The sequence below is a fragment of the Bos indicus genome, chromosome 4 (assembly GCF_029378745.1).
Source record: "Bos indicus isolate NIAB-ARS_2022 breed Sahiwal x Tharparkar chromosome 4, NIAB-ARS_B.indTharparkar_mat_pri_1.0, whole genome shotgun sequence".
In the NCBI taxonomy this organism is placed as follows: domain Eukaryota; kingdom Metazoa; phylum Chordata; class Mammalia; order Artiodactyla; family Bovidae; genus Bos; species Bos indicus.
The window spans coordinates 11,601,438-11,745,616 of record NC_091763.1 but is presented as its reverse complement, the minus strand read 5'-3'; the positions used below and the strand labels follow the sequence as shown (position 1 = coordinate 11,745,616).

The 144,179-nt window shown below is 40.2% G+C and overlaps 1 protein-coding gene and 1 long non-coding RNA gene across 2 annotated transcripts; one reads left to right on the top strand and one right to left on the bottom strand.

The window, feature by feature from the left end:
* Positions 1-33,587: 33,587 nt before the first annotated feature.
* Positions 33,588-96,386, bottom strand: LOC109558213 (uncharacterized). Its single transcript, XR_002180626.2, has 3 exons — positions 96,181-96,386; positions 55,894-56,064; positions 33,588-35,878 (listed from the first exon to the last, which is right to left on the bottom strand). It is a non-coding gene; the product is annotated as an uncharacterized lncRNA (long non-coding RNA).
* BET1 (Bet1 golgi vesicular membrane trafficking protein) lies at positions 62,158-76,743 on the top strand. Its single transcript, XM_019959689.2, has 4 exons — positions 62,158-62,335; positions 67,478-67,602; positions 74,098-74,154; positions 75,558-76,743. Exons 1-4 carry the CDS (start codon positions 62,317-62,319, stop codon positions 75,711-75,713), a joined length of 357 nt encoding a protein of 118 aa, XP_019815248.1. The 5' UTR covers positions 62,158-62,316; the 3' UTR covers positions 75,714-76,743.
* Positions 96,387-144,179: the final 47,793 nt, after the last annotated feature.

Genomic DNA, 144,179 nt, shown 5'->3' with positions numbered 1-144,179 from the left:
CTATTTCTATTGGTGACTTCATTCAGGTCTGTGGCTCCAACCTTGAATATCCAAATGTCTACTGAAACTTCTATTGGTCTATCTTAAGAAGTATGAAACTTCACATGGCCCAAATATAACTACTGAGTCTTGGTATAAAATCTGCCCCTCTTAAAGTCTTCCTCATCATATGAAATGGCATCACTACCTACTCAACTTGTCAGGAAATTTTCCATCATCCTTGAGATTTCTCTCTCATAGAGATTTCATGCTTAATCCATCAGTAAGTCTCATGGCACTAATTTAAAAACATGTTCTAACACTCATCATGTCATCTTTAAGCCATCACCGTTCTCTACCCTCAGATAGTATTTAAATTTGTGTTATTTCTTTATGTATGCAATATTTATCTTCATCACTACAATATAAGTTCCTTGGGAGTCCAGAAGAATGCTTGGAACACAAAATATCCTTAATAAATACTGTTTGACGAGCGGGCTAAATTAGAAAAGGAATTCAGCTAAAAAATTTCCTGATAAGATAAAAAATGAATGAAGACCCAAAGATGCTATTAATTCTACAAGTGGCAAATAAGGAGTTTTTGAGGTCTTGGTTATGACATTCTACTTCTTGAATTAAGTGCAAATATTAGTTTATGAAATTATTAAGTTTACAAACATATCTTATAGCCTTTTGCATGTATAATGTTTCATAAAATGAAAGGATGTGTTACAGAAGTTGGAAAACTAAGGCTATGCACCAAATGTAATCTGCAGCCTGCTTTTGTACAGCCTTTCAGCCCAGAAGAGTTTCTACATTTTAAAAGGTTATTAAAAAAGAAGAGGTGACACAGATAGCATGTAGCCTACAAAGCCTAAAGTATTTACTATCTGGTCTTTTGCAGAACATATTTGCTGCTTTCATGAAAATACAGAGATCGGTAGATGTCTTATTTTATTAGAAACTTTCAAAAATCCCCATATTTTAAGGTGAGGATTTGATGAAGAAGGTGATGAATAAGCAAGTGGCCTGAACTTCTACAGACCTGATAAAGGCAATTGATAAAAAAAAACCCATAAATAATACAAGTGCTTCTAATTGACACAACCAAGGTCAATTAAATGTAATGCCAAAGGATATTAAGGAAAAAGACAAAGGAAAAGGCAGAAGCCTTCGCAATGGCTATGAAAAACGTTCTTAAACAGCCTGAGAAAGATGTCCAGAGAGACCCAGGTGAAAAGGGATGGGCTTGCTATTACTGTGGAAAGGAGGGGCACCTCAAGTGGGATTGCCTTGAGGCATCTAAGCTGCCCCCGGCTCCATGTCCAGTCTGCAAAGGACCACACTGGGCTTCCCTGGTGGCTCAGATGGTAAAGTGTCTGCTTTACCCTGCAATGTGGGAGACCCGGGTTCAATCCCTGAGTCGGGAAGATCGCCTGGAGAAAGGAAATGGTAACCCACTCCAGTATTCTTGCCTGGAAAACTCTATGGACAGAGGAGCCTGGTAGGCTACAGTCCATGGGGTTGCAAAGAGTCGGACACGACTGAGCGACTTCACTCACTCAGTCAATTGCTCAATATTAAAGATCACTCAATATTAAAGATTTGAAAGAAGAAACATTTATGATTCAGTGTTCATTTAATATAAAATGTACGGCATACATTTTAGAATAATTTTCCATTTCCTAAGCGGTTTACAGATTTTTAACTTTCTTCAGCTTGTAGATAAAATTTCATATCTTAAGCTTAAAGTCCTATTCCACCTCTCCAAATTGATGACTAATTAAAATATTAAGCATTAAAAATATTAAATTGATTACATGAGAGAAAAATTATTAGGTAAAGTACTTATGGAAAGTGGATTATGTTTGGGTTTGTATTGAATATTTACTAGCTATAGCCTTCAATAAATTAACAGGATTGCCAAAGTTTTTATTACTTCTGCTATTAAAAGTGAACACCAAAATAGCCACTGCATTGGATGCAAATAAATGAAACTTTCAAGCAAACACTATTCCTTTTAATGAGTTTTATCTTGCCGTCTTGGATATTTACATCAAATATTAACTTTTAGATAATTCAACGAACATAGTATGCTAACAAGAATTTGGGTAAGCTGAGGGAGGGTAGAGCTATATTTTTAAGATGCTTTTAGCTGTTATTCTAAGCCTATGGCTTTTTTTTCTTTCAAGTTAAAGGAACAAATAAATGTAAACAAATATATTTACGTGTTTTTTGTAGTAGGTAAGTTACACTTTTCTGCATCCATTCCTCTTACATGTGTAACAGCAAGCAGGCTATTTCAGTCGGGGTGGGGGGAGGTTGCCCCCGACCACCACAAATTGTATGCAGCACAGGTGGAACTGTCAATCAAAGTTCCCTGCTCTCTCCTGACAACAGATAAGTTCTTGACCTCAGCCAGACTAGGGGGAGGGACCCCTATCTCTTGAGAAGAATGGCTCACAGATGGAGAAGCAGTTGGCACCCAGGAGAGTCAGCCTGCTGAACAGGATGTGTGAGCTCTTCCGTTTCTTGTTCCCTCTTCGCCTGTTTCATTCACTTTAATTCAGCGCTCCACAGCCTGCCAATCAATTTCATTTTTTGCCCCTCCCAGCACACACATATGGTTTTGTCTCAAGTGAACCAGGGTCTTTCTTTTGTTTGCTATGCCCCATCAGAATATTTTCACTTAGGTTCATGTGACACAGAACCAAAGCCTGAGAAGTATAAAGTTATGAACTGCATTTAGAAGATAAAAGCTGTTAAATCATGGCACAAACAATTTCACTGCATTTTGATATACATATGCTGTTGCTGCTGCTAAGTCGCTTCAGTCGTGTCCGACTCTGTGCGACCCCAGAGACGGCAGCCCACCAGGCTGCCCTGTCCCTGGGATTCTCCAGGCAAGAACACTGGAGTGGGTTGCCATTTCCTTCTCCAATGCATGAAAGTGAAAAAATAAAGTGAAGTCGCTCAGTCGTGTCCGACTCTTCGTGACCCCATGGACTGCAGCCTACCAGGCTCCTCCGTCCATGGGATTTTCCAGGCAAGAGTACTGGAGTGGGGTGCCACTGCCTTAACACACACACACACACACACACACACACACACATATATATATATATATATACATATATATATGTGTGTGTGTGTGTGTGTGTGTGTGTGTGTGTGTGTGTATCATGGAGAAGGCATATAAATATATATTTATATATTTTTGCCAGGTTTGTTTAGTCTAAGCTGCAAATGCTTGTGTACCACGAATAGTCCGTTTGCAGCAAGAGATGTTGTCCAAATGGTTTCATGTGTATTGATGTTAACCCAGTATGATCTATGTGGTTGGGAAAAGTGCTTTCGAGTCCTCTGATATTTATTTGAACCGTGTGAATTCTTTTAGATAATATTGATTCAGGTAAACAGTGAAACAAGAGTAAACACTAAGCAAACACATCTACTTTATCGTGAGTTTGTTAATAGTACCTTCTTGTAATATCCAGTATAGGCAAATAAAATTTTTTTCTCTAATTTTTCACTGAAATTTGTCTTTATAACTTATAAAGTTGAGTTGTAGAGGGGGCTAAAAGGTTTGGAAAGAGGATCACCTCTAAGAAATAATCATAGATTCTATTTAGAATGCTTACTGTTAATATCATCTAATCAGCCCTCACAGCAACCCAAAGTGTAGGCATGATCTCTGTTACCTGGTGAAAACACTGAGGCTCAAAGAGGAAAAATTGACTTGCCTGAGGTCACCCCTTATTTATGAAGGAACAGAGCTGAAATCTGAACCGAGGAATATCTGTCAGCAAAGCCCAAGCTTTGACCCACTACACTATTTAATTTCTATAACAGATTCTATACTCTGTTCATCAGTCCATGAAAAAATATCTACAGGGTGCAAGAAAAAATTGGATACAATTTGTCACACAAAATGGCTTTTTAAAACCAACTCAGATAAGAGACTTGGGTAGGTTGTACTTGAAGAAAATAAAATGGTGGGATATATATATATATATATATATATATATATATATATATATGTCTCACAAATTTCAATCTCTGCTTTCTCACCCTGATCAGAACCCTAGAAATCATAAGTTCAATGCATAATACTTATGGTTACTAAAGAGACAAGTTCAGAGTTCCCTTTAACAGTACAATTTACAAGGAAAAAAAAACTTGAAGCATTCAAATGTGAGAGAATAATGCCATAATTTTATCCAGTGCTCTCACAAACCCTGATGTGAAAAATGGGCATTAAAAATAGAAATTTCCAGAAATCAACTTGTACAATTGGACTTGGTGGAGCATATGGACAGTGGGGATAGGGGACAGTGTTCTAAAGCAAGAATAGAAATTCATGCTACATAAGAAAGGCATTTCCTCTAAAAATTAGGTTGAAAGAAAATCCAAACCCAGCATCTGTTAGGTTGCCTTCTACAGGTGTGATTTTCAGAGTGGACTCAGTGTCACCTGGGAACTTGTTAGAAATGAAAATTCTCTGGCAGCGTTAGACTTTACAGGATTAGAAACTCTAGGAGGGAAGCCGAGCAACCTTCGTTATAATAAGCTCTCCAGGTGATTCTGATGCATGCCCAAGTTTGTAAACCACAAACCAGCCCTACATCCTGGATTTCAAGCAGAACCACGTAGGCCCTTACTGTCAGATGAGACTCAGTGGAGCTTTCCGTGAAGGGAGAAGGAACTCTAAATAGTGCAGCATTTACTTTACGTGTAATCTCCCCATGATGTCATCAAGGGATCTCAAAAACTGTCTGTCTGAAATATATAGCAAATATTAATCTTACGTGATAATTGGGCATGTAAGAAACTTTGTATATTTTCTGTTCATCCCACATCTCACCAAGCTGACAGAGAATCCAACCGGAGGCAATCTTAGGACCTCCTTTCCCCATGGTTTTAGGAGCATCTTTGATTGAATCATGGGTGAGTGTTAATTGTAGAAAACTTGGAAATATCAGGAAGCCATCTTAGGTTTTAAGTCCACACTGGTTACCACTGAGAAATCCACTGTAGAAGCCAGGAGGCCCATTTAGTTCTGGTGTTCTGCTATTTTGTGTCAGACCGTCACTGGGAACCTTGTTCAAGGGTCTAGCTCCTCCAGGAATATCATTCAGACACAATGTTGGAGGTCTTGACAGTTCCCCTAGGAGATCTCCAGAGGATGAAAGCAAGTTCCCACAGTTTTAGCAAACACAGCCTCCATTCCATTTCCATTCTGAAAAAAAAAAAAACTCATTCTTCTGTGTAGCTCAAAAATACTCTCAGCTGGACTTCCCTAGGGGTATGGTGGATAAAAATCCGCTTGCCGTTGCAGGGGTTCCAGGTTCAGTCCCTGGTCTGGGAAGATCCCACATGCCATGGAGCAACTAAGCCTGTGTGCCACAACTACTGAGCTGTGCTCTAGAGCGTGTGCTCTGCAAAAAGAGAAACCACTGTGATGAGAAGCCTGTGCATAGCAATTAGAGAGTAGCCCCCACTCACTGCAACTAGAGAAAGCCTGTGTGTAGAAAGAAGACCCAACACAACCAAAAATAGATATAATTATTTACAAAACAAAAAACCCACTGTCCACCAAGGCGCCTAGCATATTGTAGCATATTTTCAAAGAAAATTGGAATAGGTGTTTTCTTTAGATATAGCCCCTGCTTCCCCATACCCAAAAGCCTCATCATTTACTGGTTCCATGAAAGAAATTTCTGTATGCTACTCAGTCAAACACAAGCCTGACTAGAGCTCATCCTCTGTAATCTCTCCCTGTGATGACTGCCCAGCCATAGGATTAAACTATTTATCCTATCTAGGGTATCTGAACATTGCTGATGGGTTGGTCTTAGTAATCGGCAGACAGCGCATTAGGAGCTTTCTATACTTCCCCTTGTTGTGTCTGTTGTTGGTGTGCTCAGTCATGTCTGACTCTTTGTGACTCTTTGGACTGTAGCCCGCCAGGCTCCTCTGTCCATGGGACTCTCCAGGCAAGAATATTGGGGTGGGTTGCCATTTCCTTCTCCAGGGGATCTTCCCAACCCAGGGATCAAACCCATGTTTCTTGCATCTCCTGCATCAGCAGGAAGATTCTTTACCACTAGTGCCACCAAACAGCCCTATGAGGCATTTCTGGTTGAAGTACTTGAACTAGCTTGTCCTAGATCACAGAACTTTTGGGTGAGCAAAAAGGGTCAGGATTCAGATCCAGCTGTCTCCCCAGTACCTGACAGAGACTTAGCTCTTTTTCTGTACCACACTGCCTCCTGCTCTGCCCTTCTGAGGACAACCAAACAAGGAACTCACATTTGGATCAACTGCCCAAAAGTGCATCAATGTAGCCAAAGCACCTGCTGGGTGCCCCTTCAGTTCAGTTCAGTCACTCAGTCCTGTCTGAGTCTTTGCGACCCCATGGAGTGCAACAGGGCTTCCCTGGTGGCTCAGACAGTAAAGCATCTGCCTGCAGTGCGGGAGACCTGGTTCAATCCCTGGGTTGGGAAGATCCCCTAGGGAAGGAAATGGCAACAGCATGCCAGGCTTCCCAGTCCATCACCAACTCCTGGAGCTTACTCAAACTCATGCCCTTTAAGTCAGTGATGCCATCCAACCATCTCACCCTCTGTCATCCCCTTCTCCTCCTGCCTTCAATCTTCCCCAGCATCAGGGTCTTTTCCAAGGAGTCAGTTTTTCACATCAGGTGGCCAAAGTATTGGAGTTTCAGTTTCAGCATCAGTCCTTCCAATGAATGAAAGAAAGAAAGTGAGAAGTGAAGTTGCTCAGTCATGTCCAACTCTTAGTGACCCCGTGGATTGTAGACTACCAGGCTCCTTTGTCCATGGGATTTTCCAGGCATGGCTTGCCATTTCCTTCTCCAGGGGATCTTCCCAACCCAGGGATTGAACCCAGGTCGCCTGTATTGCAGGCAGATGCTTTACCATCTGAGCCATCAGGGAAGCCCTATGAATACTCAGGACTAATTTCCTTTAGGATTGACTGGTTGAATCTCCTTGCAGTCCAAGGGACTCTCAAGAGTCTTCTCCAACACCACAGTTCAAAGGCATCAATTCTTCAGCACTCAGCTTTCTTTTTTATAGTCCAACTCTCACATCGATACATAACTACTGGAAAAACCATAGCTTTAACTGGAAAAACCTTTGCTTTGTTGGCAAAGTAATGTCTCTGCTTTTTAATAAGCTGTCTAGGTTGGTCATAGTTTTTCTTCCAAGGAGCAAGCGTCTTTTAACCATCTGCAGTGATTTTGGAGCCCCCCAAAATAAAGTCAACCGCTGTTTCCACTGTTTCTCCATCTATTTGCTGTGAAGTGGTGGGACCAGACGCCATGATCTTTGTTTTCTGAATGTTGAGTTTTAAGCCAACTTTTTCACTTTCCTCTTTCATCAAGAGGCTCTTTAGCTCTTCTTCACTTTCTGCCATAAGGGTGGTGTCATCTGCATATCTGAGGTTATTGATATTTCTCCCGGCAATCTTGATTCCAGCTTGTGCTTCTTCCAGCCCAGCGTTTCTCATGATATACTCTGGATATAAGTTAAATAAGCAGGGTGACAATATATAGCTTTGACGTACTCCTTTTCCTATTTGGAACCAGTCTGTTGTTCCATGTCCAGTTCTAACTGTTGCTTCCTGACCTACATACAGGTTTCTCAAGAGGCAGGTCAGGTGGTCTTGTACTCCCATCTCTTTCAGAATTTTCCACAGTTTATTGTGATCCACACAGTCAAAGGCTTTGGCATAGTCAATAAAGCAGAAATAGTGTTTTTTTTTTTTTTTTTAAACTGTCTTGCTTTTTCAATGATACAGCAAATACCCCTTGGAAGTCATCAAAATGACTGATTAGTAATACCTTGGATTAAAGCTCTCCTTGGTGGTCCTGCCCAGTATCATGAATCAGAATCACATACTGGAGAAATAAGAGTATTCTCTCCTGGAACAAATGCTAGAAGCTCAATGTATTTTGCATTGGATCAATACATCCTAACTCACTGGCTGGGGCAAGGGTCCAGACCAAAAAGGCTATGAATTTTGGAATAACTGTTGGAGAGGGCTTAAAAAGGAAAAGCAAGGCTAAGCTAGTAAATTCACATTAATAACAATCTTTACTTGGCATTTATAAGTGTCAAGCTCTGTGCTAAGTATTCCAAATAGTATCTCAAAAACTCTATGAAGTTGTTTTCTGTTCCCCAGATACATCATCTGTAAAATAAGATTATATTAGCATCTCCATTACAGCATCATTGTGAGGACTAAATTAATGAATACATGTCAAATGCTCAGGAATGGACCCAGTACATAATAGACAGGCAATAAGTGTTAGTGATTATTTTCTCCTTTTATATATGAGAAAACTATGGCTTAGCCATGCTGAACAAAGTTGCCCAAAATAGCCTTGTTAAGTGTGAAAGTGGGTTTGAATCCCTCTGTTTGGAGAGCCATGCTGTAAATTCCACCACACTCCAGTTTCCCTGTGATTTCCTGTGCACCTTTCAAATGTGAGGAAACAAGGCTTCTAGATCCTTCCCACCTCACTTCTAAAAAAGCGCACTTGGTCCTCCTAGACTTGATTACCTCTGCCTACTCCAAAACATGGTGGTGGTGGTGATGGTTTGTGGCTAAGTCGCGTCTGACTCTTGCAACCCCATGGACTGTAGCCTGCCAGGCTCCAAAATATAGAAAGACCATTTACTGAGACAGAGAGTACGTGAAGTTTATTATCAAGAGCGTTTACAGGAATCAAGATAAACTTTCAGTGAAAACCACTGACGCTTTCATTAAGCACTGACCTAACCGCTGAAAAGCCCTTTGATGGATGTCTCTCCACTATGGCTCCCGCAGAGGCCACCCAACTGCCTGCGACAGTAATGTAATCAGGTAACCTTTGTCTGTGACAAGCCCCAGGCTGGTGAATGTTCAAACACAACAAAAGGAGACGACTTCTTGATGGACACGTCTGTTGCGTGGATTGGCCTCACTGATAAAATCAGTCAAAACAAATCTGTTTATGCACCAACACATGCTTAGAAAGACTGTGTTTGGAAATTTTCTGCCAGATGTGATCTTTCCTGCTTTTTGCTTTGAAAGTCCTCAGTGTCATCTATCTTGCGATAAAGGAGGATGTTCAGAAAGAGAGTTCACTATACTTCTCAATCTTTAATTACATAAGATCACACTGAGAATCTGTTAAACAGCAGCTTCCGGGGCCGTAGGAGCAGAAATTCTGATTCAGTTAGTTTAGAATCAAGTCAAAGATTATATATGAGCTAAGTCGCTTCAGTCATGTCCAGCTCTTTGCAACCCTGTGGACTTTGCGACCCAGAGAACCCGCTGGGCTCCTCTGTCCATGGGATTCTCCAGGCAGTGGGTTGTCATGCCCTCCTCCGGGGTATCTTCCCAACCCAGGGAACGAACCCAAGACTCTTATGCCTCCTGCATTGGTAGGCAGGTTCTTTGCCACTAGCGCCATCTGGGAAGCCCCATGTATATGTATATATAAAATTTTTAAGTACATTTTATTTTTTAAAAACCATGCCAGAGGTGTCCCTGGGCTTTTGACACAGTAGGATGTGGGGAAAAAAATGGTTGACAATGTTTTTAATAAGATATTAATAAAAGTGAAGTGCAAGTTGCACAGTCATGTCCAACTCTTTGAGACCCCATGGACTATACAGTCCATGGAATTCTCCAGGCCAGAATACTGGAGTGGGTAGCTGTTTCTTTCTCCAGGGGATCTTCCCAACTCAGGGATCGAATCCAGGTCTTCCACATTGCAGGTGGATTCTTTACCACCTGAGTAAATTCATTAATAAAAATGAATACAGAGAATATGAATTCCACATGACCTTTTAAAGTGAATGACTTGATATATACAATCTTAGGTAGAATGTATATTCCTAGGGGCAAGCACTGATCTTGTCACTTGATATTCCCAGTGTCTGGTATGAGGTGACTGTTAGGTATTGCTGAATGAAGGAAGAATAAATAAACAGTAATCTGAGGGTCTTGTCTCATTTTGGTATCCTTGGTTTTGCTTTGCATTCAGTGAATAATCCTTAATAGAGATTCCATATTTGCAAAAATGGTATAAAACAAAGGTATCATTGAATAGATCAGATCAGTCACTCAGTCATGTCTGACTCTTTGCAACTCCATGAATCGCAGCACGCCAGGCCTCCCTGTCCATCACCAACTCCTGGAGTTCACTCAGACTCACGTCCATCGAGTCAGTGATGCCATCCAGCCATCTCATCCTCTGGCGTCCCCTTCTCCTCCTGCCCCCAATCCCTCCCAGCATCAGAGTCTTTTCCAATGAGTCAACTCTTCGAATCAGGTGGCCAAAGTACTGGAGTTTCAGCTTTAGCATCATTCCTTCCAAAGAAATCCCAGGGCTGATCTCCTTCAGAATGGACTGGTTGGATCTCCTTGCAGTCCAAGGGACTCTCAAGAGTCTTCTCCAACACCACAGTTCAAAAGCATCAATTCTTCAGTGCTCAGCCTTCTTCACTTCTTCCAACTCTCACATCCATACATGATCACAGGAAAAACCATAGCCTTGACTAGACGCACCTTTGTTGGCAAAGCAATGTCTCTGCTTTTGAATATGCTATCTAGGTGGTCATAACTTTCCTTCTAAGGAGTAAGCGTCTTTTAATTTCATGGCTGCAGTCATCATCTGCAGTGATTTTGGAGCCCCTAAAAATAAAGTCTGACACTTTTTCCACTGTTTCCCCATCTATTTCCCGTGAAGTGGTGGGACCGGATGCCATGATCTTCGTTTTCTGAATGTTGAGCTTTAAGCCAACTTTTTCACTCTCCACTTTCACTTTCATCAAGAGGCTTTTTAGTTCCTCTTCACTTTCTGCCATAAGGGTGGTGTCATCTGCATATCTGAGGTGTTTGATATTTCTCCCAGCAATCTTGATTCCAGCTTGTGCTTCTTCCAGCCCGGTGTTTCTCATGATGTACTCTGCATAAAAGTTAAATAAGCAGGGTGACAATATACAGCCTTGACGTACTCCTTTTCCTATTTGGAACCAGTCTGTTGTTCCATGTCCAGTTCTAACTGTTGCTTCCTGACCTGCATATAGGTTTCTCAAGAGGCAGGTCAGGTGGTCTGGTATTTCCATCTCTTTCAGAATTGTCCACAGTTTATTGTGATCCGCACAGTCAAAGGCTTTGGCATAGTCAATAAAGCAGAAATAGATGTTTTTTGGAACTCTCTTGCTTTTTCCATGATCCAGCGGATGTTGGCAATTTGATCTCTGGTTCCTCTGCCTTTTCTAAAACCAGCTTGAACATCAGGAAGTTCACGGTTCACGTATTGCTGAAGCCTGGCTTGGAGAATTTTGAGCATTACTTTACTAGCGTGTGAGATGAGTGCAATTGTGTGGTAGTTTGAGCATTTTTTGGCATTGCCTTTCTTTGGGATTGGAATGAAAACGGACCTTTTCCAGTCCTGTGGCCACTGCTGAGTTTTCAAAATTTGCTGTCATATTGAGTGTAGCATTTTCACAGCATCATCTTTCAGGATTTGAAATAGCTCAACTGGAATTCCATCACCTCCACTAGCTTTGTTTGTAGTGATGCTTTCTAAGGCCCACTTGACTTCACATTCCAGGATGTCTGGCTCTAGGTCATTGAATAAGTTATTCTTAAATAGCCCCTGAACTACAAACTCTCAGCTTGGGGACATATTTCCATATGAACCACCGGCGAGGAAGATGGTCTATTTCCACGGCTTAGAGATAGCTTTCCAGTCAGCACCATTCAGGTTCAGTGAAGTGAACCACACTTCACTCAGGTTAGCACTTCAGGATAACCTTCCTATTTAACATCGCTATTGCTGCTGCTAAGTCACTTCAGTCATGTCCAACTCTGTTCGACCCCGTAGACAGCAGCCCACCAGTCTCCCCTGTCCCTGGGATTCTCCAGGCAAGAATACTGAAGTGGGTTTCCATTTCCTTCTCCAATGCATGAAAGTGAAAAGTGAAAGGGAAGTTGCTCAGTCATGTCTGACTCTTCGCGGCCACATGGACTGCAGCCCACCAGGCTCCTCCATCCATGGGGTTTTCCCGGCAAGAGTACTGAAGTGGGGTGTCATTGCCTTCTCTAAACATTGCTCTTAGCTTCAATGAATTGAGAAGACAGGGGCTTTGAAGACTCTTTCTGTGCCTGGTTCCCCAGGAAGGAGCCATACACAGGACACATGTCTTGTTCTTAGGGTCAGCCTCTTCCCAGCCTTTACGATGACATCATGAGGAAAGAAGCATTGTGAAGGAACTAACTCCTGAGCAGCAAACCTGAGTGCAAGTCTGTGATGAAACACTCTGGTCTCCTATTCTTCCTCCTCTCAACTTATATCTAAAAGACTTCACATAATTTGAAGAAGTGAAGTCGCTCAGTCGTGGCTGACTCTTTGTGACCCCATGGACTGTAGCCTACTAGGCTCCTCTGTCAATGGGATTTTCCAGGCAATAGTACTGGAGTGGATTGCCATTTCCTTCTCCAGGGGATCTTCCCAACCCAGGGATTGAACCCAGGTCTCCCACACTGTAGACAGATGCTTTACCGTCTGAGCCACCAGGGAAGTCTGTCTTCTATTCTTCCTCCTCTCAACTTAGACTTAAAAGATTTCACATAATTTAGGGGTAAGAACAGAGAGAGGGAAGAAAACTTATAGGTAGGCATGGTTTTCCCTTTGTGGTTATTTAGTCACTCAGCATGTCCAGTTCTTTGTGACCCCTTGGACTGTAGCCCACCAGGCTCCTCTGTCCATGGGGTTCTCCAGGCAAGAATACTGTGAGTAGTCCTTCTCCAGGGATCTTCCTGACTCAGGGATCAAACTCGCATCTCCTACATTGGCAGGTGGATTCTTTACCACTGAGTTACAGGGGAAGCCAGTGGTTTTCCCTATCCCTCTCTAATCTGTGGCAACCCTGGAGACAAATAATATGGTCTTTTTAAATATGAGTAAATTACATCTCAGAGCCTTTAAACAACTTTCCCCAAATGACACCATCAATGAGAAGCTGAGGTGAGTTTGAATCCAAACCTGATAGGAGAGCACGTGCTCTCCATTCCCAAACACTTCCTCCCCAGCAGCAGCAGAGAACAACCACAGACACCTGGGGGATGTTAGGGATACACACAAAGAGGTTTCCTTTCTTAAGTTCCAGTTTTAAGTTCAAGTATATTTTCCATTCAGAGAAGGCAATGGCACCCCACTCCAGTACTCTTGCCTGGAAAATCCCATGGACAGAGGAGCCTGGTAGGCTGCAGTCCATGGGGTCGCTAAGAGTCGGACACAACTGAGCGACTTCACTTTCACTTTTCACTTCATGCATTGGAGAAGGAAATGGCAACCCACTCCAGTGTTCTTGCCTGGAGAATCCCAGGGACGAGGGAGCCTGGTGGGCTACCGTCTATGGGGTCACACAGAGTCGGACACGACTTAAGTGACTTAGCATAGCATAGCATAGCGTATTTTCCATTTTCACAGTATAGATGTGTGAGAGTGAAGGTAAAAGAAGTGACTATTTACTCAACATTTCAAGTAAGAGAACACTCCAGGAAGATGAACCACACTTTTAATACCTATAGAAGATCAGGGTGAATGTCACCCGAGGGTGAAGCCTGCCTTTAGCACTGGTGATTTATCCCTATTATCCCAACCTACAAGTCATCTCCAGTGGGAACGGAAACTTTAGGCCAGTAAATACCAGGAAAAGTAACTCCACTTCAGTACATCAACATAAAATCCTCACCTGGACATACTCAGCATCGAATTCAACTGGTTCATCAGTTCATCCAGTTATCTTTGGATGTAGCTTGTCTACTACTGCACTCAAATATTACACATTAAGTTACGCCATTCAAAGTTCAATGCAATAAATTATTCTTAGAGAGTAGAACTATTAAAAAAAAGTTGGTTTTATTAGATATGAACTGTATATACTACAATGCTTCCACCTATTTATACCACAACCGGGGAAGCAAATGTTTCCTTTTGCTTGTGAATTGTCAGGTCTTAATTTCTAAGTTCAAAAGAACACTACTTTTAAATGAAGGACATGGTTCTGCATACTGTTTTTCAGCAGCAAACACAGGGATGGAGACTTTTGTTTTGAATCAGTGTTTTCATTTCCTTTGAATCAATACCCCAAAGAGGAATTTCAGGATCATATACTAGTTCTATTTTTAATTTTGGGGGGAAATTCCACATTGCTTTCCATAGTGGCTCTATCAACTTACATTCCTACCAACCGTATGATAGGGTTCTCTTTTCTGTATAATCTTACCAGCACTTGTTATTTCTTGTGTTTTTTCATGATGGCCATTCTGACAGGTATAAGGAGATATCTCCCTGAGGTTTTGATTTGCATTTGCCTGGTAATTAGTGAGGTTGACTAAATGTCCATCGGCAGACGAATGGATAAGAAAGCTGTGGTACATATACACAATGGAATACTACTCAGCTATTAAAAAGAATGGATTTTAATCAGTTCTAATGAGGTGGATGAAACTGGAGCCTATTACACACAGCTAAGTAAGTCAGAAAGAAAGAAAAATACCAATAGAGTATATTAATGCATATATATGGAATTTAGAAAGATGGTAATGATGACCCTATATGCGAGACAGCAAAAGAGACACAGATGTAAAGAACAGACTTTCGGACTCTGTGGGAGAAGGAGAGGGTGGGATGATTTGAGAGAATAGCACTGAAACATGTATATTATCATATGCAAAACAGATCACCAGTCCAGGTTCGATACATGAGTCAAGGTGCTCAGGGCTGGTGCACTGGGATGACCCTGAGGGATGGAGTGCGGAAGGACGTGGGAGGGGGGTTCAGGATGGGCAACACATGTACGCCCATGCCTGATTCATGTGAATGTATGGCAAAAACCACCACAATATTTTAATTAGTCTCCAATTAAAATAAATTTAAAAAAGAAAAAAATTAGTGAAGTTGAGAACCTTTTCATGTACCTGTTGGCCACATGTGTATCTTCTTTGAAACAAAATATTTAAATCCTCTGCTCACTTTTAATAAGATTGTTTTAGTTTTTGGTATTGAGTTATATGAGTTGAAGGGTATATATTTTTACAGAATATGCTTTTAATGTACTTGACCTTTCATCTAATACTCAGTGTTTGGGCTCCATTTCCCTACACCACAGCCTAGAAATTGTCTCTAGGGGAAGAGTCTTTATGTATGTGGGACTCACCTGGTGAGGTGAACCAAGGATTGGGGCTCCGCTTTGGCTTCTGTCCTATCACTGCAAACAGTGATTTTATGATTTCTACAAGTTTTGTAGTTTTATAGAATGGGAGCAAAAGTCAGATACCAATTACTTATCATGGTTGAGATCATAAATTTGCTTGGATGGTCTTAGAGCAACACACACAAAAAACCTGAGCTATTTTAAAACTACATTTATCGCTAGACTTTTGATAGAGGAAAACCTCAGGGGTAACTATAAGCATTTCAAAGATATTTTCTTTTCCTGAGGATTTATCAATTTAATTAAAATCTTATTTGAGAACAGTCAACTGACTTCAGTCATCGCAGTGAATAATTATAAAATAAAGACTAACAGACCAAAACAAGCCTAGGTGATCATTATTCTCATAAGCTTCCATCTAATTGAGTTCTTAAAAATTCAGAGTCATTGTCCTATATAAACAATGTTGACCTTAGCAGTTATTTTACCAAAAATTAACTTAAGATTTAATAGAGCATTTTTAGGACATACAATTTCTTTGAGTCAGTAATGTCCCATGTGCCAACTGGCAGTTAAGAAGTTCCATAAAACATTTCTGATCACTACCCCACCACCACCCCAATTAGGGCTTCCCAGGTGCCTCTAGTTGACTCATTGGAAAAGACTCTGGTGCTGGGAGGGATTGGGGGCAGGAGGAGAAGGGGACGACAGAGGATGAGATGGCTGGATGGCATAACCAACTCGATGGATGTGAGTCTGAGTGAACTCTGGGAGTTGGTGATGGACAGGGAGGACTGGTGTGCTGCGACTCATGGGGTCACAAAGAGTCAGACACGACTGAGTGACTGAACTGAACTGAGGTGGCTCTAATGGTAAAGAACTCACCTGCCAAGAGAGGAGACTTAAGAGACTCCCATTCAATCCCTGGGTTAGGATGATTCCCTGGAAAAGGACATGGTAACCCACTCCACTATTCTTGCCTGGAGAATCCCATGGACAGAAGAGCCTGGTGGGCTACAGTTCATAGGGTCACAAAGAGTCAGATGCGACTAAAGTGACTTAGCATGCACCCTCCAATAAGATTAAATTTCTGGAAGAGAATTCTACTGCCCAATTCATATGCCTTCATCTCCACCCATAAACAGAGGAATTAGCCCCTTCACCTTGGCCATGTATAGAGGAATCAGTCCTCTGTGTGTGTGTGTGTGTGTGCGTGCGTGAGCGTGCGCGTGCATGTATTAGTCATTCTGCCATGTCTAACTGTTTGCAGTCCCATGGACTGTAGCCCACCAGGGTTCTCTGCTCATGGGATTCTCCAGGCAAGAATACTGGAGTGGGTAGCCATTGCCTTTTCCAGTGGATCTTCCGAGCCTAGGGATCAAACCCAAGTTTCCCACGTTGCAGCAGATTCTTTACCATCTGAGCCACCAGGGAAGCCCCAATATCTTGCTTATGTCCCAAAACAATCTTAGGCATCTTGAAATACAGGCACCAATGCAAGAGAATCATGAACTAGCGACCAACAAATTTTTAGTAACATGGCCAGAAGAATATATTTGTAAGGAAATATTTGGTGAAATACTTATTTCACCAAATGACCCTGGCATGTTCTGTTGAAACAGTTGGTGAGAAAATTGCTCAGAAATATGATAACAGGTATGATAATATGATAACAGCACTTCCATCATGGTGATACTTACTTGGACTTAGGTATTTCAAGAGCCAAAAGCTTCAGCTCCTCTATATTCTTTAACCTTACATCCTCGCCAGTTGTATGTGCTTGTGATATGAAAGAATCTTTTAATTTCCTGTTCCTTTCAGGAAATTTTTGTGTGTGTCTGTATCTACATAGATGTAGACATCAAATCCGGATGTCATTTGGACATCAAGTCAAGAGGTCATTTGGAGTGAGGCAGAAGATCATAGCTACTGGAAGCAAACACTCACGTGTTACACTAGCATAATCAGTGCATAACCAATGCCTGTGATCAGAGTTTTATGGTCTCAATGATAAGCAATAAGAAAACCAATTTTCCATTTAAAACTGAATCCCAAATGGTCATGTTCAGTGTCATATCAAAGTAGATTTTAGGCTGCTTTAAATTTATATTCAAAATAATAGTTCTTTATCTTTTTTTGCAGTATTACTCGTGGGACTTCCCCCAAAGTACATATCTATCTAAAAGGCAGCCCCAGCCAGCATTGAGAGTTAAGTTGCTAGGAGAGAGGACATTTTGGACACAATCCCCACTAACAGAAGTGATTCATTTTACTTTGTTGACCAGCAACAGTTCTGGTTCTTACTGTTGGCTACATGGAGAACAATCATCACAGGACACTTGGGTTGAATTTGTTGAAAGTAAAAACTAATGGAGTAGGTGAGCCAGGACTCCATTATGTACTGAGTAGTGAATGACCTTGAGCCACTCACTCAAATACAGGGGCTTGGTTTCTTCATGTGCAAATGAAGTCTCTTCTTGGAGGTCCCTTCCAGTTGTAACTTCTCACATTCAGAACTTGAATATGTATATTCAACATATATATTCTGAGGGGAATTCATTTTTTAGGTATTATGTTCAGGACTAAGTATAATGACCAAGTTTTTTAAGCATAAATCTCTTAAATTATTTCATACTTGGTCAAATCAGTTCTATCTCCATATTCAACACACAAATATGCACACACACACACACACACAGTAAACATCTACACCAGTAATAATCATCACTAGATTAATATAATAATATTGAGGATATAATAACATTGAGGGACCCCAACAAACAGAGGAAAACAACAGAATGGGAAAGACTAGAGATCTCTTCAAGAAAATTAGAGATACCAAAGGAACATTTCATGCAAAGTTGGGCACAATAAAGGACAGAAATGTTAGGGACCTAAGAGAAGCAGAAGATATTAAGAAGAGGTGGCAAGAATACACAGAAGAACTGTACAAACAAGATCTTCACGACCCAGATAATCACGATGGTGTGATCACTGACCCAGAGCCAGACATCCTGGAATGTGAAGTCAAGTGGGCCTTAGAAAGCATCACTATGAACAAAGCTAGTGGAGGTGATGGAATTCCAGTTGAGCTATTTCAAATCCTGAAAGATGATGCTGTGAAAGTGCTGCACTCAATATGACAGCAATTTTGGAAAACTCAGCAGTGGCCACAGGACTGGAAAAGGTCAGTTTTCATTCCAATCCCAAAGAAAGGCAATGCCAAAGAATGCTCAAACTACCTCACAATTGCACTCATCTCACATGCTAGTAAAGTAATGCTCAAAATTCTCCAAGCCAGGCTTCAGCAATACATGAACCGTGAACTTCCTGATGTTCAAGCTGGTTTTAGAAAAGGCAGAGGAACCAGAGATCAAATTGGCAACATCCGCTGGATCATGGAAAAAGCAAGAGAGTTCCAGAAAAACATCTATTTCTGCTTTATTGACTATGCCAAAGTCTTTGACTGTGTGGATCACAATAAACTGTGGAAAATTCTGAAAGAGATGGGAATACCAGACTACCTGATCTGCCTCTTGAGATATTTGTATGCAGGTCAGGAAGCAACAGTTAGAACTGAACATGGAACAACAGACTGGTTCCAAATAGGAAAAGGAGTACATCAAGGCTGTATATTGTCACCCTGCTTATTTAACTTTTATGCAGAGTACATCATGAGAAATGCTGGGCTGGAAGAAGCACAAACTGGAATCAAGATTGCTGGGAGAAATATCAATAACCTCAGATATGCAGATGACACCACCCTTATGGCAGAAAGTGAAGAAGAACTCAAAAGCCTCTTGATGAAAGTGAAAGAGGAGAGTGAAAAACTTGGCTTAAAGCTCAACATTCAGAAAATGAAGATCATGGCATCCGGTCCCACCACTTCATGGGAAATAGATGGGGAAACAGTGGAAACAGTGTCAGACTTTATTTTTAGGGGCTCCTAAATCACTGCAGATGGTGACTGCAGCCATGAAATTAAAAGATGCTTACTCTTTGGAAGGAAAGTTATGACCAACTTAGATAGCATATTAAAAAGCAGAGACATTACTTTGCCAACAAAGGTCTGTCTAGTCAAGGCTATGGTTTTTCCAGTGGTCATGTATGGATGTGAGAGTTGGACTGTGAAGAAAGCTGAGCACCGAAGAATTGATGCTTTTGAACTGTGGTGTTGGTGAAGACTCTTGAGAGTTCCTTGGACTGCAAGGAGATTCAACCAGTCCATTCTAAAGGAGATCAGTCCTGGGTGTTCATTGGAAGGCCTGATGCTAAAGCTGAAACTCCAATACTTTGGCTACCTTATGCAAAGAGTTGACTCATTGGAAAAGACTCTGATGCTGGGAGGGATTGGGGGCAGGAGGAGAAGGGGATGACAGAGGATGAGATGGCTGGATGGCCTCACCAACTCGATGGACATAAGTTTGAGTAAACTCTGGGAGTTGGTGATGGACAGGGAGGCCTGGTGTGCTGCAGTTCATGGGGTCTCAAAGAGTCAGACACGACTGAGTGACTGAACTGAACTGAACATATAAGCAGTTTAATTATAATATGTCTAAGGAAATCAATACACAATATTACAACTAGCATTCTTTAACTTATATGCTTGTCTTTTAAGGGAAAGATAAAAATTATCAGGGTTTTGTATGATTTATAAAGAAATAACCAATTAAAAATTAAAACTGGATGTATACATGTGTTCATTTTATTAAAATTCAATGAGATATAGAATTAGGACTTAGTACTTTTCAGTTTATTTCAATAAAAAACTTTAAACATTTTTAAAATTCTGGAACTCAGCCTCTTAATTACATCGATCAATAATAAGGTTTCTGTTCAGAGGCCATTGAAAAATTAACCGTGTCACAAAATCACATTATATAAAGAACTTATGGTGCTCATATTTGGATAGATGTTAAAGGGTATAGATAATGCCATAGAGCAGTGAAATTACTTGCAACTGGCAATTATGTTTCATATGCAAAATTATGCTGAGAAATTTAGGATCTCTCTGTTAGAAACATGAACATAAAAAAATTTCAGAGATTTCAATAAAAAATCGTCACCATACACCATATTGCAAAGTCACTACCATACTTCAGCTTAACTAAAATGATGTTTTGGTGTTAAACAAGAAAAAAAAACACAAAGGTTTAACACACTTTGGGCTGGGTCCTTGGCAAAGTAAAGAGTCTCTCTGTTGGATAGCTTCTCTTTTTTAAAGGAGGCTTAGAGAGGGAGAAGAGACTCATAAATCATGTTTCTGGCCTCAGAAGGGCCTTTTACGAAAAGTAAAAAACCCTGTTATTACTAGCAGAGAGCAGAGATAGTGGAAAATTATGCCCACATACATTTGAGTCAGTCTGGGAGGGCTATCCAACTCGGACTTTACCATAAGTATGCACTATTTAAGACTGAAGATCTAGGGTGCTTTCAGTGTGGGACAAACATCCCCATCTCTCAGGCTCCTTTCTGCAGTGGGGTCCAGACCAGTTTGGGGACTTGAGGTCATCTCTGCAGTCATCAAGAGGGGCGCTATTGCCCCGATCTGTGCAGGCGTTCTGGGCTCTTTATCCTCTCTGGATGTACGTGTAGACCAGTAGCTGCTTTGGTTTGTTGCATGAATGGCAACAGACACCCTGAGGTTAATTATGCAATACAACATGACTGAGCATGCATCAGCAGTGATTAACCCCATCTCAAACTTGTGCTGGGAAGTAAGAGGTGAGACTGATGGACTCGATGTCCTGAAAGTGAGTTAATATCCTCCAAGAGCTGAGGTCTAAAATGCTACCTCATGGCTGGTGACACATACAGGGAGAGGCCCCTTGGTGGCTATTTCACTTCAGAAACACATTTGCAGGAAGTATAGCATGCATGCAAGACCTTCTTGGAACTAGAATGAGTGTGCAAATGATGTCACACTGCAACAACTTTGGTGATGCTTTTCCTGAACAGTAAGGAAGAGCGGGCATCTGTTATTAGGCACAATATATGGATGAGGGTATGAGAGATTAAGCACCTCAACCGAACATCACACGCCACTAAAAAGGAAACTAACTGAAGAGATGATGAATTCACAGAGAGCAGAGGTTCACATAGGCAGCAAGATGGTGCCTCCGTTAGAAGTTAAAGGACAATGCAAAGCCAAAGAATTGAAAGTTTATTTTTATAATAATGGAAACTTCTGAATGTAATTTGAGGAAATTGACCTAGTGTTTAAAGGGGTTACTCACAGCAAAGAACAAGATTGGGAGAGAGAAATTACTACCTATACAGGTAGTATAAAAACTGGGAGGTAAATACTCTTTGAGCAGTTACTCTAGTCCAAAACCTCCACTGTGGACTTTGCATGTATTGCCTCCATGTTAGCTAAAAGGGGCTTCCCTGGTGGCTCAGCCATAAAGAATCCGTCTGCCAATGCAGGAGATGCGGGTTCAGCTCCTGGGTCAGGAATATCCCCTGGAAAAGGAAGGAAATTTCCCACTCCAGTGTTCTTGCCTTGATGGACAGAGGAGTCTGGCGGGCTACATACTTCATGGGATTGCAAGAGCTGGACATGACTTAGCAACTAAACTACCACTATCAAGGTAAAAGGGAAGTGATGCTGACTCCATTATATGAATAAAAAAATAAAATTATTGGCGAAAGGCTGTGCAAGGTCACCTTTAACTAAGTAGCAAAGCCTAGGCTTCAATCCACATCCACAGCTGTCCAGTGGTCATGCTTTAGTCTCCATGGGGTATTCTCACAAAGAGGAAGTAAAGTTGTTGAACTTGAATATAGCAACCACTTTAAATCAAGACACCATCATCATCATTTGTCTGGACTACCGAAGGAACTTTCTACCATTATTTCTATTTTTACCTCCAACATTATCTATTGCTGTGCTGTGCTTCATTGCTCATTCATGTATGACTCTTTGAGACCCCATATACTATAGCCTGCCAGGCTCCTCTGTCCATGGAACTCTCCAGGCAAGAAGAATGAGTGGTTAGCCATTCCCTTCTCCAGAGAATCTTCCTGGAGAACCCAGGGATTGAACCCAATTCTCCTGCATTGCAGGCAAATTCTTTACCATCTAACTCACCAGGGAAGCTCAAGAATACTTGAGTGGATAGCTGTTCCCTTCTCCAGGGGAACTCCCCAACCCAGGAATTGAACCAGGGTCTCCTGCATTACTTTGCCAACAAAGATCCATCTAGTCAAGGCTATGGTTTTTCCAGTGGTCATGTATGGATGTGAGAGTTGGACTGTGAAGAAAGCTGAGCGCCGAAGAATTGATGCTTTTGAATTGTGGTGTTGGAGAAGACTCTTGAGAGTTCCTTGGACTGCAAGGAGATCCAACCAGCCCATTCTGGAGATCAGCCCTGGGATTTCTTTGGAAGGAATGATGCTAAAGTTGAAACTCCAGTACTTTGGCCACCTCATGTGAAGAGTTGACTCATTGGAAAAGACTCTGATGCTGAGAGGGATTGGGGGCAGGAGGAGAAGGGGATGACAGAGGATGAGATGGCTGGATGGCATTACTGACTCAATGGAGGTGAGTCTGAGTGAACTCCGGGAGTTGGTGATGGACAGGGAGGCCTGGCATGCTGTGATTCTTGGGGTCGAAAAGAGTCGGACACGACTGAGTGACTGAACTGAACTGAACTCCTACACTGCAGGTGGATTCTTTACCAGCTGAGCTACCTGGGAAGCCCCTGTGTAACAAGTTATCCCAATTTTTAGCTTCTCCGAATGACAAACACTATCTCACACAGTTTCTGAGAGTTAGGAATCTGGGCGTTCCTAAGCTGGCTTGTTCTGGCTTTGAGTCATCAGGATGTTGGCAGGGATCATCTAGAATCATCTGAAGGCTTGAGCGTGGCTGGAGGATTTGCTCCCAGCCTTGGTTCCCTCACACGGCTGTGGTAGGAGTTTCCAGTTTCTTGCCTCAAGGTCTTAAGTTCCTTGTAACATGGCAGCCGGCTTCCATCAGAGCAAACAATTAAAGAGCATGGTGGAGGCCACATTTTTTTTCTTGACCTAGCCTTAGAAGTGAAGCACTGTCACTCCCATTATGTCCTACTTTTTAGGAGAGAGTCACCAAGCCCATCCACACCCAAGGGAGGGAGAATTAAGCTCCATTTCCAGAAGCTGCTGCTAAGTCACCCCAGTCGTGTCTGACTCTGTGCGACCCCATAGATGGCAACCCACCAGGCTCCCCCGTCCCTGGGATTCTCCAGGCAAGAACACTGGAGTGGGTTGCCATTTCCTTCTCCAATGCATGAAAGTGAAAAGTGAAAGTGAAGTCGCTCAGTCGTGTCTGACACTCAGCGATCCCATGGACTGCAGCCTACCAGGCTCCTTCATCCATGGGGTTTTCCAGGCAAGAGTACTGGAGTGGGGTGCTATTGTCTTCTCCGTCCAGAAGCAATGGGTATCAAAGAATTTGCAGGCATACTTTAAAATGAGCTTATGCCCATCTTCAATAGATTTCTGTATGTTGCCATCATGATATTTTACTAACAAATTTCTTCCTTATTATTATTAACCTTTATTATTAATCTTTCAATGGTATCTCGTTGATTTAAAGATAAAAACCCAACATCTTTGGTTCTATTTGATGTGGCCAGTGCCCTACCCTCCAAACCTCTCTAATGTCATCTCCTATTTTTTCTTTGCTCTCCATTTTCTGGTCGCACTCTCTCACTTTGAGCTCCTCCAATATGTCAAATTCCTTTTGATTCAGGGCCTTTGCACATGTTATTCCTGCAACCCAGAATGATCACCATTTTGCACTCACTTCTTCATCATTCACTTCTTAGTCCATAGGATCCTTCCTGAGGGGAGCTTCTTTGACTCTTTAGCCTTTATTGGCTACCCAGCTACAGCTCTTGTGATAGCCTGGACTTTCCATCCTTGGGGCTGATCACAGTTTATGACTACTCATTCATCTCACTATTTTCTACGGCTGTAACAGACTGCAGCTGTGTTCACTATGGAATTCTAGCACTTGGTACAGGATTTAGCCAGTGTTGTGTATGTGCGTGCGTGCTCAGTTGCTCAGAAGTGTCTGACTCTCTGCGACCCCATGGACTGTAGCCTACCAGGCTTCCCTGTCCTTCACTATTTGCTCAAACTCGTGTCCAATGAGTCAGGGATGTCATCTAATCTTCTCATCCTCTATCACTCCCTCTCCTGCCCTCAATCTTTCCCAGCATCAGGGTCTTTGTGTCCACAGTATTAATATGTCTTTATCTCGAAACTTAAATAAAGATCAAAAGAAAAGCGTACCATAAATGTGCATACAATGGGATATACCAACCATGGGAACTCCAGCAAGGGAAGTACAATTACAGGAAGATAAGGAAGGGATCTCGGAGAAGGCAATGGCACCCCACTCCAGTACTCTTGCCTAGAAAATCCCATGGACAGAGGAGCCTGGTAGGCTGCAGTCCATGGGGTCTCGAAGAGTTGGACACGACTGAGCGACTTCACTTTCACTTTTCACTTTCATGCATTGCAGAAGGAAATGGCAACCCACTCCAGTGTTTTTGCCTGGAGAATCCCAGGGACGGGGGAGCCTGGTGGGCTGCCATCTATGGGGTGGCACAAAGTCGGACACGACTGAAGCGACTTAGCAGCAGCAGCAGCAAGGAAGGGATCTATGTAATCAGAATTCTGCTGGCTAAATCATTAAAGAGATATAGCCCTAATCTTAATCACACTGATGGATTCATTTTGATATTTGGCAAAACTAATACAATTATGTAAAGTTTAAAAATAAAATAAAATTTAAAAAAAAGAAAAAAAATAAGATTAGGAACAGCTTTGGTTCTGAAATTTTAGCATATATACGCACACTTTAAGGTGATTCTGCAGGTAAGAGACTCATTATCCTTAGAAGTTTTATTCTGGTGTTTTCCCCCATCATCTGCTTGCAACTCCATCACCCACAAACTGATCTTAAAAGATACACATATGGCAGTGGTCTCTGAGCTGTAAGCTGTGGACAAGAATAGAGCCTAAAAAGCATTACTTCCCCAGTCTCATCCTCTCTGTTAACGTGACAAGGGTGAGATTACTGGATTAGAACTATTCCAAGTTTCGGAGTGTCTTTTGCAAGAGACTTTGCTTCATCTAGGTGAGAAAAGGTATCCACTGCTACTCATTGTGTTGTCAAACCCTTTGCACTCCTGGGGACTAGGGTGCTTGCCTTTCAGAGATCCATTCACAGAGCCTTGCAAGTGAGAAACAAAAACAGCTTGCTGGGAAATGAGTTCAGTCCCAGCAGCACAGCTCTGAGCCGGCAGGGAGGACAAACAAAGCTGCTGAGAAGAATGAAAGCAAGTTCAGTGTCTCATTATGGTTTATCTTGCCCCAGCCTCTCAAAAGCTCTTCTATTGTGTCCAGGCCTAAAAACCTCCAGTGATCTGACAAAGCCTCTCTAATTGGGTGCTTGCAGTTCATCTTATTTTTTATTGAAAAAAATAAGCTCATCAGCACTGTAGCCCCAGGGGTCCACATGGAACATGTTTATAAAGAGGTTTGTGTGTTTATTAGCATTACACAAAGCCCATTACACAAAAGCCTCAGAAAAGCATCAGACTCAGCAAGCTTCCAAACATGAACACTTGGTGTGACAAGCCCTAAGGCGTTACTAGTGACAGGCACCCGGGGCCCTGAGAAGGCTCACCTTTCCCTCAGCCCAGGTGACTTGAGTCAAGGGACTTGGAAGGGGACATGTCTCCAAAAAGTCACAGCCCTTTCTTTTGGGTAGAGGCTGTAGGAAACACATTTCCTTCAAAGCAAAACTTACGAAGCACCTACTATGTATCTGGCATGCTGAGTGATGTGAACATGCTGGCATGTGGACGTTCCCTGAGCACCAAAATAATCTATGAAGTAGACAGAGTTTCTGGTCCCACTAAGTCATGTTCATGCTCAGTCACTCTGTTGAGTCTGATTCTTTGCAACCCCACAGACTGTAGCCTACCAGGCTCTTTCATCCATGGGATTTCCAGGCAACAATACTGGAGTGGGTTGCCATTTCCTTCTCCAGAGGATCTCCCCAACCTAGGGATCGAACCCGCATCTCCTGCATTGGCAGGTGGAGTCTTTACTGCTGAGCCACCTAGGAAGCCCTTCAGTTCAGTTCAGTCTTTACAAAGTCACTAATGTACAAAAAGATGAATGACTTGTTCCAGGTCCTACAAATAAGAGGAGCCAAAATTAAAAAGTATGCAAAACCAGATCTATTAAATCATGGAGTCTTTCTTCCTCCTACTAGAATGTACAGCCTCTTAAGTATAAATCACTACTTAAACAACAGCCCCTTTGAAGGTCTCATCCCAAACTAGAGTAGAGTAGTACAAGGAGACCAAGTGGCCTGCAGACCAGAGATTTGGTTCACGATCTGCCAGATCACCTGCTGGACCACCTTGCTGGGTTGTTTCTTCATTGGGATCAGGTTGGCTGTCCCCCTGAAGGAAGACTTTCAGCACTAGTCATGCATCAAGTGGGCTTTCCGGGGGTTCAGATGGTAAAGGATCTGCCTGCAGTGCAGGAGACCTGGGTTCAATTCCTGGGTCTGGAAAAACCCCTGGAGAAGAAAATGGCAACCCACTGCAGTATTCTTGCCTGGAGAAGTCCACAGACAGAGAAGCCTGGTCAGATACTGAGTGACTCACACACACACACACACACACACACACACACACGCATCAAGTAACCAATACATCAAGAACTAAGAAGATATAATGTTCCACAAGGATAAGCACAGTAGGAAGAAAGCCAAATTAATTTCAACTGTTGCCAGGGGTGTGCGGGGCAGGGGTGGGGGTGGGAGTGGGCGGAGACATCTCAGCAATTGATATCAAATGCCAACTATTATGAGACAGAGCACAAGAGCAAGTGACTTCTGGTTAAACCTGATCAGACTGATTCATAGAAACCATCAGGTAATTGTCTACTAATAGCAGCCTCCTGAAAGGCAGTGGAATGCTTGTAAAGAAGTGTCAGTTGTATCCAGCCCAAGCACTTTCCAACACCAGAAAGGAAAGAACAGATGTGACTATGCTAAATCTATGTAATTCCCATTTTTAATTATGGAACACAAGGGTGGTTGATTTGCATGTTCTTCTTGGTCTTTTCCTCCTCCTCCTGCCACTAAGGTACGTAATAAATGTTGAAGTAAGGCAAGGGTGAAATGCAAATAAGCAAAGATTGTATGATAGGGGCATGGTGTCCCACTTCCTACGGCCAACTGAGCCCATTTCACTAAGATAAGAAAGAAACATTTTTACCAGTAAGGTGTAAGTGTGTTAGTTACACAATTATGTCCGACTCTTGGCCACCCCATGGACTGTAGCCCACCAGGCTCCTCTGTCCATGGAATTCTCCAGGCAAGAATACTGGAATGAGTAGCCATTTCCTTCTCCAGGGTATCTTCCATACCCAGGGATCAAACCTGAGTCTCCTGCTTTGCAGGCAGACTCTTTACCATTTGAGTCACCAGAAAACAAGACACAAACGGGAGCCTGATTAACCCAATGTTCACCAAAAACATGCTAAGGTATAAACCCATTCCTTGAATATTTCTTGCTAAATTGAGGTTCAGTTTTTTGCACTGCTTCTGCATAAATGAAATAAACATTTTTGAGTAGGCCACTACCATCGGTCATCTGTTTGCAATCAAAATAATTGGTAGAGTCAAAATAGACTTTTCTTCATATTCCATATGCTAGTTGTATGTTAGCAAAAGCATTAGTCATTCAGTCGTGTCTGACTCCTTGGGATCCCATGGACTGTAACCCGCCAGGCTCCTTTGTCCATGGGATTCTCTAGGCAAGAATACTGGAGTGGGTTGCCATTCCCTCCTAAGGGTATCTTCCCCACCCAGGGATCGAACCCAGGTCTCCCACATTGCAGGCAGATTCTTTACCATCTGAACCACCAGGGAAGCCCATGTGTTAGGAGACCATCTGCAAATTATGATGCTGGCAGCAGTCACTGCAGAGGAAAGCAGCAAGGTATAATCAGCATAGGTGTCATTTTAAGGAGTCTAAATCCATTTGTTTGTTCCAAATGTGGGTTTGCCTTGGGAAAGACCCAAGGCATTTTTTTACTTTAAACCAAGATGGCAAAGTATAGCCCAAGGACCAAATAGGGCCCTCTTCACCTATTTTTATAAATAAAGTTTTATTGGGACAACAATGATACTCATTTGTTTTTGTAATATTATCTGTCTGCTTTCAAGCTATGAGAGCAGACTTGAGTAGTATTGAGAGAGATACGCAATGCTGAATGTATTTACTACCTAGTGCTTCATGAAAAAGTTTGTCTACTCCTAATCTAAACTATGCCCAATTCTGCTTCAAATTCTATATCATCAGTTCAGTTCAGTTCAGTCGCTCAGTCATGTCCGACTCTTTGTGACCCCATGAATCGCAGCACACCAGGCTTCCCTGTCCATCACCAACTCCCGGAGTTCACTCAGACTCACGTCCATCGAGTCAGTGATGCCATCCAGCCATCTCATCCTCTGTCGTCCCCTTCTCCTCCTGCCCCCAATCTCTCCCAGCATCAGAGTCTTTTCCAATGAGTCAACTCTTCGCATGAGGTGGCCAAAGTACTGGAGTTTCAGCTTCAGCATCATTCCCTCCAAAGACATCCCAGGGCTGATCTCCTTCAGAATAGACTACACCCAAACAAATCAACAAAGCTTACTATTGTTGTTCGGTCAATTAGGTGTGTCAGACTCTGCAACTCCATGGACTGCAGCATGCCAGGCTTCCCTGTCCTTCACCATCTCCTGGAGCTTGCACAAACTCATATCCATTGAGTCAGTGATACCATCCAACCATCTCATCCTCTGTCATCCCCTTCTCCTCTGCCCTCAATCTTTCCCAGCATCAGGGTCTTTTCTAATGAGTCAGCTCTTCCCATCAGGTGGCCAAAGTATTGGAGCTTCAGCTTCAGCATCAGTACTTCCAATGAATATTCAGGACTGATTTCCTTTAGGATGGACTGGTTTGATCTCCTTGCAGTCCAAGGGACTCTCAAGAGTCTTCTCCAACACCGCAGTTCAAAAGCATCAATTTTCTGGTGCTCAGCCTTCTTTATGGTCCAACTCTCACATCCGTACCTGACTACTGGAAAAACCACAGTTTTGATTATATGATCCTCTTACGGGCAAACTGATATGTTCACCTCTCACTGAGTCATGTTAGGTAGAATCTTCCCTGGTAACATCTAACCAAGTAGAAATTACGAGGCTGGGTGCTTGCATAGCAGTTCCAGGGTCATGGCCAACACCACAATCTTTCATGAAGCACATATGGACTCACGGCCGTCTCCTATGGTCGTCTTCTCAGTGTTTTGGGCAATATATGACATATGAGGCCCAGTTTACATTATGACACAGCTGACATTCTGCCTGGACAAGACAGACTCATAAGAAACTAGTGCCGTCAAGATTTAAATTTTGGGATTAGCCATGCCAACAACCTATTCAGACTCACAAGTGTCTTAGGCTTAAAAAATATAACTATTATTTTGACTTGGCAGGCATTCTTTGCTTACAGTTACATGAAGACATTCCTACTTAAATGCTTTTCATACAGCAAGTTATTAATATATAAAATCTATAAACAACTATTTGTATTTAACATCAAGAGAATATTCAAACATGTTTAGTCTATCTATAAATTTTCCAGAGTTGAGCGGAAAAGATGAAAAACAAACAAACAAATAAAACAGGTACTTGAAGATCCCAGAGTGACCGCTGGGCATACTCTGCTCTAATGCACTGTACATGTCAGAATTTAGAGCTCCAGGACATTTGCTTTTTAACAAAAAAATTATTTAGTATTAGGGTATAGCTGATTAGGGCTTCCCTGGTGGCTCAGGGGTAAAAATCCCACCTGCAATGTAGGAGATGCGTGTTCGATCCCAGGGTTGGGAAGATCCCCTGGAGAAGGAAATGGCAACCCACTCCAGTATTCCTGCCTGGGAAATCCTATGGACAGAGGAGACTGGAGAGCTACAATCCACAGGGTCGCAAAGTGTCAGACCTGACTTAGCGGCTAAGCACACATGCAGAGCTGATTAACAACGCTGTGATAATGTCAGGTGAACAGCAGTGGGGCCTCAGCCAGACATGTACATGTGTCCACTCTACCCCAAACTGCCCTCTATTCAGGCTGTCATATAGCATTGATCAGAGTTCCATGTGCCATCTAGTAGGTCCTTGTTGGTTATCTATTTTAAATACAGCAGTGTGTACATGCCCATTTCAAACTCCCAAGCTATCTCTTCCCTTCAATCCTTACTCCCCACCCTTCAGCAACCATAAGTCGGTTCTCTAAGTCTCTGAGTTTCCTTCTTCTTGGTAAGTTCATTTTTCTCATTTCTTCTTAGATTATACATATAAAGGATGTCATACAGTATTTCTCGGTCTGACTTACTTCACTCAGTTGTCACAATCTCTAGGTCCATGCTTGTTACCATTTGTAAATGGCATTACGTCTGGAATGACTGTGTTTTGAATGATACCTTCATTACTAGGAAACTGCTTACAACCAAGCAGGATATGACCAATGCTTCATACAATGTTTTGACTTCTCTATAATATTCTGATTGCACATTCATAAGAAGATAAGGGCTCTTGTTCGTTGAGAAAAAAAGAAACACATTTAAAACGTGGCATGTTTCTGGCAGTAAGAATTCTGCAAGGGTTCATGACATTTCCATGAAGCTGTCTATAAAGCACCACCTGTAAACCTCTTTGACACTATCTACACCCAAACATCCCAAAGGCAGTCAGAGGTGGAGGCTCTGGAGCCTCATTAACCTGACAGTGTCAGGGTTTTCAAATTCTCTCCAGCCTGAATATCCTAGGAAATTTCATGTATTCATCAATTCAACAAATATGTATAACATTTAAGGCAATGTTATGGATACAGAAATGGCTGGGAACAGGTCCTTGCCTCCAAGCACCTCAAAATCTATTTGTTTCATAAGGGCTAGTTTGAGCTGTGGGTTGAAAAATTCAGAACCTTTCTGTAGGAAATCAAATTGAACTGATCAGAAAATCATTTCTTAGGTGGAAAGGATTTTTCTAGATGTAAAGAGATTTTGTGCTGTTTTGAAAAGGCTGCAGTTTGTTTTTTGACCAAGCTTCCTGAGATATGCAATTTTAACATTTTTCATGATAAATCTCTTATTGATTTCGAACAGTTCAGCCTAACACAAGAATTTAATACTACTTTTTAAAAATGATAGGAAGATAGCTTTTGATAATTGTGAAACATCAAAGCTTTTAATAGTAAATGCTGTGTTATTTAAAGACAAAGAGGGAAAAGCAAAAATTCATAGCCCCTAAACGCAAGTGGATCCCGGAATAGAAAAAGGTCATTAGTGAAATAACTAGGGAAATCTGAATGAAGTCTGTAGTTTAATTTTTTTTTTTAATTCAACTTGCCAAACTTTATTTTTTTTTAATTTTATTTTATTTTTAAACTTTACATAATTGTATTAGCTTTGCCAAATATCAAAATGAATCCACCACAGGTATACATGTGTTCCCCATCCTGAACCCTCTTCCCTCCTCCCTCCCCATACCATCCCTCTGGGTCGTCCCAGTGCTCTAGCCCCATGCATCCAGTATCGTGCATCGAACCTGGACTGGCATCTCATTTAATAGTATTGTACCAATGTTAATTTCTTAGTTTTGATAAATGTACCATGATTATGTAAAATGTTGGCATTAGGGGAAACTAGATGATAGAGTATATGTGTTAGTCGCTTAGTCATGCCTGACTCTTTGTGACCCCATGGACTGCAGCCCAGTAGGATCCTCTGTCCATGGGATTCTCCAGACAAGGATACTGGAGTGGTTTGCCCTTTCTTTCTCCAAGAGTATATAGGAACTGTTCTCTTTTTGCAACTCTAGGTAAATCTAAAATTATTTTAAAACAAAACTACTGAAAAATAGTGTCAAGTTGTTGTTCAAAGTTATTTAGATTTTCTCATACTTTAGAATAGATGTGACAGAACTTTAACAGGAGCACCTGAAATTGGCCAGATAGATAAGGCATGATCTGGACTTTTTTTTTTTAAGTAAGAGTATGGAAGTATAGGTCTCCAGGGCTCTTTCAAATGTAGAATATACTACTCTTCTATGATATTTAAAGACAAAAGCATAAACTAGAGGGATCTTTTGGTTTATTCCAGTGCTTCTCAATTTATCCATCAATACATCCCTTATGGCCAGAGAGTTCACGTGCACCTCAGAGGGTATGGAGGTTGCCAGAAATGATACACCTCCAGACAGAAACTGTATTCGCCCAACTCAGGTTTAATTTTAAAAATTCATGCGACACATTATATTTTATATTATTTACTTATTTAACTGTTCTCTTGAAGTTCTTATAAAATGGATGCTCCAAAAAACCAAAACCAAAAGTTGATTCTCTTATACATATATTAAAAAAGCTGATTCTATCATGTTGATCCAATGATATCATTTAATCTTTGCTTTACATGAAATTTGGTGAGGGCTGAGAGTGGGAAGAAGGGTGGACTACAGTTTCAAAAGCCTAGAGTTCCTGGCCTCATTGAGGTCACGCCATTTGCTAAACCTCCATCACCTAAAGGAACGCTGGCTGTGGTTTGCACATGTGGCTGTGCATGTGCGTCTGGGCCATGGAATGCCACACTCACTTTTCTAGTCACAAGATCCTTCAGTCAGGGAAGCTTCCATCCCAGATGGTCCCTCAGGAACTTTCCCTTTTTATGTCCCCTGCCCTTTTTATCATCTCTATTATTTTCCCCACAGGGTAAAGGGGAGGGCCTTTTATAAGACATCAGATTCAGTCAATTGAGCAGTCCAGGGGACTGGCTTGCATTTATAAAATGTTTTTCTTTCATCTTATTTCACTGTAAGACCACTGTTATGGGATCTGAAACGCTGAATGGAAATGGGTGCCCGCAACAAGGGGAAGTGAATTCAACTGGATGACTTCAGGCAGTAACGATTTGCATGCAGGACGTCCCTGCTCGTTCAGTGGTTAAGGATCCCCCTGTCAAAGCAGGGGACACGGGTTCAATTCCTGGTCTGGGAAGATCCCACATGCCATGGGGGCAGCTAAGCTGAAGCGCCGCAACTGCTGAGGCCTGTGCACCTAAAGCCTGTGCTCAGCAACAAGAGAAGCCACCACAGTGAGAAGCCAGCACACCGCAGAGAGAGGAGTCCCTGCTCGCCGCAACTAGAGAAAGCCCGTGTGCAGCAATGAAGACTGAGTGCGACCAAAAATAAAAATGGAAAAATAATAAGATTAGAGTGAAACTCTGATTTGAGAAAATCAGTCCCTAAATTCCATTTATATAATTAAAGGCAAGCCAGCTTGAATTATTTAGATAATCTCCCAATTTATGGATTGGATTGGCTTAATCACTTGATCTGAGATTTATTTCTCAGAGACCATTTCCATAATCACTCAGGAAGTTCAAGGTTTGCCAGTTTTTCTCTTCAATTTTGGTTGGTGCCTGAAATTAGTATAAGAACTATTCTACCTAGTACTCTATCAATTAATTAGAACTGCAATACCATGTACATGGATATAAACTGCAATTAACCCAAAGAACTAAGCATCTTAAATAGTAAATTGTACATCTATGTTCTAAAAAGTACAACAGGAAATCTAACACCCTATTTTCTGGTATATGGTTAATTTTGTAACCACAGTTCCAAAAAGTATGTTTTATTTTTCTTTTCTCTTTAAGGAGAACCGAAACAAACAAACAAACAAACAAAAAACAAACAAACAAGTCAGCCCATGTGGAAAAATCAAATCAGTCAACTCCATCTGTTCCCATGTAATTATACAAGTGATACCAAATCTGATCCTCAGATCAAACTTACAAGAAACTTTGTACAGACACATTCAGGAGGGGCATGTTAATAAAAGTCATGGAAGAGGTGTTGGTGATGTGGCACTGCACCATTTTAGAAGTGTCATTTATTTCCTGCTTTGTCACAAAGTAAGTGTTTCCTCTATTTTTCCACTGATGCCCTTCTGAATTCATTTTTAAACATCTTTTAGAAATTGGAAAATGTATTTGCCAAGTTTACAATTTAATCATTTTCATGGGTTGTAAGTTTAAACCACAACTGTCTTTTCTACACGATATTATTCTAATCCTAGCACACAGTTTAAAGGAAATTGTTAGATTTACCTATCCCCAGTATTCATGGAATATTAATGCATTGGATTTGTCCTCTGTGGTTTTTAAGTTTGTAGGAAAAGCAATGTGAATTTTAATTGGATCACATCATGTAGGAGATACAAAAGTTTTTAACATTTCATGCTATTCGGTAGAGTTTATGCTTGTTTTGCTGGTGATAATATCTAAAATTGCTTTTGGAAGCATAAATGCAAAATAAAAATCTCTCACTTGATTTTTAAAAGTCACCCTACAAAAGACTACAGTTTATCTTCTGGAATCTGAAGATGAGAAAAAATGTTGCCCCAAATTGAAGCTAAACCATAACACATAAAACTTGATTTTGTAGTCCAGATATTCCTTCTCCCCTTTGCCACACACATATCCCTAATTGTATTAGCTGAGGATCTCCAAAAAAACAAGTAATAATTATATATATAGTGTGTGTATGTACACACACTAAGTCATTTTAGTCGTGTCTGACTCTTTGTGACCCTCTGGACTGTAGCCCGTCAGGCTCTTCTGTCCATGGGATTCTCCAGGCAAGAATTCTGGAATGGGTTGCTGTGCCCTCCTCCAGGGGGTCTTCCGGACCCAGGGATTGAACCTGGATCTCTTATGTCTCTTGTACTGGCAGGCAGGTTCTTTACCACTAGTGCCAGCTGGGAAGCCTACATACATTACACATATACATAGAGGGTAGGGCGGTGCTCATGGGATTATGGAGTCTGAGAAGTCCCAAGATCTGCAGTTGGCAGTCTGGAGACCTAGGACATCCAACGAACCCAGAAGCACTGAAGGCTGAAGGAGATGTCCCAGCTAAAAGACAGTCAAGCAGAAAGAATGAATTTTTTCTTATTCTGCTTTTTGTTCTATTCCAGCCTTCAACAGATTGGATGAGGCCCACTGACATTGGGGAGGGCAATCTGCTTTCATTCAGTGAACATGTTCGGGCCAATATCTGTGCACCCTATGGCCCAGTCAAGTTGACATTTAAAATTAACCATTCTACTGATCAAATCATGGTAGGATATTGTTGTCAAAGGTTGTCAGAGAGCTTGCAAGCTACCTTGATATCTAGTCTCAGAAGAGCTCTAATGAGAGACAACTCATGCCAAAAACTATAGCATCTATCATTTCTATCGTTTAGCATACTTACCTCCTGCTGTCCTCTGATTCCTTGGAAAATACTTCCTGCACTCTATCCGCTTCTGATGGGATATCAGTTATGCTTTAGTAATGGTCCGTCCCAGTACTCAATTCCCCTGGGCACACTGAGTATAAACAGAAGCCTATTTTGCAAACAGGACCAAGGAGAGTCTTGCCTGGGATTGACACACACCTACAGAGAAAAATGTTGCTTTCTTTCTACTGGCTTGCAAACCAGGATGGTGTGAAGCTGTGGTTGCAAGTGGCCATCTTCTCTGGTCACATGGAAGAAACTGTAACAAAAAGTAAAGAGACTCTCATGCAGAGATAAGACGAGACAAACAGAAATATGACATGGAGGGGAAGACAAACTATTCTGTCTGTCATCCCCTGTTCTTCAAAGAGAAGATTTGAAACTCTGGGTACATGGGCCTGAAGGCATCATTCCTGGACTTTTTTGTTAAGTGAGCTAATAATTTTTTTGTTTAAGTTCATTTGAATTGTGATCAAGAGAACCCTGACGGATACAAACTCTGCTTCTATGCTTCTATAAAAAATTCTTTATATTGATGCTGATACCCACATCCTGAGGATCGTCTGTCATTTGGTAGATTGCCCTTGTTGACCCAGCATACAGCTTTGGGTGGAGAGAACTGAGAGCCACAGGAGAGCATTATGATACTTGATCTTCCAGCAGAATTGGTCTTGGAGAACAGTGGAATGGCAGTGCCACAGCCCAGTTACCCCTTCCCAATAATAAGTCAACAAGCAACAAGACCATAGGAAGGTTGCCTGGAACTAACATGATTTGAACTGCAGACATTTAAAGGCTGTAAGCCAATGGATACACCATTCATACTTCAGGAGGAATGATACCTAATCATTTCATACAAGGTAGCAGTTTTAGGACACAAATACTAATTAGATTTCCAGTAAGACTCCTCCCTACAAGAGGTCTAAAAGAGCATCACAGAGCCCCTACTAAGTGTGATGAAAGATAAAATGCAAAAGGTGATTAGAGGCAAACAAACTTGAAGGCACTGTTGAGATCCTTTATGAACTCAGACCTCCACCAACATCTGAGAAATAAATCAACATCTGATTTCATAGCTATACGCTATTCGAGGGCTGAGACTACATGTTTTGTAAGCAAAGGTGTTACAATAGTTCTTTTGCTAATTAAAAGTATTTTGTTAAAAAGAGGTTTCAAAAGGCATAGGATGTCATCTGGGTCCCTCAGATGGGTCGCCACCTCCTGCCTTCTGTCCCCCACCCCACATACCCTGCATCATAGCATAGCCTTTCATTAGAGCACACATTCTTCAGTGTCCCAATTATAACATCAGCCACACAGCACAGCATTCTGCAAATGGTGGGCTGGTTGGATTGTGTTGTCAGCAATTTAATATAAGAAAAGACATAGAAATGGCTGTATAATCTGGAGGAGGGAGTCATTCTCTTTTGTTATAGTATAAAAACTTAAAAAATATTCTCAAGATAGATATTAAAAAGGAAAACGAGGAACCTCACTTCTTGGAATGACCATCTTCCCATTACAGATTTTGCTCTCTTATCCTTTTCAAACTTATTCCATATCTTTGCCCAAAAGGTCCCTGTGTAGCCAGACTAAGGAAGTCAAAGCTTTTCCATCTTCTAGAGAATCCTAGTCAGTAAATATAATGACATAAAAAAAAAAGTCATCATTAAAAGTCAGATTTGGGTCAACATTTTTTTTCCCATGACTCATTTATTTTCTCGGATGCTCCGGATCCACAGAATAACCCCAAATACTACATCTCTCAGTCATGGTGTTTGAATGGTACTAGCACAATTAGCAATCATCAACCCACACTCGATTCATTCATTACAGCTGAACTCCCTATACAGATAGACATCACACTGAACAATGGCTTCACGTATTCCATCAGCTCTTCCACAGCACAGAGCTCTGGCAATTCACTCCCTCCAATGAGGTCCTCAGCACAACCCAGATAGTCTACCAGACTAGGTCTCTAAAGGAATGCTTCCTCATGGATTCACTGCAAGTGATTTGAGAAGGTTCCTTCTGAAAATGGGAAGATACAGCTCCAAAAGAATTCACTTCCCTTTCTGTAAACCTTGGGATTTTCATGTGGAAATAATCTATACAGATTTAATGTCCTCAGCATTTATTCATGTCTGTGGATTTCCTTCCAACACCCACACACATTTCCCACATCCTGCTTCTCTGGAAAAGCAGAATATTCTAGGTCTGCTCAGAGTGGAGCATAATGGAGTAATTGTTTCACAGTTTCCACCAGTTCAGTTCAGTTCAGTTGCTCAGTTGTGTCCGACTCTTTGCAACCCCATGAATCGCAGGACTCCAGGCCTCCCTGTCCATCATCAACTCCCGGAGTTTACTCAAACTCATGTCCATTGAGTCCGTGATGCCATCCAGCCATCTCATCCTCTGTCATCCCCTTCTCCTCCTGCCCTCCATCTTTCCCAGCATCAGGGTCTTTTCCAATGAGTCAGCTCTTCACATCAGGTGGCCAAAGTACTGGCATTTCAGTTTCAACATCAGTCCTTCCAATGAACACCCAGGACTGATCTCCTTTAGGATGGACTGGTTGAATCTCCTTGCAGTCCAAGGGACTCTCAAGAGTCTTCTCCAACACCACAGTTCAAAAACATCAATTCTTTGGTGTTCAGCCTTCTTCACAGCCCAACTCTCACATCCATACATGACTACTGGAAAAACCATAGCCTTGACTAGACGCACCTTTGTTGGCAAAGTAATGTCTCTGCTTTTAATATGCTATCTAGGTTGCTAATAACTTTCCTTCCAAGGAGCAAGCGTCTTTTAATTTCATGGCTGTGGTCACCATCTGCAGTGATTTTGGAGCCCCCAAAAATAAAGTCAGCTACTGTTTCCCCATCTATTTGCCATGAAGTGATGGGACCAGATGCCATGATCTTAGTTTTCTGAATGTTGAGCTTTAAGCCAACTTTTTCACTCTTCACTTTCACTTTCATCAAGAGGCTCTTTAGTTCTTCTTCACTTTCTGCCATAAGGGTGGTGTCATCTGCATATCTGAGGTTACTGATATTTCTCCTGGCAATCTTGATTCCAGCTTGTGTTTCTTCAAGTCCAGCATTTCTCATGATGTACTCTGCATATAAGTTAAATAAGCGAGGTGACAATATACAGACTTGAGGTACTCCTTTTCCTATTTGGAACCAGCCTGTTGTTCCATGTCCAGTTCTAATTGTTGCTTCCTGACCTGCATATAGGCTTCTCAAGAGGCAGGTCAGGTGGTCTGGTGTTCCAATCTCTTGAAGAATTGTCCACAGTTTATTGTGATCCACACAGTCAAAGGCTTTGGCATAGTCAATAAAGCAGAAATAGATGTTTTTTTTTCTGGAACTCTCTTGCTTTTTCAAGGATCCAGTGGATGTTGGCAATTTGATCTCTGGTTCCTCTGCCTTTTCTACAACCAGCTTGAACATGTGGAAGTTCATGGTTCACGTATTGCTGAAGCCTGGCTTGGAGAATATTAAGCATTACTTTACTAGCATGTGAGATGAGTGCAATTGTGTGGTAGTTTGAGCATTCTTTGGCATTGCCTTTCTTTGGGATTGGAATGAAAACTGACCTTTTCCAGTCCTGTGGCCACTGCTGAGTTGTCCAAATTTGCTGGCATATTGAGTGCAATACTTTCACAGCATCATCTTTCAGGATTTGAAATAGCTCAACTGGAATTCCATCACCACCACTAGCTTTGTTCATAGTGATGCTTTCTAAGGCCCACTTGACTTCACATTCCAGGATGTCTGGCTCTAGGTGAGTGATCACACCATCGTGATTATCTAGGTCATGAAGATCTTTTTTGTACAGTTCTTCTGTGTATTCTTGCCACCTCTTAATATCTTCTGCTTCTGTTAGGTTCCTACCATTTCTGTCCTTTATTGAGCCCATCTTTGCATGAAATGTTCCCTTGGTATCTCTAATTTTCTTGAAGAGATCTCTAGTCTTTTCCATTCTGTTGTTTTCCTCTGTGTTTTTGCATTCATCCCTGAGGAAGGCTTTCTTATCTCTCCTTGCTATTCTTTTGAACTCTGCATTCAAATGGGTATATCTTTCCTTTTCTCCTTTGCTTTTTGCTTTTCTTCTTTTCACAGCTATTTGTAAGGCCTCCTCAGACAGCCATTTTGCTTTTTTGCATTTCTTTTTCTTGGGGATGGTCTTGCTCCCTGTATCCTTGCAATGTCATGAACCTCCATCTATAGTTCTTCAGGCACTCTGTCTATCAGATCTAGTCCCTTAAGTCTATTTCTCACTTCCACTGTATAATCATAAGGGATTTGATTTATGTCATACCTGAATGGTTTAGTGGTTTTCTCCACTTTCTTCAATTTCAGTCTGAATTTGGCAATAAGGAGTTCATGATCTGAGCCACAGTCAGCTCCCAGTCTTGTTTTTGCTGCCTGTATAGAGCTTCTCCATCTTTGGCTGCAAAGAATATAATCAATCTGATTTCAGTGTCGACCATCTGGTGGTGATATCCGGTTCCTATAGACTCTGCTTTCCAGTGGGCCCTCCAGCCCACTCTGCCCTTCCACCAAGTGGTGGCTTGCACTCTCCTGTAGTCCAATTGGACTCAGGTTCTTCCTCCCTTCCTCTCATATGGCTGGGTGCGTAGACCCTGACCCCTGCCACTTCTGGTTCCTCTTTCTCTTTTCTTATATGAATACCTTCCCATTGTTCTTTATGCTGTATGTCCTTTTTTTTTTTTTTTTAATTTATTGTGTTTTTTGGCTGTGCTGGGCATCGTTGCTCATGGGCTTTTCTCCAGTTGCAGTGGGTGGGGACTGCTCCCTAGTTGCAGTGTGTGTGCTTCTTATTGCTGTAGCTTCTCTTGTTGTGGAACATGGACTCTAGGGCACACAGGCTTCAGGAGTTGTGGCTCACAGGCCCTAGAGTATGGGGCTCAGCAGTTGTGGCACACAAGCTTAGTTGCTCCTCGGCATGTGGAATCTTCCAGAACCAGGAATCGAACCCATGACTCCTATATTGGCAGGCAGATTATTTACCATTGAGCCACCAGGGAAGCCCCTGTTTTGATCATCTGCCAGTTCATCACACATGGTTGAATTCTATCCTCTCCAGAGTTAAACTAATGAATGTGTTCTCTCTTTTACCACAGAAGATAAATTATTTTTTCCTTGACATCAAATGCCTTAAATAGCTACTTCAGAAACCCAAAGGGATAAAAGTAAGAACCTAAGCCAAGAAAACCCACCAAAACCACTCCCCACCAAAACAACCCAGAAACACTGTTACAAAGGGTCAAAATGTTGTCTCTCTCCTACTGAAACTTATTTTTCTATTTTCTCATATATTTGAATCTGATTTTTTCCCTTGAAGAGGTGGGCGAGCTTTCTACACTTTGAATTTACTTCTAAAGTATTAAAGTCAACATTACCAAACATTTTAAGGCTTGCTTTATAGTTTATAAACATTACTGAATTTAGTATACACATATGATTCAAAAGTAGTTAAGTAGACCCCAGATAAATACTCATTTATTCAACAAAATATGTCCTTATACCAGAAGAAGGGATAGTGACAAAAGGCCAACAATTTTTGAATATTCTATGGAAAATGGATGCTTTGGTGCAAGAAGGGATATGTATAAAACAGAAAGCTGGAATGGTATAAGTACAGAGTGGCATGGTCTAGATATAATGGTGGTGGAGGACACGAGGAGAGGGATTTGAGAGTGGGTGTAAAATCAACAGCCTATGCTGATGGACAGGATCTTGGGTTTGGGCAGGACATAATTTCAAAAGTGTGAGGTGTCAAGGAACTGGAAGTTTCTGGATGTGCTAACTGGATGGTGAAAGTACTGTTCCTGAAATTAGGAAAGGGTGGAAGAGAGCATGTAGGGGAAGTAGGTTAGGAGTTTGGTTTTAGACAGGTTGAGTTTGAGATACGCCTCAATTCATCCCAAAGGAGATATCAGACAGGCAGTTGGATGGATGTACACATCTGGAAGTCAGATGAGTGATCTGTGCTGGAAATACAAACGTGGAAGTTGCCACTGTGTGGTTGTTAAGACCATGAAAATAGACGCAGCCATCTGGAGTGGAGTTGTAGAATGACAAGAGTCCCTGGGAAAGTGCTTCTGGAAGGAGAAACTATCAAAAGGGATGAAGAAGCTAGGGCCACTCAGCTAGAAGGCATTGGGGGAGATTGCAATAAAACAGATAATAAAACAGATGCTCTAAATATAAAAGCAATGCAAATATGGCTAATGATACTAAAGTCACATAAAAGCTCTTTGTACTTACGGACATGGACTTAAAAGCTGTTTCTGTGCCTAGGTGATTGAAGTTACAGGAAACTGGAAGGGAGGTATGGAGAGCAGAGTGGTTGACATCCCAGTGCTTTAGAGACCTCACTGTATTTAACCCTCACAGTAACTCTAACAAATGAGGATGCTAACATTCAGGGAGGTAGACAAGAGGACTCGCCCAAGTTCACACAGCGCTGGGAGGCAGCAAGAGCTAGAACTCAACACCCAAGGTTAGAGAGAACGGATTGAATTTGGTTGTCGATAATCTTTTTCTTAAAAATGAATGATGAAAATACTCTTTCTAAAAGTGACCTCAGAATAAATTTGCAAGTCACCTCTGAAATAATCAAAATAAAGAAATAACAGGTGATCATGTTCCATTAAAGACATTTTATTGATGTATGAACTATTTTTTGACGGGTTGTTATAATACAGGTCATTATATACACCCTGCAATGTGGTCACCCTGCTTCCACTTTGCAGAGCCATCCCTTAGAACACTTTCAGCTGTATGATCGCCCTTGGTTATGCTGTTGTATTCATTTTCATAACTCTAAATGATATGTGGGTGGATACAGCCCAGTTACAGATGCTCATTCTCCCCTCTCTTCCTAGCCAATACAATTATATCATGGTTTTATAGAAAATCATGTTATATATCAGCATAACTTAGTATTTACTGTTCATAGAGACAGATGTAACATATTTATATTTTCTCTTCAGTTAATAACTGCCTCATTTAACTTGCATGCTTTTTAAGAAACCAATTCCTTTTTTAAGTCTTTATTGGATTTGTTACAGTATTGCTTCTATCTTTATGTTTTGGTGTTTTGGCCCCAAGGCATGAGGGATCTTAGTTCCCAGACCAGGGATTAAACTTGCACCCCCTGAATTGGAAGGCAAGCCGTCAACCACTGGACCATCAGGGAAGTCCCTTAATACACCCATGCTTAATTTCCCAGCCTAATTACCTCCTTAGTGTTGCTGTAAGCCAATGACTCGTTGTTTCAAAATACTGAAGCTTTTCAGCTAAGTCCTGTTCCCCAGCACTTTCATGCCTAGTTATGTTTTTATTCTCCTCTATTCACTTTCTGTCTCCCAGGTTTTCTTGGAGGGGTGCTCTTCTCTCAGGCTCTCACTGCATCCTCTTTCAAATGGAATCTATTATCAGAGGATGGAAAGCAATCTGATACCTGTCCAGAGTCATTGACACTTTGAGCACTGGTTCCCTCAGCTGTGAAATGTAAGACTTGTTTCCTGCAGCAGGCAGGTGAATAAAGGACAGAGGGATCCTATTTGCACCTTGAAATCAGTCTAAGAGGCCATCGTGTGTCACTGTGGGTGTTGGAGTGTTGCCTTGTCACTCTCATAAGCACTGGCATCTTGATTTAAGACAATAACTTAACTTTCCACAAGGACCTTCCCTCCAAAAGACGGGTACCAGAGTCATTCCTAGCTACTGAAATACTCAAGTGAAAACTGACTTCAAAACCATCTGTAAACTCTATATATTATTAATCTTTCATTAAACCAAATCATTCCTTAAAATGTAATTTATGTTCAGTAACTTGTTTTTCCTAGTTGTTTAAAGCACATTATAAATATTTTATAAGCGACTGCTGTCACTATTTCAGAAATATAACATCAGGGGATTTTACATTCATCCTTAGGAAAATCATTACGCAGTAAGTTTTAGAGCCAAGAAAAGTGGTTTACAGTCACTATTCATTCGTCTTTGAAAGGACTATTGTGACTTTAGAAAAATCAAGCAATTTTAACTATGTAAACTGAAAAGATATGTTTAGATTGGATTTCAATTGGATTGTTCAATCTAATTGTCAATCACTCTAATAGAGACCTAGGCCGGACTTTATAAGGGATCCCATTATCTTGATCTAAAGACAGTGACAATCTCTGGCTAAGGATGGCACACAGACCACAGAACAGTAGGTGGATAAAGACTAAGTTGTCAGATCTCTTCTGATCAAATTCTACTAACAGAAATTCCCTGGCCTACCTGTAGGCTAGGTCAGTTACTCTCACACTGAGGTCCCAGCCCTGGCAGCACCAGAATCTCTTAAGAATTTGGTGGGAAAGTTCTGAGGCCCCACTGGAGACCTCCTAAGTCAGAAATTCTGTGAGCAGGGCCTGGATCCTTCATTCTCAAATTTTAGTACATGGCACCATCTGGACACCCATTGCAGGGATCGACCCTAATGCAATAGTTTCAAGGCGACACTGGAGCTGTGGTCTGGGGACCACACTTTTTGAACTGATGTCCTAGACAAAAGAAATACCATATGAATTAAATGGGTTACTAAATGCAAGATGACTCTCTTTGTCCCATGAGTTTGTCAGGGGAACTTATCTGATTTCCTTTGGATGTGTGCACACTTAGGGAAGAAAAGGGGAGAGTCAATCCTGGAACACACACTCATATGACACCTACTCTGTGCCAAGCACGAGAAAGACAAGGACCATATCCTGGAGTTCACACACCAGCAGGGGACAATGACTATATATATATACACACAGACAAACAATACATTTTTTTTACTTTTTATTTTATATTGGAGTATAGCTGATTAACAATGTTGTGACAGTTTCAGGTGTACAGTGAAGGGACTCAGTCATACGTATACACGGATCCATTCTCCTCCAAACTCCCCTCCCATCCAGGCTGCCACTAACACTGAACAGGGTTCCCTGTGCTATACAGCAGGTCCTTGTTGGTTATCCAGTTAAAATACAGCAGTGTGTACATGGCCATCCCAAACTCCCTAACTATCCCTTCTCCCCATTCTTTCCCCCATGGCAACCATAAGTTTGTAAAACAATACATTTTAGTTATGGCTATTTTACAAGCTTTAGGGTGTCAAAATGAATAAGTGCTGTGCTAATGCAGTGTCTAAGAGGGAAACCTGACTATCTGGAGGAACAGACTTATAAACATGACTGTGGTGGGGAGGAAGGAGAGGGTGGGAAGTATGGAGAGAGCAACATGGAAACATACATTATCGTATGTAAAACAGATAGCAAATGGGAATTTGCTGTATGACTCAGGGAACTCAAACAGGGGCTCAGTAGCAACCTAGGGGGGTGAGATGGGGAGGGAAGTGGGAGAGTAAACTATGACTGATTCCTGTTGGTGTTCGGTAGAAACTATCACATAATGTTTTATTGTAGTACAGTTCCTTAGGATAGAATTCCCACATGGATCTCACAAGATAAAAATCAAAGCATTAGCAGAACTCTACTCTTCCCTGGAGGCTCTAAGATAATCTGCGTCCTCGCCCTTCTCAGCTCCCAGAGTCTGCGCTCATCCTTGACTCATGGCTCCATCCCTCTGTAGTCAATACCAACAACACTGTATCTCTATGCATGTGCCTTTCTTTAGGGTCTCATTGTCCTCTGACTCTCCTCTTTCTCCTCCTTCGTCCACTCTTAAGGATCCTTCAGATGACACTGGGCCCATGTGGATAATCCAGGCTGATTAAGGTCAGTTGATCAGCAACTGTATTCTATCTGCACTTATATCCCTAAGTGCACACGAGTGCACGCACATACGCACACACACACACACACACACACACACACACAGACACGAATTCTGGAGGTTAAGAATGTTGTCCTTTAGTTGCTAAGTCATGTCAGACTCTTGCAGCTCCATGGATTGTAGCCCACCAGGCTCCTCTGTCATTGGGATTCTCCAAGGCAAAAAACACTGGAGTGGGTTGCCATTTCCTTCTCCAGAAGGTTTTCCTGACCCAGGGATCTAACCCGCATCTCCTACATCATCAGGTAGATTCTCTACCAGGGAAGCCTGGAAGTGAGGATACTATCATTTTTAACGAATGACATTTTGCTTACTACAGACGGCATGAACTTAGCAGAGGTAAAAGAACAGAAAGAACACTCTAAACACGTGTTGTTCCATAAACAACATATGCAGGTGGAGACCCAGGGCATGACAGGAGCATGGCATTTAAAAAGGTGAGCCAACTACAGTGGGATCTGAGTAAGAAAGTGAAGGAAAATATGGTGAAAGAGGAGGATGGCATTCAGGAGACAGGGTCGCCAGAAGACACACATTTGTAAACAAATGAATTATAATCGTAATTTTGACAGAGGAGATTAATGAAAACAAAAATAAGCCACCAATATATGCTGGGATCATATTAAAATTAACATCCTCCAAAACTTTTAAACAGGTAATGGGCAGACATATCCAACTCTCAAAGTGTCCATTTCACTTCCTAATAATGATTTATCTATTGCTGGGAATACTTACAGTTAGACTGAGGTTTCCAAGATTTCTGCCAGAAATATCAATAGAAGAAAGGTCACTATGCTTGAAAGCTACATGATAGATGAAGAGCTTTTAGTAGGAGAAAGGAAAGTTTCTGTGTTATTTTTCTTACCCAGGCAAACTACTTTTTATCTATTTGATATGATAATAATTTTTAAAGGATAATTTATCATTATGAGAAAACATTACACAGAAATTGCAATGCAGAAATATTTCCTCTTTGGCATCTAAAATGTTCTGAAAGACACCCAGGAAGATTACTGGTACATAAGATAACTTGCTTAGTTTGCCCTTGGGAAGACTCTAGAAGGGACTACTATTTTGGGTTTAAATGCAGTTCTCTGAGCCAAAGAGGTTCTCAGGCAGCCTGAAATTCCTGACATTACCTGAAAAGTTAATGTCCATGTAAGTCCATTTTCCAGGTCCATTGTTTTGAGAGAAGGAGATTGTGGCTTTAATCAAAGAATTCTCACTTTAAAAAGCATAAGCTTCTTCAGGCAGTAAAACTGTATGATAGTGAGTTAATTCCTAGGCAGATTGATAAGAAGTCTGGGGTCCCCGAGAAGGAGAAAGGAGTCTGGGGCTCTAGAAGTGGAGATAGGGGTCTGGGGTTCTCAAGGAGGAAGAAAGGACAAAATCTTTTTTTTTTTTTCCCTCTACATTCCTTAGTCTTAGTCACATAAAACGTTTTTTCTTTAAACCCAGAACTGATGATTACACAACAAACAACTCAGTTTAAACTCTGTACTGCTGCTGCTGCTGCTAAGTCGCTTCAGTAGTGTCTGACTCTGTGCGACCCCACAGATGGCAGCCCACTAGGCTCCTCTGTCCCTGGGATTCTCCAGGCAAGAATACTGGAGTGGGTTGCCATTTCCTTCTCCAATGCATGAAAGTGAAAAGTGAAAGTGAAGTCACTCAGTCATGCCTGACTCTTAGCGACCCCATGGACTGCAGCCTACTAGGCTTCTTCATCCATGGGATTTTCCAGGCAAGAGTACTGGAGTGGAGTGCCATTGTACTAGGTATTATATAATAACAATGTATCCTGCTTGAGGACAGTTTCTCCTTCCTGAAAACCTTCTGACTAATCCTGATATCTTAAAATGTATATTATGGGAGTGGGTCTGGTAAAATTTTCACAAACTTGAGACTTTCTTTTGATTTATTGTAAAAATCAAAAACTATATGACTCCTTGGCTAACACTAGCGAGAGGGGCACTCTCCATTCCCCTTCTGATATCTGTGTCAGAAGCTTTCTCTGTCCCCTTTTATACTTTAATAAAACTCTGCTACACAAAAGCTCTTAAGTGATCAAGCCTGGTCCTTGGTCCGGAAGCTAAATCTTCGGAGATCACCAAACCGACATTGTACACCATAAGCATCAATAGTATAGTGGCGGATCCATGTCATCATACATGTGTCCAAGCCTACAGACTGTACAACACCAAGAGTGAACTCTAACGTATGTTAGAGACTTTGGGTGATAATGATGTGTTGCTGGAAGTTCAAAGATGTACAAGCATGAAAGCAGGAACACCATCACAACTGAGAATCACCATACACATTTTGGTAAATATCTTTCAGATTCTCACATCTCTCTCTCTATCTCTATACACACTCACGTGTACACACACACACACAGAGGTGGTTGTTGTTCAGTTGCTCAGTCATGTCTGACTCTTTGCGACCCCACGGACTGCAGCACGCCAGGCTTCCCTGTCCTTTACCATTTCCTGGAGCTTGCTCAAACTCATGTCCATTGAGTTGGTGATGCCATCCAACCATCTCATCCTCTGTTGCCCACTTCTCCTCTTGCCTTCAATCTTTTCCAGCATCAGGGTCTTTTCCAATGAGTTGGCTCTTCACATCACATGGCCAGAGTATTTGAGCTTCAGCTTCAGCATCAGTTCTTCCAATGAATATTCAGGGTTGATTTCCTTTAGGATGGACTGGTTTGATCTCTTTGCAGTCCAAGGGACTCTCAAGAGTCTTCTCCAGCACTGATTCGAAAGCATAAATTCTTTGGTGCTCAGCCATCTTTATGGTCCAACTTTCACATCCATACAGGTTAAATGTATATATTTACATAAGAATAACTTTTCATAGAAAGAATACTCAAAATATGTTATAAATCAAATTTTATGATACTGGCACAATTTATATATGGTTGGTCTCACTAATGTTATTTTCTGTTGGCATTTTTTTTTAATGATAAAATGAACATTATAGTGGCTACATCATTTTACAGTCATTTTCTCCTTCGGAAAAAATGTCAGGATGTTATTTCTGCTTCAATGTATAAAATCATGGGGACTTCCTTGATTGTCCAGTGGTTAAGACTCCTCTCTCCCAATGCAGGGGGACCAGGTTCAATCCCTAGTCAGGGAACTAGATCCCCTATGTCATAACTAAGAGCCCAAGTAATGCAACTAAGACCTGGTGCAGCCAAAAAAAAAAGAAGTATAAAGTCATTATTCAACATTGTATATCAACATCAAGCATATTTCTGTTGGACATTTAACCACTGGACACTTGCATTAAGGTTTTTTTTGCTAATCTCATAGGTTATATACCAGACCCTGTTGTTAATGCATGATATTAATCTCAGTAGTCAGTTTGAACATCATTGTTAAGTTAAAAATACCTTCTTTTGATAAGTGCCTCTATTTTAATCTTTATTGAAATATTTCTTTTATTAATTGAATTTCAAGGCTCTTTTCAAATTATAGCAAGTTAAATATTCTGACAACATATATTTTCCGTTTATAACTTTAACCTTACATTTTAGCTAGTATAGACTAAATCATTCTAACAACTAGATCTCTAAACTTATAATGGCTCTTCAGTGAAGTGATTTTGGGACCTAGACTCTTGGATCCTGTGACTTTACTGTCAGAAAAAGACCCAAGCATCTGTGACATCTGCCTTACCATCATCTACCTCCAGCTGAGGTGGGAAGAGAGCATGGGGGAAGTACACTGGCCTTTCATGATTCTTGGCCCAGAAATCAGCATGCATTGCTTTCACTTATATTTCACTGACCACACTTAGTGGCAAATGTGATGGGGAAATTTAGTCCCTGATTGGGCTGTTACATTCCATGTACAACTGTATACTACAGAAAGGATGGATAAAATTTAGGAAAACAGATACAATTTCTTTAAATTTTTATTTATTTATTTACATTTCTAAATTTTTGGCCACCCTGGGTCTTTGTTGCTTTGAGCAGACTTTCTCTAGTTGCAGCAAGCAGGGATTGCTCTCTAGTTGCAGGAAGCAAGCTTCTTATTGAGCCTCATGGGATTCTCTCACTGTGGAACACGCACTCTAGGCACACATGCTTCAGTAATTGTAGAGCACAGACTCAGCAGTTCCAGTGTGCACACTCTAGGGCTCAAGGGCTCAGTAGCTGTGGAACACAGCACGTGGAATCTTCCCAGACCAGGAGTCAAACTCGTGTGCCCTGCATTGGCAGGCAGACTCTTATCCACTGTGCCACCAGGGAAGTTCCGTAGATACAATTTCTGATATAACTCACTTGAACTATTTTGGCAAGCAGAAGTTTCAAAGTTTTATGAAGTTAAATCAATCATTCTTTTTCTTTGCAAATTATTTTCAGATTCACTGCATGGGAGCATGGAGACTGAGCAGAAAGTGGTAACCTAGAACTTGCAACAGTCTTCTCTCTCACTGGGCTAGGGAGACAGTAATTGGAGTTCAGAGCTTTTCAGGGCAATCAGGACTTGAAAGATCAAGATCCCAGGAAAAAAGGGAACCTACAGAAAACCAAGTCCACCCTTCTTTAAATATCCTGCCCTCAGTACATTTCAGATCAGATCAGATCAGATCAGTTGCTCAGTCGTGTCCGACTCTTTGCAGCCCCATGAATTGCAGCACACCAGGCCTCCCTGTCCATCACCAACTCCCGGAGTTCACTCAGACTCACGTCCATCGAGTCAGTAATGCCATCCAGCCATCTCATCCTCTGTTGTTCCCTTCTCCTCCTGCCCCCAATCCCTCCCAGCATCAGAGTCTTTTCCAATGAGTCAACTCTTCGCATCAGGTGGCCAAAGTACTGGAGTTTCAGCTTTAGCGTCATTCCTTCCAAAGAAATCCCAGGGCTGATCTCCTTCAGAATGGACTGGTTGGATCTCCTTGCAGTCCAAGGGACTCTCAAGAGTCTTCTCCAACACCACAGTTCAAAAGTATCAATTCTTCGGCACTCAGCCTTCTTCACAGTCCAACTCTCACATCCATACATGACCACAGGAAAAACCATAGCCTTGACTAGACGGACCTTTGTTGGCAAAGTACTGTCTCTGCTTTTGAATATGCTATCTAGGTTGGTCCTAACTTTCCTTCCAAGGAGTAAGCGTCTTTTAATTTCATGGCTGCAGTCACCATCTGCAGTGATTTACTGACCCCTTGACCAGTGAAAGCATGGTGAGAGGCTCTGAGAAACTACGCAGAAAACAGCTTCTTAAAGGCTAATCCTTTAAGCAAAGAACACAGTGATTAGATGGTTCCAGGAAGATTGGAATTTTGAGCTCACCAGGGAGCAATGGCCCAGGTCGAGAAGGAATGAGAGCCTGAAGGGGCTATCTCTAGAAGTAACAGCAGATCAAAAACAGAGGAGCTTAACCAGCTATAACTGCCTACCAGAATAAAATTAAATTTCTTAAAATTAATATCTGGTAATGCCATGGAAAGCTCTCCATATCTATTTATGACTAGAGAGATAAACTGGTTACAGGGAACCAGGAATGATTCAATACTTTCCTTTCTCCTTCCTTCATTTTTTGGTTTTACTTGGAACACTGAAAGAATGCTGGCTAACTGCCTTGGAGATGTAAGGTTATTTGTTTTTGCTTATTTTTTTTATTTTCCAGAGGACATGATTTGCTTGTCCTACTGTGAGTTAAGCAGCCTGTGTGTATTGCATGCACTGCCCCCCACCCCAAAAAAGGGTTCTTTCTTCCTTTTTACCTTTTGTGGGCCACAGAGACCCTACAATTCTGGGACAGTTGGGGGTTCACATTTGATTTGGCTCTGGTTATAAGCTGGAATTTTTACAAATAAAGAATTTATTACTGCCATTTAAAAACAAATTGTAAAACAATTATTTAGGTATTTGCAACTGGTTTAGGTATTTGATATGAAAATGTAGTCCCGTTCCTTTATTTTAATGCTACTATATAACTGGGGGCAAAAATGCATTCTCCTCAACTCTACATGTTCCACACCTGCTTTCTGTCATTAACACTAAATGTGCTAATTTTCTTGTTTTTAAATCAGTTTTACTTTAAAAAACTTATTTTTGTTACATTCTACAAATACCTTCCATTTACATTTTTTAGAAAAAATCTGAAGAGGGAAAAAGCCATGGAAGCTGAAACCTTTTCTACTTCTAACAAATAAGCAGGGAATAAATCTGCTTGTATAACGTGTTTTTGGGGAAAAAAAAATTAATTTCTAATTACACCTTGGTAAATCAACTTTATTTCTTCAGCAAAATGGGTTTTTAAGAAATATAATAATGTGAGATTCTGGAAATGGAAGGCATGACAAAAAGTGCCAAGCCCTTTTTACACTGTATTGCCATCCTATTGTATTTCAGCTTGTGTACAGCGTATTAGAATTACATTGTATGAATGCTGTACAAAAAGTAAGAGTCAATTTAAAATTTAAGGTCATTAGTGGTATCAAAACAAATTGTCTGATCTGAAATAGAGTCCTCCATCTTCTCCAACACATACAGAAATTAAATGCGTGTCAAATACAACTGAAAATAGCTGGACATTTCGATAAACATAAAAACTGTGTCCTATAAAAGTGAACTAAACCCTGTGGGGCCGCTGGGGGACAAAATAACTACTTTTGAGTTTACTATTGTCTTAAGGATTTTCATGAAAGAGGTTTTTTTAAATTTTGTATTTATTTGAAACATTTCATAGTTAGTTCCTAAACAGAACTGTTTGACTCACCATAAAGTAGAGAAAATAAATACATTTTTAAGGTGTGGATTTCTGTTCTATTTAGATTTTAAAAGTTTGCTAATTTCACCCCCATTCTTTTTGTAACAGAATCAATTCAGAAATTCGTGGTGGATCAGTTTGAGAATCATTTTATTTTACTAGTACAGATTTCAATTTTATGGGTATGTTACTTTTCAAATGTATAATAGATATGCTCTGTCTTTATACTAACTCATTCCATTTTAATTTTTACTGAGATTCTCATCTGTTTATCTAAATCTTTGATGCTTCAAGCCCATGCATATTTCCAAAGCAGAATTCATTTTGTGCTTTGAAAGCATTGAACAAACCAGAAAATGCATCACACCATATTCTGAGATGAAAAAGGCTGAATTTGTGTGATTTTTTTTCCAGTAAAAATATTTAAAATTTTATGAAGTGATATTACATATATTCTACAATTCAATTAAGAATTAATAGATATGCTAACAAGACCTGTGACTAAAAACAAAGAGAAAAAAGGGAACATAAACAGACCCAGAGGTGATTCAGATATTGAACCCATGCATTAGTAACCCGTAATAAATATTTTCAAGAAAACAGGTAAAAAATCATCAGATATTAATGATTTCACAATGACTTCTTCCAAATATGTGAGGAATTAGGCTAGCTTTGACAATAAAACCTGACAAGTCATAACTAGAAAGGAAAATTCCAGGCAAATTTTTCTCATAATGATATATAAATTTTTAACAAATATTGTCAAAGTAAATTGTATATGAAAAAATAATACTATATCATGATCAAATTGGTTTTATTCTGGGAATGCAGAGTTGGTTTAACATTTAAAAATTAATTTAAGTCACCACATTAAAAGAAGAACTCAAAAAGCTGATCATCTCAAAAAACTCAGAAAAAGAATATAGTAAAATCCTACAGCCATTAATGATTAAAAAAAAAAAATTGGGGTAATAGGAATATAAAATTCTTGAATCTGACAAAGCATTTATAAAAGGTATCTAAGAAAACATTTATATGCAAAGTTATAATATTGAAAGTCGTCACCGTGACTTTGGACATAAGTTCAACACTGTACTGGAGATCCTAACCAATAGAAAAAAGAAAAAATAGGGAAAGAGAAAGGATTAGGGATTGTAAATAAACAAATAAAATATCTACTTTTTATAGATGATGTAATTGAAGCAGTGGGTAATCTATCAGAATAACTTTATTGCATTTCTATACACTAGCAATAATTAGAAATGAAATTCTTAAGACAGATAGCATTCATAATAACATCAAAAATATCAATACAAAGGGATGTATCAAGTAAAAATTTTTCAAAATGTCTACACAGAAAGCTATAGAACATTCTTGTTTGAAATTAAGGAAATTCAATATTATTAGAAAAGCACATTGCATTTAAGAACTGGAAAACTCAATGTTGACAATATCATTGTTCCCCCACTGCAATGCAAGCTCAGTCAAAATACCAATAGGATATTTTAAAATGAAACTTGACAAACTGTTTCTAAAACTTACATGGAAAAATGCAAAGGGGTCTTAGTTAAAACATCCTCGATGAAGAAGAACATTGCAGGAGGACTTATTTTTACTGACTGCAAGAAGGTAATGGCACCCCACTCCAGTCCTCTTGCCTGGAAAATCCCATGGATGGAGGAGCCTGGTAGGCTGCAGTCCACGGGATCGCTAAGAGTCATGACTGAGCGACTTCACTTTCACTTTTCAGTTCCATGTATTGGAGAATTGGAAATGGCAACCCACTCCAGCGTTCTTGCCTGGAGAATCCCAGGGATGGAGGAGCCTGGTGGGCTGCCGTCTATGGGATCACACAGAGTCGGACACGACTGAAGCGACTTAGCAGCAGCCATCAGCAAGTCTCATTATAAAGCTATTTAAGAGAGTGTGTTCTCACTCCCAGTGCAGAAGGCCTGGGTTCTATCCTGATCAGGGAATTAGGTCCCTCATACCATAACTAAAGATCCTGCATGCCCCAGCTAAAACCCAGCTCAGCCAAATAAACAAATAAATACATATTTCTAAAAAAAGAGAGAGTGCGTTGCTGAAGCAAGGATAAAAGAACAGATCAAGGGAATAAATAGATAGCTGTATAAAAAGGCTACAGGTATAGGGGTGTTTGGTTTATGAGAAGGAACTGGGGGGGGATAGAAAAAGAACAGTGTTTGTAATAATAATGATAATGGAAAAATCGGGTATCCATATAGGAAAAAATGAACTTGATTACTATCTCATACCATACACAAAACTAATTACAGTTAAAGTAGAGATATGTGAATGACAAAACACTAATAATTTACAATGCCAGAAAGATTCAGATGTCTATTACATTGTTCCTCAAAACTGTGACTACTGAAGACCATACACAGCCACAACTTTCTGGGCATCTTCAGATGACTTCATGGAAACTCAAACATAACTCTCCACCTCTCCCCCTAATAAATCCTGCAGAAGCTTTCAACTGCCATCACACAGTGGTAAGCCAGGAATTCCATGGCATCCCAGTGGTTAGGACTCTGAGCTTTCACTGCAGGGGACCCAGGTTCCATCCCTGGTCTGGGAACTAAGAATCCACAAACCACCCAGTTCAGACAAAAGAAAAAAAAAAGGTAGGGGGAACAGTTGTAAGACAAAATTAGAGTCTGGACATTTTAGTCTGATGTGTTTGAAGGGAGTGGATGTGAAAGCAAGGAAATGAAGAAGCCCTAGCAAGAGGTTTTGAAACTTTAAATAATGTTGTTAGTTTTGAAATGGAGAGAAAGGTGCACATCAAAAAGACATTTCAAGAGGACTTGGCCATTGGGTAGATAGTGTTCGCAAAATGGGGAAAAGTCATAGTGACTCATAGGTTCTGAGGCTTAATGATATCATTAACAAGGGCAGAAAATCAGAAAGGCCAGCTGCTTTGGGGTAGATACTGATTGAGTTTGAGTTGATGGTGGGATATCCAAAGAGAAATGCTCAAAATGATGGTAGAAATAAGCTACTGGAAGTGAAGAAAGGGGCCAGGTCTAGAGTGATAGAGTAGAATGTCAGTAATGTCTGCAGATAAATGACACATGGCTGGCTACTCACTGTCTGTCCCAATTCTCTCCCATCCATTCACTGAGTGATGACTGTGGTGTCATCTGCGTAAGACCAGGTGGTTTTGGAGAGAAGGGAAAGCTAGTGCTGGTAAAAACGGGAACAGACAATTCTTCAGAAGGCTGCCTGTGAGTAACTCTTAAGTCCCACAGATACTGAGCAAAATTTTGAACTGAGCTTGTCTTAAGGCCTTCCAGATAAAGAGATGTATTAATAGATTCTGGCAAACTACTCCATTATTCCGCGAGCATTGGAGTCTGTCACGTGCTTTCTCTCAACAGTTAAGCTAACCCTCACCCAGCAGAATATCAATGGATGAAGCTTCACCTGTGATTCGCAGGTGGTGCAGGGGTAAAGAACCCGCCTGCCAGTGCAGGAAATGCAAGAGACCCGGGTTCGATCCCTGGGTCAGAAAGAGCCCCTGTAGGAGGAAAGAGCAACCGACTCCAGTATTCTTCCCTGGGAAATCCCATGGACACTGGAGCCTTGTGGGTTTCAGTCCATGGGGTCTCAAAGGGTTGGACACAACTGAGCATGCATCTTTTACCTTTATGAAGGCTTACCTGAAGATGGATCCACTTAGTTTCTTCAGTTGAGCTGGTCAACTGGTGTGGAAGAAAAGCTTCTTTGTAACTCCTCTTTCCCTGTCCTCTCTGGTACGGGCATAAGGCACTAGATAAATATTCATGGCCATGCATAATGGATGTCATTGGTCACTAGCTAATGGACGGCACCTGTAGCAAAAAAAAAAAAAAAAAAGTCATTATTTAATGGAAGAAAGTTCTAAATGGTCCAGATATCAGAGGACTGCATAATCATGAATATTTATGTAACACTATCATTTAGAAACACTTTTTAAAAACTCTCAAACCTTTCTAATTGAGCTAGAAAAAGTCACAGTAGCCTAGAACTAGACATCCAGGCTAAAGGCCCAGAAGTGCCATATTCACACTTTAATAAAGTTTGAGGTGTTGGGGGCTATGAAGGCAAATTCTCTCTCCCTTTTTCTACGAAATCAGTTTTTCTAATTTTCTCTGTAAGAATTGTTATTTCCACATAATTCCTTGCTAATAGTTATTGTTCAGATTATGTTTTTGACCTTGAGGCCCTATTTATAGAGAATTTTAAAGGAGGCAGTGGAGAGAGGCCTTTGGCAAGAGAAAAAATCAAATTCTTAGCATCTCCCATAAAGATTTGCTTCAAATAAGATCAGGTCTTTATCCTTGCCTTCCAAGAGAAGATGGTCTTCTAATTGCAATAAAGAAAATTCAACAACATAAGATAAACAGGAGTGAAAGCATGTGGCCAAACACGTCTGGGTTCAGAACACAAATCATCGCCCTAACTAATGAACCATAACTTTCATGGCCAGTTTATGATAGTGATAAAGGCCTCAGTGATGTGAGTGAGCACCTAGCCCTAAGCTATTCCATGAAACCTGTTTATTACTCAGAACAGAGATGAACACCTTTTATGCAAGTGCTCAAACCACACACATGCTTTAATGTATTAAGAAATAACCTTTCCCCCTACACCCGCTTGCACTTGGAGAATCTGCTCTGCCCAAAGTACTGGAATCCCTAACACTCAGCATCAACTGCTTGGACCAACCAGGGAGAGACCCCTTATCCATGGTTGACTAATCAGATTTTCTCTTCCAGAAAACTGGGACTGAGAATACTGTGGTACAGGGATCAAACTGGACCATCAAAGAGACATGATGCAGAGGCTTTTGTTCTATAACAGATAAAGGAATCCAATGTTCAAAGAGAAGAGTAAACTAGGTGAGAGATACAGAGAGGAGGCACCACATAGCCCCAGAGGGACAAAATAAGCTGCATCTCGTCTTTCCACAAAGAAATTAGGTTGTACTTTGTGCAGCTGGATTCCAAAATGTCCACCTTGAAATTCTGTTTTCCTACCTGTCCCCAAATGCAAAAAGCAAAAAGCCCTGCAAAAATATAACATCATGCCAACTTTACTCACTGTTAACTTTAGTGTCCATTAAAAAATACTACCTTGTAAAGCAATTTGTAAGTTAGATACTCTGGTTTCTAACTTTGAGACATAATGCAGAGTCTTTTGAAACAGACATTGATATTTTCTAAGCAATAGAAATTAAATCTATCATCTTTAACCTAAAACACTGTTTTATAAATGTTAAGAATGTCTCTAAAATTGGACTATCATAAGGGCAGCCTATGCAAAGCGCCATTTGAAATTTAGCTCTGCTATGGGTCCAGATATTCAGGAAAAAAAAAAAATCAAAGCTACTGATTCACTGACATTAAGGAAGGAGTCATTTCCCAGAATGAGGTCTTAGTAATACATCAGAATTGCTGGACGATTGAAATATCTCAGAGTGAAACATGAGAAAAAGTCTTATCTCTACAATTACACTCTATCTTTCATGTTCTCTGATATCATGTCCACCATGATAAAAAATTTTTCTACTGCCTATACCCACCAAGTCACATGAAATTCACTCTCCTACGGTTCATTATCCACTTAAGACAAAAGCCAACGTGGCGGGTGGTTTGGGAAAATGGTGGAACTTACAACCCCTTCCATTCCTTCGTTCCTTTTGCTTGGGGCATCACATACTCTATTTTCTCGTTTCCCTGAAAATTTCACTTCTCAGTTATGTCACCTTGATCAGTGTTTGTAATGGAAACACAAAAGACCCTGAATAGCCAAAGCAACCTTAAGAAAGAAAAATGGAGCTGGAGGAATCAACCTTCCTGATTTCAGACTATACCACAAAGCTATAGTCATCAAGATAGTATGGTACTGGAACAAAAACAGAAATACAGATGGAACAAGGTAGGAAGCCCACATATAAACCTATGCATCTTTGGGCACCTTATCTTTGACAAAAGACACAAGAGTATACAATGGAGAAGACAGCTTCTTCAATAAGTGGTGATGGGAAAACTGGACAGCTACATGTAAAAGAATGAAATTAGAACACCTCCTAACATCACACAAAAATAGTCCCTGTATGGATATGTATGTCCTCTATATTCCTTCACTCTCTTCCTTTTCATTTACCAATTATGTCCCCATTATCTTGGAAGATTTACCTCCGCAGACAAGGGCCAGTGCCATATACATGTTTATCATTCCTTGCCATCTCATTCACATGTAACATACATGGCGCCCCATGAGCACAAAATGCCAGGACCCATAATGCATGAAAATTCAGCAAAACTCACTTTAAAGTGAGTACAGTGTGTTAAGTCCATGACTGAATAAGTGTGGGCCTTGACAACCCTGAAAGAGCACATGAACCAGAATTCTTTTGCAGAAAGGAGAAAGTAACTATTTGGATTTTTAGGTCACCAGCTCAATAAAAACCAGCTTTGCCTGTCTGACATTATATTCTTAGTACCTTTCATTATTTTATTTTTTCTCCCTTTTACATTTTATTATTATATCTCCCTATCAAGTAGGGGCAGGGGCTTCCCTGGTAGCTCAGTTGGTAAAGAATCTGCCTGCAATGCAGGAAAACCCTGGTTCAATTCCTGAGTCAAAAAGTTATCCTGGAGAATGGATAGGTTACCCACTCCAGTATTCTGGGGTTTCCCTGGTGGCTCAGATGGTAAAAAATTTGCCTGCAATGAGGGAGACTCGGGTTGGATTCCTGTGTTGGGAAGATCCCCTGGAGGAGGGCATGGCAACCCACTCCAGTATTCTTGCCTGGAGAATCCCATAGAGAGAGGAGTCTGGCAGGCTATAGTCCATGGGGTTGCGAAGAGTTGGACACAACTGAGCAACTAAACATAGCACAGTACCATGTAGGGGAAGCAGTTTTTAAGAGGATAAGTACTTTTGTAATTTAAACAGTCTGCTTTGGTAAACTTAACTCTCGATTTTAAAAAATTACATTAGCATGAGAAAGCTTTCTAAGTAAGATGATTTTTTTGACATGTTTTGATTATAGAACACATGTACTTCTTACAAAAGAAGGAACTGTCACAGACTGTAAGATAAAATGCCATCATTTCTCTTATTGAAAATTCAGTGTTTATTTGGAATAACTATTTCTGATAAAATCTTTATTTAATTCTTGTGTTTTTAGAGAATGGTTGTATAATTTTATGAAGACTGTTTTCCTCTCAAAACATTATTGGATTAAGCTTATTTGCCAGGTTAATAACTTTTATTAAAAATTGGCTTTTTTGACATGTACACAGTTTAAATTCATGTATTTAAAATGGATAACCAACAAGGACCTACTGTATATCACTGGGAATTCTGCTCAACATGTGCAGGCTGAATGCGAGGGAGCTTGGGGGAGAACAGACACAAGTATATGTATGGCTGAGTCACTTTGCTGTGCACCTCAATTATCACAACATTGTTAATTAGCTGTATTTCAATATAAAATAAAGTTTCAAAAAATGGTTTTGTGTGTGTTTTAAAAAAACAACCTTAGGGCAGAGACTCACTCTGCCACTACTATAGTCAATGTTCCTATTGAGAAACTATAAGGAACACATGGAACAACAGACTGGTTCCAAATAGGAAAAGGAGTACCTCAAGGCTGTATATTGTCACCCTGCTTATTTAACTTATATGCAGAGTACATCAGGAGAAATGCTGGGCTGGAAGAAGCACAAGCTGGAATCAAGATTGCCAGGAGAAATATCAATAACCTCAGATATGCAGATGACACCACCCTTATGGCAGAAAGTGAAGAAGATCTAAAGAGCCTCTTGATGAAAGTGAAAGAGGAGAGTGAAAAAGTTGGCTTAAAGGTCAACATTTAGAAAACTAAGATCATGACATCCGGTCCCATCACTTCATGGCAAATAGATGGGGACACAGTGGAAACAGTGGCTGACTTTAATTTTGGGGCTCCAAAATCACTGCAGATGGTGACTGCAGCCATGAAATTAAAAGACGCTTACTCCTTGGAAGGAAAGTTATGACTAACCTGGACAGCATATTAAAAAGCAGAGACATTACTTTGTCAACAAAGGTCCGTCTAGTCAAGGCTATGATTTTCCCAGTAGTCATGTATGGATGTGAGAGTTGGACTGTGAAGAAAGCTGAGCGCTGAAGAATTGATGCTTTTGAACTGTGGTGTTGGAGAAGACTCTTGAGAGTCCCTTGGACTGCAAGGAGATCCAACCAGTCTATTCTAAAGATCAGTCCTGGGTGTGCATTGGAAGGACTGATGTTGAAGCTGAAACTCCAATACTTTGGCCACCTGATGGGAAGAGCTGACTCATTTGCAAAGACCCTGATGCTGGGAAAGATTAAGGGCAAGAGGAGAAGGGGACGACAGAGGATGAGATGGTTGGATGGCATCATTGACTCAATGGACATGGGTTTGGGTAGACTCCGGGAGCTGGTGATGGACAGGGAGGCCTGGCGTCCTGCGGTTCATGAGGTCACAAAGAGTCGGGCATGACTGAGTGACTGAACTGAACTGAACTGACTGAAGTGATCAGAGATTTCCTTCTCAGAACTCTCTAATACAGAGATTATCTCACTGTCATACAGCAGCAATGATAAAACTGCAAGGATCCAATGCCTTTGTTCATCTACTGTGTATCAGATTCTTTTTTTTTTTAATTTCTCATTCAATCCTCACCATAATCCTGTGAGGTACAATGACATTCTAGGAATAATCACCATTCCAGTACTACTCCACCTCCACCAACAAGCTTATAAACTCTTTAAATTGGCACCTTCAGTTCAGTTCAGTCGCTCAGTCGTGTCCGACTCTTTGTGACCCCATGAATCGCAGCACACCAGGCCTCCCTGTCCATCACCAAATCCCGGAGTTCACTCAGACTCATGTCCATCGAGTTGGTGATGCCATCCAGCCATCCCATCCTCTGTCGTCCCCTTCTCCTCCTGCCCCCAATCCCTCCCAGCATCAGAGTCTTTTCCAATGAGTCAACTCTTCGCACGAGGTGGCCAAAGTACTGGAGTTTCAGCTTTAGCATCATTCCTTCCAAAGAAATCCCAGGGCTGATCTCCTTCAGAATGGACTGGTTGGATCTCCTTGCAGTCCAAGGGACTCTCAAGAGTCTTCTCCAACACTACAGTTCAAAAGCATCACTTCTTTGGCGCTCAGCCTTCTTCACAGTCCAACTCTCACATCCATATATGACCACTGGAAAAACCATAGCCTTGACTAGACGGATTTTGGTATCCTTTGTCTAAGTTTAAAAGATCTAAGTAGGGGGATGTTTAAGGGTCTTTCAGTCCCTTAACTAATGGCTGTTATTCTTTCTAGAAATGCAACCAACTCAGTAAAGCAAATGAAACCTCCACTGCCTCTGAGGAGACCCAGTTACTAATTTGATCGACTAGTTCAATGGAGCAGGATCCTAGTACTAGGGGCTTGGTTTTACTCTACACCACTGGGTGACCCGGGCACCAACTGGCTACCCCTCTTCCGTCCCTTCAATGGCTCTTAGATTACTTATGTGTGAGACCAGAAACTTGGATAAAGTTTTCTTCGACTTTACCTGAACTAACTCGTGGTGACAGGCAGTGAGAGGCGGAATCAGGAAAGAGAAGTTAACCATCCTCTCATGGTCTGGGAAAGACAGATGTACTGATTTAAATTCGGGGTCCGGCAGCTGAGAGAAAGAGCCAGTCCAGGAGCGGAGATCCAGGGTCCCAGGTCCGGAGTCTGAGTCCCAGGTCCTGAGTGGCAGCTGAAGCAGACGCGCCCCTTTGCCGGGAGCCCCGCCCACTTCTTCACCCGGGTTCACTCCAAGTCCCGGCCTCACTGTCGGCCTCGGCGGCGAACTATATTTCCCAGAATGCCGTTCAAGCCGCTGCGCAGGGCGCCAGTAAGCGCCTTGGATGACGCCATCAGCCAGCGCGGTGTTTAGACTCTATTGATGTCGTGGCGCATTGGAGGAAGAAGTTGCTGTTTCGCCGGGCACTGGTCCTGAGGTGGTCCTTGGCCTCTTCCTACCCACCCCTCTGCTCGCCTTTTCCCCCGCTCCTCTGGCAGGATGAGGCGTGCAGGCCTGGGTAAGAAGAGGCTGAGATTCGAAGTTCCGGGACCCTAGAACTGGCGGTGCTGGGCGCAGGGGCGCGGGGGGGAAATCGGACTGGCCTCTTGTCTGTGGAACCTGAGGCAGAGAGCAGGGTGTATGGAGGAGTCTTTGGAAGTGGTGTCAAGTGGAAACACCACCGTTTGTTCCAGAACCTAGGGGGTTCCTTAAGTTTGGTTCTGTCTCAAGTTATGGATGGTAGGTTTAGATGGAATAGTGGAGAACTCGGGGTGAGGTATGTACAGGTACCAACGCAGTGAGGAGTTTTTTTGTAGTGTTACTGACTGAGCGCGGTTATGGAAATTGCTGAGTTTCCATAGTTGCTGAAGTCTGTCTTCGCTTCTCTCTACTGGACCTAATGTTAGTTTCTTGAGAAGTGAAGTTTGAAGACTGTTGCATGCAAAGCACACTGATAATAACCGTATTAGCCTGGTAACAGTGAGTTTCACAGGTAAACCCAAGTGTCATTTTTGTTAAAGGCCGTGATGTGGATCTTCGGAGTCAAAGGCCATTTTACCCAGAACATTTCTTATCTCACCCTTGTTCCACTGGTAAGACGGTAGAATGTAGTAATACCTGGTGACTTAGCATTTGTGCTTGACTTTTGGCCTAGAAAGTAGTTCACCAAGCAGCAGAACAAATTAGGCACAAGAATTTACAGTGGGCTGTTACAGCACAAATCCATTAAAACAGCATTTTCTGGTTCTGGAACTATTAAGAGATGACTGGGAAAAAGAAGAAGAAACCTGCCATATTAGTATACAGTAGGCCTGAGAAAATATATGAAATACTTGAAAAAGGATAATGTTTGTTACCTTTTTCAATTCTTATAATTCGATGGAAAAAAAGTTATTCAAAAGTGTCAGGTATTTAAAGTTAGTGAAAGTTGCCAGTAACTCTAGGCATGTACATTGATTAGTAAATTGTAGTATGAGAAAAAGCTCTTGAAAAATGTAGTTTTTGTGAATACTTGGGTCATAAAAGGAAAATTGGCTGGGTAAATTGTATAGAAAAAAAAATAACTCATTTTGAACAAGTATAGTTTCTTTTTTGTGTGTGTGTACTGCATTTTTATTATTTATTTATTTTTTTACTTTACAATATTGGTTTTGCCATACATCAACATGAATCCACCATGGGTAAGTGTAGTTTTATATGCCTAAATGAGTTTCCTTTTTATCATTAATGACAGCAAACATTTATTGTGTATTTGCATAAGCTGTAGGTATACAGTCCTTTGTGGCTTCCCTGTGGCTTAGTGGTAGAGAATCCACCTGCCAGTGCTGGAGGTGCACACGAGATGAAGGTTCGATCCCTGGGTCAGGAAGATCCCCTGAAGAAAGAACCCACTCCAGTATTCTTGCCTGGAAAATCCCATGGACAGAGGAGCCTGGTGGGCTATAGTCCATGGGGTCACAAAGAGTCAGTCAGGACTGAGCACTCACATGCAGTCCTGTGTAGCTCTGTTCATGTTCCCCAAGCTTCTAATCTAGTTGAGGAGTAGAAATATGTACAAAGATAAGTTATAGTACAAGGTGGTAGCTATACAACCAAATACCAAATAAGTTCTACAGGCCGTGAATATCCCAGGGATTTCACAGAGAGTGCTTGGTAATTTGTGTGGACATAGAAGCCTCAACTGCAGCTTAAATAGCAAAGTGTAGGAGAGTTTGTTTCCAGTTGGAAGGGTGACCCTCTCCTTGCACCAAAACAATTGTAGGACTAGAATCTAGAATTATGAATGATGTGTTTAAGGGATTATGATTAAACCAATTCGGTTGAAGTAGGAGACATAGAACCAGAACCAACCATGTGGAGACCTTTGAGTACCAGGTCAAAGAATTTGGATCTCATCAGTAGGTCTTTGGGCCTTTTTGAAAGTTTTGTGCAGCAGTATGCTGTGAAAGTGCAGAGAGAAGAACTTGAGAGATGGTGGTTCTGAGCCCTGACTGTGCACTAGAATCACCTAGAGAGCTTTTAAGGCTTGAATACCTGGACCCCAGCCCAGACCAACTAAGTTAGAATCTCTAGGATAGAGTGTTTTTGTTTTTGTTTTAGTTTGTTTTTAAACTCCCCTGTAGTTGAGAGGAGGAAAGATGATTCCTTAGGTGTCTGTTGTTGTAAATTACATTGGAGTGATGTGACAAGAGCTTTTTTTCTTTTTTAAGTATCAATGTGTATTGGGGTCATTAATCTGATAAATATTCATGTAGAGAAGCCCCCCGCACTTCATCTGCATGCTTGGTGCCTCAGTCGGGCCTAACTCTTTGTGACCCCAAGACCTATAGCCTGCCAGACTCCTCTGTCCAGGGAATTTTCCAGGCAAGGATACTGGACTGGGTTGCCATTTCCCTCTGCAGGCCCACAGTTCACATGACTGTCTTAAGTGACTCGGTTCATTTATGATACAAACTATGCAGAAGTAGCATTTGCTTATGGACACAGTGTGAGGATTATCTTTGACCCCCATTAGCTTTCCTACAAATTTTCATGCCAGTAAGTCACAAAACAAGTGGCTAAACTTGGAATAACAACTCCTAACTTTTAATTTGTTTTTTTTTAAATACTGGGAATGGATGATAGTGTGGGGGAAGATTAACTCTTTAATGGGAGAAGGTGCTTTGAAAGCTTTCTGGACAATAAATAAAATGGGAATTTCACTTTTAATAAATGGAACAGTGCAGAAGAACTCTAAAAATAAAAATAAGATATGCAAAAATAATAATGAAGGAAATGGAAACAAATAGCCAGTAATTTAGAACTGAATTCCTTGGGGAAGTTGTCAAGTGGTTAATTCAACCAGTCAGTAATGACTTACTGGGTGAACATTATTTATGTAGCATATTAATCGTATAAAATATGAAGAGATTTTTATTTCCTTTAAGGATTTTGGTCTTTATTGAAGTAGACTTTGTATAGCATATCATTGGTGAATAGGATGAGAATGCATTTTTAAATGATTCTTTTAATTGTTGAGTAGAGGGAAATATTATGTGTAGTCACTTGTCCTTCCGTTGTACAATGGCACACTTAGAGAACTTTGTAGATGATGGATCAGCAGTTGGAAATTTGAGGAAGGCAACTCTTTCTCCTCAGTAATATACTTGTTTAACATTTTGTTGTGGTTTTTGTGGTGGTAGAGATTGTGTGTCTCCTGCTCGAAGTACTTGTTAGATACAGGGATACAGAAACAGGCTGAGACGCCGCTTTTGTCCTCAAAGAAGCTTATGACCCCACTGTTGACAAAGGCAGACACATTCAAAGCTGAATAACTGATTTCAGATTCTGTTCATTAGTTGGTTCATTTACACGTATTTACTGGCTGTGCCTTGCTGTGTATATATGTTTGGGGGGATCTATAGCCATGGGCAGAACAAATTTAGTTTCTGCCCTTGGAGTGCAGTCCAGAGCATGATATTAGTGTTATGTATAGTCAGAACTGTAAGAATTCAAAAGAGGATTTTGCTTTTTAGAGAAAGTGAGTTTTACTATGCCTGGAAAGAGCTTTCTGTTCACTTTCCGACACTTCCATCAGTCACCAGTGATGCCTGCTACTTTCTGCACTTCCATCTTACTGTCAGAGCCACTTCATTCACTCTGAGTAGATGGAGGCCTCTAGTCTCTGTATTATCCCTTTCCTCCATAGAGCCGGGCTTCCATTGCCAGTACAATCCTTGTCCAGTCTAGTCCCCAGAATCCATATATATCACCTACTCTTTTGACAAGGAATCTCAACGTCTTGGGGCTCTGTTCTTCAGCAGCCCCAGCACTGCACTCCAACTCTTGTTTCAGTCTAACCCTCCAGGTTCTCATGGGCTGATATAGGCTGATCAGTTTTTCTGCAGAAAAATCACACATCCAGGTGAAAAATCACACTACAGTATAATTGCCTCAGCCACAATTGCTTTACCCCTGTAGTAATCCTGTACAACCCCAGTTATTTTCCTCCATTATTCTCTACAGTTTTTTTTCCCCCAAAAGATCACCATTTTTCAAAGACAGGCTTTTTTCTTATTTCACTGAGAAAATTGTCAACAGTTTTTTTTTCTCTTTTAATTGCAGTTAAATAATACCCTCAACTATGCTTTCCTTTCTCAGTCCTCCAACGTGTTAGTACATGTATTCACTGTTCAAGGCTCACTCCACCTGTTGGAGTGCCGGATGAATATCAAGTTATATTGGGCAGTGCCTGGGACTGTTGTCCTGTATCCCAATGTTCTTCCCTAGAAGAAGAGCTCTGAAAAGTATTGATAGCACCTAGAAAGAACAAGGGATCTGATGCATGATAGTTTATCAAGTATTTGTTGAAGAATGAATGAGTCTTCCTCTTAAATCTGAGTTAATATTCTCCATAAGTTATTTTCACTCGCTTCTGTTTAAAAGAGCTGCCCATAAAGGACCTTCCCTCTACCATTAACTCCATCCTGTTGTATTATCCTGTCTCTGCCTTTCCCTGCACAGCCAAGATTCTTCCATAGGTAGTTGATGTTACTAATTTTAGGGGTGTGTGTTTAATGGTGTAGTTCTAGAGAGCAGGAAATATGTCCAGAATACCCTTATATATCAGTGTGTATTTCACAGTTTTGTGGGCAATCAGTAAGCAGTCAACAAATGCGTATTGAGCTGAATTCAGTATCCTTTGCTTAAGAGAGGTTATTAGAGTTGTTCTGAACTCTGTTTGGTTATTAATTTTTATTTATTTTTTTTTAATTTTATTTTATTTTTAAACTTTATAATATTGTATTAGTTTTGCCAAATATCGAAATGAATCCGCCACAGGTATACATGTGTTCCCCATCCGGAACCCTCCTCCCTCCTCCCTCCTCCCTCCTCCCTCCTCCCTCTCCATACCATCCCTCTGGGAGAATGACATTGAAACATGTATAATATCATGTATGAAACAAGTTGCCAGTCCAGGTTCGATGCACGATCCTGGATGCTTGGGGCTGGTGCACTGGCACTGGTTATTAATTTTTAAAGTTCATTTGAAGTGTGAGTATTACAGACATACCTGGTCTGTCTGCCAGTGGCCTCCAGGGGTCTTTTTCGGTTCTTTCTAGTCAGGGTTTCAGAAGGGACTTGTTTTTGCTACAACTCTGCTCAGAACTGATCCTTGCAGGTGAAGGAGTACCCCCTGGCAACTATGGGAACTATGGCTATCCTAATAGTGGGTATAGTGCCTGTGAAGAGGAGAACGAGAGACTCACGGAAAGTCTGAGAAACAAAGTAACTGCGATAAAATCTGTAAGTATATAACAGGTACTTTTCAGTTTGTACATGACATGTACACGCTGCTATATTTAAAATGGATAACCAACAAGGACTTAGTGTATAGTACAGGGAACTCTGCTCAATGTGTGTGGCAGCCTGGATGAGAGGGTTGTATGCAGGAGAACGGATATATGTGTATCCATTGAGTCCCTTGGCAGTTCACCTGCACTGTCACAATATTGTTAATTGGCTGTACTCCAGTACAAATTAAAACAGTTTAAAAATGTTTATTTTTACTGGCATAGGGGATTTAGTCCCACAAAACGGTATAGTTCAGTGATACGCGCTTTCCCCCTAGATTTAACAATTCAGGGATAATAAAGCACCTAGATAGCCCAAATCACCTAAATTCAGTTCAGTCACTTAGTTGTGTCCGACTCTTTGTGACTCCATAGACTCCAGCACGCCAGGCCTCCCTGTCCATCACCAACTCGTGGAGTTTACCCGAACTCATGTCCATTGAGTCGGTGATGCCATCCAACCATCTCATCCTCTGTCGTCCCCTTCTCCTCCTGCCCTTAATCTTTCCCAGCATCAGGGTCTTTGCAAATGAGTCAGCTCTTTGCATCAGGTTGCGAAAGTATTGGATTTTCAGCTTCAACATCAGTCCTTCCAATGAACACCCAGGACTGGTCTCCTTTAGGATGGACTGGTTGGATCTCTTTGCAGTCCAAGGGACTCTCAAGAGTCTTCTCCAACACCACAATTCAAAAGCATCAATTCTTCGGCGCTCAGCTTTCTTTACAGTCCAACTCTCATATCCATACATGACCACTGGAAAAACCATAGCCTTGACGAGACGGACCTTTGTTGACAAAGTAATGTCTCTGCTTTATAATACGCTGTCTAGGTTGGTCATAACTTTCCTTCCAGGGAGTAAGTGTCTTTTAATTTCATGGCTGCAGTCACCATCTGCAGTGATTTTGGAGCCCCAAAATTAAAGTCAGCCACTGTTTCCACTGTGTCCCCATCTATTTGCCATGAAGTGATGGGACTGGATACCATGATCTTAGTTTTCTGAATGTTGAACTTTAAGCCAACTTTTTCACTCTCCTCTTTCACTTTCATCAAGAGGCTTTTGAGTTCCTCTTCACTTTCTGCCATAAGGGTGGTGTCATCTGCATATCTGAGGTTACTGATATTTCTCCCAGAAATCTTTATTCCAGCTTGTGCTTCTTCCAACCCAGCGTTTCTCATGATGTACTCTGCATAGAAGTTAAATAAGCAGGTGACAATATACAGCCTTGACGTACTCCTTTTCCTATTTGGACCCATGTTCCATGTCCAGTTCTAACTGTTGCTTCTTGATCTGGATACAGATTTCACAGGAGGCAGGTTAGGTGGACTGGTATTCCCATTTCTTTCAAAAATTTCCACAGTTTATTGTGATCCACACAGTCAAAGGCTTTGGCATAGTCAATAAAGCAGAAATAGATGTTTTTCTGGAACTCTCTTGCTTTTTCGATTATCCAACAGATGTTGGCAATTTGATCCCTGGTTCCTCTGCCTTTTCTAAATCCTACTTGAACATATGGAAGTTCATGGTTCATGTATTGCTGAAGCCTGGCTTGGAGAATTTTGAGCATTACTTTGCTAGCATGTGAGATGAGTGCAGTTATGCAGTAGTTTGAACATTCTTTGGCATTACCTTTTTTGGGGGATTGGAATGAAAACTGACCTTTTCCAGTTCTGTGGCCACTGCTGAGTTGTCCAAATTTGCTGGCATATTGAGTGCAGCACTTTCACAGCATCATCTTTTAGGATTTGAAATAGCTTAACTTGAGTTCCATCACCTCACTAGCTTTGTTCGTAGTGATTCTTCCTAAGGCCCACTTGACTTCACATCCCAGGATATCTGGCTCTAGGTGAGTGATCACACCATCGTGATTATCTGGGTCATGAAGATCTTTTCTGAACAGTTCTTCTGTGTATTCTTGCTCCCTCTTCTTAATATCTTTTGCTTCTGTTAGGTCCATACCATTTCTGTCCTTTATTGAGCCCATCTTTACATGAAAAGTTCCCTTGCTATCTCTAATTTTCTTGAAGAGATCTCTATTCTTTCCCAGTCTAATGTTTTCCTCTATTTCTTTGCACTGATCGCTGAGGAAGGCTTTCTTATCTCTCCTTGCTATTCTTTGGAACTCTGCATTCAGAGGCCTATATCTTTCCTTTTCTCCTTTGCTTTTCACTTCCCTTGTTTTCACAGCTATTTGTAAGGCCTCCTCAGACAGCCATTTTGCTTTTTTGCATTTCTTTTTCTTGAGGATGGTCTTCATTCCCATCTCCTGTACAGTGTCACGAACCTTCATCTATAGTTCTTCAGGCACTCTGTCTATCAGATCTAGTCCCTGAAATCTATTTCTCACTTCCACTGTATAATCATAAGGGATATGATTTAGGTCATACCTGAATGGTCTAGTGGTTTTCCCTTGTTTCTTCAATGTCTGAATTTGGCAATAAGGAGTTCATGATCCGAGCCACAGTCAGCTCCTGGTCTTGTTTTTGCTGACTGTATAGAGCTTCTCCATCTTTGGCTGCAAAGAATATAATCAATCTGATTTTGGTGTTGACCATCTGATGATGTCCATGTGTAGAGTCTTCTCTTGTGTTGTTGGAAGAGGGTGTTTGCTATGACCAGTGCGTTCTCTTGGCAGAACTACATTAGCCTTTGCCCTGCTTCATTCTGTACTCCAAGGCAAAATTTGCCTGTTACTCCAGGTGTTTTTTGACTTCGTACTTTTGCATTCCAGTCCCCTATAATGAAAAGGACATCTTTTTTGAGTGTTAGTTCTAAAAGGCCTTGTAGGTCTTCATAGAACCATTCTGCTTCAGCTACTTCAGCTTCTTCAGTGTTACTGGTCGGGGCATAGACATGGATTACTGTGATATTGAATGGTTTGCCTTCGAAACAAACAGATCATCCTTACGTTTTTGTGATTGCATGCAAGTACTGTACTTTCTTTAATACAACTGTCATTTATTCCAGGGAAAGAAATTTCCATGAGAAAAAAAGCTTTCTTTTAATAAGGAGCCTAAATTATCAATATTGGTATTAAAACTCAAGTAATTCTTAATTTCCTCTAAATGTTGTATTTTCCAAATTATTAACATTATATGATATTGTTAGTTCAATAATCAATTCCTATTTATTTATTAAGACCTTGAAAATAATATTAATTTCAGAATGTAACAGTCTCCAGACTGAATACAATTCTACTTTCCAAAAACTAATGAAATATCAGTTAAGTTTTAGCAACGTGACTCAAAATTTAAACACAATCTGAGTACAGATTAGAAAATGTCAAAACTTATGGTGTGTATATATTTATATATATAAATATATATATATATATATATATTTAACCACCAAAAAAAACTGAAGTTATATATATGTATATATTTTTTTAACTTCAGCTTTTTTTGGTGGTTAAATCTAAAATACTGCTTGTAGTATTTTGCAATACTGCAGTACATTTACAATGTAGTAATATCTCAGAGCATTCTACCTTCCACCCCCAAGCAGCCCATCTTCTGACTTTTCTTCTTCTAGTCTCAAAAAGCTACAAATCTCAGTCTTTTGTGTTTTTGCCTTTGAACCTCGTGTCAGTCACCAAGTCCTATGTTCTTTCTCTCTACTGTTCCTATTTTGACCTTCCTGTTTCTAATACTTTGCCCGGTTTTCTTCAGTGGACTATTGGGAAAGCCTTTTAACCTGTTTCCCATTTTTCGTATGTTTTGGTCTGAGCTACACCCAGTAGTCATCACAGTCATCTTCTTGGTTTTTAGAGTATTTTTTAAATTGCATTCTACACTCCCAGAAGTCTTAGTGGCCTCCCATGATGTAAGAAATGAAGTTCCTACTCTGTAGCTTGATGAGACAGGTTCTGCAGAGATTGCCCCAGCGTTTTAGACCTCACCTCCTGTGCTTCAGAATGTGTGCGTGCTGCCGCCAGACGGATTTGTGCATCCCTCGTGCCCTGTGCGCGCTGTCGCCCTCCCACTCCTGCATCTTGGGTCATGCAGTCCCCTTGCCTAGGGCACCCTCTCCCTCCTGACCCTGGCTGAAGTCTTACCCATCTGAAAGGCTCCATCTCTTCTTTTCACCTTCTCTCCTCCAGGCTTCAGCTGATCACCACATAAACCTAACCTTTTCCTTGTGAACGTAAGATCATTTGTACCATTTCTGTAGCACTTATTGCATAACGATCTGCATTGGAATTATTTGTATGTAAAAAAAATTTATCAGAATACAGCGTTTTCTACTGTAGTTTTACATTCTGCATAGCACTTAACGTATTTCCTTATAGTGTATTGAGTTAATATGTATTAAATAAAGGAATTACAAAAAGACAGTTTTGATTATGCCTTAAAATAAACATGTGTGGTACACTTATAGAGCATTCATTGGAAGCTTATGTTGCCAAAACTTAATTGATAGTTCATTAGTCTTTGGAAAATTGAATTGTATTTCAGCCTAGAGACTGTTATCTCCTGAAATGAGTATTGTTTTCAAGGTCTAATTAAATCAAAAGGAGTTGGTCTATGAACTAAGCAATATTGTATAATGTTAATAACTTAGAAAATACAACATTTTGGAGGAAATTAAGAATTAAATGATTTTTTTTAATTCCAATATTGATATTTTAGGCTCCTTGTTAGAAGAAAGCCTTTTTCTCATGCATATTTCTTTCCCTGCATGAATGACAGTTGTAAAAGTAGTTCGGCGATTTGGGCTGGCTAGTTTCATAGTTGCTTTATTATTTCTGAATTGTTAAATTTTGTGGAAAAGCTTATATTCTGATCTATAGAATCCTAGAATGATTTTGTGTTGATATTACCCCAGATACTTACAAAATAAGTTGAGGACAATATTTGCAGTGGTTTACCATGATTTTTAGTAGTTTCCAAGATTTAGTAGTAGTGTATTTATTCAGCTATTTTAGAAGTGAAGTCTTTGATGAATTTATCATATGAAGTATTAGATAGGTTTTGATTTGAATCTTCATTCAGACTCAGCCTCTTCTCTGCATAGCTTCATGATGTGGGTAACACTAACTTGTAAATTTTTTCCAGTTTGTTATCAAATTTTGAAGAAACAATACCTTTACAATCTAAAGAAATAATTAATTTAGGCTTATAGTCAAAGTAATGTCACATTCATTAGGAAAATATTACTTATATCTGAACTTAATATGGGAACTTAGATAACATTTTTAAAATGTAAATGAAGAAATATACAAACAAATGCTATTGTGTGAATGATATAAAGAGAGAAAAAAGAATTCAAGGATAAGAGGACAGGAAAGAAACATGTACCTAAATTAAAAGATGGAATTGAATATTAAGTTTAAATCAAAATGAAGAACAGAGAGACAATGTCTATAGTTGAGAAGGAATAGAGATTCTAAATTGGTTTTCTTTTTAATTATGAAACTAAGGTAACTTTATAGGAGACTTGGAAAATACAGAATGAATAATATTTCCACTATATATTACAATTAATTATGTAGATTAAGACTTTTAGTTGAATTTTCACTATCAAACTCTCAAAAATGAATAGAATGAATAGACAGAAAAGTAGAACGATATAGTAGACTTGAAAACACTGTGAGCCAATTCAATATAATTAAGATTTATACAGTTTTCACACATAATGATATGAATTCTATCAAGTTCCCATAGACTATAAACTAGGAGACACTGAAGCATATCCAGAGGATAAGACCAAGTGCAGAAACTTGATGGCCTAAAGGTATTGAAATCATACAGTGTCTGTTCTCTTACCACTGTGGAATTATGTTAGAGATCAGTATCAAAAGATATTTGAAAATAACCCACATATTTTCAAGTGCAATGGGACATTTCCCAAGAGAGATCTTTGACTTGGCCATTGAAAGCCTCAACAAAGTTAAAAGATCGAAAAAACAGGGTGATTGCAGAGAGCAAAGCATTTAAATGTGAAGTTAATATCAAACTGAGAACTTAATATCAAAGATACTTTAAAAACCCCATATATACTATGTTAAAAAAAAAAGGAAATTAACATATGATACAGTGTTATTAACTACAGCTTTTATCCAAATTTCACAAAATTTTATGCCAGTGTTCATTATTTGTTTTCATCCCTTATGCAAGATTCCATGTTGAATTTAATTGCATTGATCAGCTTCACTGCATGCAACAAATTCTGATAAATTCTCTTCACTTTTATTCTGCTACAGATATTTTCTAATTTTCTTTGTTATGACTTCTTAGATACACCCATCATTTAAAAGTGGACATTTAATTTCTAAGTTAGTTTTCATTAATTTCAGTGGGAAAAATAACCAAAGAATAAAGTATATTTTATATTTTTAAGACAGTTTTATTTGAGAAAACATTTATGCTTAGAATGGCATTGTTGTTTTTAGTTTATAACACTTAAAAACATTTAGGTAAGTAATAATGTTTATGCTTTCTTCTTTGTAGCTTTCCATTGAAATAGGGCATGAAGTTAAACATCAAAATAAATTATTAGCTGAAATGGTAAGTGGTTATGATTTTAACTTTAAGAAACTTGACTGGATATTCTCAAATTTGGCTTGGAATAACTCTAAGAGTTGTTTCTGCCCTATTTTTACATTTTTCATCTCGCCTAACCCACATGAGTAGGAGGAGGAGGTAGGAGTGAGTGTATATTTTATCTTGTATTTAGAACACTGTTAGAGACTCGGGACAATGACTATTTCAAGCCGTCTTTAAGATCTCAGCGGATATAGACTGCCAAGTAAATGCTTTATATCCAGTCAACCAAACGTCTTTCACTTAATGTAAACCTGTCTTCTGCTTGATCTCCTAAGGATCACTGTGAACGAGTCAATAGGACTGAATATAGTAACATCCCCAAGCCTTTTCTCTCTAAGCAAGCTCAGTAAGGTATGCCTTTCCTTGCTAGAGGCTCTTTTTATTCCTTACTGTTCATTTTGGACGTCAAACTCCTCTGGACCGTCCCTAGTTTCTTCAAATGCTTTTAAAATTGTACTATTTAAAAATGAATATTGCACTGAAAATTTTCTAGTGAAGGTTGTACATGAGAATCACTTGAGGAACTTTGAAAATATCCATGCCTGGTTCTCACTTGAAATATACTGATTGAGAGTTTTAGGGAGGGGGCATCACTCGGTATATGTATTTTGATAATATTTTACATCCCAGGTGATTCTGTTGCATAGCCCTAGGGAAGAACTATTCATGTAAAGTGCTTAAGCTGCCCAGAACCTGAACTGTACAGAGGCTATCGTTATGTCAGGACCTTACATCCCAGGTTATTGAGATTTCTAAAAAAAGTGCGGTCTTTCCAAATCATGCGCAGTTCTCTCCCCTTCAGGACTTTTCTAGCTGTGTTTTAATGTGGCAGCTTTTCCCCATCCATATTTGAAGTCTTTGCCACAGTTTACTACCGCTGCATGATAGGCTCTTAACTTTTAATAGATTCTGCTGACCTTCGAAGTCAGCTTCCTAAACAAAAGGGTCTGAAAAGTAAAGGTAGATTTAACTGCTAACCATATTCAGTGGATAAATTGCTGTACTGGGAATTTAACCTTGGAGAGTGATACCTCCAACAAAATGAGGGGGAAACCTGTGTGATGGTAGATGAACCTCTTACTTTTATTGTTAATGTTTTTTAATCCACATAATTGGAATAAGACCTAAATACTTTGGGATTTTGAATTACTCTGGAGCTGAAAAAATGTTTATTGGATAATGAAAGAGCTTATTTATTGAGAAAATTATTTTGCATGGAGTAATCAGGTTGATTATCCAAGTTATACACAGGCTCCAGAATATGTCATTAAAAGTGTATTCTAATAACTGTATATTAAATTACTCAAATATGCATATGTAGAATGTTAGAATCCAACCATTATGTTTTCCTTTTTTCCTCACAGGATTCACAGTTTGATTCTACAACTGGATTTCTAGGTAAAACTATGGGAAAACTGAAGCTTTTATCCAGAGGAAGCCAAACGAAGTTGCTCTGCTATATGATGCTGTTCTCATTATTTGTCTTTTTTGTCATTTACTGGATTATTAAACTGAGGTGATGCGAGTCAGTGTGAGTTTGGAATTTGTTCCAACTTAACAGCTTGGAGTACCACATCAGTAAAAAAAAAAAAAAATCAGCATCAAAACATTCCTAAATTTCAGCTACTATGGCTATTCCCATCAAAGAGTACTGAATCTTGTTTTATAAATCACACCAGATAATACAGTGCTCTTTGGATACTGTTTCTTAATGATTCACTTTTTGCCCCTATTTTCAGGGGTACTGAGATGTTCTGAGGTTCACTCTGGCCCTAACACTTTTTTCCTGTTTTTTGCTGTGAGATGAAAGAGCAGTTATAAAATTCTGTTGTGATCATAAATGTAGGTTTCTGTTCCACATAAAGAGACTTACTGGGAGAGTAGCAGTGCCTAAAGAGCCTGGTGCTGTGCTCTTGAGGTGGTGAGCAAGTCTGTGATGGATGAGGAGTGTGTTTCCTGGATTGTCATCGCCCCAATGTTGTACTTTTCTTTCCTCCTTTATTTTGTTTAAATTGTAGGCTGATTTTTTTTTTAACCTGCAGTTTTCCTAATAATTTTTGATGATATGACTCTTCTTCCCCCCCTCTACCCAAGGACCTCAGTCTTTACTAAAACTTGTTATTTTGGCATATTTCTAGTAGGATCCAAAACAAGTGTGTACCAGTATAGTTGTCATTTTATATTAACTTTATATATATATAACATTGACTTGGCTTATAATAGTTTTATGATTTTAGCCACTCAGGCCATTTGGTTATCATTTATGACAGAATAATGTGAAGCTAAAGTAATTGCTAAGCTCTGAATGGAAATAAAATGTTCAGGAAAAGTAATTGCCTCTGCTTTATTATGTGCTCAAAATAAATACTCAGGCATTGAACTTGGGGTTAAGGGCACAGTTGTTTTAATCCAGTGTATTTGTTTATAGGAAACATTTGCAAAAATGGACTGCTAAGTAGATGTCAAAATGTTGTGAAATTGTCTGTATTGCTACTGTTTTGGAATTTGCTCATTGATGGGCTTCAAAAATAAAACTTTTAATAAAATATATTAATTGACTTTGTTGCTTCTTTGTTCAAGTCTTTTTTTTCCCCCACAAACCAAGAAGTGGTTCTGAAAACTCACAACAAACTCAGAAAAGCTTAATGTATTATTTCACTACTTGGTTCAAACAAACGAGATAAATCATGACAACAGTTTCAAAAATCTATTTAATTCTTTCTTCCTTCTGCTTGGGGACCCCTAAGAAAAAGTACTTCCGGAAATAAAATTTTGGGAAAACATCAAATATGGGAAAGTTCTAATATTTTCATAATCCTTTACAAACTCATTGCTAAATTGAAAAGGACTTTATTGCTCTTGGTGTCTGGGAAGTTGATTGTAATAACTGAATAAGCAAAATATTCATATTATTATTTTTATTCAAACATGAGACTTGTAGGTGTTTGGTGGGTGATATACTGTAAACCCTGTGCTTTAAATGATAAAGGAAGCTTCAGAAAAATCTCAAGTCTCTAGATTTTTTCTGAAAAATATCTAGTTATTTCACTAGGAGTTGGTCCAAATGGTAGAAACTTTAATTTACCTGCCCCATCCCCTATGGATACCAGGCATGAAAGTGGAGTCACTCAGTCATGTCTGACTTTTTGCAACCCCATGGACTGTAGCCCGCCAGGCTCCTCCATCCATGGGATTTTCCAGGCGAGAATACTGGAGTGGCTTGCCATTTTCTTCTCCAGGGAGTCTTCCCTGACCCAGGAATCAAACCCAGGTCTCCTGCATTGCAGGCAGAGTCTACCGTCAGAGCCACCAGGGAATCCCCTATACCAGGCATAGGTTTCCACAATGAGGAAAGAGAGAATTATACATAATACTGATAGACTTTAAATTAACATGCAAATTAATTCTTGTATACTACTTAAGCAGAGAAAAGAGTTGTTAAATCTTAAATAGGCAACATTTTAAACATCAGAATTCTGGAGCAGAAAACTATAGCACCTGCACCCATAAAAAACCATCTATTTCCATCAACCTAGTTTCCCTGATTTTTCAGTGCTCTTAAATTTCTCATTTTGTGTCTTGAGTTTGCATCCTTGTAGAAAACGTGGGAAAAGTGCTTGATAATTTGGGTTCATTCAATCAGTAAATAACTTTATCAGGCCATATTGATGAACAAACTTTGACTCATTATTTACTGGGAAACACAAAAGCATAGTAAGACTGAAAGCTATGCAGTCACACTGCCTGAGCGTAAATCCTGGCTCCCCTATTCATGTCATAACCTTGATCTGATGACCTCTCCACCTCAGTTACTTTATTTGTAAAGCAAAAATAATCATATATAGGTAGCAGTAATATATTCATAGAGTTATTGTGATAAATAAATGATACTCCTTGTAAAGAACTTCAAATGGGTTCCTGGCACTCAATGATGGCTGTTGCCTTTGTGGGTCTATGGACAGGTGCTTGGGAATTTTAATGTCATGCTAGCCTACATGTTGCTGATAAATTTTGGCTGCTTTCTCTCTCCCATAATCCCACCAGGGATATAAGCAGCTGTTTGTCTTTTCTGGGAAGGGTCATCATTTTCTGGAATTTAGGTTTTTTTAAATGTTTGTATCTTCAGCAATCTGATGGGATTTCGTTTTTAAAAAACCTTGAGTTATTGGAGTGAGAACAACAAACTTTTCAGCTTTCTGGAAACAGAAGTTTGAAGGGAGAGAACTTAGAAGGTTTTCTACTTGGTAAAAAGTTATAAACATTTCATTTCTTTTTACTTTTTCTATGTATATTTAACTTTCTTCTATTTTGAAATGTTGAGGTAAGGGGCACAAATGATTTTATTTTTAATTTATGAAACACCAATTAGTTATTCCCACAGTAAATATTAACACCTTTCTCTCCTTATATGTTATTGTGGTTAGATGACAGAGTCATTTTCTTGTGTATGTATAATATTTTGCTGTACTCAATTTTTTTATCCTTGTACCAATACCACACTATTTTCGTCATTGTAGTTTCATAGTATTTTAATAGACAACACATACCAATTTATTCTTTTTTCTTATTTATTTTATTTATTTCACATTCCTTTTTCATATTTATTCTATTCAATTTATTATTTCCAATGAACTTCAGTGTGGTCTGATAGTATTTTAATAAAGCATAGTGGATTTTGATAAACACATTCATATTTTATAATCTTCACTGGAAAAAAAAAAAAAAATGTTTCCCTATTGAAGTGTTATATTTTGACTCCAAGCAAATTTAACATTTTTTCACTTTATGTTTGTATTTAATGATATATAGTGGTAAACCAGCTCCTTGCAGTCAGTGGTAGGGGACTGAGCTTTAGTAACTTTCAATTTCTATGGTATAAATATTTCCACCACCTTTGATTTGAAGCTACCGAATGGAACAGCACTGAACACAGAATTATGAAAACATATGATAGTTGGCTCTAATAAGCTGGTACAAACTGGCTTTAGTACACCACTAGTTATATTGATGATAAATATTCTTTTTAAAAATGTAGAAGTCAGGGCTTCCCTGGCGGCTCAGTGGTAAACAGTCTGCCTGCCAGAGTAGCAGATGTGGCTTCAGTCCCTGGTCAGGGAAGATCCCACATGCCATGGGGCACCTAAGCCCATGTGCCGGAGAGCTTGTGCACAGCAATGAGAAGCTGCGCACCCAACTGGAGAATGGCCCCTGCTCGCTGCAACTAGAGAAGAGCCCACAGAGCAAGGACGACCCAGCACAACTAAATAAAATTAGTTTTACTTTAATTGGAGGTTAATTACTTTACAATATTGTATTGGTTTTGCCATACATCAATATGAATCCACCACGGGTATACACGTGTTCCCCATCCTGAACCCCCCTCCCTTCTCCCTCCCCGTACCATTAAAAAAAAAATAGTTTTAAAAGCCATTTTCTAAATGTAGAAGTTATTTGTTCCTTAAATGAGAATCTCTTGCTTAAATTTTAATAGACAAAAGCTCAGGCAACATAAACTGATAGATTAACCAGAATAATGTTTTTCAAATGGCATATGTCACCTTCTTTTCTCAATATTTATGGGTAAATGCATGCTACACATATTGATCTCCCATCTTCCAGTCGTTCAAATACTGTATACAAATTGTATATTGTAAAGGTAGATGATTGCTGTTATTCTCTATGGTTTTCCCTCCAATTAATTTCCCAGAGTGTAGGAGTTGTTCTGGATATTTTATGAAGATTTCTCTTTATAGATGAAGGTTAGCTGAGGAGTTCAAGTCTTACCTGTTTGCCTTTTGAGAAGAGTTTTTCATGAGAAAATCTCTTGTGAAAACTCTTTCAACTCACCATATGAATTGAAGAGAGCTGCAAAGAGGTCTTAGAATAATCTTTCCTAATCTTCAATGTGAACAGAAAGATCAAAATGCACATAAAATATTTTGGACCAAAAAAAAAAAAAATTCCATATATTTGATATTAGACTTGAAAATTCACAGAAGCTTAATTAATCATCTGTAGCTTTAGTAGTAAAGGATAATGCAAAATATAACCACATTATCCATTGTAAGTATTCTACCCAGGTGTCTATGATGCTTAAAAAGAAAAACTAGCAGAGACAACTGCAACATTGTAAAACAAATATCCTCCAGTTTGAAAAATTGGTGAGAACTGAATGCCAAGGACATGGCATCTACCTTATGATACACACTAGAATTTTCCCTCAAACACTTGGCAGAGCAGGAGATCTCAAGAAGCTTTCGGTAAATAAGTTGATGTTTCCTATTAGAAGACATATCTTTTTTTTATTATCTCTCACTAAAATTTCAGTGCTGATATCATAGAAAACCTTCAATAAAAATGTGCAATGTAAGTAGTAACATTATAAGCCCAGTTACGAGCTGAACTTCTCTGAATATTGGAGACACAATACTGTAGCCATTCAATTAATTAGGGGCCAAAAATCATCACTAATGTAAAATTCTTCTTTTGTTTTTCACTTTAGAAAGCTGAAGCCCATTCTATTTTATGGGCTAAAATAGAATGCTCTGCCTAAAACGTTGAGAACAGATGACACCGAATCCGACCCAAGTAGCAGAGGATCTGAGGAAAGCCACTTAATATTCCTTTTCTTCCATCCATCATCAATCACATTTTGAAACAGAAGAGATTTCCATTCTCCCCCAAACTCCCCTCCCACCTAGGCTGCCACATAACATTGAGCAGAGTTCCCTGTGCTGTACAGTAGGTCCTTGTTGGTTATCCATTGTAAATATAGCAGCGTGTACACGTCCATCCCAACTCCCTAACCATCCCTTCCTTCGCTATTCACCTGTAACTATCACAACATGGTTTGTTAATTGGATATACCCCAATACAAAAATACCAAGTTTAAAAAATAAATTGAAAAAACAGAAGAGGTTTATCAACGTCTCTGACCCAAGTCGATCAGATGGGTAAGGCATTCTATTCCACAAAACCTAGTGTTTTCAAGAATTTTTTTTTTTTCTGTCTCGGAGTAATTTAGACTTGACTTCTATCCTTAGCCAAGATGTATGCATATCACTCAAAGCCCTACAACAAGATATGTAACCCAGTTAGTCATTGTAAGTGGTGGGAACTTCATTGGCACACAGATCAAGGTCAGAGAGTGGGACATTATATACTAGTGGAGGAAGTTGTCCAATTAAGACAGTGTTCTTGGGTTGCCTACACTTTGTTACCATTGACAATAGAGTCATCACATCCATTCTCTTAATATCTGCTGAAAAAGGAAATCAGAGGAAATAGAAGCTTTATTTTATATCTTTCAGGACGGGCAGTCCATTCTTATTCAGGAAAGGCAAGTGATAAATATTAGCAACTTATCCCAGGGACAGGGGAGCTTGGTGGGTTGCCGTCTGTGGGGTCGCACAGAGTCGGACACGACTGAAGTGACTTAGCAGCAGCAGCAGTAACTCTGCTTTTTCAGTCTGTCATGAATTTTCAGAGCTAAAAATTTCTGGTCTGATCACAGGATTATAGAATTTATGGTGATTTGTAAAATGAGAATTCCAACATGTATCTAAAAGTCCCAAAGGGAAAATGGCCAAAATGGAAATGAGCCAAGTTTTGAAGAGACAATGAGTGAAAATTCTCCAGAATTGAAAAAAATGACATGAGTTCTTTCATCAATATGCCACACTACAGTGCAAAGAGATTATAAAGAAAAAAGAAGAAAATAAAAGAAGCAAAACCTCACAGGCACAGCATATTAAAAATGCAAAACATTAAAGATGAAGAAAATAAGTTTTAAATGCATTTCTTTAATAAGAGGACGATTGGACATAGAATGAAGATGAACATAAGAGGAATATTTTAAAGACAAAAAGGTACCTGATTTTTCAGGCCATCTTCTTGCCAGTGTGAACTGAACTGTTCCTTCTGTTCCTTGCCCTATTCTCAGATCTTACAGAGTAAAAAAATAAGGGTGGGGGGTGAGGGGAATGGCTTGTGAATAAAATCACTTCAATCTATAGAATTTCCATAATGGAGACTGAAATAGTATCACTCCTGACACACAGGTGAGGACTAATGGGAACAGGGGTCAGAGAAGAAGAAGTAAGCTTAAATGCCCCAAATTCATGCAATTACATCACACCTGCTCTTGTACAGGAAGATAATATGGCCTCAAGTGCACTGCTTCTTTTCAGAGCCTCATACCCACTAATGCAAAGAATAAGATCCTTAAAAACGGTAATAAACACAGTTGGAAAGGCAAATCTGGGAAAAACACGTAGGATTATGGTAATTTAAGACTTGTTTCACTCAGTTTTAACATCAGAAGCTGTACCAGTTTCATAGCTGCCCAGATAAGAAGTAAACTCCCCAGCAATGGATGGAAATGACTCTGCAGTGTTTTACTCCCACGCCTGAGGCTGAAGGGTCTAAGGAACACAGGATTAAAGCTGGACATAGCAGTAGTAGTAGTAGTGTTGGCCACTCAGTCTTGTCTGACTCTTTGCAATCCCACGGACTGTAGCCCACCAGGCTCCTCTGTCCATGGCATTCTCCAGGCCAGAATAGTGGAATGGGTAGCCATTCCCTTCTCCAGAGGATCTTCCCAACCCAGGAATCGAACCCAGGTCTCCTGCGTTGCAGGCAGATTTTTTACTGTTTGAGCTACAGGGAAGACCAAAACTGGACATAATTATAAGCAAAGGAAAGAATCAGTTCCACGAGAATCAGGGCTGATTGCTGTGTGCCCTGGTCTATTCCCAGTGACCAGTGCTCCAGAAATATTTACTGAGTGAGAGAATGAATGCAATCTGAAACACAGAGTGAGTTATAACTTTAACATGCAATTTAGATCACTCCAAAATGCATCATACTTCCTCAAGACAGTATTTAAAATAAGCGGAATCTAACTACTGAATTTTTATGTAATCATAATTAGAAGAGGACGAGTTTATGAAAATTAAGAGATCATGTTAAGCTGGAGTTCATTAATTTATGACATGACATTTAAGGGAAAAGACTACTGTCTTCAGATGAATAATAAAAACATATTTTTAAGTAGAAGTTTTTATAATGCACCTTTCAGTTGGTTGTATGTCCTTCCTATTGCATTGAAAATTGACACAGGTAGGCTTTCTTGGTGGACATTGGTTGTTTTATGTAACCAGCTCCCAGGGACTGCCTATTGTGGGGCGTTCTCAGGTCATGTAAGTGTGGCTTCCTGGTTCAGAAGCCAGAGTGACTGAAGACACCCTCTTCCTGCCCTTCTGGTAACTAGGTCGTAGGCTCAGAATCCAAGCTTGACCCACCAAGATTTCAAAAGATGCAAGCAGCTGAGAAACTATTAATGGCAGAAGCCTCCGCCTCAACTGTCTAACAGAGATCAATGCACAGTCCAAAGGCAGCAACCTGAATGTCCCATGTTGAATAGTCTGGCAGAGACAGTGAAAAACCAGCCTTGGTATCTACAAGTGGCAATGCCAGTGGCCACCAACCAGGGTGTTCATGAGTCGTGATTAGACATGCTTCCTGCTCTCTAGCCAGCCTTCATTTATTTGTCCATATCCACTTTCTGTTCTTGATCCCCTGGACTTCAGCATGATTATATGGGCAAACTGCAACCAGGTTCATTTTCTCATCAAGTTAGCCCAAGCTATTTTCTTGGCATAAAACTTACTGATATACCTCACCATTTGTGGCACAGATCCATGTATGACAGTAATTTTAGTATTACTGAGAGAAAACACACAAAATGGACACGTGGTCCCTTACATATTTGCCACCTTAACTCACAGAGAAGAAAAAGGTCTGATAATTGTGCAGTGAGTTAATTAATTTGTTAGGCAGTAATCCTGATGTCTTGGTTCTACATAAACTATTATCTATATAGACAGCAATGCAGACCATAACAGCTGCAAATGACTCTTCATATTTGACTCAAAATCTGACTATGCCATATCATACACTGCCTTTCAGATAATCTTTCCTATTACGAAGGCACGTTTCATTTTTAACCAGGTAACTTACTTCTTGGGAGTATGATATTGATGATGTTTCTAATCTATACATTGATGCTATTTGCCTTTAAGTTATAAGTAATTAAGCATCTGATTAGTAACATGCCGATCTGATTCATCATTTGAATATCCTTCTGAGTTATACATAAACATAAAAAAAAACTAACTTGTACATGCTAAAGTAATTTAAAAATCTCATATCCTCATAGAGGTCTAGAAAAGAAAACTGAATACTTTTCCAAAAGATCTAACTTTCTGACTTTGCTGAAGGAGAGGAAAAAAAAAAAGAATTATATACATAAATGTATATGCTCTATTACATAAACATATTCTAATTGTACAAATACTCTCAATGGTGAGTTTTTGAAAAGAAACAAATTTATTTTCACTCATTCATTAAGATATCATCATATCAAGAGGAATTTAAACTTTAACAATGAAAAAATAAACAAAAACTTCTCAGTCTTAAATGGAAGGAAGATGTAATCAAATAAATGTTTATTTTTCAAAGGACCCAAATTAAAAATATTGACCTTGATTCCTATTGGCAACACCATAGGATTTCTTGTCATACGGAAGACTTCTTGTTCCACAAGCTATGAGGTCTAGGAGTTCCTTTCTGAGAGGAGGTAATATGGGAAGGTGCTACCTGTCAAGTCTTCTATAAGCCTGGATAATGTAAGATGATGACTTTACTTCTGCTGTTTCTTTGGAAAAAAAATTCCTTATTATAACTAGATTCTCAGTCTATCTTTATGAATTAGGAATTTCAGGTGCTAATAGAGAAGAGAATGTCTTTTCCTTAACCAAGGAAGAATTCATTGTTAACTGGCTTCAGTACTCTATCTAAAGCATGGAGGCTCTGTCTCTCCTTTGACTTCTCCCTAATTGCCCTTCATCAGTTATTAAACTTCTGCATGATTCCTACCATGCAAAAGCCCTTATCCACTTACTTGGAGCTATTTTATATTACTTATGCATAATGATTTGACAGTACAATTAAAAAAATAATTGGCACATAGAAACAACTGGTTAAGATCTGTTTGGGAAATGGGGTACTATAACATACCAAGATGTTGTAAATGGCTAGATGAATGTTTTCAGGATTGATAATATCCAATAAATCTTACTATCTAGATAAAGTGAAAGTGTTAGTCATTCAGTCGTGTCTGTTTGCAGCCCATGGACTGTAGCCCGCCAGCCTCCTATGGTCATGGAATTCTCCAGATAAGAATATTGGAGTGGAAATTCCCTTCTCCAGGGGATTTTCCCAACCCAGGGGTCGAACCCAGGTCCCCTGCATTGCAGATTCTTTACCACCTGAGCCACCAGAGAAGGCAAATTGCTCCTTAAAAGTTAAGAACTGTAAAATATGTGGGAAATTGATAAAACTTTTTAATTCATAGGATAAATATATTTAATAAGTAGAATATCAACATTTAAAATTTTGAAGTCTATAACCACATAAACTATTTCATGAAAAGATATGTCATTAAGAATAATTAAAGCCACGGTAAATATTTATTCTACAAGAATTAAACTTTAAACTATTATTTCTGACATCTGCCTCCTCCTATTACAATAAACAGTAAAAAATACACTTAAAAAAAAAAGCTAATGGTTGTGAAAGAAATTTCAGGGTCAATGGGATCCAAACCACCAGAATCTAATTTAAGTTAGATCATCACATGATTTGAGTTGCCAGATCCCAGCGGTAGGTAGGTGGTGGCAAAATTGAAACTAGATATGGTTACCTTTTAACTAAGTGCTTGGACCCATATCACCACCTAGACTCTCCCTCAGCCATGTGGTTTTTCAGCCACTTTTGTCGTGTGGATGAAATACAGTGAACAGCAGGCTTCTCTGTTGGTTTAAAAACAAAAACATACACACTAGGCAAGACAGGCTTGATGATGCTTAACGAACCACAGGAAGTTCTCAGGGGCTCAAAAGGCCAAGATCCATCTCTTGCCCTTGCCTCATGCCCGTTACAGGTTGTTTAGGGAGCTCTGCTCTATGTTATCCTCTGCGCTTAAGCTGGGGGAGGCCCCATCTCTGAGCTTCATAATCACTGAGGGAAGAAAACAGGGATGTGCAAACAGTTCTTTATTCTGGGTCCGGCAGTGACACGTGACATTCTGTTCACACATCCCTGCCAAAGCCTAACCCAAATATCAGAAGGCAGAGAGGGAAATCTTACTATATGCCTAGAAAAAAGAACAATATTTGGTGAGCAGCAGTGATGATTACATTATATATATATACACACACACACACACATGTATGTGCTGTGCGTAGCCACTCAGTCGTATCCAGCTCTTTCCAACCCCATGGACTGTATGCCAGGCTCCTCTGTCCATGGGGATTTTCCAGGCAAGAATACTGGAGTGGGTTGCCAAGCCCTCCTGCAGGGGATCTTCCCAACCAGGAATCAAACCTAGGTCTCCCATATTGTAGGCAGATTCTTTACTATCTGAGCCACCAGGGAAGGCCATATATATATATATATATATATATATACACACACACACACACACATACATACGTATATATACATAGTGGTGGTTTAGTTGCTAAGTCATGTTCTGACTCTTGCGACCCCATGGACTGCGCCCACCAGGCTCGCCTGTCCATGGGATTTCCCAGGCAAGAATACTGGAGTGGGTTGCCATTTCCGTGTCCAATATATATATACATATTCCTCTGAGCTTTGCAGGGAAAATATTCACTTTATTATACGTTATACATACCGAATAATTCCTATATCTGTAAAAATGCTACTGCTGCTGAGTCACTTCAGTTGTGTCCGACTCTCTGCGACCCCATAGACGGCAGCCCACCAGGATGCCCAGTCCCTGGGATTCTCCAGGCAACAACACTGGAGTGGGTTGCCATTTCCTTCTCCAATGCATGAAAGTGAAAAGTGAAAGTGAAGTCGCTCAGTCATGTCTGACCCTCAGCAACCCCATGAACTGCAGCCTCCCAGGCTCCTCCATCCATGGGATTTTCCAGGCAAGAGCACTGGAGTGGGGTGCCATTGCCTTCTCCGAAAAAAATGCTACTAGAAGACAGCTAATGAAATTTGATACCTGATTATACCTACTTGCTTCATGAAATATGTTATTAAATAGATGTTTTTTAGTGGATAACATATAAGATGTAACAACTAGAATTTTAAACCAGTTTTTAAAAACCCATATGATTTGAAGATTCAGTTTCTTCAGAAACACACTTGTATATTTACTAGACAAACAGTTTGCACATAGACGCTACATTTCCCCTCAATTCAGTTTTACCCAATTTAATAATGAAGTAGGGCAGACAATTTACGCCATAGGTATTTTTTCTGTTTTACTGGATGTGAGTTTGAGCAAGCTCCAGGAGATGGTGAAGGAAGGGAAACCCGGTGTGCTGCAGTCCATGGGGTCACAAAGAGTTGGACTTGACTGAGTGACTGAACAACAACAATTGGAAACTCACCATGGTTTCAGGGAAATACCTGGAGAAAAAATGAAATAGCCTTGGTGTAGAGAAGATCTAAACATCTGAATGGGAATATCAAGATTGTCACTAAAAGCACTAGATATTTTTAGGGGAAAGAAAGCCAAATAAATTGTTCCTCTGTTGCTTAAACTGCATGTGCTGTTAGCTTATTTAAACATTAACTTTTTTCAGGTGCTGTGCAGCTTATATGAGGTTAACATAGGAGCACAATTACCTGCACAAAGAGCAATAATATTATGACAATTAAAAGAATGTCATTTACCCAAAGGTCTTAAAAGCCAAATAATTGAAGCTTTAATGGAGCAGGAAAAAGTTCTGAGTCAGAAACACTTAGGTTTAAATTTTAGCTTTTCCGTTTTTAGCTGTGTGGCAAGTCGCATAATCTCTCTGGCACTGTTTCCTCTTCTGTGAACTGAGGGTACCTTTATCTCCGTCCCAGGACTGTTGAAGGGATCTGTCGTTCATTTGCTTGGCAAAATACTGAATAAGCCACTTTTGCGTGCCATGCACTTTGCTGGATGTTAGGGATGCAATATAGCACAGAGCAGGCAAGAGAGAAGCTAAACCCATGGATAATAAAAGTAAGCATATTTTGATAAATAAGCAAATAAGTCGGGTAATTAGAGTGAGAATTACTGGGGATGCCACTTTAGAGGGCATGGCCAGAGACCGTCTCACTGAAAAGCTGAGGTTGGGAGAACAGAGATGAGTCCAGTGGAGCAAAGATCTTGGGGTTAAGGCCACTGGAGCTGCAGACAGAATTGCGATGGTGGGAGGCTGACTCATAGAGATGCTTCGTAAAAAGCATCTACAGACAATCCAACACTTCTGCCTCACCTCCCCCTTACCCACACCCTCTTGTATTAACAGTCATTCTGCTTTGCACACGAACACTTGATTGGACACAAACACTTGTACGGTAACAGGTATAGTGAGTTCCAAAGGCATAAAGTCTAGTGAGTAAAATAGCAACTCATGAAAGCTTGTGGAAAAAATCCATAATTAGTCTGACTATAACACGTTAAGCATAGTTGCCTGCTGCTGAGGCTGCTGCTGCTAAGTCGCTTCTGTCGTGTCCCACTCTGCGTGACCCCATAGACGGCAGGCCACCAGGCTCCTCTGTCCCTGGGATTCTCCAGGCAAGAACACTGGAATGGGTTGCCATTTCCTTCTCCAATGCATGAAAGTGAAAAGTGAAAGTGAAGTTGCTCAATCGTGTCTGACTCTTAGCAACCCCGTGGGCGGTAGCCTACCATAGTTGCCTGAGATATTTTCAAAGAGGAGAAAAAATAATTTTGAATACAGTTGTTTAGGAATGTGTAATTTCAGAATGGGTCATCAATTCTAAAACACTCAAAGAAAAACAAGTGGGATGTTTTCTTTCTACAATTTAATTAACTGGTTAGTCATTCTGTATGAAATGATTAGCAAAATACATATTCTGACAGTGTATTCCTGGTAGTCTCAATAACATTCAAATTCAGTTACATGATCTCAGAGGGTGGTAGACAAAGTTGCTAAATTATCTAGAATGAGCTGAACAAATATCTTGCTTATAAAAGTTTTCACCTTGATGCCCCTTGAGGTGTTCCTGTATTTTTCATGTCTTGTTACTTTTACTGAAAAATTGCTCTGAGCAAAAGAGGCCAGCCAAATAAAACAGACCATTCAAATAAAACTGACTTTAAAAGATTCAGTAACAAAGCTCTACAACTAAATTCCTTCTATAAGTTTCATCACGCATCCCTGTCCATTTCAGGCAATAGTGTCCTGACTCAACCTACATAAAATTCAAACTTTTGAGAAAAATCACATATTAAAGACAAGACACACCCCAACTACCATCCTACTGTCTAGATTAAAGCAGATTCTAAGTCACTATCAAGCGCAATTACTCCATCACCTTTGAGCTGAAAGTCCTATGAAAAACGAACATTTAAAAAATTTTTTTGGCTTGTCTATGCACTCTTTTGGGCTTCTTTTTTAATTTTTTAATTTATGAAAATATGATAACACATTTAGAGGAGACTTGGAAAATACAGAATGAAGTTACATACAGTTCCACTGTATATTACAATTATTTCTTAAGTAGATACATTAAGATTTTCAGCTGGAATTTCAATATCAAACTGTCAGGTTAATAGAATGAGTAGACAGAAAAGTAGAAGGACATAGCAGACTTGAAAACACCATGAACCAATTCAACATAATTAAAATTTATAGACTTTTCACACAACAGCAGGACATAAATTCTATTCAAGTTCCCATAGACTATAAACTAGGAGACCCTGAAAATATCCAGGTGCAAAAACTTAACGGTCTAAAGGTATTGAAATCACACAGTGTCTGTTCTCTTATCGCTGTGGAATAATGTTAGAGATAAATATCAAAAGATATTTGAAAAAAACCCACATAGTTTCAAACGCAATGTGACATTTCCCAAGAGAGATCTTTAACTCAGCCCTTGAAAGCTTCAATAAAGATAGAAGACTGGAAAACTGGAGGGTAATTGCAGAGAAGAAAGCGTTTAATTGAGAAATTAAAATCAAAATTAAAAATTAATGTCAAATGCACGATACTGGATGCTTGGGGCTGGTGCACTGGGACGACCCAGAGGGAGGGTGTGGGGAGAGAGGAGGGTTCAGGATGGGGAGCACGGGTATACCTGTGGTGGATTCATTTTGATGTTTGGCAAAACTAATAAAATATTGTAAAGTTTAAAAATAAAATAAAATTTTAAAAAAAGAAAAATTAATATCAGAGATAACTATAAAAATCCCATGTATTTGGAAATTAAATGTCCACTTTAAATGATGGGTGTATCCAAGAAGCCATAACAAGGAAATAGTGAATATTTGTAATAGAATAAAAATGAAAAGAAATTTCCCAGAATTTGTTGCATGCAGCTGAAGTTACTCAATGCAGTTAAATACAATGTGGAGTCTCAAATAAGATATGAAAAGAAATAACGGACACACATAAAATTCTGTGAACTTTGAACAAAATTTATTTAATAATACTCTTGCTGTTGTTCAGTTGCTCAGTCATGTCTGATTTTGCGACCCCATGGACTACAGCCCGCCAGGCTTCCCTGTCCATCACCATCTCCCAGAGCTTGTTCAAACTCACATCCATCGAGTCGGTGATGCCATCCAACCATCTTGTCCTTTGTTGTCTCCTTCTCCTCCTGCCCTCAGTCTTTCCCAGCATCAGAGTCTTTTCTAATGAGTCATCTCCTCGAATCAGGTGGCCAAAGTACTGGAGCTTCAACTTCAGCATTAGTCCTTCCAATGAATATTCAGGACTGATTTCCTTTAGGATGGACTGGTTGGATCTCCTTGCAGGTCCAAGGGACTCTCAAGACTCTTCTCCAACACCACAGTTCAAAAGCATCAATTCTTTGGCCCAACTCTCACATCCATACATAACTACTGGAAAAACCATAGCTTTGACTAGATGGATTTTTGTTTGCAAAGTGTTGTCTCTGCTTTTTAATATGCTGTCTAGGTTTGTCATAGCTTTTCTTCCAAGGAGCAAGAGCAAGGAGCAATCTTTTATTTTCATGGCTGCAGATACCATCTGAAGTGATTTTGGAGCCCAATAAAATAAAGTCTTTCACTGTTTCCATTGTTTCCTCATCTATTTGCGATGAAATGATGGGACCAGATGTCATGATCTTCGTTTTTTGAATGTTGAGTTTTAAGCCAGATTTTTCACTCTCTTCTTTCACTTTCATCAAGAGGTTCTTAAGTTCCTCTTCACTTTCTGCCATAATAGTGGTATCAGCTGCATACCTGAGATTATTGATGTTTCTTCTGGAAATCTTGATTCCAGCTTGTGCTTCATCCAGCCTGGTATTTCACATGATGTGCTCTGCATATAAGTTAAATAAGCAGGATAACAATACACAGCCTTCACATACTCCTTTCCAAATTTTGAACCAATCCGTTGTTCCATGTCTGGTTCTAACTGTTGCTTCTTGACCTGCATACAGATTTCTCAGGAGGCAGGTGAGGTGGTATGGTATTCCCATCTCTTGAAGAATTTTCCACAGTTTGTTGTGATCCACACAATCAAAGCCTTTAGCATAGCCAATAGAGCAGAAGCAGATGTTCTGGAATTCTCTTGCTTTTTCTATGTACCAATGGATGTTGGCAATTTTGTCTCTCGTTCCTCTGCCTTTTCTAAATCCAGCTTGAACATCTGGAAATTCTTGGTTCATGTTCTGTTGAAGCCTGGCTTGGAGAATTTTGAGCATTACTTTGCTAGTGTGTGAAATGAGTGCTATTGTTCAGTAGTTTGAGCATTCTTTGGCATTGCCTTTCTTTGGGATTGGAATGAAAACTGACCTTTTCCAGTCCTGTGGCCACTGCTGAGTTTTCCAAATTTGCTGGTGTATTGAGTGCAGCACTTTCACAGCATCATCTTTCAGGATTTGAAATAGCTCAACTGGAATTCCATCACCTCCACTAGCTTGGTTCATAATGGTGCTTCCTAAGGCCCACTTGACTTTGCATTCCAGGATGTCCGGCTCTAAGTGAGTGGTCACACCATATAGGTTATCTGAGTCATTAAGATTTTTTTTTTTTTGCATAATTCTTCTGTGTATTCTTGCCATCTCTTATTAATATCTTCTGATTCTGTTAGGTCCATACTATTTCTGTCCTTTATTAAGCCCATCTTTGCATGAAATGTTCCCTTGGTATCACTAATTTTATTGAAGAGATCTCTAGTCTTTCCCATTCTATTATTTTTCTTTGTTTCTTTGCATTATTCACTTAGGAAGTCTTTCTTATCTCTCCTTGTTATTCTTTGAACTCTGCATTCCAATGGGTATATCTTTTTTTTTTAATTGTTTATTTTAATTGAAGGCTAATTACATTACAATATCTTTCCTTTTCTTCTTTGCCTTTTGATTCTCTTCTTTTCTCAGCCATTTGTAAGGCCTCCTCAGACAACCATTTTGCCTTTTTGCATTTCTTTTTCTTGGGGATGGTTTTGGTCACCACCTCCTGTACAATGTTATGAACCTTTGTCCATAGTTCTTCAGGCACTCTGTCTGTCAGATCTAATCCTTTGAATCTATTTGTCACTTCTACTGTATAATTGTAAGGGATTTGATTTAGGTCATATCTGAATAGTCTAGTGGTTTTCCCTACTTTCTTCAATTTAAATCTGAATTTTGCAATATCTTTATCATGATCTGAGCCACAGTCAGCTCCCGGTCTTGTTTTTGCTGACTGTATAGAGCTTCTCCATCTTTGGCTGCAAAGAATGTAAACAATCTGATTTCTGTATTTACCACCTGGTAATGTCCATGTGTAGAATCATCTCTTGTGTTGTTGGAAGAGGGTGTTTGTTATGAGCAGTGCGTTCCCTTGGAAAAACTCTGCTAGCCTTTGCCCTGCTTCATTTTGTACTCCAAGAGCAAACTTGCTTGTTACTACAGGTATCTCTGGACTATAATAATACTATATCACTTGCTAGTTGTTTTTTTTTTTTTTTTTTTAACAACATAGCATTTCTTTATATTCTCAGAATTGGATTAGAAGTTTCAAGCCTCATTCAAAAAAGTTTTTTTTAAAGATCATTAAGATAATAAACTTTCTAGACTTTTAGTAGTAAAACTAGATGCCAAAATACATGGAACTCTATCAGTTTTGAGTGAATATAAATTAGAAACCTAGCTTTCAAACTAAGTCAAACAAGTAGAATCAAAATATTATAAATTTTTTTAGCTAAGCAAAAATTCATGTTTTCTAACTTATACATAATATTCATTTATATATACATATATGCATACAAAAGTTTTCCTATTAAACTTGAGAAAGAACATCAGGGGAAAAAGAAGAGAAATTGGAAAACAAACTAAATGAAATGGAAGCCAGTGGACAAGTCTTAAATCCATGTTATGAATTAAAAGAAGATCTGCAGGAGACCAGCCAAATGATCACGCCAGGATAAAATGTGAAACGCACTAAAGCACAATCAGTTCAGTTCAGTTCAGTCGCTCAGTCGTGTCCGACTCTTTGCAACCCCATGAATCGCAGCACGCCAGGCCTCCCTGTCCATCACCAACTCCCGGAGTTCACTCAGACTCACGTCCATCGAGTCAGTGATGCCATCCAGCCATCTCATCCTCTGTCGTCCCCTTCTCCTCCTGCCCCCAATCCCTCCCAGCATCAGAGTCTTTTCCAATGAGTCAATTCTTCGCACGAGGTGGCCAAAGTACTGGAGTTTCAGCTTTAGCATCATTCCTTCCAAAGAAATCCCAGGACTGATGTCCTTTAGAATGGCCTGGTTGAATCTCCTTGCAGTCCAAGGGACTCTCAAGAGTCTTCTCCAACACCACGGTTCAAAAGCATCAATTCTTTGGCGCTCAGCTTTCTTCACAGTCCAACTCTCACATCCATGCATGACCACTGGAAAAACCATAGCCTTGACTAGACGGACCTTTGTTGGCAAAGTAATGTTTCTGCTTTTGAATATGCTGTCTAGGTTGGTCATAACTGTCTTTCCAAGGAGTACGCGTCTTTAAACTTCATGGCTGCAGTCACCATCTGCAGTGATTTTGAAGCCCCCCAAAATAAAGTCTATAATAATAAGCTAATTCCTATTTTTAAAGTATAATAAAAATGTTTTCTTTTATAGTTATCTGGAAAGCTATTGTTCAGAGATCCTGCCTGCATTCATCTCCCCTACTAGATAGAGCTGATAGCCTCAGAGTATTCTTAAGTCGCCATTACACAGACTTCTCTGGTGGTCTAGTGGTTGAGAACCTTCCTGCTAATCAGGTTTGATCCCTGATCTGGGAAAGTCCTATATGTCACAGGGCAATAAAGGCCCATGTGCTGCAACTGCAGAGCCCACAGCCTAGAACTGGTGCTCAGAACTAGTGCTTCTCTTAAGAGAGAAGCCACCGCCGTGAGCAGCCTGCACACCACAGCTAGAGAGTAGCCCCTGCTTGCCACTAGAGAAAGCCCATGCACAGCAATGAAGACCCAGAACAGCCAAAAGCGAATAAATAAATAAATTCTAAAATGGTCATTACACCACTTACTGTGACTATATCATATATGTCTCATATGTATATATGCATATATATACTATATACAGATACCTTTCACATGTACCATTTAGTCAAGCCCTCAGAATAATCTTGTCATATCTTCTTCACTCCACTTTCGAAAGTAAAAACTTAACATCCATCCTTCACAATGTGAAAAATGATTCCGGATATGAGGGGAATGGGAAAGATCAAGGGTTAAAGAATGACTCAGGTTTCCCATTCCATCAGCCTTCCATAAATTCACTGATTGTCTGCTCAGTTTTTCTGCAGCTCTCCTTGAATTCCATTTACTTCAACTTTAAACAAAATTTTCAAATTACTTAGAAATGAATATATAGGTGTTTTCGCAGTGGACCCTTCAGGTTCCAACTAATGATCACAACAGAAGGCTGGCTCTGCAAATTTCATCAGTTCCTTGTCACTTGTCCAGAAGCCTAAAAGGAAACAGGCTTCCTTTCAGGCCCATCTACCACAGCCACAGAGCTATGTAATAACATGTCAAAATAATGGCTCAGAGACACTTTGAAATTTTACAGTGCCTTCCAAAACTTCCAAGGAAGATGTAAGTTTTTAAAAAAAAACAAACCAACAACAAGTGTACTTAGTGGACACTCAATACTTTGAAAACTGGAAACAGTATATGGAGTTATAATTGAGCATGATATTGAAAGATGGTATCATGATATTCTTCAACTATTCAACAGACTGAAGCATTTTCCACATATGCTCATTATATCAGGGATCATTTTAGCTTTCAAAAAAGGTGTGTGTCTGCTTGTAATGAGAACATAAAGAACTCAATGACAATCTCAGTTTCTATACAAAAACAATGTTAATGGGCAGGAAATTTTTCCCATCAAAGGCCAAAGCGTTGGTGTTAAAGTTTTCAGATATTTTCTAACATGTAGTATAAAGGTTTTTGCATTATCTTTTTAAAATAAAAAAATACGTTAATTTTTTTTTTTTAAACCAAAGTCTGTGCAAAACTGTAGCCCTCAGACTCCTCTGCCTATGGAATTCTCCGGACAAGAATATTGGAGTGGGTTGTCATTCCCTTCTCCAAAGGATCCTCCCAACCCAGGAATCAAACCCGCGTCTCTTGCATTGCAGACAGATTCTTTACAGTCTGAGTCACCAGGGAAGCCCATAATCAAAGCCACACACACAAGGAATTTCCTGACCAAAAATAAAAACATGTCTTTTTCTGAACATACATACTCATTGTAGAAATTGGAAAAGTACAAAAGAGAAAATAATCTTGATTTTTCATCATCCAAAGATTACTGCTTTTAATACTCTGATAAATTTTGTTTCAGGTTTTAAAACTTTTTCATCAGAAAACATTTTAGAAGAAAAGGCAAGTGTTGAAAAATTTTCAAGTTAAATAGGAATATTCAGTTTTACCTCCATGCAGGGATTATATGTTAGTGTAGCAGGAAGTGGTGTTCCACCCATCTGAAAACTCTTCTCAGCCAGACCATCAAAGATTGGAGCCAGAGGTATAAGCAGAGGTGGGGCAGAAAGAGCACACAGACTAAATCAATCCGCCTGGATTTGAATCAACTTTCCATCAATTACCAGCTAAGTGACTTTAAGGAAGTCACTTAATCTTTCTGGCTCTCTTTCCCTGTCTGTAATGTAACATATACCTCACACGTTGTTATTAGGATCAAATAAAAAAAGTTGTGTCAAAAGGCCTGGCACATAATAGGCTTTCTATAAAAGTTAATTGAATCAGAAAACAACCTTGGGTCAGCACGTTCTGCCTTTTGCGTGTACTGGTTTTGTTGCCTGGCTACTTAGGCACTGTCATGGACACCATAGCACAGGAGGAACAAAATTTGTCTCTGACAGCTCATGTTCTAGAGTTAATACTTCACACTCAATCACATCCAGACAGGATGATACACTAATGTCTACAGTAGAATTATGGCCAAAGACTTGATATATAGAGTGTTATTCTCTGGACAGAAAGAAATATAACCATAGCCTATACCTCAAATAGAGCTCTATTTTAAGAAAAGCAAAGCCTCTTAGGAATTTTCTCAAGACTTCTTTTTTTTTTTAATTCCAATTGAACTTAAAAAAAAAATCTGCAGCTGCTAAAAAGAGCTAAAAAATATCTTTAAATTTTTTATTTAATAAAGCTTTTATCTGCCCCTTTAAAAGTCAACTTACTTCATAAAAAGTTAGTATATAATTTAAAAGATTTCTTACTTAAATGTCATTTGCAACCAGCCCATATCTTTAACAAAATTTCCTATTTGTTGCTTTAACCTAAAATAGGGTAACTCTATAATTTATTATCCAGGATGAGATACTTGGGAGGGAAAGTACACTTCATTAATAATTATGCTGGAACCATGAAGCATAGTTAGGGATGGCTTTGAGAAAACCTGGACAGAAGGTCACTCTAACTTTCCAGAAAGATTGGTTAGTCTGATTACTGGTATCTGAGAGTCCTGCAGAAGTGAGGCAGCTGTTTAGATTTAGCAGAAGCATTTTGTAATTTTTTTCCCCCATGAAATGGAATGTTTCAGTTCAGTTCAGTTCAGTTCAGTCGCTCAATCGTGTCTGACTCTTTGCGACCCCATGAATCCCAGCACGCCAGGCCTCCCTGTCCATCACCAACTCCTGGAGTTCACTCAGACTCACGTCCATCGAGTCAGTGATGCCATCCAGCCATCTCATCCTCTGTCGTCCCCTTCTCCTCCTGCCCCCAATCCCTCCCAGCATCAGAGTCTTTTCCAATGAGTCAACTCTTCGCATGAGGTGGCCAAAGTACTGGAGTTTCAGCTTTAGCATCATTCCTTCCAAAGAAATCCCAGGGCTGATCTCCTTCAGAATGGACTGGTTGAATCTCCTTGCAGTCCAAGTGACTCTCAAGAGTCTTCTCCAACACCACAGTTCGAAAGCATCAATTCTTTGGTGCTGAATGGAATGTTTGCATGTCATTTAAGCTTGAGCATTAACTGTTACATTAAGAAAAACTCTGTATACCTAAATTGTCCCCAAGTTTCAAAGAAGGAATAGATCTCCTGCATTGATGTCCTGGACTTTGATCTAGTGTTTGCTAATGTATTAGCGATAGTACATTAATTTTGTGATTATTAGATTTAAACCTCATTGTATGGCACCTCCCTCGTCCTCCCCTATGAAGGGACACATTTTCTACAGGTCTGAGGATACATGGTTAAAAGACAATTCTGGGCTTTTAGATAAACCTTGAGGGGAAACAGAACTACCTCTGTATATATTAGATTTTATAGATATTTCTGTTTAAATATTACTCACAGAATATACAGTATGTATGTGAGTCTGTATAAATATAATAAGTATAAATAAAATTAGATTTATCATTTAGGTATACTGGGAATTTTGCTAATACCATGAGTGTTCTTTCTGCGAAGTCATTTTCTAAATAACATAATAACAAAAATATCTATAGCAATTATTATAACTAATTCACAGTTACTCAAAATGTTTTGATAATGGCATCTTGCCTTTTTTAGGGCTCAGACAAGGTCTATTTATTTTATGTTTGTCCTTTTCAAGCTTTCTATGTTCACTTTGAAAATTCATCATAAAATACATTATTGGAGACACTAAAAAGGTTTAGAGAAAAGAATGAATGATTGGATTTTGACAGCGATTAGCATTATTTTTGTTGAAAGTCAGCTACTACATAATATTTAACACATTTATCCCCAACTGCATTTGTAAATTTATTTTTCTCTTATTTTTTGTATGACATTCATTTTATAACCCAAGTAGAATTTTTGAACCATTTTCTACATGCTGAGCATGATTATCACTGTGACAAGGAATAAGACATGTGTCCTGTTCCAAGGCAAGCACTATCCCCTTCTCATTTTTGTTATTTAGAGAAAGATGACAGGCTAAAGATTATATTTTGGATGGTAGGTGTCCAGGGTTCAGGAAAAAATGTTCAAAATATGCAAATTCTAAAATGATTTTGAAGTCTAGCCATTTAAAAGGTCAAGAAAAGTGTTTTCTTCTCAAGAGCTGATAGAGATGGAGGAAAATCTGCCAACCAAGGAGGTTCAATTTGGTCATGCATTCATTAACTTCTCCACACACAGCCACTCCACACAGACAAGAGAAGGTATTAAATTTACTGAATGTTCTGGGTGATGTCAGGATGAATGCATTTCCCAAGGGGGAAACCCCATTATCCACTAATACTCAATTATTTCTCTTTATCCATCTATTAAAAGAAGGTTTTGATAAACAGTCTTTGAAAAATACACGTATTTACCTTTTTCATGAATGTTAGATTATACAAAATTTAATTTTGGAGTGAAAGATCTTTACTACAAAGGTGCGTATAAAACACCAATTTCATGTAACAGATCGATTATGAATTTAGATATTTCATTTATAAAGAACCACTGACTGAGAATGGTTAGTAATTCATACTCCTGCCATGAAGACAAAAGAAATCTTGCAGAAATTCATCAAATTAGTAAATATTTGGCTAATTATTATTATCTAAAGTTGATTTAAATAATATCTATTAAATATCTGCAGCTCAATGTTTAAATCCATAGATAAACTCACTGAAACTGACTAGGGCATTGAAAACCATCACAAGCCAAGTAGGAATAGAACAAATGGTCATTTCCACTATTTTAGAGAGTCAAGGATAGAAACAATATGAAAAATAAGCATAAAAATAATTTAAATGACCACAAAAATAAAATAGGAAGATACATTGTGTGAAATGTCAGTAAATATTATGAACTGGAGAAAGTAGGAAATATCCATATGAAGTTAGCATATCCTCAGGTAACTGCCTTAAGTGTTATAACTTGGGTTCCTTCAGCTTTTCAGATAAAAGCAGGTCATAAATAAGTCTTTGCATCCAAGCAAAAAAGTCTAGCATCTGTAATTCCTTCCTTGTCACTCATATACGCCAACACTGTAATAGACAAATTGATAAGCTTACTTGTTATACTGATGGTTAGAGAGTGACTATCAACTTATAATAATTTACCTGGGAAAAACTATTCATTAGGGAAAGAAGGACTTTGTCCAGAGGAGTCCGATCCTTCCTTCCTAAAGCTGTTCAGTGCGGGAGTTCCTTGTGTGTTACCAAATAATGGCATACTTCTCCTTTCTCAAGGAGTTGAAAAATGGACTCGAAAGTCAGATAGTGATTAAACTATCTACTGAAATTTCATTAAATTTATGCTATGCTCAGTTGTATCTGACTCTTTGTGCCCCTTTGGACTTAGCCCCCAAGTTCCTCTGTCCATGGCATTTTTCAGGCAAGGATATTGGAGCAGGTAGCCATTCCCTTCTCCAGGGAATCTTCATGACCCAGAGTTTGAACCTGTGTCTCCTCTAGCTCTTGCATTGCAGGCAGACTCTTTACCTGCTAAGCCACTGGGAAGCCCTTCATTAAAACTAGATGAGAGCATTCTCTTGAGCCCAAGAATGAAAATACGCCTCTAATTCTTCCTTCTCTGCAGCCCAGCTATTCACCCAGTTGTGGGGCCAAGTATCTGTAGGCTTCATCTCATCAGGACAAGCCTTCCCTTCTGGTCATTTCATTTGGAGGAGAGTGAGACATGTGAACTCCTAATGGGAGCCAAGAGAAGATCAGAAGGAAAGATGACAGAAAGACAAGTGAAACACAAGCCCTACATTTTACACTTTAATTTTTCTTGACATAAACCAGTATAGTTCTTGGGCTTTTGCTAACACACCAGCTAGATAAATAAATCATCCTCTGTAAGAAAAGGAGCTGGTCCTGTCTCACCATTCACAGAGAGCTGAAGTCACTGGTGAACAGGTAGGGAAGAATGAGAAGGAATTATGGTCAACCTTACAGAAGGTGAGAAAAAATAAAGATCTTTGGGTTTTCCAGGTAACACTAGTGGTAAAGAACCTACCTGCCTGTGCAGGAGACATGAGAGACACGGGTTTGATCTCTGGGTCAGGAAGATCCTCTGGAGAAGGAAATGGCAACCCACTCCAGTATTCTTGCCTGGAGAATCCCATGGACAGAGGAGCCTGGTGGGCTACAGTCCATGGAGTCGCAGAGAGTAGTATACAACTAAAGCGACGTAGCAGTATGCAAACTAAAGGCAATAAGAGACAAAAACTTCTTCAACTACCTTTGTCTAGGTTACATTACTTTCTCTAGCTACACACACACACACACACACACACACAGGCCCACTCATCCTGTTACAAAGTCATCTTTTACTTTCCTGTTACTTAAATGCTTCACGTGTCTGTCATCTTTCTCCAGTTACAGATTATAAGTTCCAAAAAGAAGACAGTATAGTGCAGCAAAAGCATATGGGCTTTAGGTTCCCAGATATTTGAGTATAAATTCCAGTTCTGCAATTTACCAGGTATAGGACCTGGTGGCTCAGTGGTAAAGAATCCACCTGCAATGCAGGAGATGCAAAAGATGTGGGTTCAATCCCTGGGTCAGGAAGATCCCTTAGAGAAGGAAATGGCAACCCACTCCCATATTCCTGCCTGGAAAATTCCACAGACAGGGAAGCCTGGTGGGCTATCGTCTATAGGGTCACAAATAGTCCGACACGACTGAGCGAGTGACTGAGCACTGAGCTGAGTACATGACTTTGGCTAAGTTATTAACTCTTTTGAGGCTTGTCTCTTTATCTATAAAATCTATCTATCTATATAAAGGTATAACTCCTAGGATGGGGCATACAAATAATAATTCACATAAAATATATGTTAAGTGTGCATTAGACACACTGACATTTGTATTTTTGCCCCATAAAAGGCATTTGTTATCTCTTGAATTCTGTAAGTAGCACAGTTTTCTGCACTTTGTCAGGGATGTAAAATGACAATGAATATTAAGTTCCAGCTGACCTGTCTTGAGAGCCACTACTGAACAGATACTATTTTTGTATGAATGATTTTGGCATAGCTGTATATTTTTAGTGTTTGAATACTCTAGTCTTGGGAATTAGGAATAATCTGCTTTACAAATAAGATGTATTTCATAAAATTATGCAAGCGCATTTGCAGTTAATTGTTCTTAAGAATAATGGAAGGCTTATGACAAAGGGTACAATGTTTCAGTGATGAAAGATGACTCAGATCAAGAGATCTAATGTAGAACATGGCGGTGATAGTTAGCAATATTGTAATGAATACTTGAGATTTGCTAAGAGGGTGGATCCGAAGTGTTCTCACTACCACAAAAAAAGAAAAAAGGATGTTTATCAAAATATCTAGCTGTACACTTTCAAGATGTACCATTTTTATTTGTCAATTATATTTCAGTAAAGTAAAAAAATTATATTTGGTCAATCATGTTTACCAGTATTTGTAGATTTGATATGTAACTCACCAAGAGTTATGGTACGTTTGAAGTGGAGGTGGCCAGAGTAATATGGAGGAAATGGTTCAACACTAAATTGAAATACACAAGAATTAAATGTGTTCATTATTATGTTAGGGCTTCCCTTACAGCTCAGTTGGTAAAAAATCCACCTGCAATGCAGGAGACCCCAGTTTGATTCCTGGGTCAGAAAGATCCGCTGCAGAAGGGATGGGCTACCCACTCCAGTACTCTTGGGTTTCCCTTATGGTTCAGCTGGTAAAGAATCCACCTACAATGCAGGAGACTTGGGTTCAATTCCTGGGTTGGGAAGATCCCCTGGAGAAGGGAAAGCCTGGAGAATTCCATAGACTGTATAACCCATGGGGTGGCAAAGAATCAGACACGACTGAGTGACTTTCACTTACTTATTATTGTTAAGGAAATAGATCAAATAGGATATCATTTTAATGTTCCACACAATGCAAACAATTCTCTGTTAATATATTCTGGTCAGTATGTGTCAAACAAGTTTCTGCCATAAGTAAATTTTGCTGTGTTCTTCATAGGCAAATAAACTCTTAATGGAAATGCATACTATTACTTTGGTTTTCCAAATACTCATGGAATATAGTGATTATTTTGCAAAGATGTCACAGATAGAACTGGATTCTGTTCTTTCTGTTGGTTTCTGTGGAATGGAAAATACTAAACTAAAATAAGGCAGCTCTTAATCCTCTATGAATAACACAGCATCTTTTCCTTTAATGAAAGATAATTTATTAGAAACTGTTAAATGTTTGTAGACAAATGGAAATTTTGAGTTATTAATTGATCTTATAATGCAATGTTCAAGTCTGCTTTGAAAAATGGATATAAAATTTAGTTTCAGCTTCTTAACAGTTATAAAGCAAAAACATATCATTTATATATCCTAAGTATTTTCCTCTAGCTTTATTAATTCTTAGATCTTCTTGTGTGAGAATTGAGCCCTACTAGTAATATGTCATGCAGGAATTTGACAGCTAAAGTTGATAGACTTAGGCTAAATATTTCTCAATAGTGAGGTAGTTAAATACAATATGGTATACACTTATAATGGAATGCTATTTAGTTATTGACATTACAAAGTGGTTATACCCACATAGATAACTTTTTTAAGTTCTATTTAAATATTATTCAAATTGAGTAAAATACTTCATGTATGAATTAAAATTTACATTTACAACAATATTAATGAAACTCCATGTCATCTCTGGTTCATACTCTTTCACTGTTTTAAAATTTAAACACAAAAAAACCCCTCCAAATTGTCATATAAAGTAACAGAATGAAATTAATTCAAGTTGTATTTCCTCATCTTTATGATGTAATCTGGGGCTTCTCTGGTGGCTCTCAGATGGTAAAGAATCTGCCTGCAATGCAGGAGACATGGGCTTGATACCTGAGTCAGGAAGATCCTCTGAAGAAGGGAATGGCTACCCTCTCCAGTATTCTTGCCTGGAGAATTCCTGTATAATTATAATTCATCTACTCATTGATAACATTAATAAAATATAAGACTTTATATGTTATATAAATTTATATACTATATATTAATATTATGTGTTTACAAAATATATAATATAAACATGAATATACTTTTAACATCTTTGTTCATTTCTAATCTACTGTTTAAAAGCAGGAATATAGGGTGCCACAAAGACTGGAGATATAATCGGTACCCAAAGCAAGTTTGAATAATTCCTTAGATAATTCTGAACCATCACAAACAGATTCTTGTATACAGTGTGTGTCTTTGAGTCTGTGGGTGTTGGGATTGACTGTCAGGGAGTGCTCTGAACTTTTGTGCAAAATACAATACTTATCAAAATATCAATAATGAAAATATTCTAATTTGAGGCTTTTAATATATTACTAAAACCCAACAGTAACAAAAGCAATTTAGAAACTAGATCAACAAAAGATTTTTTTTTCCTAGAAAGAATATTTTATCACTGATTTTTAAAAACTGCTACTGGATGGTGTTAACAAAAGTAAGATGAATCTTAACTTGATTTTATTATTTAGATTTTTTTTTACAGATGGTGCCTAATCTTTTTTTAATTGAAATACAACTGACACATAACATTTTATAAGTTCAAGGTGTACATGTTGACCTGAAACATTTATACACAGCAACATGATTACCATCATAGTTAACTGACACCTCCATCACCTCACATAATTATCATTTCTCTTTTGTGGCGAGGACATTTAGATCCAGGCTCCCAGTAACTTTGAAGTATATAATATAGTACTGTTCACTATCATTGCTACACTGAGCATTAGATTTCCAGAACCCATCATCATCCAGCTAAGACCTAATTTTACTGTCTATATCTAGGGTGGACTCTCACCTGCCTGGCTTGCCAAGCCACTACTGAATAATTAACAAAATATTTTTTTACCAGTTGAACATGGTCAAAATAGCCAAAGGGATACTATTAACATTCATCACTGGCCTTGAAAAGAAGTAGGTTAAACTACCTGCAATGACTAAAATGACTAACCTGATTCTCATGTTTGTAAAGAACTGCCTCCTCTGTTATGAACAATAGGTTGATTGGTCCCAAGTAAAAGGAGTAGAGAGAATGGGATGCTTCTCAACTCTCCTTTTGACCTCTCCTCTCTTCTCAGCAGTAAAACAACGTTTGGTCATTAAAACAGATAGCTGCAATGTGTTTAGTACAACGTCGGGCCCAAAGTGAATTCTCAAGCAGTCCTTACCATTACTATCAAGGGCTCATCCCCCATTCAGCCTAGGGACAGACCGTGTGGTGTCAACAATAGCTGTTCCTCTCCTTTATGCCTTACTCTTAGAACCTTGCATTCAGGTCTCAGATCACCCTCTGCTTCAGAGTAACTTGAACCCCTCTCCACCTTTAGGGGGCAACTCTTGATTCCAAAAGTCAAATTAAGATTGCCCCACTTCCCCTTTTAGCGCTTGTTTTAGAAATAGGCATATGAAGCAATTCTGGCCAATGTGATATGACAATCTTATAAAGGCACCTGGGAATGTTCCACCAAGTGGGGTGGTGGTGGGATGTGGGGGTGGAAGAACAGACTATCTTCTAGTTTTTTGACATTTGGTGGGAATGTTATGGTTTGCTTATGCAGCCATTTGAAAAGTATTGTGCTCTGGCATGGACAGGGGGTATATCAAGTCAATGAGGTTGGCAGTTTGGCAATGTGGAAAGGATTTGGGTTTTTGTTGGCATCCTTGAACAACTGAATCAGACATCCCTGGAACTTCTTGACCTCTGGACTCTGGGTCAATAGTGTGTGCATTGGTTCTATTTTATTCAAAAGTATCTATGAACTGATATGTCTCTCACTTTCCTAAATATACGATTTCCAAATGTGTTCCAAAAATGGATCAACGAATTAGAAAGCTTCAAGGATGGACTCACTTGCAGCCCTTCCATTATGGCAGCTGGAATAGTAACCATTTCTGATTCTTAGTAACCTTCTATGCAATGGCACCCCACTCTAGTACTTTTGCCTGGCAAATCCCATGGATGGAGGAACCTGGTGGGCTGCAGTCCATGGGGTTGCTAAGAGTCGGACATGACTGAGTGACTTCACTTTCACTTTTTACTTTCATGTATTGGAGAAGGAAATGGCAACCCACTCCAGTGTTCTTGCCTGGAGAATCCCAGGGATGGGGGAGCCTGTTGGGCTGCCGTCTATGGGGTTGCACAGAGTTGGACACGACTGAAGTGACTTAGCTGACTTAGCTGATACATAGTAAATGGTTAAGGATATAAAAATGTTCTATAATAATCACTTTTGGTTGTGGAAGGTATTTTAGTGAAAAATATCTGCATTCTCAAACCTTACGGCAACTTTTGGAATGCTATCCATTGCCACCCCATCTTCATAATCTCTCAAGGAGCCTTTGTGTTTACTTATTTCACAATCACAATGGGTATTCATAGATTAGGAACACTTTTCTCCTAATTCATTCAAACTAGCTAATAGTCACAGTTCTATACAATAGTGGCTATCCTTCTCACATTATTTATCACCATTAAAATCACTTACATATTCATCTTTGGAAGATAGCATTCATAAGATAGTACATACTATCATCCTGATTTATTGAGTCTAGTCTAGAAAAAACAGCATCACTATCAGCATCATACTTTTTCTATTATTCAAAAATTATAGAAGTTTCCAGAATTGTCCTTTCCAAATCTGGAATTCCTCAAAGTATACAGATCAACATTTAGGTTCCTATAAACTTGAAGTAAATTAAACATGGAAGCAACTCAGTAAAATGACTATAATCCAATGTCAAAAAACCAATACATGTGGCTCCTCACATGTCTTATTAACATTAATATATTGACTGACTGTTAACACAATTTTCTATTACATTTAGATATAGGAAAGTCTTTAAAAAGCTAATTTTGAACAGAGCAACAGAAACAATCAAGGTAGAAGCCTAAAAGGAAGTCTGTCATCATATAAAAGCTCATGCTGCCTTTTCTTGCCCATAAGACAGTTTAAAAATCATCTTTTAGTAAAACGAAGACAACTTAAAGATTGGTTTATTTATTTATTCAACAAATACTTATTAAATGGCTACTGTGTTCCCAGAGCTTCCCAAATGGCTCAGTGATCAAGAATCTGCCTGCCAATGCAGGAGATGTAAGACACCTGGGTTCGATCCCTGGGTCAGGAAGATCCTCTGGAAGAGGGCATGACAACCCGCTCTAGTATTCTTGCCTGAAGAATCCCATGGACAGAGGAGCCTGGCAGGCTACAATCCATAGGGTCGCAAAGAGTCGGACACGACTGAAGTGACTTAGCATGCACACACCATGTGTCCACAACTATTCTAAATTCTGCAGATACCGTAGTTAAAAAAGTATCTGCCTTCATTGGAGAATGATTAACTTTTAAAAGAAGAAACAAAAAAAATAGACAAATAAGTAAAATAGCTAATAAATATATATGTCAGGGGATAATTAGTGCTATGGAAGAAAAATTCTGATGAATAGATTCAGCACACAATATGTTGGCTTGCTCTTTAAACTTTAAGAGATTTAGAAAATGTCTACTCATTTCTGTGCTATCACTATATTAATGTTATAGTTGGAGAAGAAAAAACATTAAATATTTAACTGCCTTCTGGCCCTTCTATCAATAGTAACTACCTCTTTTGACCTATTAGAGAATAAACATCTTTGACACAAGCTTGATAAAATTACAACAAATACTGATTGAAAATAATTGATAAAGTCACAGCCAATACTGATTGAGGTACTGTTTTTCCGACATCAGATCAGATCAGTTGCAGAGGAATTGTTTGTGTGGAAGTGAATGTACAAAAATATCTGTTTGTTGTTGTTGTTGTTCTGTAGAAATAGAAATAAGTATCAGGGATACAGTTAAAGAGTCAAATATATCCAGTTTTAATCTCAGTCAAGGTGTTTATAATCTGATTAGCTATTCTGTGATGTAACCTAAAAGAAAGTGAAGTCGCTCAGTCGTGTCCAACTCTTTGCGACCCCGTGGACTGTAGCCTACTAGGCTCCTCTCTCCACAGGATTCTCCAGGCAAGAATACTGGAGTGGGTTGCCATCTCCTTCTCCAGGGGAGCTTCCCAACTCAGGGATCGAACCCAGGTCTCCCGCATTGCAGGCAGACGCTTTAACCTCTGATCCAACAGAAAAGCCCTGATGTAACCTAAAGGGAACACATTAAGTCAAGATTCTGAATTTCAAACAATGAATCCTGTTTTACTTTTACCAGTAAATCATGAAATGTTTGAACCTTGTGTATAAAGAAATAAAATTTAGAACTTTATCTTCAGTCAGTCAGTCAGTTCAGTCACTGCAACCCCATAAATCGCAGTACGCCAGGCCTCCCTGTCCATCACCAACTCCTGGAGTTCACTCAGACTCACGTCCATCAAGTCAGTGATGCCATCCAGCCATCTCATCCTCTGTCGTCCCCTTCTCCTCCTGCCCCCAACCCCTCCCAGCATCAGAGTCTTTTCCAATGAGTCAATTCTTCGCATGAGGTGGCCAAAGTACTGGACTTTCAGCTTTAACATCATTTCTTCCAAAGAAATCCCAGGGCTGATCTCCTTCAGAATGGACTGGTTGGATCTCCTTGCAGTCCAAGGGACTCTCAAGAGTCTTCTCCAACACCACAGTTCAAAAGCATCAATTCTTCGGCGCTCAGCCTTCTTTACAGTCCAACTCTCACATCCATACGTGACCACTGGAAAAACCATAGCCTTGACTAGACGGACCTTTGTTGGCAATGTCTCTGCTTTTGAATATGCTATCTAGGTTGGTCATAACTTTCCTTCCAAGGAGTAAGCGTCTTTTAATTTCATGGCTGCAGTCACCATCTGCACTGATTTTGGAGCCCAGAAAAATAAAGTCTGACACTGTTTCCACTATTTCCCCATCAATTTCCCATGAAGTGATGGGACCAGATGCCATGATCTTAGTTTTCTGACTGTTGAGCTTCAAGCCAACTTTTTCACTCTCCTCTTTCACTTTCATCAAGAGGCTTTTTAGTTCCTCTTCACTTTCTGCCATAAGGCTTGTGTCATCTGCATATCTGAGGTGTTTGATATTTCTCCCGGCAATCTTGATTCCAGCTTGTGCTTCTTCCAGTCCAGCGTTTCTCATGATGTACTCTGCATATAAGTTAAACAAACAGGGTGACAATATACAGCCTTGACGAACTCCTTTTCCTATTTGGAACCAGTCTGTTGTTCTATGTCCAGTTCTAACTGTTGCTTCCTGACCTGCATACAAATTTCTCAAGAGGCAGGTCAGGTGGTCTGGTATTCCCATCTCTTTCAGAATTTCCCACAGTTTATTGTGATCCACATAGTCAAAGGCTTTGGCATAGTCAATAAAGCAGAAATAGATGTTTTTCTGGAACTCTCTTGCTTTTTTGATGATCCAGCAGATGTTGGCAATTTGGTCTCTGGTTCCTCTGCCTTTTTTAAAACCAGCTTGAACATCAGGAAGTTCACGGTTCATGTATTGCTGAAGCCTGGCTTGGAGAATTTTGACTATTACTTTACGAGCGTGTGAGATAAGTGCAATTGTGCAGTAGTTTGAGCATTCTTTGGCATTGCCTTTCTTTGGGATTGGAACAAAAACTGATCTTTTCCAGTCCTATGGCCACTGCTGAATTTTCCAAATTTGCTGGCATATTGAGTGCAGTACTTGCACAGCATCATCTTACAGGATTTGAAATAGCTCAACTGGAATTCCATCACCTCCACTAGCTTTGTTCGTAGTGATGTTTTCTAAGGCCCACTTGACTTCACATTCCAGGATGTCTGTCTCTAGGTCAGTGATCACACCATCGTGATTATCTGGGTTGTGAAGATCTTTTTTGTACAGTTCTTCTGTGTATTCTTGCCACCTCTTCTTAATATCTTCTGCTTCTGTTAGGTCCCTACCATTTCTGTCCTTTATCGAGCCCATCTTTGCATGAAATGTTCCCTTGGTATCTCTAATTTTCTTGAAGAGAGCTCTAGTCTTTCCCATTCTGTTGTTTTCCTCTATTTCTTCGCATTGATTGCTGAGGAAGGCTTTCTTATTTCTTCTTGCTATTCTTTGGAACTCTGCATTCAGATGCTTATATCTTTCCTTTTCTCCTTTGCTTTTCGCTTCTCTTCTTTTCACAGCTATTTAGCTTGGGCGGCTGCGAGGGGCACATTTAGCACAGCCCAGAGGAGCTACCCCACGTCGGAGGTCAGGGGCAGAAGCATGGAGGACCCCATGCCGGAGAGGAGGTGGCCAAGAGGAGTAACCCCACATCCGAGGTCAGGGGCAGCCGCCGAGAGTGCCAGGCTGCGACGGCGCAGGAATGGCCGAGAGGAGCTACCCCATGTCTGAGGTCAGGGGCGGCAGCTGGGAGGAGCTACCCCGCATCCGAGGTCAGGGGCGGAGGCCAAGAGGAGCTACCCTGCGTCCGAGGCCAGGGGAGGCGGCTGGGAGGACCTATCCCATGCCCGAGGCCAGGGGCAGTGGCCCGGAGGACCTACCCTACGCCGGAAGTCAGGAGCTGCGGCCTGGAGGAGCAAACCCACCTCCAAGGAGCAGTGGCTGAGTGGGTGCAGGAGGGCCTAGAGTAGCTATCCCACGTTCAAGGTCAGAAGGGGCAGCGGTGAGGAGATACCCGTCGTCCAAGGTAAGGAGCAGCAGCTGCGCTTTGCTGGAGCAGCCGTGAAGAGATACCCCATGTTTAAGGTAAGAGAAACCCAAGTAAGACAGTAGGTGTTGCAAGAGGGCGTCAGAGGGCAGACACACTGAAACCATAATCACAGAAAACTAGTCAATCTAATCACACTAGGACCACAGCCTTGTCTAACTCAATGAAACTAAGCCAAGCCCAGGGGGCCACCCAAGATGGGTGGGTCATGGTGGAGAGAATGTGGTCTGACAGAATGTGGTCCACTGGAGAAGGGAATGGCAAACCACTTCAGTATTCTTGCCTTGAGAACCCCATGAACAGTATGAAAAGGCAAAATGATAGGATACTGAAAGAGGAACTCCCCAGGTCGGTAGGTGCCCAATATGCTACTGGAGATCAGTGGAGAAGTAACTCCAGAAAGAATGAAGGGATGGAGCCAAAGCAAAAACAATACCCAGTTGTGGATGTGACTGGTGATAGAAGCAAGGTCTGATGCTGTAATGAGCAATATAGCATAGGAACCTGGAATGTCAGGTCCATGAATCAAGGCAAATTGGAAGTGGTCAAACAGGAGATGGCAAGAGTGAACATCGACATTCTAGGAATTAGTGAACTAACATGGACTGGAATGGGTGAATTTAACTCAGATGACCGTTATATCTACTACTGTGGGCAGGAGTCCCTCAGAAGAAATGGAGTAACCATCATGGTCAACAAAAGAGTCCGAAATGCAGTATTTAGATGCAATCTCAAAAATGCAGAATGATCTCTGTTCGTTTCCAAGGCAAACCATTCAATATCACAGTAAATCCAAGTCTATGCCCCAACCAGTAATGCCGAAGAAGCTGAAGTTGAATGGTTCTATGAAGACCTACAAGACCTTTTAGAACTAACACCCAAAAAAGATGTCCTTTTCATTATAGGGGACTGGAATGCAAAAGTAGGAAGTGAAGAAACACCTGGAGTAACAGGCAAATTTGGCCTTGGAATACGGAATGAAGCAGGACAAAGACTAATAGAGTTTTGCCAAGAAAATGCACTGGTCATAACAAACACCCTCTTCCAACAACACAAGAGAAGACTCTATACATGGACATCACCAGGTGGTCAACACTGAAATCAGATTGATTATGTTTCTTTGCAGCCAAAGATGGAGAAGCTCTATACAGTCAGCAAAAACAAGACCGGGAGCTGACTGTGGCTCAGATCATGAACTCCTTATTGCCAAATTCAGACTGAAATTGAAGAAACAAGGGAAAACCACTAGACCATTCAGGTATGACCTAAATCAAATCCCTTATGATTATACAGTGGAAGTGAGAAATAGATTTAAGGGCCTAGATCCGATAGAGTGCCTGAAGAACTATGGATGGAAGAACTATGTGTTGTCCTGCGGTCAGCTGTAGTTTAAGACTACGAGTGAACAGAGAAGAACAGTGAAACCAAGACTGCCCTGTCGCTCAGTCGCGTCCAACTCTTTGCGGCCCCGTGGACTGTAGCCCACCAGGCTCCTCTCTCTATGCGGATTCTCCAGGCAAGAATTCTGGAGTGGGTTGCCATGCCCTCCTCCAGGGCATCTTGCCAATCCAGGAATAGAACCGGGGTCTCCTGCACTGCAGATGGATTCTTTAAAAGCTGAGTTACTAGGAAGCCCGAAACGAAGACTAAGATTTTTTTAAAAATATAACTGAATTTGCATAATTTCCCCTTGACTTTTTTTCTTTATTATGGTCTATTTTCAATGACAACTCTTCAATGAGACTAGAAATCCACTGCTATGGAAACTATAAATCCAGAATACAGACCATGAATTACATTTTCATACGTGAAGTAAGGCTCATATGTAAAACATTGTTATAACCCTAGCAGCATATAACTAGTCTATAAAAATACTAGGAGATTGATCATTGAGGACTATATCAGTATGAAATGATCTCTGCATGAATTAGAAATACCTAGGGTCAGACATGACTGAGCAACTTCACTTCCACTTTTCACTTTCATGCATTGGAGAAGAAAATGGCAACTCACTCCAGTGTTCTTGCCCAGGGACGAGGGAGCCTGGTGGGCTGCTGTCTATGGGGTTGCACAGAGTCGGACATGACTGAAGCAACTTAGCAGCAGCAGCAGCAAGAAGTTCTTAGCATTTGCACTAGAACTGGAATTATTTCCATAGGGCCCCATATTAATTTTACAGTGTGATATTTTATAACAAAACTATGTTGACCACAACCACTGAGCTATGCTAATATTAAGAAACTAATTTTTTAGAAGAAACTGACTTTTTAAAACACATATACTCCAGTGAAAAACATATAACCTTTTTGAAATCTACTTTGGTAACATTCCTCCATAGTTGGGTACCTATTGGTGACAATATTTTGCTAAGTCAACATTTTGTAAATATGTACACACAGGGCTTCCCTCATAGCTAAGTGGGTAAAGAATCTGCCTTCAATGCAAGAGACCTGGGTTCGATCCCTGGATCGGGAAGATCCTCTGGAGAAGGAAGTGGCAAACCACTCCAGCATTCTTGCCTGGGGAATCCCATGGACAGAGGAGTCTGGTGGGCCACAGTCCATGGGATCGCAAACAGTTGGACATGACTTAGCGACTAAACCACCAAACCACCACATACATACAACACATATACGTATGCATATATAAATGCAATACAAGGTTAAAAATATTTTTTTTCATCAGGGAGGATTATCCTCTTGTATTAATTAGTGAAGTAGCCAGCCTTTAAGAAATCCTCAAACAATTCCCACTTCTGGATATTCATACCTTTGTAAAATTCCCTCTCGGGGACTGACTACTTAATCTGCAGGGTTCTGTAGGATATGAGAATATAGTGCCCCACACAGAAAAAAAAATACCATTTAAGGTGATAAAATATAATGCTTTTTCCATTTTTTCCAAGGACACTTTCTGAATTTTCCATGCCATTTTTTAAATTTGCTGTTCATTGTCAACCATATTATTTATGTGTATGTGTGAAATATTTGCAGATTGTCTCTTCAGACATCACTTACAAAACATAAATTCAGATAAAATTATTAAGCTTTTCAAGATGTCATTAGCAGAGCGTTAAACCAAATGTGCCCTTCTGGACATGGGACTGTGTACAGCTACACACGTTGCAAGTTCGAGAAGCCAGTTTTTCCTTATAAACATTATACCAGGGATGATTTGATTATGGGAAACGTCAGCACCCATAATGCATAAACCAATTTCTAAAAACAAATCGTGTGTGTGTGTGTGTGTGTATCCTATTGGTTCTGTTTCCCTGGAGAACCCTGACAATACATTGCCTTTCGATGACTCCCAGAAGGAGAGGTAGGAAATGATGGTAAGTAGCCATATTGGTACCAGATCCAGCATCATGAGATTAATGCTCTGGCAACCCCATGGAGAATGAATGAAAGGGACCAGAGTACATGTGGCTAAACCAATAAGGAAGATACCTACTTCAGTAGTAAGTATCACCCACTCCAGCTGGGTGATGATAGCAGCTTAGTTCAGAATAGTATCCATACATCAAAATGAAAGTTTAAGCCTACTGTTTAGCACATGGAATTCCATTCAATGTTATATGGCAGCCTGGATGGGAGGGAAGTATGGGGGAGAATGGATACATATTTATGTATGGCTGAGTCCCTTCACTGTTCAGCTGAAACTATGACAACATCGTCAATCAGCTATCAGTTCAGTTCAGTTGTTCAGTTTACTCAAACTCATGTCCATCGAGTTGGTGATGCCATCCAACCATCTCACCCTTTTTCGTCCCCTTCTCCTGCCTTCAATCTTTCCCAGCATCAGGATCTTTTCCAATGAGTCATTTCTTTGCAACAGGTGGCCATATTATTGAAGTTTCAGCTTCAACATCAGTCCTTCCAATGAATATTCAGGACTGATTTCCTTTAGGATGGACTGGTTGGATCTCCTTGCAGTCCAAGGGACTCTCAAAGAGTCTTCTAACACCACAGTTCAAAAACCTCAGTTCTTTGGTGCTCTGCTTTCTTTATAGTCCAACTCTGACATCCATACATGTACTAGAAAACCATAGCCTTGACTAGACAGACCTTTGTTGGCAAAGTAATGTCTCTGCTTTTTAATAAGCTGTCGAGGTTGGTCATAACTTTCTTCCAAGGAGCAAGTGTCTTTTAAATTCATGGCTGCAATAACCATCTGCAGTGATTTTGGAGCCCCCCAAAATGAAGTTTCTCACTGTTTCCTCATCTGTTTGCCATGAAGTGATGGAACCAGATGCCATGATCTTAGCTTTCTGAATGTTGAGCTTTAAGCCAAAATTTTCACTCTCCTCTTCCACTTTCATCAATAGGTTCTTTAGTTCTTCTTTGCTTTCTGCCGTAAGGGTGGTGTCATCTGCATATCTGAGGTTATTGATATTTCTCCTGGCAATCTTAATCCAGCTAGTGCTTCATCCAATCCAGCATTTTTTATAATGTACTCTGCATAAAAGTTAAATAAGCAGGGTGACAATATACAGCCTTAACATACTCCTTTCCCTATTTGGAACCAGTCTGTTGTTCCATGTCCAGTTCTAACTGTTGCTTCTTGACCTGCATACAGATTTCTCAGGAGGCAGGTCAGGTGATCTGGTATTCCCATCTCTTGAAGAATTTTCCACAGTTTGTTGTGATCCATACAGTCAAAGTCTGTGGCATAGTCAGTAAAGCAGAAGTAGATGTTTTTCTGGAACTCTCTTGCTTTTTCCATGATCCAACAGATGTTGGAAATTTGATGTCTTGTTCCTCTGCCTTTTATAAATCTAGCTTGAACATCTGGAAGTTCACGGTTCATGTATTGCTGAAGCCTGGCTTGGAGAATTTTGAGCATTACTTTGCTAGCATGTGAGATGAGTGCAATTGTGTGGTAGGGTGAGCATTCTTTGGCATTGCCTTTCTTTGGGATTGGAATGAAAACCAACCTTTTCCAGTCCTGTGGCCACTGCTGACTTTTCCAAATTTGCTGGCATATTGAGTGCAGAACTTCACAGCATCATCTTTTAGGATTTGAAATAGCTCAACTGGAATTCCATTACTTCCTCTAGCTTTGTTTGTAGTGATGCTTCCTAAGGCCCAGTTGACTTCACATTCCAGGATGTCTGGCTCTAGGTAAGTGACCACACCATCGTAAATATCTAGGTCATAAAGATTTTTTTTTTTTTTTGGTACAGTTCTTCTGTGTATTCTTGCCACCTCTTAATATCTTCTGCTTCTGTTCGATCAATAAAATTTCTGTCCTTTATTGTGCCCATCTTTTCATGAAAAATTCCCTTGGCATCTCTAATTTTCTTGGAGAGATCTCTAGTCTTTCCAATTCTATTGCTTTCCTCTATGTCTTCACATTGATTCACTGAGGAAGGCTTTCTTATCTCTCCTTGCTATTTATTCTTTGGAACTCTGCATTCAAATGGGTACATCGTTCCTTTTCTCCTTTGCCTTTCACTTCTCTTCTTTTCATAGCAGTTTGAAAGACCTGCTCAGACAACTATTTTGCCTTTTTGCATTTCTTTTTCTTGGGGATGGTCTTGATCACGGCCTCTTGTTGAATATCATGAAACTCCATCTATAGTTCCTCAGGCATTCTGTCTATCAGATCTAATCCCTTGAATCTATTTCTCACTTCCACTGTAAGGGATTTGATTTAGGTCATACCTGAATGGTTTACTGGTTTTCCTACTTTCTTTAGTTTAAGTCTGAATTTGGCAATAAGGAGTTCATGATCTGAGCCAGAGTCAGCTCCTGGTTTTGTTTTTGCTGACTCTATAGAACGTCTCCATATTTGGCTGCAAAGACTATAATCAATCTAATTTTGGTATTGACCATCTGGTCATGTCCATGTGTAGAGTCTTCCCTTGTATTGTTGGAAGAGGGTGTTTGCTATGACCAGTGCTTTCTCTTGGCAAAACTCTGCTAGCCTTTGCCCTGCTTCATTCTGTATTCCAAGGCCAAATTTTCCCATTACTCCAGCTATTTATTGACTTCTTACTTTTGCATTCCAATACTCTATAATGAAAAGGACATCTTTTTTGGGTGTTAGTTCTAAAAGGTCTTGTAGGTCTTCATAGAACTGTGCAACTTCAGCTTTTTCAGCATTACTGGTCGGGGAATAGACTTGGATTACTGTGATATTGAATGGTTTGCCTTGGAAATGAACAGGGATCATTCTGTGGTTTTTGAGATTGCATCCAAGTACCGCATTTCAGACTCTTTTGTTGACTATGATGGCTGCTCCATTTCTTCCAAGTGATTCTTGCCCACAATAGTAGATATAATGGTCATCTGAGTTAAATTCACCCATTCCGGTCAATTTTATTTCACTGATTCCTAAAATGTCGATGTTCACTCTTGCCATCTCCTGTTTGACCCCTTCCAATTTGCCTTGATTCATGGACCTAACATTTCAGGTTCCTATGCAATATTGCTTTTTATAGCATTGGACTTAATTCCATCACCAGTCACATCCACAACTGGGTGTTGTTTTTGCTTTGGCTCTGTCTCTTCATTCTTTCTTAGGTTAGTTCTCTACTGATCTCCAGTAGCATATTGGGCACCTACTGACCTGGGGAGTTCATCTTTGAGTGTTCTATCATTTTGCCTTTTCATACTGTTCATGGGATTCTCAAGGCAAGAATCAGCTTACCCCAATACAAAATTGTTTTTATTCGCGAAGTCATGTCCAACTCTTTTGTGACCCCATGGACTGTGGCCTGTCAGACTCTTCTGTCCATTGAATTTCCCAGGCAAGAATCCTGGAATGTGTTGCCATTTGTCTTCCCAATCCAGGGATTGAATGGAAATCCACTGCATTGGCAGGTGGACTCTGTACCGCTGAGCCACCAGGGAAGCCCAAAACAAAATTAAAAGCATTTTTTAAAAAATGAAAGACTAAGGCAAAATGAGTAAGAGAATTTGCCTCAGGCCATACCCCAGGCATCACCTCACATGACCACTAACTTGTGGCTTAAAGTAACAATTCCTAAAATTTGCCCTCGTCTCTAATTGTTAGTTTACACAAATTGCTGTTTTCTCATTGCCAATAAGTTCCCACCGTCAGTTTTATTAGTGCTAGGCTAAAAAAAAAAATGCAGTGAAATTCTTGTAAACCATAATTCTCAGACTTCTCATCCAGTGACATAAAACCCAATCTTTAAATACAGGAAAAGAAAAACTTTTCTTACTGTATTGCTACTACCACTGTGACTCAGACTTTAGCACACACACGTGTTTTAAATGCAAATGAAGCCATATGATATAAAGTTAGTTGTAGATGGAACAGAAAGGGGTGATAACAGGGTCACTCTGCACTCCAGTCATCAAGCACATGACTCTCCCCTAATAGCTGTCCTTTTCCCTTCTGTGTCAGTAAAGTGTGCAACACACTTCTGGAGGCCCCATCACATCTCATGTTTCACATTGAGAGAGCATAAGTCATTCTTTCAAACTGTGATGCTGGAGAAGCCTCTTGAGAGTCCCTTGGACTACAAGGAGATCAAACCAGTAAATTCTAAAGGAAATCAATGCTGCATATTCACTGGAAGGACTGATGCTGAAGCTCTAATACTTTGGCCACCTGATGCAAAGTGCCAACTCATTAGAAAAGACCCTGATGCTGGGAAAGATTGAAAGCAGGAGAAGAAGAGGACAACAGAGGGTGAGATGGTTGGATGGCATCACTGACTCAACTGACATGAGTTTGAGCAAGTTCCAGGAGATAGTGAAGGATAGGGAAGCCTGATGTACTGCAGTTCATGGGATCACAAAGAGGACTTAGTGACTGAACAACAGCAAGAGCAAGTGAAATTTGATACCTGGCTAAATGGAATTTGTTGTTTTTCAGAAAACGCTTTTTTTTTTTTTTTTTAACATTTAAGTACACTTACAGCATTTTGGGGAGCTTTCCTTGTGGCTCAGCTGGTAAAGAATCTGCCTGCAATGTGGGAGACCTGAGTTTAATCCCTGGGTTGGGAAGATCCCCTGGAGAAGAATACTGGCTACCCCCTCCAGTATTCTGGCCTGGAGAATTCCGTGGACTGTGTAGTCCACAGGGTCATAAAGAGTCAGACACAACTGAGCAACTTTCATTTTCACTTTTCACAGCAGTTTTCTAGATTGAATCCTGACTTAAGAACTACATTATTTATTTTGTTTCAAAATAGTGATTTTATGTATTGAACTACCAAAGAGATCCAAAGGAATGTTAAGATATATTTATTCTTAATTATCTACCTTAGAACTTTAGGGGGTATTAACATCAGTTACCAAACAAGATTCAATCTGCAGCAATTGCCTTTGGGTAGCTCTGATTCTTCGTGTTTCTCCTTCCTCCCATTTAGAGGGATGCATACCTGGCAGCCAAGTTGGTACTGAAGATGTGAATGTCTTAGCTGTAGATAACCAGGACTAAAGTCAACAAGTAACCCCAATAAACCAACTAGGTTATTTCTCAGTTCAGTTCAGTCTCTCAGTCATGTCCAACTCTTTGCAGCCCCATGGATCGCAGCACGCCTGGCCTCCCTGTCCATCAGCAACTTCCGGAGTTTACTCAAATTCATGTCCATTGAGTCGATGATGCCATTCAAGCCATCTCATCCTCTGCTGTTCCCTTCTCTTCCCGCCTTTAATCTTCCCAGCACCAGGGTCTTTTCCAATGAGTCAGTTCTTTGCATCAGGTGGCCAAAGTATTGGAGTTTGAGCTTCAGCATCAGTCCTTCCAATGAATATTCAGGACTGATTTCCTTTAGGATGGACTGGTTGGATCTCCTTGCAGTCCAAGGACTCTCAAGAGCCTGGAATGTGAAGTCAAGTGGGCCTTAGTAAGCATCACTACAAACAAAGCTGGTGGAGGTGATGGAATTCCAGTTGAGCTATTTCAAATCCTGAAAGACGATGCTGTGAAAGTGCTGCACTCAATATGCCAGCAAATTTGGAAAACTCAGCAGTGGCCACAGGACTGGAAAAGGTCGGTTTTCATTCCAATCCCAAAGAAAGGCAATGCCAAAGAATGCTCACCCTACCACACAATTGCACTCATCTCACACACTAGCAAAGTAATGCTCAAAATTCTCCAAGCTAGGCTTCAACAGTTCATGAACCATGAATTTCCAGATGTTCAAGCTGGATTAATAAAAGACAGAGGAACCAGAAATAAAATTGCCAGCATCTGCTGGATCACCAAAAAAGCAAGAGAGTTCCAGAAAAACATCTACTTCTGCTTTATTGACTATGCCAAAGCCTTTGACTGTGTGGATCACAACAAACTGTGGAAAATTCTTCAAGAGATGGGAATACCAGACCACCTGATCTGCCTCCTGAGAAATCTGTATGCAGGTCAGGAAGCAACAGTTAGAACTGAACATGGAACAACAGACTGGTTCCAAATAGGGAAAGGATTATGTTAAGGCTGTATATTGTCACCCTGCTTATTTAACTTCTATGCAGAGTACATCATGACAAACACTGGACTGGATGAAGCACAAGCTGGAATCAAGATTGCTGGGAGAAATATCAATAACCTCAGATATGCAGATGACACCATCCTTATGGCAGAAAGCGAAGAAGAACTAAAGAGCCTCTTGATGAAAGTGAAAGAGGAGAGTGAAAAAGCTGGCTTGAAACTCAGCATTCAGATTGTTTCTCAAGTATGCTAAAGATGGGGCAGCGCCCCACCCCGTGTCTCTCTCTCACACCACTACCCCCTGCACACACACACACACACACACACACACTCCCTCTCTCTCTCTCTCTTTCTTTGGTCATAATTTTTATTCCTAGAACAATTTCCACCACTTGGATGCAAAAGCAGCAGGGAGCGCTGGCATGCAAGATGGAAAGGAAAAAGAAACCCAAACCAGCAGAATGTGGGGAAAATGCAGAAGAGACACTGGAAAATTTTAGTTCTTGGTTTTAGTCCTTATCTGCCTTTGGCACCCTTCAGACAGTTCTGATTTAATGGCTCTCTTTAGCTCAAAGTATTTCGAATTCCTCTCTCTCTCTCTCTCACTTGTCATTAAAACAGTCCCAAGTAGTATAATCCCCTGGTCCTACCCACTGGCACAAGAAAGCACGGATTGGTTGGTAGTATTTTCTTCATACTCTGAGACTGATCTATGCAGCTGTTGCTTTCCCAAAGAACCTGAGGTGATAGCTCTGCAGGTACATGTGGGAGATGAGGCGGGGAGGGGCTCTGCCCTTTGCCTTCTGCTGCTTCAACCCTCCGAGCCATCACTCTGGCTGTGCCGGGCCCTCCTGGCCTTGCTCGATTCTGCAGGCAGCTCAGGCTTGGCTCATTTATCAAAGCTGTCTGGTTTCTCTTCCCCGCTTGGCCAAAGTGATTTTTGCTCCTTTGGCTACAGCAAGTTGGAAAGGAACTAATGGGCAGAAAATTAGGAGAATTTGAAAAGTGTGAAGAATGGAAGAGGCAAGGGAAGCAGAGGATTAAAAAAGAGAGAAATAAATATTTCTGGGTCAGAAATAAAGGCCAATAGGTGGAAGTAATAAGCAAATGGGAACTAAGCAAGGGAGGACACGGAGTCCACTGGATGCATAGAAAACCTGCATCTTCATCTTTCCTCTTCCGGCCTCACTTTTTCTTGATTTTTCAGTCAAAAGATATTATTTCTTAATGGCTCTTATATCTTGACAGGTGTTCAAACCTTCTTTGCCTGCTCTAAATACAGGCACCCCACCTTCCTCTCGACCTTGGCTGGACATTAGAATCACTTGGGTAATATTTTAAAATGCTGACGCCTGGACTCCCCGTCGGACCACATATATCAGCATCTCTGGAACTGTGACCCCGCACTGGTGTTTCATTATTGTATTTTTTATTAGAGCATGGTTGATTTACAATGCTGTGTTCGTTTCAGGTGTACAGCAAAGTAATTCAGTTATACAGAGCTATTCTTTTTCAGATCCTTTTTCATTATAGATTATTAAAAGGTACTGAATATAGTTCTGTGTGCTAAACACCAGGACCTTATTGTTTATCTGTTTTCCATAAGGTAGTTTGTATCTGTTAATCCCATATTCCTAATTTATCCCTTCCTGCCCCTCTTTCCCCTTTGGTAAACATAAATGTGTTTTATGTGTCTGACAGCACTGGTATTTTAAAATGCTACCCCGCTGCTCACTTCCTGCTTCCTGCATCCAAAACCATACAGTAAAAACTCCTTTAATAGTATATTTCTTTTGCCTCAAATTTCTTCAGTCACTCCTATGTCCTTCCTTCCCTATGACCTCCGAGGAAAACTGTCTGGTGTCCTTTCTGAGATAATGTCCCTGTGTGTGTCCACCACCTGCTCTTTGCTATATTAACCTGCTTTATTTCACTTCTCTTTCTCGTTCCAATGTCTCCCTTTGCTAAACCTGAAAACTGTCCCAGACGACTTCTCATTAAGAAAAACTTCTCTTCTCCCAACTTCCTCTCCCGGTATCAATTCTTCTTTATTATCTTCGCTATCCGATTTCTTCTTCCCAGAGTCTTAGATGCTGTCTTCATGGAGTACAGTCAACTCCAGTGGCACCGCCCCCTAGGGACTAATGATGACTCTCTGGTGCTCAGATCCTGTGACTTGTCTTGGGCCTCATTCAACCCAAACTTCCTGCACTAGGCTTCTCTAGTCATTGCAATTTTCTGCCCAATCTCTCCTGCCTTTGGCTAAGATGATCTGTCTGCCTCCCTCTATCAGTCCCCCAAAGTCTTATCCCTCTTATAAATCTCATTTCAAGTTTTCCCTCATCCATAAAGCTGTTATGTCTTACAATCTTCATATCATAGAATCAGTCTCTATAGCTATGAACGCTATTAACAGTAATGCTCCCCCTTTATAGTTAATCATTTTAGATGCTTTAAATGCCACCTTAGAAAAACTGCTATTTTTTTGTAATAAAACTTACATTTTTTTTTTCATAAAGAAATACTAACAATTCTGGGAGGTCTACTTTTTTTTAAAACTTTTTGTCTTATATTGGAGTATAGCTGATTAACAATGTTGTGATAATTTTTAAGTGGATAGCAAAGGGTCTCGGCTATTCATATGCACGTATCCATTCTCCCCCAAATTTCCCTCCCATCCAGGCTGCCACATAACATTGAGCAGAGTTCCATGTGCTCTATAGTAGGTCCTTGTTGGTTATCCATTTTAAATACAGCAGTGTGTATATGTCCATCCCAAATTCCCCAACTACCCCTTCCCCTCATCTTTCCCCCTAGCAACTGTAAGTGCATTCTCTAAGTCTGTGAGTCTCTTTCTGTTGTGAGTAACTTCATTTGTATCCGGATTCCCTGGGGGCTTAGATGGTAAAGAATCCACCTGTGATGTAGGAGACACAGGTTCAAACCCTGGGTTGGGTTGGAAAGATCCCCTGGAGAAACAAATGGCTACCCACTCCAGTATTCTTGCCTGGAGAATCCCATGGACAGAGGAGCCTGGAGGGCTACATATAGTCCATGGGGTCACAAAGAGTCGGACACGACTGAATGACTAAACATTCATTTGTATCATTCCTTTTTAAATTCCACCTATCAGGGATGTCATACAATATTTCTTCTTCTCTTTCTGACTTCACTTAGTATGACCATCTCCAAGTGCGTCCATGTTGCTGCAAACAGCATTATTATTTATTTTTTGATGGCTGAGTAATATTCCATTGTATATGCATACACACACACACCCCACATCTTCTTTATCCATTTCTCTGTTGACGGGCATTTAAGTTGCTTCCATGTCTTGGCTATTGCAAAAAGTGCTGCAATAATCATTGGGGTGCATGTATACTTTTGGATCATGTTTTTCTCTGGATACATGTCTGGGAAGTCTATTTGGATGTGAAGAGTAAGGAAGGCATAAGTCAAGTTGGTTCTCAGTGTCTGGTTTGAGCAAGCAACCTTTGAAAAGGAAAATGGGAAAGGAATAAGAAATGGAAATTGATACATTTTGGAGCATGCAGTATGCAAAATGCCTGAGAGCTATACAGACTCATAAGTGAGATGAACACATAAAGTTTTGTTGGTGTTGAGGCCATGGAAGTAAATTGTTTCTCTAGCGAAAGCATTCAGAGTGAGAAGTGGTTAAGGACTTAAGCCTGCAGACACCAATGTTTGAGACTAAGACAAAGGGAGAGATCCCAGCTTTCTATTTAGCTAAAACTTATTTAATGGACAAAATCAAACACTTTTAAATACTTGGTATCACAGAGATAGATTGCAACTTTCATTGTGTTTATTTTATACACAGAACGGAGCACTGTTGAATCAGGAAACCAAACACAGTCAGGAGCTGCGTTCTTCATGAACTCACTCTAGTTTTTTCTGTTTTCCTGCCTCACCCCACTCAGAACCTTTGCTTGTAACTCTGCCTGTAATGAAGCTCTCTATTCCAGAAGAGGCTAGTATTTCCATAATATTCGTTCCTGTCCTTAGAAATCCTAGGAGGACCTCCCTGGTGGTCCAGAGGTTAAGAATCCACCTGCCAATGCAGGGGGCACAGTTTTGATCACCGACCTGGGGAGACTCCACATGCAGAGGGGGGCTAATCCCCTGTGCCATGACTGAGCCTGCACTCTTGCTCCATAGCAAGAGAAGCCACTTCGATGAGAAGCCTGTGCCCTGCAGCTGGAGAGGAGCCCCTTGCTTGCCGCAACTAGAGAAAACCCGTGCAGTGATGAAGATCTAACACAGACCAAAAAAAAAATTGTTTTTTTAAATCCATAACATTTTTTTATAAAGGAAAGAAATCCTAGAAGTATTTAGGAGCCTTAAATACCTGTTGAAAGTGTGGCTATACATCTGCTAGAGAATTTTCACAAGTTAAGAGCAACTGTCACAGAAAATAAATGTAAGAAGGGATTGTGGGGTGGTGGGTAGAAAATAATCTATTTCCTCAAGTATGGTTACATCTTCCTGGTTTTGAAGCCTTCTCTGATATCTATATCATCATCATCCCTAACATTTTCAGAACATTTTCAAAAATATTTATTTATTTGGGTGTGCTGGCTCTTACAAGTCACTTGAGGTCACATACTTATTAAATACCTGCAAGAGTAATCATACATAAATATAATCCAAGAGCCCCTAACCATTACAACTGTGGCGATGCTTATGTTCATGTTATAGTTGGTTTACATTTGTATTTCTCAAACTCGTTTATGCCATTTGTGCATGTTATTCTAAGTATGTGAGTTCATTAAACATTATGTGAATAAGTGATACAGAAGCATTAAAGAAAGGGTATTGTTTGATGAAAACAAAGATGAATAAATTTACAAACAACATTGTAAACATGGATTGCTTAACACTGCTGTTGAATTAGGTATAGGCAAGACAATAAAACTGCTAAAACTTTATTCAGTATTCAAGTTGCTTTTCAAGTCTCCCAACTCTTGTTTCACAGTTTTTTCTTCTTTAACATTGAGGTATAACTGACATATACATTATGTTATTTTCAGGTGTACAATATAGTTATTTGGTGTTGGTACACTCTGTGAAATGTTTACCACAGTAAGTCTAGTTACCACAGACTTATTGTTAACATAGCTTAGTTAATGTAAGTCCATCCCCATAACAGTTACAGGGTTTTTGTCTTATGGTAGGGACTTTTAAGACCTATTCTCTTAGCAACTTTCAAATATGCAATACAGTATTATTAACTAAAATCAGCATGCTCGACATTGCACCCTGATGACTTATTTATGGTTTATGAAAAAAAAATAGGTGCTGCAATGAGCAGATACACACTCAAAGGAAATGTGTTGGTGCTACATCAGATGAACATGCCTTTGTAAGTTTTAAATTTAAACAAAATATTTAGACTATACATGTATTACTTTTTAGGACTCACAGCTTTAATCAGCTTTCTGGATGACCTGCCCAACTACTGGTCCCACAGCAAGGCTTCTACCAACCACATAATGCCACGTGGTATAAAATGGATTGTTTGCTAACACATCTGTCTTCCTGCTAGCTTGTGACCTACTTGATTACAGCATCGGTGATCTCCCAATTATTATATATGACTTTGAAATTCGTGTTAGTACTAAATCTTCTAGTAAAAAATAAACTTGATAATCTGACAACTTGCAATAATCTCAAGATAAAATCACGCACTTTGCAGTCTTGATCCCAGGGAAGCTTAGCACTCCATGCCCACATGCTCCACCTCCATGCCAAGAACTGTTGCGAATACTGCCTAGTACTCAGCTGCGCTTCTCCATTCTAAATAATATTTAAACAGTACATAATTGGTTTTATTTAAATTATGTCCTCACCCTTATTTAAAATTCTTCTTAGGCAATATATGGAAGGAATCCAGTATTTCTTATACACCTACTACATGGTAGAAATAGGTGAAGTACTTTACATGACATTTCATTGTTACAGCCATCCTGCATGGTAGATATTACTACACTCATTTAACAGATGAAAAAAACTAACATGCTAAGGAGAGAAATAATCCCTCTTATACAGAAAATCAAAATTCAAACACAAGTTTGTCTAATTCTGGATTCTATAATCATTCTGATACACTGAAGTATTTATGTCACCAAAGAATAATCGTGTTAGTTGCTCAGTCGTGTCTGACTCTTTGTGATCCCATGGACTGTAGCCTGCCAGTCTCCTCTGTCCATGGGATTCTTCAGGCAAGAATACTGGAGTGGACTGCCCTGCCCTCCTCCAGGATATCTTCCCAACTCAGGGATCAAACCCATGTCTCTTACATCTCCTGCATTGGCAAGAGGGTTCCTTATCACTAGCACAAGTATTTTAACAATGGAAGCCTCTTAGTCCACAAATGTTAGTATTGTGTAATCCTTGTCTAAGTAAAAGATAGACTTGATAGATGAATAGAAAGAGGGAGAGAGGGAAAGAAGGAAAAAAAAGAAAGAAAGGAAAACATTAATTTGCAGGCCATTTGTATGGAATATCCAACGTATATAGAAACTTATGTACGTATACACATTCATACCTAAATATGTATATTTCTATTCTATTGCCATTTTTATAGACCAATGGTTTTATGTCATAAATCCCATGGACGGAGGAGCCTGGTAGGCTGCAGTCCATGGGGTCTCTAAAGAGTCAGACACGACTGAGCGACTTCACTTTATTTTTTCACTTTCATGCATTGGAGAAGGAAATGGCAACCCACTCCAGTGTTCTTGCCTGGAGAATCCCAGGGACAGCAGAGCCTGGTGGGCTGCCGTCTATGGGGTCACACAGAGTCGGACACGACTGAAGCGACTTAGCAGCAGCAGCAAGTACTAGCACACAGGTCTGTATAAATTCTCCACCTGCAACTCTTTTTAGGAGTTTGCTACAATGTACTGCATAAAGTACAGAGATTCCTGAGAGCATCTCTCTGTGATTTCCTATCACTATCTTATGCCAGCCACTCCTTCTGCCCCTCTGCGTTCCGTTGGGTGCACTCAATCTTGTTCCCAACAGAAGCTGTGTCATGTACTCATCATGCAACGGTGACAGTCCGGAAAATAACTTGTTTTGATGAGCAGCCCATCTTTTACATCTCATCAGTCCTCTTTAGCCTTGATGGAACACTCCTGAACCACTGTGAACACAGCCAATAGCAGCTTCCTGATGACACATTTTTTGTACATGTGTAGGAGGCAGAGAAAACTCAGGCACAGAGTAAACACTTCCTTCTTCCGTGTGTTTCACACCAACACCAGGGGTGGTACCCTAAACCCCCATTATTGTCTCTGTAACAAGGAGTGGGGCGAAGTTCCTTCTTTCCACGATAAAAGTTCTAATAAAGAAGGATTCCACTGAGAGTAGGTCTAAGTATAAATATCAGGGATATTTGTTTCTGCCCTGCGCCAATATCCATATTCTATTAATAAATGAATAACAAAAACATATTTGAGATGGGTGAAGTTACAAACCCTTGGGGAGGAAAATGACTTGTGTAATGAAAATGCTACCAGGCACTGAACTCTGGCAGCCCTGGCAGGGACAATTATAATATAATTTATCACCAGAAAGCACGCTGAAGATGCAGAATATATAATCATCTTATCAGTAAGCGGAGAACAGTGGCAAAACTCATTTGAATTAAGAATCAAAAAATGTTAGTCTCGAGGAAATTATAAGGTGTCAAACAATCAGTAAAACTGAGGTGAATGCTAACAGCTTTTCAAAAGGTAATGCTGATTTTGCAGGGGAAGTCTGTAACCATCGAAGGGTTAAAAATGAACTGCAAGTTTAGGAGTAGGAACAGTTTGTTCGGGATATGTACATACTTGGAAGAGAATAAAATGTTCTACTTTGCTTTCTTGCATAGAACTATATATTTCGATGTCACCACAATAAAAACCAAATTGTTTCCATTTGCCGGGAGCCTAAAAGTGCGTCATCTAGGGCCTAAAACTGCACTCGGTGCATGGCATTTAGATTCCCTCTGCTATAGTCCAATTTTCTTTTGTTTTTAAGGAACTCTGTGTTGTATGTAAACTGCTATTGCTTTTAGACTGAACTGGGGGATGCACTAAAAGTGTTAATATCTGGCACACTTAAATAGCACTGGATCCTTTTCAACCATTTTCACCTGTGCTTTTGCAAGAGACGAGCCCTGGGTAAGGGAAGAAAGAGCAGACTTTTTGGTCCCGTCCTATCTCCAGGGAGAATCTCTGAATGAATTCTTGGCCCCAGAGGGCTGTGGCATCTCCGAGGTCCAGTCTTGCACACTTTTAGGTGAGCACCCGTGGGCATAACGGGGGCGAGTCGGCTCAGTTCCCTCTCTTTTCTCTCGTCAGTGCAGACAAGCCAGGATGCAATTTCCAAAATGAACCGTGCTAAGAGACAAGAAAAATAAGCAAAGGAAATGCAAAATGCTAAAAATAAAATACATTATAAAGTGGGAGCCTCCAATCTCGGACATCTAAAGACTACAAAGGAACAGTGGTGGCAAAGGAGTAAAAACATGAAAGTTAAGCCAACTCATCTTGCTATAGAGGTTATATTTATTTTTTGCCTCATGCTGGATATTTGTGCTTGGATATGGTATGTATGTGCTTCCCCGGTGGCTCGGTGGTAAAGAATCCACTTGCCAATGCAGGAGACACAGGTTCAATCCCTGGGTCAGGAAGATCCCCTGGAGAAGGAAATAGCAACCCACTCCAGTATTCTTTCCTGGAAAGTCCCATGGACAGAGGAGCCTGGCGGGCTACAGTCCATGGGGTCGCAGTGAGTCAGATACAACTTAGAGACTAAATCTCCATCATGGTATGTATCCTGCTGGTGCTCCATTTTTGTTGTAATGTGTTTGTTTTAATGTGTAGAATGTGATTAGTCACTCTTTTATAGGGCTGTTACAAAGATTATCATTTGTGAGCAAATGGGAGGCATTTTTTAACCTATGGAAGCAGTTTCAATCAGGAGCACCATGTGACAGCTGGCACTGCCTTGCAGGGACGTGGAGCACCCCGCGGTTAGTTCAGAGTTCCTATATCAGTTCAAACACAATACTACTCTGTGATGTGACGTCTCTAGCGAGTGTGCTGCTTTGTATCTGAGAATCTGGCCATGACTCACACGTAATAAATTAAAGAACAAAAAGTTTTACCTGGTCCAACAGGCCTGTGTGTTTTAAAGACACACTCTCCCCCCGTCTTGCCCCTCCTGTCTCTAGCCAACTGCCCATTTCTCTCCTGAGTGAGAGTTTAGTATTTACCTCATTTGGACAGTGCTGATGTCAGGCTTCTATAACCCACTAAAGCCTCTCCCTCCTGGGTTTAAGTGTCTCAATTCTAGACGCAACTGGAAAACTCTTTTCCTCTTTCCTAGTCTTCCCAGGTACTTCAGACTGTAAATAATCTGCCTGCAATGCAGGAGATCCGGGTTCAGTCCCTGAGTTGGGATGATCCCCTGGAGAAGGAAAGGCAATCCACTCCTGTATTCTTGCCTACAGAATTCCGTGGACACAGGAGCCTGGTGGGCTACAGTCCATGGGGTCGCAAAGAGTGGGACACAGCTAAGCGACTAACACTTACTTACTTATTCTTCCCATAAAGTGTGTGTGTGTGTGTGTGTGGGGTGGGGGTGGGGGGGTGTTCTTGTCAAATGAGTTTAGTTTCCCAATATGGCAATATACCCCAGGCTCCTCTATCCCTGGGATTCTTGCCACATTATTTCCCAGCTGGTTGTTCCCAAGGCAAAAATATCTTTTGAATGGTTAGAGAGAATCGATTCCTTAAATGATTTCATGTTAGGGTTGTATTTATGGTTTTACAATAAAACGATATTTAGGGGGAAAGGAGATCAGTCCTGGGTGTTCTTTGGAAGGAATGATGCTAAAGCTGAAACTCCAGTACTTTGGCCACCTCATGCGAAGAGGTGACTCATTGGAAAAGACTCTGATGCTGGGTAAGATTGAGGGCAGGAGGAGAAGGGGATGACAGAGGATGAGATGGCTGGATGGCATCACTGACTCGATGGACGTGAGTCTGAGTGAACTCTGGGAGTTGGTGATGGACAGGGAGGCCTGGCGTGCTGTGATTCATGGGGTCACAAAGAGTCGGACACGACTGAGCGACTGAACTGAACTGAGGGGGAAAATGCTATATATGCATATATGATATGCATACATTCACTCTTTAGTATTGCCTGAGATCCTTCCTGTGAATGAAGCCAAGCATCTGGTTGCTGTTATTTAGTCACTAAGTCGTATCCTAGTCTTTAGCAACCATTTTAGTCCCCACACAAATCACCACCAGGGCCAATGCAAGGCCTCATCAAGGACATTAGAAGACTGAGAGAGACTGTTGGGAGACCCACTGGGAGGCAGGAGGGTTCAGTCTGAGGGCTGAACAGGAGAACCAGGAAAAAGCTTCCTGCAGCCTGGGCCTTGCACCAAACACAAGACAGTGACGGTCTACCCTAGAGGGAGGATCAGGAGTGCTGAGAGGACCCCCAGGGAGGCACAGGAAATCCAGGCCCTTTGTATCTGAGGATGAGGAGAACTGGCAGCAATTCTCCAACACTCCATACCCCACAGTATGTCTTTTACACACAATGACCAGCACTCAATAAAAAAAAATGATGATATGCATGAGAAAGCAAGAAAACACAGTGTCAAGAATCAGCAGTCAATTGATGAAAACCCAGATATGGAACAGATAGAAAATGATCAGACTGAGACTTTAAAGTAACCATTCCTATTGGCCAGCAGCAGCAGAGTGGTATCAATAGCCTTCTTGTTATTCAAGCAGCAGTTCTCAAAGTGTGCTATGAAGAACAGCAGTGGCCATAGCCCTTGGGAACTTACAGGAAATGCAAATTTGGAGCCTCACCCAGGTGATTGTGGTACACGCTAAAATGGTAAGAGCCACCCTATCAAACAATTTGAATTCACTACCATAAAGATAACACAAGGTTAAAATATCTCCGCTCATCAATTCCATTAAACATTGAGAATGAAATACACAGCCATGAAATACGGACATTTTCAGAAAATAAAGGGAAGAGCAACAGTTTTGAACTCATTTCAGGACACCAGCAAAACCTGGTACCAAGTGTTAGAGATATCATAAGAGAAGAAAACTATAGACCAACATCTATAGACAATTTTCCCTCATGAACTCAAATGCTAGCAAAATATTAGATAATTTAACCTAACGCTATATATAAAAAAGAAATACATCATAACCAATGAGATTTATCCCAGGAAAGCTAAAGTTGGGTTGACAATATAAAATCAACTGTGCAATTCATGATATTCACAAAATGAAATAGTGTATGATCCATTAAATGATGCAGACAAAGCATTTTACAAAAATGTATACCCATTATATTTAAACCCTTAACATTAGTTACGGATTTCCCATCAAAGTAGAAAAGAAAATTATAAATTTAATCAAAGGAATCTACAAAAAAACAGCAACAACAATTCTAACTTACTACCTAATTGTGGAACATTAGGCATAAAGCTTCTAGAACAGCACTTGGTACAAACTAAGTACAAAAAAAACAGTTTACAAAAACAATTACACCAGTTTTTATCATACCTCATCAGAAATGCTGCAAGTAAGCACATGTCGTGAAAATTCATGATATAAAATTAAGTTTCACCCTGGCAAAAATTAGATGTTCAATAGATGTTCTTTTGTGGTTGCTGTTCTTTGATCCCCCCTTTTTTCCTTTAAATTCTCATTATATTTGATTTTGAAATTTATTCATGTTCTGAACACTTTAGTATAGGAAAAGAGAGACATTCTGTTATAAAATTATTTTAACACTTTTACTATTTTCCTTTCTAAAGAATGGATATTGCCTTCCTATTTTCATTGACTGAAAAGCTTTACAGTGAACATACAAGTATCTGATGGTGTTGAAGAAGGAATTCATAGGGCTTGGACTCCATCTTAGGCCTGTTCATGCTGATCATGCTCAGCCACTTTTCCAATGGACTCTGGACTCTGTGTTTGAAGTGAAGTGAAGTCGCTCAGTCATGTCCGACTCTTTGCGACCCCGTGGACTGTAGCCTATCAGGCTCCTCAGTCCATGGGGTTTTCCAAATAAGAGTACTGGAGTGGGTTGCCATTTCCTTCTCCAGGAGATCTTCCCGACCCAGGGATTGAACCCGGGTCTCCCGCATTGTAGGCAGATGCTTTTACCGTCTGAGCCACCAGGGAAGCCCGAACTCTGTGTTTAGTGCCTATGAAAACAACAACAGAAGGATAAGACCCCCTCCAGACAGGGGAACCTTGAGGTTACTCATCGCCTAAGAGAAAACATACACTAATCACCCCTTCCTCCAGACAGGCCATAAATTTTTTTGTATCTATCGGAGTGTAACCTCAGGCTTATTGATTATTGGCTAATTGTTTGACTGTTTGAGCACATAGCACATGAATCATGGGGTTATTGGGGTTGTATTTTCCTTGGTTTATGTAAGTCTCAAGGAATTTGGAGTGGTGGGTTCAGACTCGTATACATGGGGTATAAAAGATTTTCACAAATGCTAGTCGAGGTCCTTGGCTAAGAGGAGACTCTGCCTTGGGCCCGCCGGTGTAATAAACTGCACTCCACTATCTGCATTGTCCTTCTAAGTGAGTTTGTTTCCTGGAACGCGTGGCTACAACAGTGTGACTGTGTGTTTCTGAGTGTGGGCCTGGATGTATCTTATCTGTTCACATCGGGTTCTCTCTTTAACTTCTACTTTTTGTGTCTGCCTGAATGTAGCTGGAACTTCACCTATAGCAACAGTCATCACAAAAGAACATGCATTTAATAATGGCTCAGTTATTCCGACTGGACCTTAACTCCTAGTAATATTTCCAAATACAGACCTTAGAAATAAAAAACCAATTTAAAAAGTGCAAAATTTCTCTGCTTCTCTTTAGATGTCTGATGGATAAAAGATTTTCTTTCTTATAAAACCATCAAAAGAGTCAAGTATTACTCCTAACTCATTTCAAACTCTCTGAACTTTAGTTCTCTTATCAGAAGGAAAAAGAAACATCTTTATCCATAATTCCTATTCTCACTATAGCTTTGTGATATGATACTAATATTACCCCCATTTTACAGATAAGCAGACTGAGTCAAGTGCTGCTGCTGCAAAATCGCTTCAGTCATGTCCGACTCCGTGCAACCCCATAGACGGCAGCGCACCAGGCTCCCCTGTCCCTGGGATTCTCCAGGCAAGAACACTGGGGTGGGTTGCCATTTCCTTCTCCAATGCATGGAAGTGAAAAGTGAAAGTGAAGTCTCTCAGTCGTGTCTGACTCTTAGCAACCCCATGGACTGCAGCCTACCAGGCTCCTCTGCCCATGGGATTTTCCAGGCAAGAGTACTGGAGTGGGTTGCCATTGCCTTCTCCGAGTCAAAGTAAGGTTAGGCAATTTAAAGAACCATCACTATTAAGTAGCAAAGTTTTGAACCCAGATAGACTGGCTCCAGACTTCTAGCTCTTAAACAATGCATGGATTGCCACTCAAGTTGAAATCATTTGCTTAAATTCTTAATTAAATTGTAGGTTTCACAAAGCTACCAACTATTTACCTGGCTCCTAGGGCACAGAGTGGGTATCTAAGACATAGACGAATGAATGAACAATATAATGCAGCTATTCTAATCCTTGGCTTACAGATGAGGAAACAGATCCAAGAAGCCAAAATCATCTACTGAAAATCAAGCAGATTGACAGGACATCCAAGATCTGTCCCTAGACGACTCTGACTTAAAATTTTTTCTTATTCCCTTTATAGCACATGGCACTAATTCTTCTTCAGAACTCTGGAAACCTCCAGAAGGTTAGTAGACAGCAAAGAAGCCCTGGGGAGAATTCGTCCTTTTGAGGGGTTGTATATTACATCCTTTCGTCACGAAGCTTTTATAAAGGAAGGTAGTCAACACCACCTGCTGATGATGGCAGTGGCCTTGAGGTACATGATGAGGAGGAGGAGGAATCGGTCTTAGTATGGGGATGGGGGGAGAGAGCAAAGTTCCACTCCTAGGACATAATATTTTAACTTCAATTAGACAATTATGCATCATTCCATAAAATAGATCTGTTATTTTAATGGTCAGACATTATCTGGGCAAGTGAAAAATTCATTCAATTAAGTAATAAAGCCAGATATTGACTCTGTCCTGTCATTGAAATGGCACTACACAATCTAGTTTACAGCTGTTTATTTTTAAAAAATTTTAACCTTTTCACTAACGGTATCTTTGACACTATATGAAATATTCTAAAAAGTAAATTTAAGATAGGCTGGACTGAAAGATGTCACTGCAATCAAAATATATAAAGGAAGTAAATCAGATTTACTTGTATTCTTTACAAATCAGATGTAAAAATGGAAAAATTTATATTTTAGCAGATGGCTAATCATTGATCTAATAAGAAGCGCATTCATGTCATCAGCAACAAAGTCAGAAAGTCATTCTCTGAACAGTGATGTTCAGTAGAGTTCTTTCCTGTTATAGCCAATCGTTTTCATCTTTAAGAAGGAAACTAAAAGAGAATTGGAAAAGCAGTTACCATTCAGAGTCAGCTGCAGGCACAGCCGCAGAGTCTATGCACGTAAATAATGGTCTGATGCTGTCCAGACAGGCTGGTGACTCATTCTCAGACTTGCCCTCCAGATAGAATCATAATTACTGGAAAATTTCACAATTTTCTGTCTCTTGTTCTGAATACTAAGAAAGCACAAATGTATGTTTAATGAACAAATAAAACATTTGTTTTGCTCGTTTGAGTGACTCAGTGTACTGCTTCAATCTTTTGATCAATAAAAGACTAAAATACCTTCCATTAGCTTCTTAAAGTAGCAAGAAAAGAAAGAGGCATCAGTAAGACATGTGTTCACAAAACCACCTGTGACTCAAGCCCAAACTGAGGTACATGGTCCTTAGTTTCTCTTCCTTCCTTCCTTGCTTCCTTTTTAAAAAAATATACTTTTTTGTATTTATTTTTGGCTGTTCTAGGTCTTTGTTGCTGCGCAGCTTTTTCTGTAGTCGAAGTGAGCAGGGACTACTCTCCAATACGGAGTGGGGGCTTCTCCGGTTGCAGAGCACAGGCTCTCGGGCATGTGGGCTGAGTCGTTGCCTCCTGGGCTCCAGAGCGTGGGCTCAATACTTGCGGCACACAGGCTTAGTTGCTCTGTGGCATGTGGGGTCATCCCCGACCAGGAATTGGACCTGTGTCTCCTGCATTGACAGGCGGATCCTTTACCACCGAGTCACCAGGGAAGTTGTCTTGCTTCTTTTATCCACTCACTCGACAAATATTTTTTGAGGGACTTCCCTGGTGGTCCAGTGGCTAAGACTCTGCCCTCCCAATGCAGGGGGCCTGGGTTCAATCCCTGGTTGGGGAACTAGATCCCACATGCTGCAACTAGGACCTGGCACAGCCAAATAAATCAATCAAAATATTAAAAATCAATCAAGAAAAAAACTCAAAAAAACTGTTTTTGAGGACTTATCATGAGCAAGGCCAAGCATGTGTCTCTGTCTTCTGAGCTCCCATTACACATCATGAAACAAGGATGCCATATCGAAATATGGGGGTGCATGGCTGATGGCATTAGAAAGAGTATTCAGCATTCTTTCCACTTATGTTCAACTTAACAACTGTGGTAAGTGGGGCTGCTTGAAGAGAATTTCTGGTTGGGTAATCAGATAAGGTGCCTGAGACCCTTCTTGCCTTCCTCAGGACCACCAATCCATTTACAATTCCTCTTTAAAAAAATACTCTAGTCTTCTGCGTCTCTTTACAAATGGAGATAGTCCATTAGCCAACATTTTAATATAACTCTTGGTCACATTCCAAGTCTATATATGTCCTTATATTTAGATCTGATTGGTCTTGAAAAATACTGGTCCTGGGTAAACTCACTTATTGATTCTCTCCTTACTTGTATTCACAGTTGGCATTCCAAAAACTTTTTTTCCCCATATAATTCTGCAGTCACATTATTCAGCAGTGACTATTTTAAACCTTCTCCATTGTCCTAAAACTGAAAAAAAATTGCATTTATTTATTTGGTTGTGTGACTCTTAGTTGCAGCTCGTGGGGTCTTTTAGTGGGGGCATGGGGACCCTTAGTTTGGGCGTGTGGGATCTCCGTGACCAGGGATCAAACCTAGGTCCCTTGCATTGAGAGCGTGGAGTCTTAGCCACTGCACCACCAAGGAAGTCCTTTTTCTAAAACTTTTATCCGTGCTGCTTTCTACTTCTTCCTCAGTGTCAGCAGTTCATATTAGCTAGTGTCTTAGAGGGAAAGAAGGTGCCAAGAGGTGATATTTCCTCCATCTTTAAATCACCAGACATCCCTTCTCTCTTCATTCAACTCCATTTTAGCAAAAGCGGATGTGGTCCTCCCCACTGTAAAATTCAAAATCTCCCAGTTGTGAGTGGGGGCTATCCTCTCCCACCTTCTCAGGAAGTTTTACACAATCAAAAAATTTTTTTCCTTTGAAATAGTTTCCAATTTTCTCTTAAGCCTGAGTATTTTCAATTACTATCCAGCTCTCTAAAGCCTCTCTTGGAGAAAAAACGAAAACCCTTACCTGATCCCTTGTTCCCCTTCATGGGCTTCCCTGTTGGCTTAAATGGTAAAGAATTTGCCAGCAATGCAAAAGACCTGGGTTCAATCCTTGGGCAGAAAGATGCCCTGGAGAAGGAAATGGCAACCCACTCCAGTATTCTTGCCTAGAGAATCCCATGGACAGAGGAACCTGGCGGACTACAGTCCATGCGGCTGCAAAGAGTTGGACATGACTGAGTGACTAACACTTTCACTTTTCATTCCCTTCAGCTGCAACAAACTTGCCAACAACATTGTGCGTATTTCACTGTTTCCAATTCTCATTTCATCATCACTAGTCAGCACCCTTATCTAGCTTGAACCTCACCACTTGCACCAAAACAGCATTCATCAAAGTACCTAGCAACTTCCATGCTACTAAATGCAATTATCTTTGCAGGTTTTCATCAGATTTCATTTATCAGCAGTATTAGACGATGATAAATATATCATCTTCTTAAGACACTTTCTTCTTTTGATGTGTTATAACACATCCTCCTGACTTTCCCCGTATATTTGACTGTAGCTTCTTGCTATGCTCTTTCTTTTCTATCCTGGAAGTGATTCTTGGCTTTCCTCCAGATCCTACTCAGTGTCTTTTCTGCTTTTCCCTAAGCAATCCCATGGTTTGGTCACCATCCACATGTCTTGGCTAGACATTGATCTTATGCACCTGGTAAGGTGTCCCCCAATTGTCTCCTTATTTTTTCTTGGTCATCACCCCGCCTAGACCCACCACATTTCACCTCCAAGGTGAATGCTGAGGTTGTTTGATTTGGGTATTAAAGGTTGAGAAGAATTTTAGTATTTTACAAGGTAGAATATAGAAGTAAAAGAAATTATTCAAGATATTGAAAAAATAGCTAAAACAAAGGCACAAATTCATAAGAAAACAAGATCAAGATGAATTTTGGAATCAGCAAGCAACCTGCTTGATCTGACCACAAGCTTTAAAAATGGATTGACTCTGTCAGATAAGGAACCCAGTCCCCATTCAAAAAATGAGTGAAACCATGATGGTTTACAATGAGGGCCATATGGTATCAAAACAGTGGTTAGGATGACAAACCTCAGGGCTTTGCACAAGGTAGCTTTATGGAAGGAGACTGTAGAACCGGGAACATGAAGTTAGGATATAACTATTCTAGGTTTTCTGTTTGTGGCTGATAAAGGCCTCAGTGAAGATGGCAATGACAACTGGAAGAATGGGCCCAGAAAACATCTTGAAAAACAGCAACTAAATTTGATATGCAGGACATGCTCAGATGAAAATTTAGGCTAAAACGTCTTTTGAAGTTGAAAGTAATTGCAAAAAGGGAGTCACTATTTAATGTTAAAGGATTTGAAAAACATGAATCTAGCCTTTTGGGAAGAGGCCTGGGGTGTTCATATTAATTTGTTAATAAAAGTCATACTCAAAGAGATGGGAGCTGAAAATTTCAAAGCTGTGTTTTCCAAAGAGAAGGATAAGTAGAAAAAGGGACGAGAAGAAACTCAAGGCTAAGATCATAGGATGTATATTAAATGTTAAGGAAGGAAACAAGCAAATAAAAAATGTAATTTTTTGAGGGCCAGAGAAGCCAAGGAGCAGAATGCTTTGGAGGGAGGAGAGGGAGGCTCAAGAGGGAGGAGATTAAATTATGACTGATTTGCTTTGTTGTATGGCAGAAAACAACACAACATTGTAAAGCAATTTTCCTCCAATTAAAATCATTTTTTAAAAAAGAATGTTTTGGAGGAGCCAAGGTGGAGGAAAGCACATGGCAAATTCTGAGGATTTTAAACCCTTAAAAGGAATTAGGAAGAGCTTCCCAGGTGGCTCAGTGGTAAAGAATCTGCTTGCCAACACAAGAGATGCAGGAGATATGAGTTCAACCCATGGGTCAGAAAGATCCATGGAGGAGGAAATGGCAACCCACTCCAGTATTCTTGCCTGGAAAATCCTAGGGACAGAGGCGCCTGGTGGGCTACAGTCCATGGGGTCTCAAGAGTCAGACACGACTGAGCAACTGAGCATGCACACATGCAAGGGGTTAGGAAGAGTGTGAGGAAAGCACCTCAGTCTTTAAAGAAATATTGTGTTGAAGGGAAAAAAAGGAAAAAGAGTTATAAGGTATTAGTTTAAGGAGGAAGTAGAATTTGTGAAAAGTTGATGTTTTTGCTTGCTTACTTTAGGCTAAGGAAACCATGAAGCATATCTATACAGTGTAGAGGGGCAGTTATTGGAGAAAGGAGACACAATCTGGTAAAGAAATGATTAAGTGATACACATTTTGGAGGATGGAAGAAGCTAAAGGAATTTAAGGAGGAGGGGAAAAATAAGGACAGAAAAACAGAAGGACGCTGTGTCCTTCCAACCATTGCTGAAAATAGCTCAGCTGCAAGGGCCTGAGAAGGATGTGCTCAGAAGACTATTCAAGATGGATGAGATAAAGTTTTCGGGCGCTGTTAAGATAAGGGAGGAATCAGATCACCAGTAGTTATTCATCGCCTCAAATGGCCACATACAAAACAGAAAAGAGGGGTTGCCAAGATAGTTTTTTAACATTTCTTTTGAAAAGAGATGAATGAGCTTTGCCCAAATGATTGTTGTATCTGTTATATTTAGAAAAGCCTCAACCTGAGAAGGCAAATAGTTTTAATCTGTCATGTCAATTCCAATTGATTAGTAAACCTGCAGTACTATTGGAAAGGATTATGAAGCCAGTTCTAGCTCAGCAGGAGAGTACCCTGTGATTGATTAGCAACGTCTACTTTGGGCCAAGCATAGAGGGTTGATATATTTGCTAACTCTGAAACTGTAACTCTTAGCTATTTAGTCCAATTTTCTCATGTACAGATCAGAAGCAAGACAGCATTTAGATATTCATCACAGGCTTATATGAAAGTAGAAATGTCAGGCAAAGTCAACCCACTTTAAGATTCTTTGGCTGAAAGATCTGGGCTCTGGAACCCAGGTTTTGAAACCTAGCAGAAATACCAGACCTCACTCATTTTTCTAACTGTTTTTAGATATCCAGATATCTGTTTCTTCCTTCCAAGTTCATCTGGGATTGACTTGTAACCCATGTGAACTTTATATATATATATATATATATATATAACACACCAAAATTTGCAGCACTATCCAAGATTGAGTGTCTGATGTTCTTTTCAGTAGAAAGAAGACTATTATTGATCAGGAAGTTTTCAAAATACACTGTTTTTAGTGAAACAAAGAGAAGATTGCAGAGAGAGAAGAAAGCAGAAGCATCTCCATGTGGAGAGAAGTCTGCAGACAAGACAGAGCTGTTGGGATCACCACGGCAAAACACCATCTAGAGTGCCAGCCCCTGTTAGGGATGCAAATATTGGTGAGAGACCCTGGGAAGAAAGCAGGGCGTGGTTGGTGCAGCATAGTCCTCTTCGTTTGCTTCAAAGCCTCGATTTAACTGGAGGGAGAAATTAGCTAGATGAGAGAAAATCAGAAAGATCATCATTTTATTAAAAATATGTTACTAAGAATATAAACATTGATATATTTCTTGAGTATAATTAACTTTTTGGTGAGCATTGTTGAAACTAAGTTCTGTATTTAATAGTTGCATTCTTGTTTTCTATACTTGTGTTATAAAATTCCTCTGCCATTATGTAGTGCATTGTTCATGGGAAGCTGTTTTTAAAGGAAACCCGGTTCTGTCTTGATAAATATCAGGAAACTACCAGATGTTTCCTACTGTCTAAGCCAAACCCGTCAGCAGAGCGATCATGCTCTCACTGACATAGTCATGAACTCTGTACCATCCACAGCCTCCCCGTAACAGAGTCCAATGCTTTAGCACAAAGCAAAACATGCAGCTTAAATAGTTGTAAAACAAAATAAAGCAAAAAAGTGAAGAACACCATTCTAATATTATTTTACCTTTCTTACTAAAACAACAAAAAAAATGCTGTTTTTTTTTTCTATTCAAATTTTAATCCATATAAGGAATAGACTTTCTTTCTGATATCTTCTAAAAATAGAATTTACATTTTTTTTATTCTGAAAGTGGAGAGTTTTTTTAAGAGATTAGAGAGAGAAAAGGATAACTTGTTCTTTAAGAAGAATATACCAATATTTTTAAAGGCAATTGCTAGCTAAGCAAGTTCCTTGTTTGAATAACCCACACTGAACCCTTGCTTAGCCTGTATTCTAGTCTTGCAGCCACTTGGACAGGGTGTGAGATGGAAAGGGAAGACAGTTTCAGACAGAGTAAATGGTATATGTACTGACTGGGAGACAGAAAAGCTTAAGACTTACTTAGCTATTAGCCAGCATACAATGGGAACAATATCCAACATGGTGGTTTCGGGTGGAACCACGAAGCCAAGCTGAGAAGTTTCTACCTCTATCAGCAGACAGTATAAGGCCATTGAGGGTTTCTGAAAAGAAGAAGTGTATTATTGGATCACAAATGAGATTTCTCATGAAGAGGGCTAGAGAGAGAAGTGTAAGAGGCAGGGGTCATGGCATGTCTGTGTTAAGGGCCTGGAAAGAATTGCTAATAAAAAAAGCTGGTAAAGCTCCAAGAGGCAGAGGCAGGTGGAGGAGCATGGAGGGGGAGATTTCAAGTCCAAAGGAGGAGAGGACTTTGAGTGGAGAGCAGATTCCAATGATAAGGAAGGTTACAAAGGATGAGAAAGTAACTGCCCTGGATTTGGTCATTGGAGAGTCATGCAGAGAGAGGGGTCAGTGAGAATGGAGCTGAAATTGCGGGATTTCAAACAATGAGTGATTAGTAAGGCAAGTGATACAGGCAATGCTCTAAAAAGTGGGAAATTGAATGAAAGCATGGAGAATATTGCTCTGACAGGGATCAGGAACAAGGGAAATTTTCTCCTTTTGTTTTACTGCTATAATTGTTGTTACTATTAATTTAGGTAGAGAATCCAAGTCACACTTTTAGGCAGAAAAGAGAAAGCCAATTAGGGGAGAGAGAGAGAAAGCTAAAATATGCCATACTCTATAGCATACTCTATACTTTGGTCCTAGGAGATCCAGAGATACAGGAGTTCAAGAAGAGAGGCTTAGTTAAAAAAAAAAAAAAAGGAAAATACTTGCTTCTCCATCAGATAAGAGAGGAACCAAGAAAGATGGATTTGACATGTTCTCATGTAGAAAGGGAGAAGGCAATGGCACCCTACTCCAGTGCTCTTGCCTGGAAAATCCCATGGATGGAGGAGCCTGGTGGGCTGCAGTCCATGGGGTCGCTAAGAGTCAGACATGACTGAGTGACTTCACTTTCACTTTTCACTTTCATGCATTGGAGAAGGAAATGGCAACCCACTCCAGTGTTCTTGCCTGGAGAATCCCAGGGATGGGGGAGCCTGGTGGGCTGCCGTCTATGGGGTCACACAGAGTCAAACACGACTGAAGTGACAGCAGCAGCATGCAGAAAGGAGAAAACATAGGGGCGTGTACATCCACTGTTCTCAAACTCATCTACGGAATGAAAGGGTAGGATGTTTGCCAGCAAGGTGGCTGGTTGAAACAAGGCTGGGCTCTTGAAGAAGAAAGTTGATAACCGATGTAATAGAGAATCCAAGTGAGAAGTCAAAGAACCCCACCGCAACAAAGGGCTACGCCATCCTTAGTCAGGATTTCTCCACACCTATCATTATCCTGGAAACCGGATAGAGCAGGATGGTGGAAAGACAGGACCAGAGATGCCTGATGCTCTACTTGAGCTTGTTTCCCCTTTCATCACCTAAACTCCTCTTCGCTCAAGTCACGGCTAATACTTGCTACGTTCAGAAATGCCTTGTGAGAACAGTTTTGGGGCCGTGGAGAAAAAACAATGAGGAGAATGGTGGCCAGAAGTGGAATGTGAGGGGGCTGGACAGATACTTGGGTAGAATCCAGAACCAGAGGTGGCCTTGAGAAAGGAAGCCTCAGGATTTCACACGCATGGATTTCAGGATTTCACACACATGGGTCTCAGCTTTCCTCGGGGCACGTGTGCTTAGTCACTCAGTCGTGTCAGACTCTTTTCAACCCCATGGACTGTGGCCTGCCAGGCTCCTCTGTCCATGGGGAGGCCAGGCTCCTCTGTCCATGGGGATTCTGCAGACCAGAATACTGGAGTGGGTTGCCATGCCCTCCTCCAGAGGATCAATGGGATCAGGGGATCCTCAGGGTATACAACAGGAGAAATGAGGATTTTTGTCCATCTCTTAAAGGACAGTGTGAAATTATCTGACATCGGATGATACAAGTATGAGGCTAAAATGGGGACTAGTTGGGCCGGACTGCTACTTTGCTTCAGTTGTGCCCGACTCTTTGTGACCCCATGGACTATGGTCTGCCAGGCTCCTCTGTTCATGGGATTCTCCAGGCAAGAATACTGGAGTGGGCTGCCTTGCCCTCCTCTAGTAGATCTTTCCAACCCAGGGATGGAACCACGTCTCTTGTGTCTCCTGCGTTGGCGGGCGGGCAGGTTCCTCATCATTAGTGCCCTGGGGCTAGGCTGGATAGAGGCGAAGAAGCTCAGAGTGTGGGGGAAATAACTGAGAAGAATAGAGGTGCCATGGGGCTTCCCAGGTGTCTCAGTAGTGAAGAACCCATCTACCAATGCAGGAGACACAGGAGATGAGGTTTCCAGCCCTGGGTCAGGAAGATCCCCTGAAGGAGGGCATGACAACCCACTCCAGGATCCTTGCCTGGAGAATCCCATGGACAGAGGCGGCAGAAAATAGTCAGACAAGACTGAGCACACACTCGTAGAGGAACTATAAAGAAGGATGTGAACCAACAGCAGCATTTATATAAGGGAGAGAGAAAAAGGCGAAGGCCTAGAAAGTTCACAACTTTGGGATTGAAAATAGAAGAATTTTAAGATAAGCCAGTGCCAGCAGAGGTAAAGTGGGGGAAAAAAAAAAAGATAAAACAAAGTAATGGCTGCAACATTGAAGCAAAAAAGAACAATGCTGGAGTTTTGATATTTAAGTTGGTAAGTCATCATAAAGCAGGATGTGGTTGTCAGTATATTGTACATTCTGCCTGAGGTGCCGCTCCCCCTGAAAGAGGGTCAGGGTTCAGGCCTGAAGTGTCTTTGACCTTGTGGCTTAGGCGGCTGAGGAATAAAGTCCTGGTTTACATAAATCATCTAAGCACACCAGGGGTCAGGCCCCTGACAGTGCACCAGGCTTAGAATAAGAAGAGGAGGAGAGTGAAGTGCATCAGTGATCAGCTTGAAAGAAGGTCTGGGAGTTGGAAGTGGTAATCACTTCTCACCCTTCCCCACTCTCTTCACCTCCCACAGTCCCTCTGCCACACTCTTCTTCCTTCGCATCCCTCCCCCCACCATCATAAGATCCCCTCACAGGCTTCAGGAGGCGTGGGTGGGGCAAACTGTCTTTTGGGGAACCACAAATGACTAAATCACCAGATTCTCAACTCACTAGTAACCTGAGAAATTAGAATGAAGACGTAAACAGTATCTTTTAGATAGCTTTAAAGGGGAGCAACTAGGTCCGTATATCTGCTCTGCTGCTGCTGCTGCTAAGTCACTTCAGTCGTGTCCAACTCTGCGAGACCCCATAGACGGCAGCCCACCAGGCTTCCCCGTCCCTGGGATTCTCCAGGCAAGAACACTGGAGTGGATCGCATTTCCTTCTCCAATGCATGAAAGTGAAAGTGAAAGTGAAGTGGCTCAGTCGTGTCTGACTCTTAGCGACCCCATGGACTGCAGCGCACCAGGCTCCTCCATCCATGGGATTTTCCAGGCAAAAGTACTGGAATGGGGTGCCATT

Excerpts from the sequence above, each read along its gene's own strand:
- BET1 (XM_019959689.2), top strand. Across the intron at positions 67,603-74,097 it reads AAGTAACTGCGATAAAATCT|CTTTCCATTGAAATAGGGCA; the intron begins GTAAGTATATAA and ends TCTTCTTTGTAG. Across the intron at positions 74,155-75,557 it reads ATAAATTATTAGCTGAAATG|GATTCACAGTTTGATTCTAC; the intron begins GTAAGTGGTTAT and ends TTTTCCTCACAG.